Genomic DNA, 144179 nt, shown 5'->3' with positions numbered 1-144179 from the left:
ATCTACATGTTAGGGACCATCATGGAGTGGTTATGATCCTAAAGTATCACTTATTTTAGTCAATTATAGCCATCCCATCATAGCTTTGAGTACGGATGGCTGTAGAAAATAAGGTCCATAAACTATGAAATGCATTCTAAATGTAATGGACAGTTCATTGATCAATTGAATTGCACAAATGAACCAATGAAACTAGCAGCACCATAACTTACGGTGCTCTCAGAACACTTTAGATTTGGAGCACTCGAGCATGGTCAATTTATTAAAATTTTAAAATTTAAAGTATTATTTTTGGAAAAGTGACTTTGGAGCACTTTAATTATAATACAATCACATTTATACAACCTTTAATCATCTAATTATAGTTAAGGCATAAAAAATTATATACTAAATTTCATACACTTTGTAAAAAAGTCAACAAAAGATAATGAGTTAATTGACTAAAATAGGCTTTTCATTAATACTGCGCTTGTATTTTGTTTATCAAGGTTTGCCAATTCTACATGTATACGGAGCTGTATACATCCACACCCACGTCCATATCTCACGACGTGATTGCTTCTAGAAGATTTGATCTTTCCATTAGGTGAGCTAGATTGTTGAGTTGAATGGATAGGAAAATAATTTAGCTACCAACATACTATGTACAGTGTGGCCCACTTCAAGATCAGTTAAATCAAATGATTTTTAGATAGAGGATCTAAGTTTCCTACTTCCAGCGCGGATTGCATCCTACCCCCATCGGGACGGTAAAATCATCTGTCGGAATAGGGCTTTGAGGCGCACACCATGATGTAAGTGTTTTATCCACACCGTTCATTGCTTTTCACATATCATTTTAAGGTATGACCCAAAAAAGAAAGCAGGTCCATAGCTCCAGTGGAACACACCAAAGGAAGCTGCGGTGATAATGACACCCATCATTGAAACCTTTCTAAGGGCCACCGTGATGTTTTTTTTTACCATCCAACCTATTCATAAGGTCATGTAGACGTGGATGAAGTGAAAAAACAAATATCAGCTTGATCCGAAACTTCTCCAGCTCCCAAGAAGTTTTTAATGGTGGACGTTCAATCCCCACCTTGTGGTCCACTTAATCCCTGGACCTGCCTCATTTTTTGGATCATACCTTAAAATGATCTGAGGAAAACGATGAACAGCTTAGATAAAACACTTACATCACATTGGGCCCCACATAGCCCTGCTCGGACGCCGTGTCCGGCCCTACTTCATACAAAAACTCAGGTCTCACATATGTGTCTTTTACATGTGTACCCCTGCATAGATGTGTGAGGCTCTACAATTGTGGAATTAACAATCATCTCTTTTTTTTTTGTTAGTTTTTTTTATGAGTGAGATGACATATACGGTAGAGCAGGAAGAACCGTAACATGGTAAAGCTATCCTTCCATAGGACATACGGCAGGATGACCCATAGTCAATAAGCCCGAGCAAGGATGGTCTATGTTTCAAAAATCGCTCCTATTAAGCCATTCTATCAATTTGATTTGAGGCCATCTTGGTGATAGTTGTTGAGATTCAAATAATGCATAATTTTCTCCATTTCTATCTCAATTTTATGAACATAAATTAGTTTAATATTCTATTTTACCCATGTATGTGTTGCAAGGTGAATTTAAGAACTTGGATTGAAAAGGGTATTAAAAAGCATGGATTTGATGCTTAAGAATCACCAAGGCAAGGGATGGATCGTAGGAGATCAATATTGAAGAATTTACATGTCAAAGATCCAAGAAAACCAAGTGAGGAATGAAAAGAATCGAAGATTTGAAGTGAAGAATCTTGAAATTGTCCTTAAAAAGCATAATCTGAAACTCAGGGTTATTTTGAAAAACTTTGCAGCAGAAAATCGATTTTAAATAAACTATGTAGTGAGAAGTCTATTTTGAGAAACTGCGTATATTTGAGGCAGTTTATAGAGTTTTCCAACTTTGTATGAAAATTGGAGTTTCCTACTTATAAATAGGGCTTCCTAGGGCTTTCCTATGTTTCATTAAAAGCATTCAAGAGCAATATTTAGGGTTTTAAAGGGTTTTCAATTTTATAAGTTATTTTATTTTCCTCTTAGATCTTTTCTATTTGCATTTATTTCTTTCTTATTACTTTTTTTTCCTATTTTAGATATGTTTTTCTAAGTTCTTTCTACCTCAAGCTAGAAGGGAAGCACATGGGTTTAATAATTTTTTAAGTTATGTTGATTGATCGTTTTAATGATGAGAAGAATAGTATATTCATGTTATCTATTATTTAGGTTTTGTTTTTTATTCTCTTGTCAGATCCATATGTTTCCATCATATGAGATCCTTATTGATGAATAGGCTTACCTTAGATCAATCAGATTTCCTATATAGGAAAGGTTCTCAACCTGTTATATTTCTTTGATTTTCATTATCTTATTGATATTGAATTTTTAAAATCTCTGGCGCTTGAGAGTATATATCAGTGATGCGAATTCATGATTTTCTAATTTTTTATATCATTTATTAAAATATTTAAATTGTTTTATTTTTTATTTTCCGATTAGGCTGATCATAGGCTCTGATCCTAGTTGTATTAATCAAGTCATCATGATTTTGGAACATTAACCTATGTGTGAAACTTTGAAGCTTAGATGTTATTTTAATTCAGTTGAATTACATCCATTCAAAAATCTCAAAATCAAATCATCAGTTTAGTTTTTATTACTTAATTGGTTTTGTATTTGATTTTCTCCTTCTCGCAATTCATCTCCCTGTGAGATCGACCCACAGGATATTACTTACGAACCTCTGCACTTGGAGGCAAGCAATCAATGATATAAAATAAAAATAATTAATGGTAAAAGGTATGGAATGGGGGGTAAACTATAGAAAAAGTGATGGATAGGATTGTCTCATCAGTTTGTAAGATGCAATAAGCCACTCGTGCTAATTAAGGACAAGCATATGGGCAGACTTGATTTGAACATCACCCTACTTTGTATATTCCTTTAAGAGGTGGTTTTAACATATTATATTTCTTATAATTCTCTCGTATATCATCTCTTATCTGTCATGTGTTTAGATAGGATATAGTGTCCTAATATTCCAATATCATACAAATGTGTTTAATTAGGATATAGTGTCCTAATATTCCAATATCATACAAATATGTAGGGGTGTACACAAACCGAGCTAGCTCGATTCGACTTGGTTCGAAGCTGAGTTTGAGCCGAGTTGAGTTGATTTTTTAAGCTCGAAAATGAGTTCGAGCCGAATTCAAGCAGGCCCCAGCTCGACTCAACTTGGATCGAATCAAACTCGGCGAACTGATTTCAATATCGTACTGCTTCAACACCTCCGGCTCTCCGAACTCCGTCAATGGAATCAGAGCTACAAACGCATAATCCAACAACTGAGGATAAAAGAGAAGAGACCCATTCCTATTTTTCAATGAATGGATGAGATCAAGTGGAGGAATAGCAACTTAGGTGATCCGGTTTTCAGCAAGAGCTAGTTTTTGGTCTCATCAACCTTCCCGTGCTTGACATGAAGGACGATCAGCGTGTCACCCTTGTCGAGCAGGTTGTCGATGGCCCATTTGAGAGCAAGCTTGCTGCTCTTCGAGAAATCAACGGCTACACCTATCTTTTTGTCTCCTGGCATTTTCTTTCAACGGTCTAGATTTGATCAATGGAGGAGAGAGAAGATCGAAAACTATAACATAAAAGGAACATATACTTGCATTTCCAAGCAGAAGTAATGGTATCTAAATGAATAGTGGGGTTTTGACGCTGCAGTTCAGGTGTTTGTGGAAATGCCTCGATCTTGGCTCAAACTCGACCTGAGCTGCTAACTGAACTGAGCCGAGCTGGCCAGTCGGGCTCGAGGACTGAGCTGACCCAAGTTCGAGCTAAGGTCAGCTAGTGTTCGAGCCGAGTTGAGTTGAGGCCAGCTCGATTCGGTTCGACTCGATGTACACCCCTTCAAATATGTATTTCCATCCCTAGATTATACCTTAGACAAGCTATGATCTTATAATTATGCTTATTCATCTTCACCTTTGACTCTTGGATTGAATTTTTTCATTTTTATGTGTAAGCATCCATTAAACAAATGTTTTTTATTTTTTATTTTTATTTTTTTTAAATGATATGCGTACAATAGAATCTTGAGCTTGAACGGTTCAGATGATCATCAGCAAAGATGCAATCCCAAGGTGGAAACTCGGCCCCCATGTGGGACTTGATACAGGGGATTGTATTCAATCAGAAGCCTCGCACAACGAGATAGAAATCCAGAAAAACATAACCCCGATTCTCCAAGGTGCCCACCGTGTTGTTTGTGTGAAATCCACGCCATCCATCAAGTGAGCCCTTTTGTGTTAGTTCCTCTTGCAAAAACTTAACTTGATCCACAATACAGGGAACAATGGGAAGACGGACCACAGTTTCACGTGTGGGGCCCACGGAGTGTTTTCAATATTTCATCCAATCTGTTCTTCGTTGGATTTGCATTGCCAGGATGAGCAAATAATGTACGAATCAGTTGTCAATGGATAATGGGCTCCACTTTGGATTGGATCCATTTCTAAGAGACCATTATTGTGTTTGGATCTGCTAACATCCATGGACTGTTTGAATGCGTCGTTATCCATGGACATGACCTCCCATTTGGACGCTGCTGTCTAAAATTTTAAATAAAATCTCTTGAAAAAGAGAGAGAGGGGAAATGCAGCTATTCATGGACAGTGAATTCCACAAAAAAAAATAATAATAATAATAAAAAAAATGCTATTTACTTCACATCCTCACTGCAATTTTACCTAAGTCCACGGGATATGCTCAAAGTTTATGAATGAGAGAATGTTTACAAGTGAGGGCTTAGAGCATAACTCAGATCTTGTATATCTGATCTTCCATCCCTACTACACTTTATACACTCAAATACAGACGGAACAGCAAGTAAATAATGTATAGAGTTGGAGACTGAATAGTCCTTACAATAGAGTGGCAATGGGAAGAAACTATCAATTTCAGGACTTTCTCATTACTCATGCTTCCCTACTACTGGAAAAGAAGAGTAAAACACTTTATACAACTCTATTCAGAATTCCAAGTGATACTTCATATCTTATAAAACTTTATACACTCAAATATAACGTAGGCCCAGTCTAATGGTTATGTAATTGATTCAAACCAAGCATTGCATTGCCAGATGAAAATATATTATATGTGGCTCATAATTCCAACAAATAATTCTTACTCCAGCTTCACGCTTGAGCCTGATTTGATTAAGGTCATTTAACGTATTGATTAAGGTCATTTAACGTAGCCTAATGTTGAGAGTGAGTTGGGGAAAGTTTAACCCAATCCCAACCCATTTATATACAAAAGTCACATTTTCTATACCAAAACCCCCAGCCACTACCCGTTTTAGCTTGGCCTGATCCAGCCTCAAAAGTGAATCAGGCCGATTGATCCAATCCTTCCCATCGCCAACCCATATGTGCATGTACTTTGGATTAGTTTCATTGATTAATAAAAGAAAAAAAAAATGCCAAATTACTCCAAAAGTCTTATCTCAACGGGTAAAACATTCAAGCTCCGTGGCATACGTGTCTTTTGTGTGACGTACACCGTCCATCGGATGTGCCCCTCGTTGCTATATAGGACGTAGGGCCAAAAATCAGTCGATTCCACACTTGGTGGGCCATGCCACAGAGGATAGTGAGAGATGGGAGGGTATGCTAACCATAGGTAATTTGTGTGGGTGAATATTTTCCGTCCGACCAGTTCATCAGGATGAACGGACAATTCAAAATCAGCTCCAACCAAAACTCAAGCAGCCCACAATGTGTGATCCAGACGGTTTTAGATACGAGTTTAATTTTAACTATGCTGTGGCCTACTTGAGCCTTTATCGTCTTGATCATAAGGATGTATGGTGAACATGAAAAGGCCCACCTGATGGACGGAGCAGATGTCAAGCCCACAACACGCGGTAGGTCCCACCAGTAGGTTTTGATGTGGATTCATCGATTGAATCTAGAGAAGTCACTGGTGGGCCCTACCGTGTATAGTCCACCGTACAAAACCTTTGAATGATTACGTAGTCCTAGTCATCCGGTTACATCCTCTTTACCCTTTTCAACGTAGACATTCATTTCTTTTATTTTTATTTTTTTAACTTTTACTTAAAAGCCCGAATGTCACTCACGGGTGTGATCCTATTGTCGGCCATCCACGACATCGCCCACAATGTGTCACGAGCGTGTGACACGTGCCACAGCTAAAAATATCAGGCGGATCTTGTCTTTTGTATTTTTATTTCTTAAAAATGACTCCTCCCATTGTATGTGGACTGCAAATCAATATATATTTTTAAAACCGTCCTATTCTTTCATAAAAGTGTGGCCCACCAGATTATGAGACTTTAAGGTCACAGACATGCCCATACGTCTCTACCACTTTCATCACATTGACACATCTAGAGAGATCGGTTCCAATTGTCTCCAGCAACATTTCAACCCAATAAATAAACCCCCCAACAAAAAACAAGCTTCCATGAACCAAAAGTAGGTAAGTGGAACTTTATTCCATAGTAACCGCAAAAAGGAAACATTTAAATAAGATGAGAAAAATAGATTGCTTTCATATGGATTGCACAATGCTTACATCAGTTTTGTAGTGCATAAGGCTTACGTTAGATCTGACCTCACTCCATTTCAGTGGAGGAAAACTTTGGTACTGGCAGAGTGTGATGAGCAGGTACTGCGAAATTACTTCAACTTTTTATATGTTGCGTAAAATTGAACTGTCTAATCCATGGGTACCAGTTTTAGATGTATCTTGAACTAAATTTTAGGTTTATTTGATTATCTGACTATCAGATTGATGGACATTGATTGGACGGTTAAGATGAAAATATCCAATGGTATTATTTTAACAAACAAATGTCTACGAAATCAATGGTTGTAATTCTTTATATAATATAAATGTTGGGTTTTGATATGCAAGCAGTGGGTTCTATAATGTTTTATTTAGTATAAGATAATGCATGACACGTGAACAATTTATGGGTGCCTGACTATTAAGCGTCATACGCTGACAGAGCATCAATTTACTCCCCTTTTCAGGAATAGGTTGTTAACGGGCCGGGCCTGGAGTAAGTCACCGGCCGGATTTTGAACTTATTCGGGCAACTTATTCGATCAGAATTCTGATTTTAGGCTCGCGCCCAGCCCATTGACGCCCCTACAGGAATCCAGCCCGCAAGGCCACAATGCCTCCTGTCCCTTTCTCTCAAGATACATTAAACACCTACGTTAGTTTTTCAGGATTTGGAAAATGGTGGTGGCTGATCCATCTAACGTGCGATACAGAAGTCCAGATATCCAGTCCAACGGTCTGCTATTTCTGGAGCATATCTCTAAATCCATGCTAATCAAGCAACCTAACCATCCAATTAATGGCTATCAAAGGATTGTACAAAGTAGAATAATTAGTGGTCCAAACTTCAAAGGAACAATCAAATGGTTAAATATTATTTTATCTGTGTAAATTTTCAACTATGCTCCATCTACAGTTGGATCAGTGTTATGGACCGTCTGATCTTCGATTCAACTACGCAGTGTGTACAGTTGCAGAGTCATCACCATTTTTAAATGGTACAAAACAAACACAGGAGTTTAATCGTAAAGGAAAGTATTTCATACTCCAGGAGAGGATCCTAGCGTGGTCACTCATAAATTATACACGCACATATTAACTCAAATCAAACCGTCAGATTTGTTTGAACTACCATGGATAGATCTCCACAACAAATTCAGACGGAATGAACTAATATTAAACAATGAACAAACGTAGAGCTTTTTGTCAAATTCGAACTGCTAACTAATTCTCACAACAGCCGTCCATTGAATATTCACCAATCATGTAGTAAAAAAGCCTAATCTGTGTAATATCTGTTCTAATTAAAGCTCATGTTTTGGACATTCTAATTAAAACTACTTATATTCGATGTTGTGTATTGTTTGTAAGTGACTGCGTATCAACCACAACGTTCTGTAGGGTAACCAAGTTTTTCTCGTAAAAAACAAAATAGAAAAGAGATGGTCTCCAGACCAACCGGTTGACTACAAATTACAATCCACCCAGCGGTAATTTCCAACCTTTCAAATGGGTGAAAAATCCTACCCGTCCAATAGATTCACATGATCATTATTATCATAATCTTTATATATATATATATATATATATATATATATATATATATATATATAAAGATCACATCAGCTTATTAACGGATCAGACTTATATTCTGCTATATATCAACAGATGTAAATTGTTTTTTATCACGCAGTCCAACTGGTAATAATATAGACTACCTTTTGGAATTCAAGAGGGTGAAACGAGCATAAAACTGTGGGAATTGAACGTTAACCATTGACACATTCGTGTGGCTGCATGATGTGTGCGATAAATCCACTCTGACCATCTGTTTTGCCCTATCATTTTTTGCAAGGGCCCTGGAATGAGGCTGCTACTATGCTCTAGTGGGCCACATGACAGAAAAGAATGGGATGTATCCCATCTATGATCGTGGATCTGCCTCATTTTTATTTTTATGACTATGCTATAAAATGATCTGAAAAAACAGATGAACGTTGTGGATTTCTGAAAATCATTAAAGTGGATCATATAGGATCTAGGTTAGAATAGCATGGCAAATAACATCAATTAATGCCCCAGTTACAGGTTTGATGAACATTTAAGTACAGAAGGCGAGCGTTGCCCGATTTAGGTGAGGTCCAGGACGCGGATTTCCTGCGAAAGCCTTTCGCAGGAAGTTCCTGCGCAAGGATTCTAGATGGGGCCCATTGTGATGTTTATTAGAAATCTAACCCGTCCATCCGTTTTATGAACTCAGTTTAGGACATGAGACCGAAAATGATTAGGATCCAAAACTCAAGGGGGCCATACTAGATGAAACAGTGGGGAAAGGAATTCCTACCGTTGAAACCTTCCCAGGATCCACCTTGATGTTTATATTCCATCCAAACCGTTTATAAGGTCATTTTCACTGAGATTAAGTGAAAAACCCAAGAAATTAATCGGATACAAAACTTTTGTAGCTATATAAATGTTTCAACGGTGGTCACTAAATCCCCACTATTTCCTCTCGCGTGGCTCACTTGAGTTTTTGATCATCCTCATTTTTGGTCAAATGTCCTGAAATGAACTCTTAAAACGGATGGACGGAGTGGCTTTCTCAAAAACATCGTAGTGGGCCCCACACAGAATCTTGCGCAGGAACTTCCTGCGAAAGGCTTTCGCAGGAAATCCGCGTCCAACATGATGTTGGTGACAAATCCTCTCAGTCCATGTGTTTTACCTCGTTATTTTAGGTCATGGGTCCTCCAACCAAAAGCTTAAGTAAGCCAAACAGGGGGAGTACACGGTCGGTCGCTGTTCGTGGGGCTATAAGATGTTTGGGACGATCCAGGCCATACGTCTGTTTCTCGTGATCATTTAATAGTAGAGGCCGATGCCAAGCTTCAACGGACGAAAGGACTAGAAACATTGGGGATTGAACCCTCACTGATGAAACTTCTTGGAGCCATTGTGGGCTTGCTCTTAACTTTGGATCCACTTCATTTTAGGACGCGTACCTTAAAATGAGTGGGAAAAGCAGATGGAAGGGATGGATTTCTCACAAACAACAAGGTGGGCCCCATGTACTATTGAAGGTTAGGTAGCAGTGGCACGCGTCGGTGGTTTCAAGCATAATGAGGGAGATTGACAGGTGCATTAAAGTGAGGGTAGTTGGGTCAATACCAAAATAAGAAAACCAATTGGTACATGTACATAACAGCAGGCGTTTAAATGTCTAATAGTGATAATTATAGTCTATAGGTGGGTTTTCAGAAATAGTTGAAAGGCAGTAGGTTTTTGGTTCATAGCCGAAAAGGTGAGTGGCCATAGGGAAAAATCACAGGAAAAAACAACAACGACAACAACCCACTTGGAAGAATCTGTGGAATCTCCCGTCCGCGCATTTTATAAATCCAAATCTCTCCACTCACAGACACCACAAGCAAAAAAAAAAAAAACAAATAGAGTAGAGAAGAGCAGCTATGGAAGACAGCAGAACTCCCCACATAGCGATTCTGCCGAGTCCGGGCATGGGTCACTTCATCCCACTCGCTGAGTTCGCCAGACGACTAGTACTCCACCACAACTTCTCAGTCACCTTCCTCTCCATCTCCACCGATTCCTCTTCCAATCCTCAACAATCCGTTGTCGACGCCCTCCCGAAGAATGTGAATTCCATCCAACTTCCTCCAATTACGCTCAACGACCTTCCTGCCGACAGCAAGATCGAAACGCACATCATATCCAGTGTCGCACGGTCCCTCCCTGGGATCCGCGACGTCCTTAAGAGCTTAGTCTCGACGAGCCGGCTCGTCGCGCTCGTCGTTGATCTCTTTGGGATGGACGCCTTCGACGTAGCAAGAGAATTCGGCATCCCACCTTACATTTTCTTCCCACCATCAGCAATGGCGTTATCTTTTTGCCTTCATTTACCCACACTCGACGAACAGTACGCGTGCGAGTATAGAGATATCCCCGAACCGCTGAAATTGCCCGGTTGTGTGCCTCTTCACGGGAAAGACTTCCTGGACCCGATTCAAGACCGCAAGCACGAGGTTTACGGACATGTATTACGAAAGTTCAAACGTTACAATGAAGCCAAGGGTATTTTGGTAAATAGCTTCGTGGAGTTGGAACCGGGCCCGATAAAGGCTCTCAAGGAGAAGGAACCGGGTATCCCGGCTGTCTACCCGGTTGGACCGCTCATACAGACCGTTGCGATTGGTGGAGGTGATGGGTCAGAGTGCTTGAGGTGGTTGGATGAGCAGCCACGTGGTTCTGTGCTGTTCGTCTGTTTTGGGAGTGGTGGGACCCTCTCGCTTGAACAAGTGAATGAGCTGGCGTTGGGATTGGAGATGAGTGAGCAGAGATTCTTGTGGGTTGCACGCAGCCCCAGTGAAAAGAAGGCCAATGCAACGTTTTTCGGTGTGGAAAGCAATCAAGATCCTTTGGCTTTCTTGCCTAAAGGGTTCTTATCAAGGACCAAAGGGGTGGGCCATGTGATCCCTTCGTGGGCCCCACAGATACAAGTGCTGAGCCATGAGTCTACAGGAGGGTTCCTCACTCACTGCGGGTGGAACTCTACACTCGAGAGTATTGTGCACGGCGTGCCCATGATAGCATGGCCTCTCTACGCCGAGCAGAAGATGAACGCTGTGATGATGGTGGAAGATCTGAAGGTGGCCTTAAGGCCCACCGATGGGGAAAGTGGCATCGTTGGGAGGGCGGAGATCGCTCGAGTCGTGAAAGGGCTGATGGAAGGAGAAGAAGGGAAGAGACTGCGGAGAAGGATGGTGGAGCTCAAGTATGCAAGTACCACGGCATTAGCTGAAGGTGGGTCATCCTACAAGGCCATGTTTGAGGTGGCCCACAAATGGAAGGGCATCAAGGACGCTTGAACTTTCTTCTTCTTCGATCATCTTCACCATGATGACTACATTTTCCTCCTTTTTTTTTAAATTTTTTTTTAATTTTTTTTATTTTTTTTTTTTAAGGTTGGTGTAATCCGTCTTAGTTACACTCGAGTATAGGTATGTTTGTGTTTTATATATTTTATTTCTCGTTACGTTTCTTTCCTCGATTTAAAGTCGCGTGATTTCAACACAAGTAAGTAGCTAAAGTGTGGGACCCATTCACATTAACTACTTATCTATTGTAATCAATCGTATCAGCGAAAAAAGAAAAGGTGACTTGTTTGTTTGTTTAAGAGCGTGATGATCCATACACATGAGGGTGGGAATTGTACATGTGACACACGTGTACTTCAATAATGAACCGTCCGAATGATGGTATCGACTTTAAATTGGGCGGATTTAAAAAAAAAAAAAACTGGATTGATGAGACGATCCTGACCTCTCTCTAATGGACAGTATGGACATACAAATTCATACATCAAGGTGGACCATATAGTCAGGGTCCCACCCACATGGCAGGTCACAAGCTAGGAACGGATATGGTCTTTGAGGGCCGACTATGATGTACAACGTCCATCCACTTTTTCATATCATTTTAAGTTAAAGCTAAAAAATAAGTAGATCCATGGCTATAGTGGAGCACACCTCATGAATTGCGACAGTGATGATAATGAATCCACTGTTGAAACCTTCATGGGCCATTGTGATAGTTTGTTGATACGTAACCTATTCATAAGGTCACGTAGACTTGTATGAAAAGGGAAAACACAAATATCAACTTGATCTAAAACTTTTAAGGCCTCCAAAAGTTTTCAATGATAGGTGTACAATCTCTAATGCATAGTTCACTTGAGCCTTTGATCTACCTTATTTTTAATCTTGTGTCGTAAAATGATATGGCAAAATTGATAAATGGTGCCGATAAAACCCGTACGCTACAGTGGCCCCACAGAGCCCCTGTCGGTTCCTAGCTAGGTATGGGCTAGGTAGTATCCAATCCGCTAGCCCGCGTCCTTGTCACTTGTCTTGCCTAGCCATGTGGCACCTAGGACGTAAAGCTAAGTAAATCCTAGCGTCAACGCGAATTTATGGATGTGGCCCCAATGTGGTAATATTTAATTGGGCCACATGCCACCCTATCTACTTAACAGATCAAACTAGGTATGGCTGAATCTAACCACATTATGTTAGGAATTAAATGCTTACCCTCATCCACTGAATTCACATCTTGTACGGGCCACGTTGCATCATCTCTAGGACAGCGAAAAACAATGGACAAAACAAGCAGTGGGGCTTGGTGGGTCCGAACGGGGCCAGTAGCCTTTGTGTCGCATGTATTATTACACTGCATGGCCCACGGGCACCAAAAAATCAATTATTTTTGGAATCTGATATCTACGCCCACTCTTATTGATAGATTCAACCTTTATTTTTTTTTTACTTTCGAGAAGAGAGGCTGCACATCTCACGATCAGATTTTGATAGAATATTGTGACCCTGTCTCAAAGCTACCAATAGTGGCCTAGTTTCCTTTGTTGCAGGTCACCATGGTTCTAAAACTTGCTGATTCGACTCAAAACTCAACTGTGTCAACTTGACCTGATGAGATTCAGAGCTGATTCCCTAGCAAACTCGGGTACGCTAGAAACATTAGATAAGGCTGTGAGTGGGTACCAGACCTGCAGGTAAAGGATGGACAGACCAAGTTAAGAAATTAAGCTAGATTGGGGTCAAAACATCAGATCTAGTCAGGTTCAGGTAAGGTCCATGTTATGGACCTAGTTAGAGTCAAGTTATGCCCCCTATATTTAATAGGAACATTATATATTAGTTATTCTAGCAAAAGAAATGAGGTTTTTAAGCCACACATGTATAAGAAAATTCGTTTCATACCATACATATGTCAAAGTGATACATGTGTGCGCAGTCTACTCCATCCACCTAGTTGGCCTAACCACATAAATGATCTCATTTTCCCCCAACCAACTTGGTACCTGGATCAAAAACCCAATGAGTAACTGAACCTAATTGAATCAAAGTCTAAGTCTTCAAGAACTAGACTCAGGAGCAACAAGGCCTGAACCCAATTAACCTGAAAACAGGTATCTGTTGGTGCAGTTTTCTGGCCATCCTAAGTGGACCTTTGAGTCCCTGCTGCGCAAGTAAAACAACAATAGAGACTTTTGCTAAGGTAGGGCACCCTCTGATGCCAAAGTTAGTGCAGGCCAATTGAGTCTAGTCGAACGTGGGGTAATAGTGTGTACCTTTTTCTTGTAGCTTGGACTCTTATTTATAGCCCCGGGATGTACTCCTTTGATGGAAAATTTTCATACTTGGCAAGTGTTAGTCGCAGCTGTCTTCCAAGATCCTTTACAGCGATTAAGGTTAAGTGGTTGGAACCTATGAAGGCTGTAACAGATAGCCGAGCTTGAACAGTTGAGGCCGAGCTGCAGGTCTAAGATCTTATGCAGCCCTGGTGTTGGTTTTTTGGGGTCAAGTGTTCGGCTGGGACTAAATTGAGTCAATCAGTAACTTGGCGGAAACTCATTGGCCGTATCAATGAGAGTTCGCTGGCGACAGGATCCCTGCTTGTGGTCAGGTTGTTAAGCCATTCACGAGAGGTCGTGCGGTTGTATCACCCGGGTTACCTTCCCATGGTTGCTATTTTTGGTTGCATTAAGTCAATCCATTTTTACTCACAACAGGTACCTTATCCAGTCAAGCTGACATGACTTCTAATGACCCAAACGGTCTTTGAGTCTACACACCCCCAACGAGTGATCAATCTGGACCATTTATTAGATGGTATGCCTCGTAAACATGCAATATCCCGGAGATCAGAGTAATGCACTCAACAAAAAAGCCACAGATGCACTTTTTTTCCTAACCGCTCTTTCTTTCTTTTTCTTGTACGAGTGTGGTTTGCCTGATCAGCAGGATGGATGTTGAGGCACGCATCCTATATAATCCTATGCGTATTAATGAAAGATAATGATGTACAACCACTACGACAGGTCGATAGCGCCTTTTTCTTCACATGTGAAATCAATGACATTTCTTAAAGAGGAGGAATATGATACTCAGGCTGCGAAGGATGCTTGATGCACAGGCACTCAGAAATTGCATTAGCCACATACATTATCTCAAGTTAAACTGACTAAATTGTGGAACCCACTGTTGCGAAGTTACATGACCAAGATCAGATTCGTAATTTATAAATAATTTCTTAGTGCTTGTGTATAATCCATGACACCCTAGCAGAGTATCAAGGTTTTTGTTTTTTTTCTCCTTTATCTAAATGAATGTAACTCAGCAACTGGTTAATGGGCCGGGCCTGAGGTAGTTATCAAGCCGGATTTTGAACCGTTCGGGCCGGGCCGTCTCGGGCCCTATCAAATTCTGATTTTTCAAGCCGAGACCGGCCCATTGACACGATAGAAACCTTTTTTACGATGTGGCATCAATTTACATCAATCCAGATATGGGAATTTCGGTCCCAGATCAATTTACATCAATCCAGCTGTACGCAATGAAAATAACAATCTGATGTTGTCTATTGAATCTGGATCACCAAAAATTTAACTGATCATCGGTTGGATGGGCATTAACTGGATGGTTAGGATGGTATCATCCGTATACTTCTAAGGACAACACAACATGGATCGCCATTTGGACGGTCTGGAATGGCATATGTACCATGCAAGAGTGAGCACTTATAAGAAATGGTGCAGTATACCTGTAGCAGTCGGGGCATGCTCCCACTTTGGATGGCACATATGTCAGGGATCCAGACCATTCATTAGGTAGCATGCGCTGCAAACGTGCCATGTACCAAAATTTGGGGTAGTATACTGATCAAGTGAGCCACGCGCACAATTGAAATTTTGCCCATTTAACTTATAAAAGGTGATCTAACTGATCAGCAAACACGATACTTTTGGTCTAAGAGAGCTTCACAGCAACCTACCTGATGAATGGACTAGATCTCTAACACGTCTACCATCTTACGGTGGTAACCAGACTCTGGAAGGTAGCTGTCACAAGGTGGCCCGCATAATTTTATCAAAACCTCCTCATGTGGAATGATGAAATGAAGAAAGAAGGGTAGGGGGTACTCATCAAATTCTAACGATTGGAAAGTGGAAAGGCTTGTATGATGAACTTCCAACCCTATCAAAATGCTATGATGAGAAAGAGGACCATCTACTTTTTTTTCTTTTCTTTTTTTAAAAGAAAAGATGAACATCTCATATGGAAGTGACGTGAACCATGTGTTCACTTCTATTTTTCTATAGTCCAACTAAAAATATACGTAAATAATAAATGATAAGAGATGTGAGAATTTTGGAGATTTTATCTTAGTTGTGGATTAGAAAGGTGTGCACCAGATTGTGAAAGTTGAGGCCCATATGTAGGAGTGTGGCCCATCACATATTGTAACCCTAAGGAGGCGTTTGGGGCATGGTATTAGATGGGATTAGGTGAGATGGAATTGCATTAGGTCCGTGCCAATTCCACTCAATGTTCGGGGAGAATGGAAAAGTTTGGAATTAGATTAGATGGAATTGCATTAGGTCCCGTGCTAATTCCACTCAATGTTAGCAAGTTGTGTAGTTCCCACCATGATGTGTGGGCTATGTCCACATAGTCCACCCATTTTTTGAGATCATTTTAGAGCATGGGCCTAAAAATCAGGTAGATCTAAAGCTCAAGTGGACCCCACTATGGAAAGCAGCAGGGATTAAATACCTACCGTTGAAAACTTCTTTCAGGCCACATAAGTTTTGGATCTGCCTCATTTTTAGGCCCATGCCATAAAATGAGGTTACAAAACAGATGAACGGTTTGGATATAACACATACGTGTTATTCTTAATAGTTCCAAATGATCGTGGGTATATCTATTCAATGTACCCTTGTATTACAAACATAACATTATCTCATGGTAACAGGGACAATCTCTTCTATGCGTAATAATTACGTTTTTTAAATCCCATCCCACTTAACCCTTCCCAATGCCATGCGCCAAACACCCCCTAAGTAATCACATTTTGTGTGGACATTAATGCTTACTCATGGGAGCCATTTCTCTTAGCTCCCCTTCAGCTCACTTGCTTTTGCCTCTCCGTCCAGACTTGCCAGTGACCTGTGGTTATGGGACATGGATTAGGTGCCGCCCCACCCTCCCCAAGATGATGCAGTCCTTACTGTGGGGCCCACTTTGATGCATATATTCTATATCTATACAGTCAATCTGTTTTGCTGGATTATTCTAGGGTATGAGCCCAAAAATAAATCAGATGGTGGACCATACCATAGGAAACAGTGGTAGCTGACCATTAATAGTCCACAAGTTTTGGATCCAGCTTATATTTATTTTTTCTCCTTCACCCATGTTTATGTGACCTTGTCAATAGGTTGGATGGCAAATAAACAATACGGTGGGCCCTAAGAATATTTAAATGATAAGGTGTTCAATCACCACTTATTTCTATGGTATGATTCACCTAAGAATTAGATCCACTTCATTTTGAAGCTATGATCTGAAAAACTGGATGTATAATGGGAATATATGATACATGTTTCAATGTGACCCCACAGTAAGGACCGCCTGCTCCCTATAGTTATATGACCCAATGAAAACGTGTTGCACATGCATGTCAGACCTGGGGCCCATAAACTCACTTTAGATATTCCCTCTTGTGAATTGAAGATTCTGTGCTTTACCACATGTCTGACACACTCATGCAGCCATTTTCATTCAACTTCATCAAAGTTTATAGGAGAGTATTTACAAGTAACTTACATCCCTCTTAATTCTTAGTTTGGATACATGCCAAGAAGGTGCATTTGAGGCCTAAACACCATTTTCATTCAAATAGCAATTGATGTTTTGCATTTGGGTGTGATGGGGTTTTTCTCCTCCGTTCAAAGGAGACGTAGTGCAGCCTTCTGTAAATCGGATGTCTTTTACTGCGTTGCTCATTTAGTCAAGGGATCTGCTCGACCGGTCAAAGAGAGCTTCCTGCTAAGTAAACTAACACATTAAAACAACTGTGCTTGAAAGCTCCTCCTTCAAATTCTCATTTTTGTGGAAGTGCATCCAAACTGGTCCTTAACACGTACGGCATGGTTTTCAGACAGCCACTTGGATCGACTTTTTCAGCCTGTGGATGGGGATGAGTGCAGGGTGATTTGGCTGAGTACACGGAAAATAATTTTTTCAAAAAAATTTATTTCTTTTATATAAAAAGTTCCTATGATAAGGCTTGCCTGAGTCATGGATGAGGCTGATCTTGGAGATGCATGGAGAAGATGAGGGACACGGTGGACCCCACACAACTCAGGTATTATTCACTCTACAACAATGGTTACAGAGGATTCTAGTCCATAGCATTTCCGAAGTGGAGCAGTGCCCTTTTCCAACAAACGCCGAAACGTTACTATTCACGAGAAAGAAGGGAAAGTGGGTGGACCCAATTTTGTTCAGAGACGTGTAAGGAGCACTTGGCCATTTGTGCTATTTCCTTACTAAATGCACGAAATCTGGGTTACCCATCCGGTGGGCCACCGTGGATGGGCAGTCGCAATACATCACACTGTCGTAGCATTGACAATCATCACTAAGTTGGTTGGTGGACCGGGGCATGCACATGGTTTCGATATTTAATGGGTGTGAACTTCTTTCAGCCATGGCCCTTTGAAAACGTGGCACACCACGCCTACAGCAAAAAGATGCAGGTCATGGGAGAGAAAAAGAAAAGGAAAAAAGAAAAACAAACCGGCCTTTTGACACCCCCTTCGCCCTTCGCTTGGAAGCGGATTAGGTGCCGGCCCAGCCTCACTTACCGTACCTCGATGTACGTATTCTATATCCACGCCGTCCATTCATTTTTTCTATATCATTTTACGGTAAGAGCTGAAAAATGAAGAAGATCCAAATCTCAGATGGACCGAAAAAGTGGTGGTGATTGAACGCCGTACCATTGAAAACTTCCTAGGGCCCACGTAATATAATTTCCATAATGTTTATTTGCTATTCAGCTTGTTCATAATGTTATATAAGGGTGGCTGAAAGGAAACAAAAATCCAAAAGCTTGATCCAAAACATTTGTGACCCACTAATGGTCAATCACCCCTATTTCCTGTAAGTATGTTCACCTGAGAATTGAATCTGTTTCATTTTTTGGGCTCATGCCCCGAAATGGTATGTTAAAACGGATGGACAGACATATTAAGGTGGGCCCCACAGTAAGGACTGCACCATCTTGGGTTTGGCTGGGGCGCACCTAATCCGTTCCCTTTGGCTTTTTTTGGTTGATGAGAATCAGATGCACTGGTGAACCTCATTGTCACGCCAGTCGTCCAGTCAGGACCAGAATTCTTAATAACAGTTGTATAAAACACCCAAGCTCTCTGGAACCCACCATGTTGTATATGTAATATCCACTCCGTTTTTTTTTTTTTTTTGGAAGTATTGCTTATTCCATGTTGATAGGGAGAGATTTAAAGAGGCTTTTATATTTAAACACTGTTCTAAAAATTAGTGATGCAAGCTAAAGATATAATTTTTGGAATTCCTTCACCCGTGTGGGGCTGTCGTGGTCATGGGCATCCCTGTGTGAATGTGACTGCGTTTTCTCCAACTCAGGCTCATATATATATAATTATTCAGGTCAGCCAAATGGTATTCATGTTGTTCAATTCCGATCAGTTTCTCTTGACCGTTCATTTCTTTTACAGAAGGTGTGGCTCATCTGATAATCAGTCAGCCCTAATTTCTGGAACAAACAATCTAGAAATGGCTCCACGATCGAGCACTCAAGCTTTTATTGTGGACATGTACCACGTGTGGTGACAGGGGATGTAGATTTATAGGGCCACGCTGATCATATCTCCCATCGCAAGTCGTGACTCATGAACGATCGTAAATCCTCAATAAACGACCCACCAAGCTAACATCCAGATTCCAAATTGTACACATTTTGGCCCACTATATATACGGTCCAGATAATTTCGAATGCCCAAACCAGTCACCTAGGCCAACAACTAACGGACCCTAGCTTCGCACTCCATGGCTAAGTGCCCTATAGTATAGTTTTAACCTCTAAAAAATCATGTCCATTCACAGATTAGGTGGTCCACAATTAAAAAAATAAAAATTGCAAGCAAGGAAAATAATTAAAAAATTAAAAACTTACCTTTTTTGAAATGTCGTTTTCTTTCTAGCATTATTGCTCGACTTTTGAGCAGGTACACTTGACTTTTGGAGTAGTCGAACCCTAGGATGGATGGACTGGATTTCACACTTGTGTGTAACATTGAGCATATGTTGGTGCCCACGTGAGGTTGGACAGGCCTATACATCAGTGGTACTGGCAGGCCAGGGGCCAACCTGTACAAACTAAATTACAATGGAGAATATATATAATGCAAATCCGGGGCTGTAAACGAATCGGATCCGGGTCCAACCAAACCATACATGACATCATGCCACGGTTACAATACATCACCTACACGCTCATATGGTGGTTTCCTTCGTTGCACGTGACCATCTTCAAAATCAGGCCAGTCCATTTCTTTGCAGATGTGTGGCCCATCGTGAAGAGCAGTCATTGCACGAGTCAGATCACCAACACATGTGCCATGTTTGCATTAGCGTTGAGCTGATTTTTTGGCACATGAAGATGGACAGCCTGTAATTAGAATCTACGAGATTTTCTACGGCTAGCAATGGAGCGGGTCTGTGGGCTTGCAGACCCAGTCCTTTCTGGGCATGATTACAAATTGATTTATAAACAGGGTCCGCCTAAAGCTAGGTTCTACTAATGTTCTATTGAGATTTGATAGGGACCTGATCAGGTCTAATCCCAAATAGGAACGTATTTGCAACCCATTTTCAATTCAGCCTTATTAATTTGAAGCACCTCATAATATAAACCGAAGGGAAGTAGATTCAGTTTGCCACCCTGTTAGTTCTGTACAAGTGACTTACGTGGATGAGATCAAAACCATTCATTTGATATTTTCATTAGTGAATGGGCCTTGGTCCAGAAATCTCAAATTTTGGACCATACTAACCTTTCATTTGGCATCATACAAATGTAAACGGTATATATCTTCCATTCAGGGAGGAAAGGTCCATTTATTATATGATTAAGGAAGCCCAAACTGTATGTGTGGGCCCATTAATTGCAGAGGTCCGCAGTATGCAAGAAAATGCCGTGGCTCCAGATGAAGGGAATCTGCTCCCTAAAACTGAAAATACAGAGTATTTCCAAAACTAGTTTAGAAATGGTTTTGACTTGGCTTGGCTGGCCCAACTCCACAGCCCACTTTGGTTTGATTCAATACTTCCATCCGGAGGCTTGCATGTTCAAACTTCAAAACTGATAACTGACTGGGCTGGACTCGAGCTCGTGTGTACCGAAAGATCCATTTATTAGTGTTGGTCTGAGTCATGGTTTTAAGACTCTGACGAGTCTCTTGAGACTACCGAGTTAGGCCAGTTCAAGCAAATCATGACTCGACTTGAGAGTGGAAGAGTTGGTCTGAGTTGCCGAGTCTTTTAAACATGGTCTGTGTAGTATTCCAGGAGGCCCAGGTCAGCCTGAGACGGCCGGGTTTCTTATCAGGTTAAGTCCGTTTGGTTAGAACTTTGGTCTTAGCTCATGAGTTGAGCTTGGGTGCATTCTACCTGCCATGGTCTTGAATATGGTATTGACTGAGGCCTGTACATATTATCTCCATCCCACCTGGCTCATCTTGCCGTAGAATTTCCATAATTATAGAGGAATATGGTCTTGTCACCTTGGTAATTTAATATGGTAATTCATTTGAGGACAGATCTTCTACAACTTCTGTAGGTTAAGTTTAACCTACAAAACTTATTCACACAAGTGCAACAAATTGCAAAAAAAAAATTTAGAAGACGAGGAGAGAGAGGGGAGGGGAAGTGGCTTTTAATTATGTCCTCCGATTGGTAGGGTCCACTGTAGATGGGTCTCAAGCCCAAAATCAAATTGGTTGATTTGTTTGTTCAACTAGGACCTTTGGACGTCTTCATCTCAACCGTCTATGCATACTCTGAGAGAGAGAGTAATGCCAATGCTCACCTGCACACCAGTTCTAGTGGGAACTTGTGAAAACTTTATGAGAATTCATCACCCGTTATATGCTTCTGAACTGTCCATGTGATGCAGAACCCACGAAACCCCCTAGGGCCTAACTTTTATCCGATTCAAAACTTCGGTAGTTAATTTCCTGATTTGCCTCCCTCTTTTGTCATGGCCTACTAAAGTTTTTCATCACAGTAAAAGTTGAGACTAGGGGGTTTTATGGGGTGCTCCATGCCTTGGACAATTCAGATTTTGGGCTCATATAACGGGTGATGAGTTTTCAAAAAGTTCTCACAAGTTCTAGCAAAAACTAATGCACAGGTGAGCATTCCTTTCTCTATATGTACACACACGTGTGTGTTTGTTCATAAACTGATTAAATAGATTCATCATTGTAGTTATTTGGCTCATGATCCATTTAAAATGGACTGCAGATTTTGAATTGTCTAATTCGAGTTTCTTGCTTTCCATGAGTACCATATCTCCGTGTTTGTGTATCAACCATCAAGATATGCCAGAGTATGAGAGTTTTCATATTTCTTAAGAGGATTTGTTTGGTGGAAAGCATATGGATCCCTCTTTTAACATAAATACTCTTACCTTTAGTTTAAATTACATCTTGCAATGTATCACATTGATTATGGATTTGAACATTTTCTCCCGTGGATTCAAGCGTATCTTGTGAATTCAAAATGTTTATTAATGGAAGGAGGCAGTGATTGACCTCATCACCTCATTCCCTACATTAAATTTGAAATATAAAAAAATATATCAAGATAGTCAGAAATCCTTTTGGAATCAACCAGGTTTGAAGTTTTGATTTTCTCTTAACGTTTAAATAGCCTGCAGTCGTTTTTTGGAATGACCTACTCAGCTTTTTGATGAGGTTTTTTTCCTCAGTTCTCTCGACTCAAAGTCCAGTGAGCTCTGTGAACAGTGCTCAACCAGTCGAGTGAACAGTGCTCGACCAGTCTTGTAGCCTGCACGACCAGTCTTGGTTACGCAGATTTGAATCCGATTTTGTGCGGGATTCGAAATTTTGAGGCGGCTTTCGCAAGGGAGGGAAAGAGAGTTTCCTAAACTATAAATAAGAGGTCTTTAGGGTTTTCTAGGGTATTTAAGAGGTAAGGCAAGAGGGTTTTCTAAAGCTTTGCAAGGTTTTGTTAAAGGGTTTAGGGCTATTAAAGGTGAGAGAGAGAGGAAGTTTATGAAAGGGAGGCTATGCTCATAGAGGTGATCTACCATATTTCAGCACTTTCACGTCCTCGTAATCGGTGAGATCTCTCCATTTTCTTTGTTTTTCTTATTGTTTATCCACTCCTGCGTGAGTGGAGAAGGTTGTAACGTTCTACTTCATAGTAGATTGTTGATCTGGACGAGGTCCCATGGTTTTTACCTCTTTGAGAGTTTTCCACATAAAAATCTCTTGTGTGGTGTGGTTTGTACTTTGATTTATTTCATTGCTTTATTATCACATAATTCTGGTTTGTTCTGGGAGGCTAAATCCTAAGGTTTTATGCAATGCCCCCAACAAAGTGGTATCAGAGCTAAGTTCATTGAACGGGTAGGATCGGTTTTGAATTATGGAAGGTAGTTCGTCAAGAATGATCAGCCTCAATGGTTCTACCTGGAACATGTAGAAGGTTAAGATGGAGGACTTGCTTTATTGCAATGACTTATATTCTTCAATTTTAGGCATATCAGCAAAATCCAAGGATATGTCTGATGACGATTGGAAGAAGATGGACAGGAAGGCGGTAGAGTTTATTAGACAATGGCTGGATGATTCTGTGTTCCACTATGTGTTTACAGAAACCTCAGCCGCTAGCCTATGGCTGAAATTACAAGAGCTGTATGAGAGGAAGACAGCTGGTAACAAGATTTTCTTGATACGACGACTTGTGAATCTCAAATTCAAGGATGGTGGTTCTTTGGCCGACCACATGAATGAGGTCAGCAATATAGTGAAACAGCTCTCCGCTATGAAAATGGTCCTGGATGATGAATTGCAGGCTTTACTATTGCTTAGTTTATTGCCTGACAGTTGGAAGACATTGGTGATATCTCTAAGTAACTCCACGCTAGACGAAAAGATATCCATGGAACAGGTAACCAGTTGTCTCTTCAATGAGGAGACAAGGACGAAGTCTCAGGGGTCTACTCAGCAAGAGGCCCTTATGACAAAGGAATGGGGGAGAGGAAAGAACAGGAATGGCACGAAGGCCCGAGATAAATCAAGAGGCAAGTTGAGTAACAGAAAGGATGTTGATTGCTGAAATTGTGGCAAGAAGGGCCATTACAAGCATGAATGTCGTGGTAAGAAGAACTATAAGAAAGGAAAAGGTAAAGAGAATGAAGATGAATCAGATTCCACTACGGTCATTTCAGATGGGATGTTGTAGTTATTCTTTCAATAGATCACGATATATATTTCACGGCTACGAGTCAGGACACCGATTGGGTGATTAACTCAGGAGCCTCTTTTCATGCGACTCCACGCAGGAATTTCTTCACAAGCTACAAGTCCGGTGACTATGGGACTGTGAAGATGGAAAATTCTTGCGTATCGAAGATCATAGGGGTCAGTGATATTTGTGTGAAGACCGATGTGGGCTGTACATTAGTTCTCAGAGATGTGAGGTATATCCCAGACCTTCGCCTCAACTTGATGTAGACGGAAGGTTGGATGATGATGGCTATGAAAGCCGGTTTGCTAGTGGCGTTGGAAGCTCACAAGGGTTCGTTGATCATAGCTAGAGGAAAGAAGTGTTGCACCCTTTACAAGGCAAGTGTCGTGTGTGCAAGGGTGGGTTGAATACAACAGATTCAACTATTGATATGTGGCACAAGCGTCTAGTCACATGAGTGAAAAATGGCTTCACTTACTAGCAAGGAAGCGACTCCTTCCACACAGATATACCTCTCAAAACTTGTATTGATTGTTTATCGGGAAACATCATAGAGTTTCATTTGTTAAAACCGCTTCTCATGTTAATAAAGTACATTCATTAGATTTGGTTTATTCTGATGTTTATGGTCTTATAAGGACAAAAACTTTGGGTGATAAATATTTTATCAATTTTATAGATGATGCATCTAGGAGGGTTTGGGTTTATGCTTTGAAATTTAAGGATGAGGTCTTTGGTGTGTTTAAATTGTTTCATGTTATGGTCGAGAGAGAGACGGTAGATCATTAAAGTGCATCCACACCGACAATAGTGGTGAATACATTGACAACTTTCATGAGTATTGTAAGTCCTGTATACGACATGAACAGACGGTTCCCATGACCCCTAAGCATAATGTTGTGGTTGAGCGAATGAATTGCACAATTTTAGAGAGAATCAAATATATGTTGTCCCGTGCGAAGTTGTCCAGGACGTTCTGGGGAAAAGCAATGCACACGGTGTATTTGATAAATAGGTCTTCATCAATCCCGTTGAAGAGAAGTACCCGAGAAGGTGTGGACTAGATAGGATCCATCATATAGTCATCTTAGGGTATTTGGATACAGGGCATCTATTCACGTACCAAAGGACGAGAGGTCCAAGCTCGATAAGAAGATCAGGCAGTGTATGTTCTTGGGGTACGGTGATGAAAAGTTTGGTTACAGATTGTAGGATCCGACTGAGAAGAAGCTCGTCAGGAGCAGAGATGTAGTTTTCTTTAAAGATTAGTGTATAGAAAACATTAGTAAGCCAGAGAAGAACCAGCCTAGTTCAGGTGAGCTAGAGGACATGGATCCGGTTATTCCTCCCGTAGTGCCTAATAATGGGAAAGTACAGCAAGGTGCAGAGGACGAGGGAGTTCCTACAGAGATGGACCGGGAGAGCAGCCTCCACTTGATCCACCTGTTGAGCCACAGGTGAGGAGGTCATCTAGAGACAGACAGTTGTTCAAGAGGTACTCGCCGCATGAGTACAGTATGGTCATTAATGGGGGAGAACCAGATGATTATTCTAAGGCCCTAACTGACGAGCATAAGTGGGAGTGGTCAAAAGCTTTGCAAGAGGAGGTAAAATTCTCTAAGGGCAAGAAAGCTTTGAGCAACAAGTGGATGTTCAAAAAGAAGGTTGAGCAGAAGAATTCACAGACAAAGTTCAAGGCCAAACTTGTGGTGAAAGGGTTTGGTTAGAGGAAAGGCATAGATTTTGAGGAGTTATTCTCACCCAGTGAAGATGACATCTATCACTTGTGTCGTGCTTGTCGTATGGCGACGAAGCATGGATCCTGAGATAGAAGCGAGTTAGATGTTAAAACTGTCTTTTTCCATGGTGACTTGAGGAAGAAGAGATTTACATGCACCAACCAAAGGGGTTCAAAGGCAAAGAACATATAGTGTGTAGGCTAAGGAAGAGCTTGCATGGGCTGAAACAAGCTCCACGGCAATGGTACAAGAGGTTCGACTGCGTTTATGTTAAGCATGGGTATGATGAGAGACAAAGTGGATCATTAGTGTTCACGAGCAAGTTCGAGATGGTGATTTCTTAATTCTACTATTATACATCGATGACATACTCATCATGGGAAAGACATCAAGAAGATTGATAAGTTGAAACAAGAGTGGCAAGTCATTTGCCATGAAAGACTTGGGCCCGGCTAAACAGATCTAGGAATGGAGATAACCCGTGATAGATAGCAGCGGAGCGCGGAAGCTTTGGGTCATCACAAGAGCGGTATATATGAGATAAAGTCCTGAGAGCGATTCAATGAATGCTGCAAAGCGAAGCCGCGCTGGGGCGATTCGGATGGTCACTCGATTGAGCGATAGGTTGTCCCAAGATGAAGGGTAGAGGTGAAGAAGAGATGCAGAAGATACCCTACGCGCCGATGTAAGAAGTTTGATATATCTGCTATGGTGTGTACACGCCCACACATAGCATATGCGGTTGGTGTTGTTAGCGTATTATCGCCAATCCTCTCAAAAAGCATGGGCGGCAGGTGAAATGGAACACTGGTATCTAGAGAGGCTCATCCAGGTTGAGCCTATGCTATGGTGAAAAAAATCTGTGTTAGAGGGCTACACAGATTAGGTAATAATTGGGGTCTGATATGTAATATTCGACCCTCATCAAGTCTATATCAGGGTTCATGTTCACATTTACAGGGGGAGCAGTTTCTTGGCAGAACAAGCTACAGAAGGTCGTAGCATTGTCGGCGACAAAGGTCGAGTACATTACAGTCACAAATGCATGTAAAGAGATACTTTGAATGAAGAGGTTCCTACATGAACTTAGCCTGAAGCAGAAACAACGCGTGGTCTATTGCGATAGTCAAAGTGTTATATACTTGAGCAAGAACCTAAGTTAGCACTTCAAGTCGAAGGACAAAGAGATTCAGTATCACTGGATCAGAGATACTTTGGAACAGAAGGTGTTACAGCTTGAGAAGGTCCACACGAACGATAATGAGTCAGACATAATGACCAAGGCTTTGCTTAAGAGCAAGTTTGAGGTTTGTAGAAACCTGACTGACTTGAAGAAGGTGAATTCCTCCTGAGTCCGAAAGGAGGAGATTTGATGGGGTTTTACTCCTTAGGTCAGAGGAGATGAGGTGCAGTTCGGATGCCACAAATAGTGGAATTCCTGTGCTGCTCGACCAGTCCTGCAGCCTGCTCGATCGGTCGAGTGAACAAAGTTCGACCAATCCTGGGTCTCTCGACTTAAAGTCCAGCGAGTTCTGTGAACAGTGCTCGACCAGTCGAGTGAACAATGCTCGAGTGCTCGACCAGTCTTGTAGCCTGCACAACCAGTCCTGGTTACGCAGATTTGAGTCCGATTTTGTGCAGGATTCGAAATTTTGAGGCGGCTTTCGAAAGGGTACGAAAGAGAGTTTCCTAAACTATAAATAGGAAGTCCTTAGGGTTTTCTAAGGTATTCAAGAGGTAAGGTAAGAGGGTTTCTTAAAGCTTTGTAAGGGTTTGCTAAAGGGTTTATGGCTATCAAAGGTATGAGAGAGAGAGGAAGCTTGTGGAAGGGAGGTTATGCTCGTAGAGGTGATCTACCATATCTCAGCGCTTTCACGTCCTCGTAATCGGTGAGATCTCTCCGTTTTTTTTGTTTCTCTTAATGTTTATCCACTCCTGCGTGAGTGAAGAAGGTTGTAACATTCTACTTCATAGTGGATTGTTAATCTGGACGAGGTCCCGTGGTTTTTACCTCTTTGAGGGTTTTCCACATAAAAATCTCTTGTGTGGTGTGGTTTGTGCTGTAATTTATTTCATTGCTTTATTATCCCATAATTCTAGTTTATTCTGGAAGGCTAGATCCTAAGGTTTTGTGCAAAGCTGCCAACAGTTTTAATGTTTGGTCATTTCATCCACCATCTGATAGATAAGATATGATGTCCTTCCCGTCTTTTTAAGCATCGAGAGTTGCATTTCTTGTATGCAAAATAGAATAGTTGCATGTTCCCATGGTTGTGTTCCACTAAATTCCGTGGTCTTAATTTTTCCCATGAAACCTTTAAAGTTGGGTTGAAGACATATAATTGTGTTTTGGTCAATGTGACACACCATGTAACACGTAAGAATGACTGTTAGCAAGACGTACCATTATTAGTACCAAAATAGGAAGGTTGGGTTTATACCAGCTATTGATATGATGGTCCACATTAATGTATGTGGCCCATGCACCAAAAATCCTGCATTTTATTTTTATTTTTTCAAAGTGAAGCATTTCCAGGTTTTATTTGCTGACCATCAGTTGAACGGCTAGCATTATTCAATCACTAAGATTTTGGTGCATGGCCATTCAAATTGGAGCTATAATATCATATGTTTGGATCACTGAAACATCAGACAAACTTCTGCTAAGGTACTGTACAAACTCTGGGCTACATAAATCCCGGAATGACACGAATGTATTAACTACATCTACACCTGAGCAGAAGAGAGTTGTTGAGTAAAGGCACAACTACCGTACATCTCATAAATCCTTGAGAAAGTGGTATCCATGTGGTTGTACTGTGGCGATGAGTTCTATACATGATATAATTTTATAATTGAAGATGGGAGATATTTGCAGCCGCACACGTGTACATGACGCGCCCCACGTGTGCATGTACAGAGGGCATTTATGTGAGATCAGGCCATCCATCGTGTGAGTACCCAAAAAGTTCTATCGATATACTCATTCACTAGACCTCGTGTTTACCAAAATCAATAGATGGTTGAGGACAGGATAACAATCCCACCTAGGATAGAGATGTGTGGTCCATCTTATGAGTAGGAAAGGATAACAATCCCACCTTGGATAGAGATGTGTGGTCCATCTTATGGCGGAGTCAACGTGGGGCCCACCTATTGAACCTCGAGGATGTATCAGATGTCGGACGCGTCAGGTGAAACGTGGTGCATGTGGCTTTTCTGTGGTTACTCAAATGTGCTGGCGCTTGAATCTGTGAATGTGCAGATGGGGCAATCTATGTTGTAATTCAGTTCTGGGATCCGTGCGAACGTTTGGCATTAATGTACAGCCGTACTTGTACGCATTGCCACAAATATCGCTGATATTATCAAAATCTCTCTGAATGATATTCTTGTGAAAAGTTCATCAACCAATGTTGTCGCGATATTTTAAAATGTCAGCAATTTTTATTTTTTGATATTTTATCACTTAATTATTGCTTTTCTAAATAAATAAATAATTAAAAACTAAAAAAATTAACTCAGTTTTACGCATAATAAAATTTTAAAGATTATTCATTAATGTTTATTAAATATTTTTATATTTTATTTTCAGCAAGAATTTCATGATAATATTATGAAAAAAATTATATGATACCAAAATCTCTTCAGAAATTGTTTTATCATGGGATATTCCAAAAATCAGCCATCTATGGAGTTAAGGTGAGCCATACAATCTAAAATCACGTAGACACATGCCTAAGACATATAAAAACACTTGGTGGGGTGCACTTGAGTTTTAGATGTGGCTGAAACTTGCTCTGACCCCTCATCCAATTAGGACACACACAATGAATGGTCTGGATTTGTGAACCACAGCTTAGTGGACCTAATAAATGATTATGAATGTTTTAATGGGAGGGTAACTCCTTTCAACTTTTATATGTGGCCTACCCAAGTCATAGATTGATTTGATTTTGAATGGTGCATCTTGCTAAGAGGGTTGATGTTCGACACACATCACAGTAGGGCCCACACCACTTGACCTCATGGGAAGTTCCCTTCTATACGGTCGAGTTGTGTGGGCCCCACCATGATGTATGTTGAACATCAACACCATGCATTTGATGGGTACCCTTTAAATTATGGGATATCCCAAAAATCAGCCATATAGGGAACTCAGGTGGGCCATACAATCTAAAATCATGTGAAGACATGCCTACAACATATAAAAGTATTTGATGGGGCCCACCTGAAATTTGGATGCGTCTGAAACTTGGTTTGACCCCTTATCCAAGTGGGACACACATAATGGATTGGCTGGATTTGTGAACCACATTTCGGTGGGCCCAACAAGTGATTATGAATGTTTTAATGGAAGGGTAACCCCTCTCAACTTTGTATGTGGTGTGGCCCACAAAAGTCACCGATTGAATTGAATTTTAAGCCCGATGTCCACCATAAAATGGTGCATCAAATGCATGATGTTGATGTTCGACATACATCATGGTGGGGCCCACACAACTCGACCTCATGGGAAGTTCCTGTGAACTTCATCTGTGGGTTATAGTCTTTAGGGGTGTACATTGAGTCGAGCTGGCCTTAGCTCAACTCGGCTCGAACACTGGCTTACCTCAGCTCGAACTTGGCTCGGCTTGGTCCTCGAGCCTAATTGGCCAGCTTAGCTCGGTTCGGTCAGTAGCTTGGGCCGAGTTCGAGCCAAGAGCGAGCAAAGTTCGCCATTGAGGCATTTCCACAAACACCTGAACTATAACTTCAAAATCCTACTATTTTACAAACAGAGGAAATGAGTTTATAGGTATTTTATCAAACACTTCTAAGTAACTTAAAAAGCTTTTTTTCTTTTTTTTAAAAAAGGTATTTATTTCATGTACAAACCTTGCTTGCCACCAGCCACATTTCGTTGAGTCATTTTATCGAACAGTTGGTGAGCAACATTAATGGCAAAGTAACCGAGTCACCGAACTGGTTCAATTCGAGTTGGATTCGAGTGGATTCGATCCGAGTTGAGTCGAGTTGGGGCTTGCTCGAACTCATTTTCGAGCTCAAAAAATCAGTTCAACTCGGTTCGAACTCAACTTCGAACCGAGTTGAATTGAGCTTTTTCGAGTCGAGTCAAGCGAGCTAACTGAGCTAGCTCGGTTGGTGTACACCCCTAATTTAGTCTTATAGATTATGTATTCTTCAGGTAATACACCTGCATGAAAGGTGTGCATGTGCACATGCATGCGGTACTCGTACTCGCTTGCAATTCAACAATTTCATGTATTTCCATTCATGAGGCCTGGATAGAGATTTGCACACTTCAGTAAACCAAGGGCAACTATTTAATGTTGGACCTTCAATGACCACTGATACGAATGTGTGGTCCATAACAAATGTGCATTTGCTTCATTTATTGGGATCATTCGCTATTATTTATGACTTGCAAAAACAGATGGAAGGCATGGATATGGATTGTGTTCATCAAAGTAGACCCCAAGGTTATAGCTGCAATCACGTTTGTCGAACAGGGTGCCGACATTATCTGTGGTCCGGTGCTGCACGACATAATTCCATTATGAGATATACATGTGGCCTGTTCTCAAATCCAAACTGACCACATGAGGTATTGAAGTCCCTTCATATGATAGCTCGAGCTTTTAGGGCAAGTGGTTGTTTGACATGGTATCAAAGAATGATAAAACGTTAATATATTCTCTCACGGAAGCCAGGAAAATGGAAAATCATGTGTGTGGGAGTGTTAAATTTACAGATGAAATGTAACTTAGAAATTACATTGAAAGCATAACACTAAGTCTAAATTTTAGCTAGCTGTGTAATTTCAATAACATGTGGAATTTCTATGGCCTTACTAAGATTTATGTGTTATATCCATGTTCTCTATCAATTTTTCTAGATCATTCGAATGAGCTTATAAATGATGGAACGAACTATTGTTGAAATCTTCTTAAGGCCAAGTGTGAGGTTTATTTGCCATCTAATATCTTTATAAGGTCAGAAGGACATGAAAGAAGGGAAAACACAAATATCAACTTCACCGGATCCTCTTAGGCTTCAAGAAGTTTTGGACAAGTGTGCGTCAATTCTTACTGTTTCTTCTAGTATTGTCCACTTATAGTTTTGGATTTGTCATATTTTTGAGCTCATATCCTAGAATAATATGAAAATTAAATAGACAATGTGGATCTAAGAAATATATCATTGTGGGCCGCACCTAAAATTTAGACATCAAGAAATGCTTTTGCCTGCTATGTGTTTATGAGAGAAGAAAACCCAAAGTGTGTATATGTGAAACTAAGGGGACCCATCATGATGTATGTATTATATCTACATTGTTCATCCATTTTTCCATATCATTTTAGGAGACTTATAATCAAATATAATAGTTCTCGGGATCTCTATACTCAGATTGTAATTGTTTCCAGAACCTCTAATAGGATCATAATTATTTTCGAAAGTTATAAGTATAAGACAAAAAAGATAACACAAATACAAGGCTCAAGTTGGCCACATTAAAGGAAAAGTGGGAATTGGATTCTTACCGTTGATAACTTCTTGGGGCTATGGAAGGTTTTGATCAAGCTGATATTAGTGTTTTTCCTTCGTCCAAGCCTGTGTGACCTTATTAATAGGTTAGATGGCAAATAAACACCATGATTGGCCTTGGGAAGGTTTCAACAATAATTTGTTCAATCCCCACTGTTTTATATAGTGTGGTCTACTTGAGCTTTGCATGTGCCTCATTTCTGAGCTTATACTCTAAAATGATCCAGAAAAATTGATAGACAGTGGGAATCTAACATGTAAATTATAATGGGGCCCACAGGAGTTCCACACAATTAAAGATGTGGTGTCTAGTGCACAATCCACCAAGGAGAGAGAATATTTGCTTATTTTGTGACATGGTGTCATCAGCAATGACCTGTACCAGTGAGAATCCATGGCACATGAATTCTCTTGACTTCATTACAGAGTATCTGCACTTGTTGGGGCTGTCAACGGGCCAAGTATATTTAAAATTCTGATTTTGGCAGGGTCGGCCATAGCACTAGGGGTGTCAACAGCCGAGTTAGGGCCGGGCCAATCTCTATCTAAGCCTGGCCCACGTTGTTTAAATGAAGCCCAAGCTCGGCTCGGGCTCGTGACAGGCCAAAGTATTTCAGCCCGAGCTCGGCCCTGAGTATTTATATATGGCCCGGCTGAGCCCGAGTTCGAATAATGTTTGGTAAAGGAAGGGCCGTTTTGGTGGCCCACTGCAGGTTTATCTTATGGATTAGATGGGGCTCACAGCACGTTAATCTTATGATATTTGATCTGTGCATTTAGTGGGCCCTGCAATCAAGAGAGAGAAAGAAGAGATGCAAACTTGCTGCAATTGAGCATAGAGAGAGATTGAAGGAGTGCCCAGTGGTGAGAGAGATGGAATGAGTAATCGGAGGTGAGAAAGACAAATATGGCTTTTGGGAGTAACTATATATTATTTTATTTATTTCTTTAACAGGGAAACTCAATTCGATTGGGTTGCTGCCTTGAGTGGGCCCTATCATGATTTTATGTGAAAATCCACCCCGATCAAAAGGTGTGTTACCTCATGTTAGGCCCAATACCCAAAAATCACTCCCATCCATTTTTCAAATAGACCACACAATTGGAAAAATGATATAGGTCAATGCTCACCCTCCAACTATTTTCATTTTTATGGCCCACTTGGATAATGAATGCGCTTGATATTTGGGCCCTAGTCCTACATTTTGGTGTGGTATTTAATGGTTGGAGTGGATTTCATATAATCATCTCACTGAACCTTGTAAATATATCAAAGGTGGACGTCTCTCTCTCTCGCAACTGTTTCCTTGTATGGCCCACTTGAATCACTGGTCAACCCCATTGTTTTTCCATAAGTATAACCTAGCATGAAAATCTAATGGTTGGAGTAGATTTCAGCTGCCTTATTACAGTGGGCCCCATTAAAAAATCAATGGTGGTGGCCTGCTGGGTGTTAATCACTGTTAGAAACTTTGGTTGGTGTACCACACACCAGTTATATAGCTGGTGTAGATATCGCGCGAAGACAAGGGCCAACGCTCCTCGAGCTCCAAGTTGCCAAAGGAGATCAAAGTTACATGACCCCACAATGATTTATTTATTATATCCACACCGTTCATCCATTTTTTGAGATCAATTTATAAGGTTGATCAAAACATGAATCATATCCAAAGCTCAAATGGAAAACACTAAAAATAGTAGTGAGGACAATGATTTTCGCCATTAAAAAATTCGTAGGGCCCATCATAATGTTTGTTTTCCATCCAATCTATTACTAAGATCACAAATACATAGATGACAAGGAAAAACAAATTATATATTGATCAAAAACTTCTGTGACCCCCAAAAGGGTTTCAATGGTAGATGTTTAATCCCCAACTGCTTTTTGAAGTGTGGTCTACTTGATCTTTATATCTGTCTTATCTTTTGGCTCAAGCCTTAAGACGGGCTTGCCAAATGGATGGACGTTTTGGATATAATATACCTTAACATTAATACACCAGCAGTATAGCTGGAGTGATACACTAGCCAATCCGCTTCCTCGGAGTAGGACACCGATTACTTAACGAGAGGTTGAGTAGACGAAGTCACGTCACCAAGTTACGTGGGTCCCACCATGATGTATGTATTATATCCACACTGTCCATCCATTTTGAGAGATCATATTATGTTATGGCATTATTCAAAGAATGAGGCAGATCAAAAGCTTTAGTGGACCCCACCACAGAAAAAAGTGGGAAGAGTGATGTCCACCATTAAAATCATCCTAAGGCCTACTGTACTGTTTATTTGACATCTGATATGTTGATTAGGTCATACACACCCATATGAAGGGAAAAAACAAAGATAAGCTTGATACAAAACTTTTATGGCCCCCCAAAAAAAAACTAATGGTCGATGCCCATTCAACACTGTTTCCTGTAATGTGGTCCACCTGAGATTAGGATATACCCCATTTTTAGTCTCATTACCATAAAATGATCTACAAAAACAGATAAACGGTGTAGATGAAACACATACATCATGGTGGGGTCCACATAGCACCTACCATCTCCCATTCTCAGGTGGCGGGGGAGTAGCCAGTGCATTTGCCAAACCCACGGACGTTGATTTCCTGCTAAAGCCTTTCCCACGAATATCCCCATAAGGATTCTATGTGGGGCCACTGTAATCTTTGTATGAAATTTAAACCATCTATTCGTTTTAAGATATCATTTGAGGACATTATACAAAAAATGAGGAGGATCCAAAATTCATGTGGGTCATACCAGATGAAACTGTGGGAAAGGAATGCTAACCATTGAAACCTTCATAGGCTCCACCTTGGTGTTTATATTTCATCCAAACCGTTTATAAGGTCATTTTCACTGAGATAAAATGAAAACACCAAGAACATAAACTGATACAAAACTTTTGTTGCCCTATGAATGTTTCAACGGTGGTTACTAAATCCCCACTGTTTCCTCTCATGTGGCCCATTTAATTTTTGGATCCTCCTCATTTCTCGTCGCATGTCGGAAAATGATTTCGAAAAACGGATGGACGGATTGGATTTATCACAAACATTATAGTGGGCCCCACAAAGAATCCTTACACAAGATTTTCCAATGAAAGGCTTTTGCATGAAATCAGCATGCAATTCCATGAGTTTTCACGGGCATAAGAGAAAGTCTTATTTTTTTTTTTTTTAAGACTCTCTCTCTCAATGCAGCTGAATCCGCTCTTCTCATCTCACGGCTTATATGAAGGCTCACACATAAAATCTTTACAGTATAGTTTGTGGGAGATTGTTACTCTATATCTATATATATACACACACACATGAGCATGCCGAGGCACACCCTTGAATTTTAATGAGACCAACCGTGATGTGTATATGAGATCTACTCTGATTATTGGATGTGTAATCCCACTTTAAGCTAAGGGACAAAAAATTAAACTGTCCCGGGGTTAAAGTGGGCCACACAAAAGGAAAGAATTGCAAGAGAGAAGTCTACTGTTGATTCTCATGGGGACCAAGGTGATGATTATATGAAATCAACTTTTACTGTTAGATGACAAACCAATATTTAGGTATAATGCCCAAAAATCAAGTTAATTTGTGATTTAGGTGGTCCACACCAAGGGAAACAATTCAGAAGGTTACCATTATCTTGTGCACTGCTTACTATCGTGTGGCCCACTTGAATTAAGGATGCCCCCGAGTTTTGAGTCATGAGCCAAACATAGGATGTGATAAATCTGATCATCAGATGGATTTAACACCAACACAAAGGTGGAGCCCACCCAAGTAATAACCCACTTTCCCGATTTTTTTAGTGAGAAGGAGAGCAAATTTTTCTCAAGGAGGCCGACCTTATATTTTTTAGGGGACCCATCATGATGAGTATTTAAGATCCACTCCGTCCATTAGATGTGTAATCCTAATTTATTTTAACCATAAAAATTTCAGGATGGCACCCACAACAAGTGAAATGGTTATTAGAGAGACATCCACCTTTGATATTTTCATGGCCCACCATTAGATACTGCACTAAAACGTAAGAGTGGGGCCCAAATATCAGGTCTATCCATTATTCACGGACCATGTGATGGAAACAATTTGGAGTGACTTACAGATTATTTTAAATCGTACGGTTCACCTAAATATGGCCGAGGCTGATCTTTAGATTCTCAGCCTAAAATTGAGTGACACATCCATTGGTCTGCATGGATCTCACATAAACACTGGGATGGGCCCGCCCAAGCTGGCAAATTCATTCCAAAAGTAACTTTTGCCCTCTGAACCTCCAAAATCACGGAAACGATTTAAATCATATTTTAAAATTTCGAATTTCTTTAAAGTCAAACAAGCTGGAGAGCCGTCGGGCTTTCGGATGTTTTAGTCCAAGACCAGCTTAATATAAAAAAACGGGCTTGAAATTCAAACCCGAGCTCGGGCCTCAAGCCTGAAACTTCAACCGAATCCCAGCTGGAGATGAGCCAGACACGAAAGCACGATGGGTCAACCCGGCACATTGACACCCCTACACAGCACTCAGCAATCAATATTGATCGAAAGAGAGCTAGTGAGCATCGTGGAATTTTCAGACGCCCATATTAAGTGCAGTACTGTTTTTCATTTATAGGAGAGAGAAGATCCCGCCGTATGAGGATTCTTTCCCTGATTTCTAGGAGATTTGATTTAGTCATAATCTGCTTACGGATACTTCCTGATCCCAAGATCCTCTGGATCGAGAATCCTTTCACAAGATTTTCGGAGCGGTATTTAAGCTTACACCATTTCTTCCTCGCTCGGCTCGACCTGACTCTTAAGGTGTCGGTCGGGATTCGTTTCCCAGGAATCTGAGCTAAGTCTCTCCTCTAGACTTTGTCTCATCTCGATCTAACACATTGCCTCAGACTTCGTGTTTTTTCCCCAACATATCCCATAAACAGTTCCATTGATTGACCAAGGCCCAAATTTTATTTTGATCGGCTCATCTCAATCATGAGATAAATGAATTTACTCAAACACAAAATTTTAGCCGTTGCTGAGTTTGGTGTTTGAGAGTAGGTCCACCGGGCGTGTTTATGGCGTAACCTGTACGTCAGGGTCTCCTCCCAATGAAACTTGGGTTCCTCAAAAATCAGGCTATTCATCAGTACAGTGGGCCCTACCTGACTTTCCAGGTTTGCAGATAGTTGTCCACTGTTTCCTATGGTGAGCCCCACTGCATTGCGTTTGTGACATCCAAACAAACCAAAACCACGGATCAGATTCAATCATGATAATGTGATTCCTAATATCAGATTTAGGTGAGCCACACACTACAGGGAAAAAAAAAAAAAAAAAACCACTACTTATACTATCATTAGGTGAGCCACACACTACAAGGGGGAAAAAAAAAACCCCTACTGTTGAAAACCACCAAACTCAGTTGGGACTAACATGATCGTTGGGTCGGCATAAATTTTAGTGCGTCCTCTATTTATGGTGGACAGACACTAATGGACGGACCAGATGTCGTAGACAGACCCAGGTGGGCTCCACCCCTCCTTGCATAGAAAGGGAAAATAATGAGCACGAAAATGCTGTGCCTGCAGTGTTTAACAGTTAAAAGGCTTCCCATCATCAAAGATCTGAGACTCTCGTACCTCCCTCGGGAAGCACTTTCGAGTACTTTTTCTCTGCACACGTCGAGATCAGAACCGTCCAATTGCAAGCTGGGCCACTGTATGAGCCTTAAGGCCTGGATTGTCGTAGTCCTTTAATTGGGAGCATACAAACAAACACTAAACGACAAAAAAAGAAACAGCAACGGATCCAAAAGGTCCATTTATTTGGCCGCTAATTAATATAGTCCTATCAAAGGCGATCTTGGTCACGGGCCAACTGACGGCTGAAACAACAGGATGCTTTGTTTGAATTATCATACGCATGAAAAATGGTACACCTTATGTGCAACTCTTCCACCGTATGCACAGTACAGTGTATGCAATCTAGACCATCCAGATCAGATCGTCGGTTTAATTATTGATGGATTGTGGACTGAACATTATACTTCTCAGCTGAAATTCATTACCACCATTTTTTAAATGATGTATTTGATTGATAACCATCAATTGGACGGTTGGGATTGCTCGATGGATGTAATTTTTTTAAACTATGATCCACTTACAAATGGGCCACCGAGTTCCTACGACAGGCGTCGGAATGCATATATTCCACGTGTTCCTAGAAAAGAGGCTTTATATGGTATATTCAGAGTTGAACAGCTGACAAGTGGGGGCCCATGATTCACTAATCTGCTAAACTTAAACCGTCGATCTTTCCAGGACCATTGCAGGTGGACCGTTTTGCCAAGTCTTTTTTGGATTGAAATATCCTTAGATGCGATGTTGGGTCTCATTTAATTCAGTGTTGTCCCTGCGTTGTCTCATTAAACATTTATTCGCCCACATTACGGGAATTTTCGGTCACAATCCATGCCCATTGGTACACGACTGACCACCACAAACCACCTACTTTTCCTGCATTCCTAGACCAATCCCTTGTCGTTTGAAAAACACAAGACTGGCAGAGAGTGTGAGGTATGATACGCAGGCACTTTGAAATTATTTAAAATTGCACATATCATATAAGTAGTCGAATTAAACTGTCCAAGTTCTGCGTACCACTTTATATGTATCATGATCCAAAAATTACATTATTTGGTTATATCCTATGATCAGATTGGGCCCACTACATTGTGGATGTCATCCGGACATAGGTGGTCCCTGCAAAGCTTTTTGGTGCACCGGTGTTTCAAAGTGGCATGGTATTTGGAGGGTACCTTGATTTTGGTGAAACAGTCGTATGAATGGATTGGATGGCATATATAAACCACTTTGATTAGCTGTAACCATGTGATTAATGGAGTTAAGAAAATGAATGATCCAAATGGATTATATTAAAACAGGTCTATTCATTGATTTGGATCATTTATCATGTAGGCCCCACCTTTGATTGAGTATAATTTTTAAAGATTTATTTTAATCAGGTGATTATGATTCCAATCAATGGCTTAGAAAATGGATGGTCTTATTGAGTACGCTAAAAGGGTTGGATAATTGATTTAAACCATCTTGGATGTATGTTTTGCATTTAAATTTGATTGAACATTATCTTAAGAACTACTTTAATCTGGTGGTCATTATAACCATTTGATCAGAGGTTAAAAAATAAAAAATTCAGATGCATTATGCTTAAATGAATTAATCATGATTTGGACCATTTGCCATGTAGCCCCTAGTTTGACTAAGCATAGCTCTCAAGAGTCACTTAGATCAGATCATTTAATTGATTGTGACGAAAATAGATGGTCTAGGTTCATTATGTTGAAAAGGGTTTGTTTGTTGATTTGAACAGTCAATCATGTAGGCACTAGCTACCTTTAATTAGATGACTACAACAGAATCACTTTCTTCAAATGATTTCTAACCATATGATCAGTGGCTAGGAAAATGAACCGCCTTGAAAGGTTGTAGTGGAAAAGATCTTGGTATGAACATCAATTATATAAGCCGCCATTTGATTTCCCATAACTTCCAAGAAACCCTTTGATTAGGTGATTATAACCATTTAATCAATGATATATAATAATAATAATAATAATAATAAGCGGTAGAGATTGATTGTGCAGAAAAAGTTTTAGTCATTAACCTAGATGATCTATCATGTAATTATCACGTTTTACTGTAACTCTTAGGAATCAACTTCGATTAGTGGTTTTTGCCATCCAATCAATTATAATGTATGGCCCATATTTAATAATAGAAAAGGTATGATAATAGATCTTGATTGAATTTATCACGCATGTCCCACATTTTGATGGCCAAGCTTCTTAAAATCACTTTGATTGAACCATCCAAACTAGTCAAGAAAGTGGTTAGTTCATAGAGGTAGCTTTTGTGCTATCTATCACATGAGCCCACCTTTGATTTCCTCCACCCTCAAGTAGCATTTGTTCCATCAATCACATAAGACCTTCCCCTCTGACCCAATGTCAAATAACCATTTACTCTAAATGCTTAAGCTATCAGAACGCTGGGTATCAATGTATATCAATGGACTTTATCACTCCAACAATGCTCACGTGCACATGTCAATATATCTAGCCATTAGCTAATCGGGTCACACCATAAACCTGGACAAGGGCATGGTTTGGATCTCGATAAAAATGTTGTCAACGTTGGGCCTGGGGCCATTCCCAACCACTATCTTAAAGTTCAGCTTCGAGCCCGCCTTATGATTCTCTGTCACATGGGTTTCCATCCAACGGATCGCATCGGCTAGTTTGGTCGTTTTCACTTCAGTACTTCAGACATGATATGATTACTAGCTGTGGCCTCACTTTCATCATAACCATCTTTTCTTTTCTTCTTTATTTATAGGGTCGTGTGTGTTTTCTACATCTTCATTTGAGAATTTTGCCACACTACCAACCCAATAAGCGGTTTCCACTGTAGCAAAAGCAGTATTCTGGTGGGTTTTGAGATGGCAGACAGCTTATCGGAACTGTTCGACCACCCAGAGTTCTGTACCATCAACTTGGCTGCTGCCCATTCCCCTGAAAACTTCTTTGCCATCATCAGCACTGTCGAAAATGCTCTGTTCAATGATACAGTTGATGCAACAGGATTGGTTCCACAGATATCGATTCCATCGAGCACCCAACATGAGTTTGAGATCGACGTCCAAAACCCAACTTCTTGCAAGAGGCGGAAGCTGTGTGTTGCGACTTCTTCAGAAGTAGCAGCCCTGGACGGACCGCAACGGATGTCGCACATTACAGTGGAGAGGAACCGAAGGAAGCAAATGAACCAGAATCTGTCGGTCTTGCGCTCTCTGATGCCTTGTTTTTATGTAAAGAGAGTAAGTGAATCTCACCTGTTTTTTTTTTTTTTTTTAAAAAAAAAATTTTAAATTAAAAGGTGGAACAGCTCCACCAAATTTTATAAGATGAAAAAGATGTACAGCCATTCGGGCGGGCCCCAACAAAAAGATTTGGGCCTCAGTGAATCTCACCTTCTTGAAGAAGATTTTGCAATTGTAGTGAATGCTGCCTATAACATTATGTGCTACTTATACATGATTGATACTTGTGCAGTGTTTGGATGTTCAGATGCAATAACTTAATTCAATATCATAGCTCCAAAATTGCAGTTACTACCGTTTCAGGTCCAACGTGAAAAACAATGAATTGTAATTACTTGTTTGGTTGTCCACATAAGTTAAAAATTTGCGCCACAACAACTTGAGTCACTTCCTAGCTATATCCTACATAATGGACTGAATTAACCGCTATTCAATCTACTCCTGTTATGATATATATACATCTCTTAAGATTATGATTCCATCGTTATAATCTAATCTTTAAGGTTAGGATCAAAATCAAATCCTATTTTTTAATTAAATATTTGATGTGCTATTACATGCATGGTAATTAAGATGCCGAAGAGAGGATTTTGAGTTTCTCCATTCACAAAATTTACATGCCATCTGAAAGCGCCCTAATGCCTACATGTAGTGTCTAATAGTGTTCTCTCTCTTTTGGTTTTGATTATATATAGGGAGATCAAGCATCAACGATCGAAGGAGTTGTGAATTTCATCAAAGAGTTACAACACGTTCTACAATTCCTCGAAGCAAAGAAACGAAAGAAAACATACAATGAAGTTCTTAGCCCAAGATCCATACCATTAAGCCCAAGGCCCCCACAACTGAGCTCTAGAGCAAGCTTACCCATAAGTCCAAGGACCCCACAACCAACTAGAAATTATGACCCTAGGATGCATCAACCTTCTCTCTCCCCCACCATGGTTACTTCACATGAACCTTTCTTCTTTGAAAATGCTGTAGGACTCAGTGCAAACTCGAAATCGCTGGTTGCCAATGTGGAAGTGAAGTTTTCTGCAGGTTCGAATGTCCTTCTAAAGACCATGTCGCATAGGATTCCTGGCCAGGTCCTGAAGATAATCACCGCCCTTGAAGGCTTGTCCCTCGAGATACTCCATGCAAGCATCAGAACGGTTGATGATACCATGCTCAATTCATTCACCATCAAGGTAAATGCCAATTAGAATAGACCTTTCTTCTTCTTTTTCTTCTTTAATTATCATCATCTTCGTTGCATGGACACCAGAAGAACCCTAGTCATGCACCAAAGCTTTCCTCAAATAGAATGGCATCTGTGTTGAAAAATATCAATGGCCCGATCCCACTTTGAAAGTATTTATAGATTCCGGCCCAGCTTAAACGGATGGCTGTGAACCATTTGTACACAATCTCCTACGTGCCAATCGTACTACAGAAGTTGGCTCGAAATCAAGTTGCTAATGTCACAAGGCGGTCATACTGGCTGCTTAGAAGATACTGAGCTGTGGAGAGAAGTGCTGCAGGCGCTAGTCGTGATAGTAGAGACTGAAAAAGCTACCATGGCACATGTGCAAAGTGAAACACATCCAATTTCTTCATCGAGTGGGGCCACTATTGACATGCCCTGAAAATCTTGCCAGTACACTCATCAACACACACACACACACACACACACACACTGTGTGGGTTTTCCAACGTCACACCTTCATGAGAGGTTTTTTTTTTTTTTTTTTTTTTAATTTTTTTAATTTTTTTAAAAAAATTAATTTAATTTTTTTTTACACACGCACACACACCCCCACACACTCACGCTAGTGGAATTTCACCACGTATGGATACTCGAACCCTTGACCGGGTGTTGAAACTCCTGAGAGTCTACCACCCGAGCAATGTCCTAGAGCTTTTAAGTGACAGGTGGGATGCCCAATCATGAGTCTAGTCTGTCCATTCTTTCATACAATTAAGTATAAGGCATGGTGCAAAAATCATGCCAATTGAATGATCTTAAATATCTGATCAATAGCAAGGAGAATAGATGGCCAAGATTGAGTGGAAAAGCAAAATAGGTCTGATCATCATCTTAAATCAACCATTCTATAGATTCCACTTTTATTTTTTCTTTTCATGACTCCAAAGTAAAACTTTGGTTTGATTATTCTAACCATGCAATCTATGGCTCATAAAATAGATGGTTAGAACAAATTAGTCTTACTCTCACTCCATGGCATGCTCCGATGATACTAGGTGCCAATTGATTATTAGGCATCACACGTATAAATTAAAAGCTTTAGAGTCGTTGTAGCAAAACCCATATATACAGATGGAAAATGACCAAGTGCAAACCTTTCCACTGCAACTGCGGAGCAAACAAGTTATGAATAGCTGTGAATACACGAGAGAGGGTTATATTAGATAAATGATGATCAACGTCTATAAACAATAAATACCTGTGGCCCACTTGAAATCATGATCACCTTCTTGACATTTCGGCAGGGGATGTTCACCATGCTCCCCATCTGAGATCCTGCACTAGCATGTGATATGTTGGCAAGTGTGGGACGAATCACCTCTTAAATCTCCCCTTGCCAACAGCTATGAATTAACATAATACCATCAAAATTACATATTGCTGTAGGACACTTGTGGGACAAACCTACTTTGGTAAGAAACATGTGGTGGTTCGGGTCCAGCCCCGGTCTCGGTCTTAAAACAATGGTGTAAACTGATTTAGACATGCTTAAGAACAGTCCTACTTCTTTTGGCAGTGATTGAGGTTACTGAAAATGCTAACGCTTGGAGTTTGTTCTACTTCTTTATCTTCATCTTCTCCTTTTTTTCTTTTTTTTTTCTCAGATTGGTATTGAATGTGAACTAAGTGCGGAGGACCTGGCCCAAGAAATTCAACGAACGTTCTGCTAAAACAATTGATGTGATGACCTTTTTCTCTCTCAGCTACATTTTCATTAGCCAAATCAACGGCCTAAATCACTTCCTATATGGGCCATCCCTTGTGCTAACTGTAACCTGTTGTTCTGCACTTGCAAGCTTTAATTTCATGTACAATCTCTCTCTCTCTCTCTCTCTCTCTCATTGCATTTCTGCACGTTCGTTTATATGGGGTTTGCATTGACAAGTGATGTGTACGTTCACGTGACGTCACTTGCTTTTGAAAGCTGGTTTTACAGGTGGGCTAGTAATGGATCCCACATGTTCTGTATATGAATGACTATGTTTTGGTCAGAGAAATCATCTAATGCACCAAAACCTCCAGTGCTATGAATTCCATTTGTTGGGTTTATGACAATATCACGAATTTGATCCGGACCTTTCACTTGGTCCGCCTCACTCTTCATAATTAAGCTACCTTGTAAAACTCACACCCATCGCCAGAATCTAGCCAACCAATCAGTAGCCAGAAAAATGAATGGTTAAAAACTTAAGAATAGAACAATTTCAACAGTTCATTTGGTTAGCTGATCCTAACAATCTCATCCACGGGTCGGTAAACAATTACTACAAAAAGAAGGCCAATGGTCATCTGATTGTGTGATGTTTACACAGTGACTTATCATGAATCTGTGATGATAGGTGCTTCAGACTGACTCGCCTGGTCTCTAACCTGAGTGGTGGCAATCCCTAGTAGGGGCTTACTAGGGTGGGTTGGGTTTAGTTGAGAATCCATCTGAGATCGATCTTATGTCCAAAGGACCCGACCTATAATCCAATCCAATCCAATCCAATCCGAATTCCAAACCGACCTCAACCCGATTTCCTTTGTCTTCAACCCTAAACTATCTCAACATGACCTAAGCCAATTGAATTTGCTCAACTGGAATCCAACCCGATTTCAACTCTGGTTGAAATTTGCCAACCCTAGGCCAACACAAAGACCCTGACAAACCCACCTGACCCCACCCCACCCTACCCTAACACAGGTTGGGTCAGTCAGGTTGCAGTAGACCCAAACCCTAGTTGCAGCCATACTTCCTATTCATCCAAGTAGAGGGTGACCTGTGGTAATGAACTGGATTGCGCCCGACCAGCTCCTACTCAACTCAGACAAGTCACACAGGACCCGCCCTAGCTAGTCTCCTAAACCAATGCTACAAGATGCCAACATTTACATAGTGTGACACATCAAGTTCCCTATCTTTAGTGGGTGGGTGGTGGCCATCCAAAGATGCATCCGCCATTTATGATCTGTGATATTGAGAAAGTAAATTTCGGTTTTTTAGTCCAATCAAGGGTTTGCTATTGAAGATGAACGAAGGTCTTGCTGCCTCTACGTTTTGGGAGATCAGAACCATTAAAATTGAAATGGACAAATATAGGGTAGGGGTTGTCATGCAATGCTCCAGGGAAAAGGGTATACAGTACCGTTTTAATTGGTTTTCAGTTTACAATAGACCTGATAAGTGGGTCCTACAGGTAAGTGTTCCATGAATTCGACATCATGCATGGGCCATGCTGCAGACTGCCCATGCACCAACAATCCTAAGAATTGTAGCCCTTCTATAACTGGTGCGCAGTAATTAAGATGGCAAAGAAAGAAAAATACGGCAACCATTGGCAAGAAGGAAGTTATTATACACATGGGATGTACCAAATCGGGGAGATTTTGGTACAAAGCATATTCTCATTTGAAGTATGTCTGTCTCTGGTATGTGAAACAATTAAAATTACTGTCGACTACTTGATGCAATTAAAATTATCATTTAAATAATACATCACTAAAATCAAACACCCATTTGATTCTAATGATAACATGGAATATGTGAGAATCGTATGCAATAAAAATAAAAAATAAAAAAATAAAAAAAGAAGAAGAAGAAGAAGAAGAAGAAGAAGATAACATAGAAGAACACAAAAACGCAACCACACGAGAACACAAAATATACATAGTTCACCTCTTGGGCTTCATATACAGAAAATCCAAAAACTAAATTCACTAAACCAATGAGATATTATAAAGAAATAGGGAAAAAAGTAGCTTTCTAAAAAATATAACAAAACCTCCTTGATTCCAAGCTTAAAAAGATAAACCCTCTACAATTGCAATTCTATTAATAGATCTTCTCACCTTGAATACCTTGAGAAGAAAATTTTAAAACACCTCTTAGGAAAACTTTGGAGTCTTGAATCAAGCCTTAAATAAGAAAATCCTATTATTGAAAGCCTCTCGTGCAATAAGAAACCCCTCTCTCCAAAATTTACAACTCTCATTAAACTCCAATACAACTTACCCTACAAGCCACCTTTTAACAAGTGAAATGCCAAAAATGCCCTTCCAAGGGTCCACTGACAATTGAGCCATGTTAGCTTAAGTGAAATATGGGTCATATGGGTTTAAAAGATGATTAAACCCATAGTGATTTTAGTGTCACTATTTTAACAATCACCACTTTGATAGCAAAATTCTTGCCTTACAAATCCACCATCATTACCTTGCTCTAAAGCCTAGAGAAGTCAAGCTCTCATCCAACTTCTCTACTTAAACAGTCTTTTTGAGCATGTCCACTACATTCTCCTTTGTTCTGACCTTCAACAAACGAATTTGGTTTTCTTCAATGACTTGACGACTGAAATGGTGTCGAACTACAATATACTTGATTCTCTTATGATTAACCGAGTTCTTTACCAAAATAAATGACCCTCATATCATCACAAAATAAATTCATGGGTTTACAAACAAAACCTATTTCTCCTATAATTCCTTAAAGCCAAACCACCATCTTACAAGCTTTTGTTGCCATCATATACTTGGCATCCGTAGTTGACAATGCAACCATTCCTTGAAGTTTTGACATCCAATTTATAAGACCATTTGCAAAACAAAATATGTGACATGTAGTCGATCTTTGCCAATCAAGATCACAAACTAAATTTACAATAACAAAACCATGCATCACCTTTACCCATTTGCTATATGTAAGCACACGATTAATTGTGCCGCTCAAGTACCGAAGTACCCATTTTTCCACCTCACAATGTGATTTTTCTTAAAATGACTAAGCATCCTAACCTCATAAACTATGTCTCGCCTAGTATATACCATAACAAACATAGAACTTTCTACCACATTTGCAAACGAAACCCAATCATACGTCCTTTTTTCTCCTTCGACTTTAGACTTTACTCGGAAGATAACACGAAGTAAGGGACCAATGCAGTCTTTACCGACTTTGCCCCGCTCATGCCGAACTTGTCAAGTACCTTTTCAATAAACATTCTTTGAGAAAGTGATAAGATTCCACTTTATCTACCCGTTTTATCTCCATTCGAATGATTTGGCATGCCGTCCCTAGATCTATCATCTCAAATTTCCCACTTAATTGAGCCTTCAACTCATCAATATCATTCCCTTATCTTTGCATACCAAAAGTATATTATCAACATACATAACTAAGATAAGAAAATTTTCATTATTGAAAAATTTAAAATATAAGCAATGGTCATAATTACTTTTTAAATATATATATATATTGAAGACTTGTAACATAAAAGCATCGAACCTGTTATACTATTACCTTCATGCTTGCTTTAGGCCATATAATTATTTATTCAACTTGCATACAAGATTCTCATTGCCTTTTATTACAAACCTTTCCAGTTAACCCATGTAGATTTCTTCTTCTAGATTCCTGTACAAATAATATTGTTTTTATATCTATTTGCTCAAGTTTCAAATCAAGCAAAGCTACAAGTATAAGAACGAACCAAATCAAAACAAGTTTCACACCTAGTGCAAAAATTTTCATAAAATCAATATATTCCTTTTGTGCAAAGCCATTGGCAACTACCCTTGCCTTATATCTTTCAATTATATTACTTACACTCCTTGCTTTTATAAACCCACTTGCAACCAACTACCTTATGACTCTTCAACAATGCCACCAAAAATCATGTATGATTTTTTTTCAAATATAAATATTTCTTCTTGCATGACTTTCTTTTAATTTTCCGAATCTTTACCTTGCATAGCTTCTTCAAAAGACTTGGTTCTTGATCTTTAGTAGAGCCCCCAATGCCATAGGATCCACATAATCTTTTAGACACGTCGGTTGACGGATTTCACGATGTGAATCCATGCAATTTATAATATTTGGAACTGATTATTTCGACACATCTTCAAAGTATTTAACATCATTTTGTCATGGACATTCTTTCTCCTAATTTTGACATTTTGAATCTCTCAAAAGCACATGAGACTCATCAAAATGAACATCTCAATTAATGATAATTTTCTTACATATTGGTTCCCACAAATGATAAGCTTTTTACTCATTTGCATAACTAATAAAAATGCATTTCTTGGATTAACGTTCCAATTTGTTTCTTTAACAAATAAAAACTAAAGTAAATCTATCACAACCAAGTATCTTCAATTCAAAATAATCATAAGGAGTTTTAGACCATATATCTTGAGGTGTTTTCTCCTCTAGAGCAATAAATGGTGATCTGTTCACAAGATACTAAGCCGTTGAAATGGCTTTCGCCTACATTTCTTCTTCAAATCCCATATTAGCCAACATGCTTCTAACACGCTCTCTTAGCATACATTTTATTCTTTCAGTCATGCCATCTTTTTTAGGAGTGTAGACAACTTTATTAACTTAATCGAAACATGTGCCATATGGGCTAAAAGAATGACTAAATCCATAGTAATTTTGGTGTTATAGTTTCGATCAGAGAACCATGCTCCTATTTGGGCAAGTAAAATCCAAATCGAACCAGCCTGCCAAAATGGTGGTACGGTTGTGTTTGGGTTATCTTGTTTACCCTTATCAAACCCATGGTACTGTAATCCAGACCATTGACGTCCTGGGGCAATTGTGAATGGTTAAACATTAGATGGTTAAGACAGAACATACAGCAAAAATAGATTCAGCCTTTAAAAAAATTTAAAAAAATAAAAACCGAAATTCCATTCCTAGTATCTTCAATTTGGGGATTCCTGGTTCACAGGGCATTCATAGTAAGATCCTTCGATTGGATCAGCATTTTGGATTATTGAAATAGAAACTGAAAATCCAACGGTGATGAGAGGCATGTTTAATTTTCGTAGTCCGGACTCACCATAGATAAGTCACAATCCAAAAAATCAGATCAATTAGAAGATCTAACTTCTGATGGATGGACATCTGCTTTCTTCAATTTGGACCATTGACCATCATTTAAACTGTCCATGGGATGTCCACCAATCATCTAGTGAGGATCACTGGTTCAGTGTAAATTTTGGATTTTGACGTGGGTAAAGTGTGGTGATCCACAACTTAGCTGGTTCAATATGTGGTATTCAACAAGGTTTTTTAAGAAATACCCATCATATCCGATGGCATGGTTTGGATCATCCAACCATTGGTCCGATATGCAGATGATCCATCCTTCAAGTGGTCCTCCCCCTACAGAAAAGGGGTGAACTTTGGCCTATGTGAATTTGGACGCCTGGACCTGTGATGGATCAAAACAAACTGGGTATCCAGTTCAGGGCCAGATGATTAGTCACCATCTTGGGTGAATACTTCCCTCCTGGTTATCCAGCCTGACCCAGCTTTGGGCTGGGCTTGGCCTTGCATGATTGCCCAATCAATTTTCAGGTCATTTTAGCTCATCAACCCACATATTTCATGTGTGATATATACTATAAGAATTCTAAGTTAGGCAATCCACCAATTTTCAATGTAGACCATTGGTTCTGCTTTTAAGATATCTATTTCTTTGTGAATTTGTGGTCCACTTGATCAATGGTTGGGTTAGAAACATTCGAGTGGGGAGTAGGGATTTCATCAATTTTCGTGCTGGGTTGGGCTGTGTCAGGCCTGGCACAACCAATCTTTTTGGTCAGGCTTGTGCTGACTGAGCCAGCCCTTTCCGGGCTTGGGACTTGGGATATTTAGAGTCGCGACAGGACCGGGCCAAGCCTGGTCCATTGTCACCCCATGATTCATATGAGTTATTTGCTACTCTGGCACGGTGTGATTGTTGATACGTGTCCACATTTTCACAAGCGTTACCTCAAATGAAGAGTTGAAAGTGAGGGTGACTCTTACTGTAGATAGGTCACAATCCAAAATCAGAGTGATTAATTGAACCACTGGCTTCTTGTAACCTCAATTGTTCCCTAAATTTGTACTAACTGGCTATTACTTATGTGCAAAATTCAGTATGGCATTTGGTTATTATTATTATTATTATTTTATTATTTATTTATATTTTTAATTTTAATATCAAAATTGAGACCGATAATTTCGGCTAGGTCGATTTGATTTATTTCATTGCCCGGTACGCAATTTCTTGGTGCCAGCATATCAACCGTCACACTATCCCAGAGTGTCAAGGTTCTTCTAAAGTAGAATGATAGCCTTCCTTCGTCTCTTTCCATTTTTTTGTGCTTTCTCGAGCAGAGAAGAGTATGGAGAAGGCGGTGGTGACGCTGGAGAAAGGGAGCGAGTGCTGTTCATGGAATTATAGTGGGCAGAGAATGGCGACGGGATCGAACGATGGAACCCTCTCCATTTTCGATTCTCCCGATTCTTCTTCTTTCTCTGCTCTCCGCCTCACCTCTCGTTGGAAGGTTTTTTCTGTTTTCTTCTTCTTCCCTCTTGTTTCTATTTTTATCGTTTTAGTGGTTTGCTTCTCGTGCACGTGGCACACGTGTTTGCTTTATGTGAACCCTATCATCTGGTGTGGTCTACCTGGAGCCATCTCCCCTAATAATAATAATAAATAATATAAAACTAACATCCATCTCAGATTTGAAAGCTATAATCATTCAATTGGAGGGGTTTTGGGGAAAGAATCCATATATGGTTATAAAGGAAATCAATCAAAATCCCCTGGACCGTCGATTTTGTTTTTGTTTTTTTTTTTTAAAACCCTCTATTTTGTGCAATCTATGTGAAACTTGGGATACGTCGCATCTTATGTAAGACGTAGCTGATTATCGGTTTGGATATTGTAGCACATGAAGCAAGTCATTGATAAGTGCAGCTGGAGATAGTGGCCAATTTTCTTTTATTTTACTTTGTTGTGATTGTTGCAATGCTGTTGGTTCCGAGTTCGTCAGGATCACCAACATATGTTTCCTCATTTTGGCCTACATGCTGAAATGATGTGATGATCGAACCGTCCATTGTCTTGGGTTGAACTGATGATTCTGACCGTCATTCTGTGTAGATGAATGTAGAACACTGAAAAGAACATTTTCAATGGCTCAAATTCTAAAAAATCAGCATTCAGGATAATGGTTTGGAGACTTGTTTGAGTTTACTCGTACTTGGTCAGACCTAGTTTGAGTTGATACTGTGAGTCTTGGAGGGTGGGGTAGGCTTAATCTGACTCGGTACAACTCAGGCGTGTTGCTTGAGAATTGACTGAGTCGGGGCCAGTAAGCCCTAGTCGGTGTGACTCATCCTGACCTGAACACATTTCATTTTTTATTTTTTTTTTACTGTTATGTTCCATTTCTTCACCCATTTATGCCTCCAATTAGATCTAGGCTATTCAATTCTCTAGAGATGATTTAAGAGCCTCCCACAAATTTTTTAATTTAATAAAAGTAGTGTCTGGTTTGCCTAAATATCATGAAATTACATGATTAATTAGTTTAATTTGGTGCAAAATATCATGACATTTCAGGATGTTTGGGGCAACCAAATGCACCCTTATTAAAAAATTATTAATCTATCAAAAAAGTTGATCAGATAGCTATTCAGCATTTTAGCCTAATGAATTGATATTCATTGGATCATCTTTAAGTCGCACACAAACTAGATTTTATCTCAAAATTAGCTTAGGTATCATTTTTAATTTTAATTTTTTTTTTTTTCTGTATATGTTTATTTTTCCTTTATTGCATTTTGAACTCGTTGGGTGTTCTTACAGGCACATCAGGGCAGCATAATGAAAGCTGTTTGGGTTCCTCCAGAATACGGTGATGCAGTTGCCTGCATTTGTGTGGATGGAACATTGTCGTTGTGGGAGGAGATTGAAGAGGGTATGTGATTTAGTCAGCTTCCCTGAGCATGTTAACAACTTTTTAATAGTTCTTGTCAGTGTCCCAACCTTCATATCTTTTTAGTCACATAAGTAATCCATGTACAAGTCTTTGCAGACAGAGTTGAAAACTAGTTGCGTTACAATGTAATGTTTCTTGGTATGATCATGTATCCCACAGCTATGCACTTGTCCTATAGTGTCACCATGGGCATGGGTACAGAAGGTTGTTTCAGAGCATTTGGGAAGCAAAGCCCTGATGCCAATTTCTCCATGTAAATGTCACATGTCATTGTTTATAATACTGTGATGAGCATCATCAGGTTTGAATATCGGTATTGTATTGGCCGATATAGCCATATCATATCAGTATCCATGTGAGATGATATGCGATATAGGGCCATATTGGCTGGATACGAAAAAACTGACCTGTATCAGCCTATATTGGTGATATAGGGTGTATCGACACCAAGGCAGGGTCAATATGCCCATAAAAGCTCTTTTTTAAATTTTAATTTTAATTTTTTTTTTGAACTTGTCTTCTCCTCTTTGTTTCATTAAACAATGGAGGAACCTTAAAAACTCATTTTAGGCTAGATCCATACCTATTTCGGGATCAAAACAAATGATTTAAATGGGATTCAACAAATCTAAGCAAAGTGGACTGTTATGGGAAAAATCAGAAGGAAGAGTTAACCTTCACTTTCTTTTTGATATTTTCATTTTAAAAAAAAAATAAATTATTATTATTGTATTTCAATGTAATGGGGCCCAATTCACTAAATCATGCTTGATTTGTGTTCAATTAGGGCCCATTTAGTTGACCTTCAGCAAGTCAAACTGACAAACAATATCCTCATCAAAGAATGGTCTGATGCACCATCATATGCATGTCCAAAATACAAAAAAAGAAGAAGATAAATTCTTGAATCTTTTATTAGTCTCCTTTCTTCTTGATTTTTTCTTAATTCTTTGGCTTAATATTTTTTTCGACTGATACATGCTGATATGGTCCGATATATACCGATATTGATACGCGACGCCCGTATCATATCATTTTTGACCGGGCCGATACAACCCCCAATACCAAAATTTTAGAACCATGAATTCATCATCATCTAAGCCTTATCCCATTAATTGGGGTCAGCTACATGAATCTTGTCCTCCATTCCACTCTATCAAGGGCCATAACTTTAGTTAGATCATAGGTTTTTTTAGTCTTTTCTCATTATGCCCACACACATCCTTTTGGGCATTCCCTTGCTCTCTGTTGAACATGACCAAACCATTTAAGTCTAACTTCCCTCACTCTATTACCTATTGCGATGAGCATAAACAGGAAGTTTCTAATGGCTGAGGTATTTGTACACCAAAATTTGGTGGTAAAAAGTGTATTGCATATGCATGCACTGAGATGTCATTTGTTTGTTGCATTTCTTCTATCCTTCAGCATAAGATATGAGGTTGAATGCCACATGCTAGACTTAACAATACCTCCTATGGGGTATAAACTTTAGTACTTGTAAAGGTGTCCTGTAAAGAGACTCAATTTCCACCACAAAATTGGTGAAAAACTGGTTGTTTTGTAGTCGCCACTGCCTTCGATTTCAGGGAAGCTTGAAGCCTTCCTGAAGTGACATTTTCAACTTCTACTGATCTTGCAAATCAGAGATCTGAGTGCATGCTTTGATGTCAGATAAGGGACGGTGTTACGCACCCCTTTCTGCCTGTCAATAGTGGTCTCTAGTAAACAATGTAAGAAATTAAATTCCCACATGAATTTCTGCATTTTTTTTTGTTTTTGTTGGAGGAATTAACAAAGCAAAAGGAAAAAAAGGAGTAAAAAGTTAGAAGGAGAATAAAATGGTGCTACACTCTGGTGGTTTCTTGCTCTAACTCCGGGTCCTGATCGTCTTCCAACTGGAACTGAGGGCCTTGATCCAATCTTCTCTGAGAAAGGGAAATAATGTAGAGATTTTGAGGGAAACTCTTGCTAGGATGAGGTTGCTGGAGCAATTTCTCAAAGCCCAAAGGCTGAGGCATGCTCATTAGCCAGAACCAGGCTCAGCTTCTCTGAAATCTCTGCAACTTCTGCCCATCCTCTTGTACTTGCCATTTCCTTTGGTATGATCTCCAACCAAATGGAAAGGATATCACGTACTTTCTGAGCTCTTGTTAAGGGAGGAAGAAGGGCCCTTGTGGATAGGTATTTTATATTTCAGAGAAGAGATATCTCTTTCTCTGAGAAATGAAGGGGTATTTATAGAATTTTTGAATAGTTTTAGCTGTCATTTGAAAAGATTTCATGGGTAGATTAAAGCAGGTGGCTTAAGGAAAGCCTTTGGGTTGGAGGATAATCATCATCTAAACCTTATCCCAATTAGTTGGGGTTGGTGATTGGTGGATATGATGGTAAATTGGGAATTGGAGGGAAAATCAGTTGAGAAGAAGATTCCTTGTTTAAATTCAATTTTGGAGGGTAAAATTGGATTTTTCTTAGGAAAGCTAGTTAGAATGGCATGAGAAGGAATTGTATGGTAATTGGAGGGTATGTAGCTGAAGAATGGATGCAAAAATTGGACGGAAACCATTGTTTTGAAATATTGGAATGGCAGAATTGTTAATTTTGCAAATTACTGAAAATTTTCTGCAGAAAAGCAGTTGCAAATCTCTGATTGAGGGGGCCACAACTTGATACACAAAACTCTGCATGGAATGATTCGAGTCCATTGGAAATTTCATCTGAAGGGCTACAAATGGACCATAAGATCGCAAATATCAGATTTTTTAAGTTGGAGATATGTGGACCAAAAATGGCAGTTCCCAATAACTGCACCTTGAATGGTGACCGGTGACAAAAGTTCTCTTGGCACATAAATTTGTCATCAAAAGTCTCTGTGGTTAGAAAACTTCTCTATGAAAAGTTTTTGTGTCAACATGAAAATGTCAATAAAGCTCTGTGCAGTGGGAAACTGTTTATGCCACAGAGAGTTCACTTGATAAATCATTCTAACTGATGAGAAAACTTTTTCTACCAACTACATGTAACTAAAACAAATATGAGGGCGGGCTGTCTGAACCACAATGAGTTACACATCTCCCACTTGAAGTCGACTTGTTGGATGGTATTTTAGGTGAGGTTTGTGGTTTATTTAAGCTTGAATTGAGGATAAATTGGGTTTGCGATGCTAAATTCAGTATCCTTTGAGTATTCAATGTGTCCATTGGAGCAGTATTGCTGGATTGGTTTAGTGGACTTTCTATATGGACTAGTAGTTTTCGGGTCCTACATGGGGATCTGGAAGGACAGCAACAGCAGTATTTTTATTTTTATTTTTTTAAAAGGATAAAGCAGTTTCCTAGACGGTTCTAAAAAGGAGGATAATGTCTGTGGTTATAAACTGGGCACACACAACTCCTAATTTTAGGAACATATCTTTTTATAATTTTTTGGGGAATTGGAGTGGAGATATTGAAGTGCATAGTTAGATCTGGGATTGCTCTTGGGCACTTGTGTGCTTGTATTTTTCTTTTGTCTCTCAGTTTCATAAGGGAAGATGAGGTGAGTGTCACCCTTGTTATCGACTGAGTTTTTGTTCCTGTGTTTTCCGCTTTAGTGAATTAGTCATCATTAAAAAAAGGGTTTGAGATGATGAAATAGGTCTGGGCTAAGTCCAACTGAAGTTGAGATTAATATCGTATTAGGTTGGGATTAGGCTAATTGGGGTCATTCCTTAACCAAATTCTGCTGTATCCACATCAGTCAATTCCATCAAGACCCTCGTTATAATAGTTGAGGGGAACCTTAATCAAAGTGGGGTGTTTATGGCATCCCATAACCTCAGCAAACACCACATGACAATACCAACCATGGGGCATGCGATTTAGTACTCTATCACCTCAGCACTGTTATTTGACTTTATGTTTTATTTTTGTTTTGGTGCAAATTTGCTGCTGTGGTGGTTGGCATGAGCTTTTCGTCTTGGCCTTTCGAGAACTTGTAAGAAGTATGGTTTTTTTTTTTTTCAAATCTTTTAATTTTAAACCTGCAACAAGCAAATTTTATTTTGTTTTATTTTTTATTTTTATTTTTTAAAATCTGCAGCAAGCATTAGATTAATTAGAAGCCAAAAGCATTACTCTAGAATGACATCGTGAGAAACTACAATTCATTGGGAGAAACAAACAAGAAGGATAGATAAGACTGGTAGCCAATTTGAAATGCATGCAAATCACTAGGTTGAATCTATTTTGATTTGAAGCTTCTTTTTAGTGAATTTAGTGCCAAAAAACAATACTACTGATTTTGTTTATTACATGGCTATTATCATGATTCATTTATTAATTAGATCCATTTGGAATTAATTTGTGATTAAAATACACTTAAATGATCCATTGTCATTTTTTCCCCTTCTCATTATCTAGATACACAACCTCTCACATGGAAGCTGTGCAAACTCTTTGAAAGCAATGCAACCCATGCACTAGATCTCAAATTTGGCATGTCCTCAACATGTTTGAAGCTGGTGAGTACCAATAGAATCTCGTCTTTGATGTCTATGTGCATTTTGTCTAACCATACTCACTTTTTCTAATTACTCAAAATTGTCCTTGGTTGCAAATGACTGCTTGTTGGCATTATATCATGAATTCATAATATCATATAGTTAACCCTCAGATGTGTTGTCCAGCTCTAGCATTCCAACTTTTTCAAAATTTGATTTGATGTGTTCTATTATCATGATATTTTTGCTGCAAGTTCCTTGGGAGAAACAACACATGGCATGTCTTTTCGTTGGTAAATTTGTCATCAGGCTAGTCCTATGTTACTCTTTGGCATAATTCAAAAACCTGAAACATCAACTCAACTTGTTGTTCAGCTGGGTCAGGGCAACTCAACTACTTGACCCAAATTGACACCTTATTTTCTTTATTATAAATTACAATTTTTATGGTTGGTAATAAATGTTTATTTACATTTTGTATAAGCTTTAGCTTATAAAACAGAAACTAATGTTATTGTTTTTTGTGATCTTTTGAGTTTTAAGTCTGTAATGTCTTTTTTAACATATCCTGAAGTTTCATTTAAGAATCCATTCATTTTCACAAATGTTCCCAAAAACAACAATACATTCCGCGCTATATAGGATATTTTCCATGCCATACCGATATGTTTCCATGTCCCAAGGGTGCAATACATGCATCGATACTGATATTTAAATCACTGTCTACGATAGAAAAAGGCTACAACGAAATTGATGTTAGTCCGCAATGTGCATGAGGTGTCTTGGAGGGTGCTTTCATTTTATCAATTCTTATGGTGGATTGGGCCCTTAATTTCTTTGTTTTCATTTTAAACTTCAACACAATGGTAAATAGCAGTAGCTTTATTGAATATGTAATAAAAATATAATAAATGAACAAATAAATTGGCATAAGATGTGAACTATTCCTTGTTTATCTTTACAAATGGCATCTCGCAATGCTATTAATGTGGTGCTGTTGCCATAATTGTTTAGCTGCTATGTCAAATGAGTGGTTCTGTTTAACAGTTAAAATCCGGTGGATAATCTTTTACATTCTCATACATGTACTACCATTTTATAGGACAATCTTGCACAGCAATACCTTTGCTTAACTTATCATTGTACTCGTTATTGTTGACTTCATGGGCATTTTTGTAGGTTGCTGCATACTCAGATGGTTATGTTAAGGTGTATGAGCTCCTGGACCCACTAGAACTCAAGAAGTGGCAGCTTCAGGTAGAAATCACTTGAAGTGATTCCCTCTCGTCATTTCTGCACAGCAGTTCAAGTTCTTTCCTCATTATTTGAGGAATGTTTCATATAAGATAGAATATGATAAAAACCAACATATTGAAGGCTCTGTTTATATGTAGTGAAAGTGTAGTAGATGTTGTCTAGGAGATTCAATTGCAGTTATGAATTGGGAATTCTTGAATGCTGATGCTATTAACTTTTCTCCATCCCAGAGTAGTGCAGTTTTTTTTCCCCCAAAAACTCTGTATATTTGTATTGATGAGACAATGTACATCCATTCGGACGGGGCCACGAGAGACAGGAAAAACACGATCGGGCCCCGACAGGAAAAACACATCCCAGAGTAGTGCAGTTAAAGTAGAGTTAGTAGCAGTTCTGCTTGTCATGATACTTTTTTTTTTCTGTCATATAGGGAACATTTGGTTGCCATCAAAGTTCTGTTTGGGTAGGTTAATCTGAACTTGTTTTCTAGCTAAGGCCTGTCTGAATATGCTCGTATAGATACTATATTGATTGCTGTTTGTCAAACACCCTGTCTGGAAAGTATATGTGTCTCTTCTACAAATTTGGAAAATTGACACATGTGCATATGTGGCGTGATGGTCGATTAGTACTTGCACATGTGGGTCATGTGACGATAGTGCTGTCAACAGGTCGTGTCCAGGTCAGGTCATTTAGAGCATGATGAATTAATCCCCTTATCTCATAGCCCAGGTCCCTAATCCATGGGTTAGGTCCTCACCTGAACCCACGCCCCAAATCCATGGGGTTCTACTTCACACAAGCCACCCGCCTCACATGGGCTCCAAATCCATGGGTTCCACGGGCCGCCCACCCTGAGTGTGCCCCTGCATCCCACAGGCCACCCTACTCGAGCCTGGTATGAAGATGCCCCCGCATTAAGACCGTAACGGCCGTTACAACCCATATTGTAAAGGTAATGGTGGTGGCCATTATGGCTACCGTTACTGTTACAAAATACCTTGGCTGAATTTCTCATTAGGTACCCATTAGGGCTTTGGATCTAGGCTTCGAGTTGGGTTTGGGACAAATAGGAGTGTTTACATGATTCAACCCACTGATGGAAGTTTTAGATCACATGTGCGTTTGTGCGTGTGGCTTAGGAAACCGCATTTCTTTTGCTGGGTCAAGGTACAGATGGGAACACGACTAGACCCTATTTGACAGCCTTATGTGAAGATGCAAGGGGGCACATGTCAATGTCGGTTATATGTACATGTGGGCGCTTGAAGTTTAGATGTAGCACATTTAGGGTTCTTCTTGGAGATGGACAGTTCCACTTATGGCACATTGAGAAGTGTGGCTCATATGACATGTGTGGCACATGTGCCAGCATGTGCTCAGAAAATAGCTACTCATTCATGTATGTTATGAAACATAGGCTAAAACTTTCTACCAGATTGGCCTTGTACAAGGTAACAAGTTTTTTGGATAGCCCTCGCTGCTTTTGTTGGAATTGGTGCCACCATGACAAACCATCGATAGTGCCACTATCAGGACAAGACTATCCAAATGGAACTTTTGGACAACCAAACAGCTCCTTAGGGAAGCAGTTTGCATATGCTTATAATCATCTGCTGCAAAGATCCATGTTTGAATTGAATGAAAAAAACATTGCATATCTGTCAATGTAAAAACAAGAAATGAGAAAAAGGTTTCATTATAAATAATCAGTGCACTTTAATTGCAAAAAGGAGGTGATGGAATTAGATGTTTATTTCACAATTGTCTTTCACCAACAGTGTACACTACCCATTTCATGGAAATCTTTGTGGACTAATGAGTTTCTGGCTATCTCATCAGCTGGTGTATTTTCATTTTTATCTATAATAACAATTCTATTTCTGCCAGGCAGAATTTCAAAATGTGATCGATTCAGTATCTAGATTTGGGAAGCCATCATGCTTATCTGCATCTGTTGCATGGAATCCACGACGAGGTGAGGGCCAGCAGTCAAGTTTCATCCTGGGTTTCAATTCAGATCTATCACAAGTCAATTCCTCCAAGGTACATTCAACTAAACACATCTTTTTTCTACAAATGGATATGATTTTCAGTTGTTGGCTGGTTCTGTATAAGTGTTGAAGGCTTACCATGTTAACTGTTCATGTGTTCAATTGGCATCCATTATGTATTTATTGACAGGTAAGATCGGATCAAACCAGCAACCTCAAGTTCACCTACAAGCTTGTCCCACAAAGGATGTAAGTGCTTGTGATGGAACATGTGTATTGTCTGGTTCCAAAGCCAATACATGCTGGGATGTACTAGGCAATGCACCCCTACACATCATACAAATACGGGTGAATTTTGACTGATTTTAATGTCTTGTTGGAGTGCTTGTAATGGAACATGTGTATTGTTTGGTTCCAAAGCCAAAACATGCTGGGACATACTAGGCAATTCACCCCCTACACATCATCCAAATATGGGTGAATTTTGACTGATTTTAATGTCTTGTTGGAGTCTCAAAAAGTATTTTGTATTTCGAGGTTTAATGGATCATTGTCATGGACATGTATTAGGTTGCTACTAAGAAATGGATCAATATCAAATGGTGTGATTGTGTCATCCAAAGTTAAGTTTGTGACTTTAGCATGTGGGAGGTCATCTTGGAACACTGTGACATGTGATTCCAAGGGACTGTTTAGAACTGATGCAGGAGCATCAGAGTCGCAAAAGATAGGAGTTGAAGAGGGTCAAGGTCTGAAGTTTGAGTACCATTATTTTCATGAATAATCTTTTGGGCCATTTTTTTTGGGATGTCGGATGGCCCCCAAATTACATGATGGTCACATTTGAAAGCTTAATTGAGTTAGCTTTCAAAAGAGCAGGAGATCATATGGTTCTGGCAGCAATGGAGAGTTTCCAACTTGGGTAAAGGAGGTTGATGTCGGACAAGGCTATGATGATGAATTGATGATAGGCTTTTCAAATGCCCATTCTATAGTATCCGCCTTAGACATGCATTCCAGCACTCCAATAATAATTGCAAATGGGTGAAAAATGTATGAGCACGCTAGTGCGCAACAGTTTTTGAGTATTCATTGCTTGCTGGCTTCAAAGCCATTGTGCACTAGCACACTATATTTTTGAAGCTGAAAAACGAGCTTCAAAAGAAGGCAATGTTAACATCTGACCTGGAAACTTTTGCTCCCATTGGACCATTTGTATCTACATGCATCAGGATCCCGATTCATGGATCTCATGGTTTGAGAAATAAGAGGATCTGACCATTTCTTCCAACTCCTTTTCAAATTCGATAAATGTTGGTTAACCGTATACTGTGTAGTTCTTTTTTGGTGAAGGTTTGGGTCCAAAATCTATTAATCCCACCTTGATTGCCTTTATTCCTAAAGTTGATCACCCTACCTCCTTTCAAGATTAGCACCCTAATAGTCTTTGCCATTTCTTCTATACAATTGTCCATGTACTAGCAGAAGATTTGACAACTACCGTAAGCCTTGCTTCCTCAGGCGGAACTCCAGAATTTCACTTGGAAGAGGAGCCTTATAGAGATTGTATTTCTTTGTATCAAAGAAAGACAGGTTTAACTCTGGCTGTTCAAACAGGCATTGGTTAACTAAATGGTATTCCCATAGAAAGTTAAGAAATCATCATGTAATAATAAAAAAATGGCTATAGAAAAGGGGGTACCCGACCCATTTAAGAATCAAGTCAGAATTTTGGACTTAGACCCAACTCTTTAAATTTGTGTTGGATCCATTTAGAAAATAGATGACCCTTCATGGGTTGGGCCTGGGTATAGGCAGACCTAACCATTTGTCACACGGGTTGGTTCAGCTCGGGTATACAAGTTACAATTGAGACCACCCTTCTAAGAAACGGGTCAGCCCAAGCCCAACTCATTAAAATTTAGGTAATGTCCAACGGAAAACATATGAGTTGTTTATTAATTGGATTCATGTCTGGGTATGGACCAGACCACACCTAGTTTGTCACATGGGTTGGATTTGGGTCACATATGGAAGTTATAATTGAGTTTTTGAAGAAAATAATGTTCCAAACCATCTAATTGGTGGCTATCAATTTTGATAGTAATGGATAAAATGACCTAGAGTTGAAATTCAACATGATGTGAGGGTTGTCCAATTAGTGTGATTTTTGGTAGATTAGATGAAGGTAGCTATTTACATTTTGTGATTTGGTATGGATTTTCATAGACATTCGTAGAGCATTTCCAAAATGCGCATAAGAGAGGAGAGCACACTAAATTTAAAAAGCTTTTATTATTAATTTTTATTAATCCAAGTACAAGTTAGTAAGTTACATTCCAAGTTGTGGTCTGGCACAAGCCCTTAATTGCATTCCATTGGAAATACCCTTGATTATGCAATAGCTCAAGGAGAGCTAGGCTGTCTGCACGATAAGCTTAATAGTGTCAGGGGTTTGCTAGGCTTTGTGAAGCACTAATCTTCAAAGTTAATGGAGGCCATGGCCCTTAAGCATTAGATTGGAGAAAATTTCAACTATAATTTGGGCTTGGCTTTTAATCATTGGACGTCCGGTGTCTCATTTAGCCCTTGGGGTGTCAGATAGCGCCATATTTTTCACTTTTGCAGCTTTAGCTATATTGCGGGGCCTTAATCGAATAAGATGGACCTTAAGCCAATTAGTTAGACGTAACTACACAGCATGCGACTTTAGCCACAGGTACACGAAGTGGTAGTTTATCTGCGTGCGATAGAGCAATTTATCCACTAGTTAGACATTTCAAATTCGTCCGGCTAGCTGTGCATTAAATAGTTTTTTTTTTTTTTAAAAAAAGAAAAAAAAAACTTTATTTGCAAATGTAATGCCCTGTCATGATAGAATATGTAATATCATGTACTACTTAAGTATGATTGGAACACATGTTAAAGATCCATATCATTCATTACATATGGCTTTTTAATTAATTATTATTTGCAAAAATAAAAATAAAAATAGTAAACGATTCGTATCATTGGAGTTACACACGTAAGTTGAATTTGGACTGTTGGAACGCATTTCTAACAACCTCATTTTCTCGTTTTAAAAAAAAAAATCACACTATTGACTAGAAAAAAAAACATAACTTTTTTTTTTTTGTCCACATGCTTATAAGATACCATATTTGATTAACGGTCTAAATTTCTTACACAGTGCATTGCTCAAATACATCACACTTATACAACTTTTAACATATAAGTGTCTCATTAGCTGAGAGAGAGAGAGAGAGAGAGAGAGAGAGAGAGAGAGAGAGAGACTTGTTTGCTAGAAGTTGTACACTTGTGATGTATTCGGACAATGCATCACGTGTAAGAAATTCAATCCGTTAATTAGGTAGGATACCTTTTAAGCATGTGAAGGATAAAAAAAAATATGATTTCCCTAATCAGTAGTAAGATATTCTTTTACAGACAAGTGGGCTGTTAAGAAATGTATTCGAACACTTCACATTTAACTTGTATGTGTGACTCCGATGATGAGAATTGGGTTTATTAATTTTTGGCAAATTACATCTAATTAGTGGGCTTTATTTGATGAACAGGCCGAATCTTTGGCATGTGTTCTTATCCTACTTTTAAGTAGGACACGATGCTATGTAGTCTCTCATAAAGGAGCATTAGTTACATTTGCATAGAAAGTATTTTTTTTTTTTTAAAAACTATTTAATGCATAGCTAGTTGGACAAATTTGGAATGTCCAATTAGTGTATAAGTATTTCATCAACACACACACACACACACACACACACACACACACACAACACACACATACCCTACCAAGTTTTGAAGTGGGCCTGGTTCAGCTTAGGGAAGACTTGGGCCAGATGGTGATAGACTAAATGGTTTTCAAATAAAGTGATTTATAGCTCATTTGAAAGCTCATCAAATTATTAATTTGACAAGCTTTCCAATGAGCACAAGATCACTCATGTCATAGGAGTAACAAGGGAGATCTAGTCAATTTACCGAAGCTGCGCATGGCTGACTTTATGGGCAGCGTGGGTCACGTGCTCAGTAGCTAACCATTATTATAGTCTTGTTTAAAAGAAGAAAAATCTCACATGCTTAATTAACTACTTTTCCTTGGGCTAGGTTGGGTTTGCATTGGGTCTAGTTCAGGATATAGCCAAATCTGGCCCATTTAAAAACTGGATCTGGTCGGAGCAAGTTGATTTTGAGAGGATCCGAACCCGACCATTTAGTAAATTGGGTGGAACTTTTGGACCCAGTCCTGCCCAATGGGTTTAAAATTTGGATCCAGGCCTGGTAATTGTTGACCCATCACTGTTGGTTTGACACAACCTATTTTCACCCTCACCAAGTATTTGGGTGTGAAACTTCTTGCATTTCATTGCTCAGTTGTATCTGAATTATTACATTTGCACTAGGTCTTGATTTCCACCATTCTCTGTAGAAGTTTCTATACTGTAAATAGGACACTGCATTTATCTAACCAGCATGGCTCCCATTATATCACCATATTATTATACAAGCATAACCTCTTAAAATTGATTAAAGCATACTACCAAATCAGCAAATCCTGTTTCATTCGGCAACCGGTGTGCACTTGGATAGGTTTGTTTTTTCATTGATGATGAGCATGATATCCATGTTTAATTTTTCAAGTTGTTTGTCTTTGGAGAAAGATCTTTGTTTCCTTTTTCTCTGTTTCTGGGCCATATATATTTTGACTATGAAGGTATCGAATTTTCTGTAGAATATATTGGCATGATTTAGAAATTTACAGGTTCAATTATATAATTGAAAATTTCTGCAAGAGAACTATTTTGGGCAGCCTCATTAACCGAGGCAGGTGAGGTTAAGAAATAGACCAGAAGCTCTTCTTCTAATTTTATGTTTAACCTTAAACAGTAGAACCGTAGTGGTGACTTTTTATGCTTCAACTAAATTTTATAACTGAACCAAATAGTGTGTAGGGAATGAAGCAGCCTTATAATAGTGGCTGCACCTTGTCTTATTGTCAATGCTCCACAGGTTTGGGAATTTGATGAGGTTCATCAACGATGGCTGCCAGTTGCTGAATTAGCTTTACCTGGAGACAGGGGTGATAGGGTATATGACGTAGCCTGGGCTCCCAATATTGGCAGGTAGGCATCCTTTTCAAGCAACTATACATATGAGTGGTTGGTAGTGGGTCCACTTGAAAATCTTTTCATATAGGCCCGTAAAAGAATTGAGAGAGGATAAATGAGTGGTGGAGTAGCTGGCAGACGATACCCAGATATTTCAAAATAGGAAAAGTATCCATATTGGTATTATGTCTAATACCTTTCGATATTGCATCTTATCTCTTCAAATTTCGGTAAAATCTGCACCCACAGTGTAACCATGCCTCATCTGTGGTGTATCTATGCTGTGTCTGGGTATCATAGCGGACAAATTGTTTATATAACAAATAACAAGGTAGTGAATGTGTTAACTTCTTGCAGGCCATATGAAGTAGTAGCTGTTGCAACTTCCAAGGGGATTGCAATATGGCATCTGGGTTTGAACCCTGACACAGATGGAAGACTCTCAGTAAAGAAAGTTGCACTACTTTCGGGGCATGATGGTGAGGTATGTATACATGTGAAAATGGTCATAGCTCAGGGAAGCCTGATTTCTGTCACATTATTTGTGAAAAAAAGAAAGAAAGAAAGAAAGATAGAAAAGATAAGACAAGGAAGAAAAAAAAAAGGTTAGTCCAATTGGGTTGATACATTGTAGGGCCATGATTTTCTTTTGGTTTTATAACGATAGTTCATGCACCTGGCATTGTCATCATATCTCCTTTCATCCCATCTTTCCATGTAGTCATGGGTGGTTCAGTTATATGGCACAGGTGTGAAGATATGGCTCCATACTGTTTCTCTTGAAATTGCTTGCTGATTCCTATATTTTTTAGCTGTCACTGAATTTCCTTTTCTAGGTATGGCAACTGGAGTGGGACATGAGTGGTATGACATTGGCTACTGTGGGTAGTGATGGCATGGTGAGGTTATGGCAGTCTAACCTGAATGGGGTGTGGCATGAACAGGCAGCTCTTGAAAGCAGTTGAATACAGTAAGATTCTTCTTTCCTGTAACTCAAATCTCTTTGCTTGGCCTGCTTTTGTTCGGTCTTAGTTGCTGGCTGGCCATTTTAAAGATGTATACATGGGCTATTGTCTTTTTGATAGTGTTGTTTCTCTGCTTTACAGATTTGGGGCGTGCTGTTAATTTATGAAATTGGAGGAAGAGCTGTTTGTCTTTCTAATCTGTCAGTAGAATTCTTTTGTTTGTTTGTTTGTTTTTGTTTTTGTTTTTTTTTAACCTCATGCTGCTCTTAATTTGATAAGAGTTAAAGAAAAATAGGAAGAAGTTGGAAGTTTGAGCTCAAATATAACAATGAACTGCTAACATGGGCATATGATTGTGCTAAGAGCCCATAATATCTGCAACATTTGGTACTTGAGATTGGGTTGCAATGTGGAGAACCCATGAGATGAAATAATGGGCCTTGTGAAGAATACTTCTAGGGGCAAGCTTACCAAGCTACCTGACTAACCAACCAAACTCCCACAATGACTTGGCAACATATCCTCAACAGTATCAATTCTAGGGTTTTGTAATAGCTGTTTGTAGACAGAATCTAAATATCGAACTCAATGAGTTGAAAATGGGCATTTATATTCGGGGCTCTTTTTGGAAAAAATGACATGGGTTTCTGTGAGGTGGAGCAATCCGGGCTCGTTTCAGCAGGATGACACGGATTTGGATGAATTGGAGCAACCCCGGCTCTTTTCTGCAGAATGATGAGGATTTTAGTCAGCTGCAGCAATCAGGGAGAGTTGGGAGTCTAATCCTTTTTTTAAATTTGATTTATTTATGCAAACAAGTCCTAAGGGTCTGTTCGGTTGCTTGGGAACTTATCCATTGGTGTTACTTGGGAAACCCCGGAAGAGGGTAATGTCTTATGAAATCAGTTGAATGTGGTTTGATCGAGATTGGGAATTCTTGGGGAAAGTTGGAAATCTATAGATTACCTCCTGGGAAATGTCGGGAAAGGTTTCAAGTTTTAAATAATTTACTGGACAAGTGGCAAACGTGCGTGAGTGATTCAAAGCCAGTCATCAAGTGGTCCACATGATGCGTGGACAGACCTAAAAAAGTGGTTTGTCTTGTTTGATAATATTGGAGAAAGATCATTTGATTTGACCATCCATCATGCATTCCACCTTTGATCACCTCTCCCTCAGAAAATACTTTGATATGGTTATTTTAACCATCCAATCAATTGCTTGGTAAATGGGTGATCCATATGGATTATAAAGGAGGTCCAATCATTAATTGGGACTATCATGTAGGGCCCAACTTTGATTGTGCATGCCTCTCAAAAGTCACCCTGTTTAGATGATCATAACCAACAAACCACCTGCAATAAAAATGGATAATCTATACTAATCATACTGATAAGGGTTTGATCGTTAATCTAGATTGTCAATAACGAGGGGCCACCTTTGATTCCATTTTTATACTAGAAAGGGCCTGATTCAGTTTACATGTGGGGTCTATCTGTGATTACATGCCCCTCTTAAAAATCACTCTGATCTGATGATCCTTAATTTTCTGTCAATAGATGGAAGACAGGTCGGTCTATACTTGTCATACTAGGTCAAGCTATCCATTAAGTGAGACCTACCTTGGTCTCATTATCCTTAGCATTCACTATCTGATCAATTAATAGGAAATGGTTAATTCATATTTTCTTACTAGAAAAGCTCTAATCATTGGACATAATTGCCCCATTTTTTTATTGCCCGGAGCTTCAAAAAGTCACTATGATTAGATCGTAAGTATCCAATCAATGGATGGAAATGGGTGGTCCATGTCTATTATAAAAGGTGGGGTATAGACAGGAGGTGGGCTGCTATGGTTTTTGGGACCCTTCTTGGTATTTTTTTTCCCCTTGGAATTGTTTCCATAATCGTAAGCATACAATCAATGGACGGAATGGATGGTCCATGTCTGTTATAAATAGTGGGGTGTAGAAAGGGGTGGATGGAATGGGTGGGACTCTTCTTAGTACTTTTTTTCCCCTTTGGAATTATTTCCCCAACTAAAAGCTGGGAAGATGATTCCATGAAAAGATGAAAAAAAATAAAAAAACCCTGGGGAAAAGAAAAACCGGGAAAAGTATGCATGGAAGGAAGGCTAGATATTTTCTTTGCAAAAACAGAATATACATAAGCCATAGTCCTCGAGGGTATGTTCGGTTGCCAGGGAATTCAATTCCCACTCATGTTTTGTAAGAAATGTTAGTTGGCCTAATATTTATTGGGGGAATGAATAAATTTTGTTTGGTCGATACAATGGGTATCCTAGGGAAATTCGGGAGAAGTTTTAACTTTCTTGAATTTTTTATTTTTTATTTTTTATTTTTTAAAATTTTAATTATCTCAGGAAAAGTCGGAGAACATAAAATGGACCTATAAGTGTGAGTTAAACTAAAAATAAATAATAATAATAATAATGAAACCCAACCAGAAAACATGCAGATGAAGGCCAAAAGCGTCTCATGATATGGTCGGCTCTACAGCACTACATGACAAACCGCCCAACATGTTCATCCCGCAAGCCGATCAAATCATCAGATTGGCCACAGGTAAATTTGGAAGTTTCAGGTGCATATTGTTCTCTATGGTGTGGCCCTTCTCATAATTGGATTGGCCTGACTTTTTGCTTATGTGATTGGAATTGTCAGATGCGCTGGTTGGACGGTGGATCTGACAATCCCTCGACTGTAAAACCTTTTAAAGAAAGTAAAACCGACGGCATTTTAGCCAATTGACTAAAAAAAAACAAAGCACTCAACCGGAATTTTAGAAGGTGGAGGTATTGTTTGGCAGAATCACAAGGCCTGAAGAACTTTGCCATAAAATTCTTCAATAAAAACCGGTTGAGAAATATAAAAACCAACGATGAAAACACCCAAAACATCCCGTAAATGGCAATACCATAAAAAATGAGAGAAGCTTGCTAGCTCCACGTGTAGTAAACATGCAAACCAGGTAAGTTAGAAGGCTGAAAAGTGGCATACGTGTAGAAGCATTGATGATCGATACAAATCTACATGGCTACAACAATGAAATTGAAGAGGTTGACAATGACAACCATTAGGAAAGGAAATACTCTTATCTACCTTTATAATCCAACCGTTGAGGCATTGAGTGAAGGCAAGAGTAAAAAGATGATGGTAGAGATGGATTAGGTACTTTTAAGGGAGAGATAGCCACTTGGATTGTCAAAAGCATTGTGTGAACTTGGCAAATATAGACGCAACGTATTAATGGTGGTGCCCTTTCTTTCACCATCTGTGGATGCTATTATCCCATACGCCATTCTATTCCAATTCGTCTTTTTCATCATTCATTTATTTTCTCATGTACGTAATCACTTAATAAATGTATTTCATTAAGTTTATTTTGGAATTTCGTCAAGTGGGGTCCACGATCCATTAATGGTTGCTAGCTAACAGTGGGCCCCACATAATCCATTATATTGTTAAATGCGTGGGCCGGCCAGTTGTTGCATAGGCAATTATATTATTCAAAATTGATATATAAGAAGAACCATATTCAACTTTGATAAAAGCGATTGATATTTGCATTCTTGGCAAGACATTGTGAAATCTTGAAAAAAGAAGAAGAAGAGGGATTTACAATGCTCCCTCCGAGAAAGGAAACCAGGATTTTGATAGAGCGCAGTCCCACCCAATAGTGACAGTCACGGTGGGTGGCCTTTATCAGAGCATTGATCAGAAGACCAACACAGATGGGTAGATGGGGCTCGCCAGAATTAAGCTTAATGTGAGCGTTGGTCAGAAAATTTTCTTCTTTTAATCCATTTATTTCTTAATTGCAGTTTGGAACACCTGGGCAAATAGGACATGGGCAGTGGGCCCCACCAGATGTAAAATGGGATCTGTAAGTCATGCACATGTAGCGTGTGAAGAGTAGGAATATGATGGTGTTGCAATCCACCTGCGGGATCATCATTGTAGGTGGGGCTGACTCACTCGGGAGCGGATTAGCTGTTATCCCGGTAGTCGTGTAAGGCCCATATTGATGTATTTTGCTGTATTTTACCTTCATTCTGGATGGAAAATAAACATTACGAAAACCTTACAACGGGCCCTTTGGAATTTTCTACGGTGAGGCACTCAAACATCATTGCTTCTTGCGGTGTGGTTTACTCGAGATTTCAATCTGTTTAATTTTTGAGACCACATCCTAAAATGGGTTGGATACACGGATGGACGGCATGGATATACAACACATCATCAAGGTGGGTCACACGATAATTAGGTAACACCCAAAAATCATGCTAGCTTATCCATGAACAAATTGAGCCACACCACACGGTCCAAGTTAAGAGGAAATGCCCTCCCTTGAGTTGCCTCAAGGGGCCATCATATTTTGTATATCCATTCCCCATTCATCTGTCCTTGATGAAGGATCAGGATCATCCCAAAACACGATCTATTTTGCGTTTGGGCTCCTAAGCAAATCAAAGGTTAGGAGGGCCTTTTTTTTTTTTTTTTTTTTTACACGCACACACACCCCACACACTCACGCTCACCACCTACGGCCTTATCTCACATTGTTCTCTGTAATGTGGCCCACCTGAGCGGTGGTTTGGGCTGATTTTTTCCTATTCTTATTAGTACGACGTAACCTGGGATGATTGGATGGGCCTGCATACATCACCTGCTGCTGGAGCACCGCTCCCAAATGCGTGATTCATTCCCTGATTGTGGATCGATCTGGACAGGCGTATATGCATGCCACGTGTACTCTGATAGAGTCCTTGCTCACCAAGCTACCTGTCATTTCCCTTTCCTTTTCGTAAAGGGGATAGACGCTCTTTTGAGAAGTGGATTGGGTGGTTTGCTGGTGTTGGGCGCTGTGTGGCCCAACGTGATTATGTGTTTTTTTCACCGCTGTCTATCCACATATCATTTTAGGGCATGAGCCCAAAAATGAAGTAGATTAAAAGCTTAAGCGGACTATACCTGTTGATGTAAAAAATTGGTTAGCCTTCTCTAGATTTTTGAACCCCTGCACAAGAAGCGGGTAAAGGAGACCCTGGCTTCCATGGGGGACTCTCCGATGCCTAAGTCTGGTTAAAGAATCTGGGTCTACTTGATAATTGAGTTTAAGGCTTAGAATTGTGTATACATTTCACTTTTAGAAATGCTCCTATTTATAATTGAGGAGAGGTGGTGGCGTAGGAGGGGTCTCCTTAGTAGGATATCCTGTAGTAAGATTCCAAATCTTATTATAAGCTGTAAGGATCGCCCTAGATTCTCGACTAAGATTTCGAGCGGATCCGTATCGTGATAGGCTTCCTAGATTTTCGGCTAGGATCTTGGGCGGACATAGTAGAGATTAGGTCGGGCTTTAATAGGAGGCAGGCTACGTTGACTTGAAGTATGCTAACCTGGGATGTACCAACTTGAGACATGCTGACCTATCTTCTTAGTCAAGCGGTCATGTTCCTTTCGTTGAGGTCTGTGGTTCTTCCAACCTGTTGGCAAGATCTTGAGTTCAATCATATCTCTTACTCGACTTTGGATCTGGAAGTTGAGTCTAGAGTTTCTGTTATAGTCTAATTCGGTTAAGCGCATAAGGTTCCGACTTGACCTCTTTTCACTGGTCGGTCCATTTTTTCCATAACAACACTTAAAACACCCACCATTTAAAACCTCATCGGACTGATATTTGTGTTTTCCCTTCATCTAGGCCCGTTTGACCATTTCAAATTGTTGTTGGATGGCAAATGAACATTACAGTGGACCCTAGGAAGGTTTCAACGGTGGCTGTCATCATCCCTACAGTTTCCTGTGGTGTGGCCCACTTGATCTTCCCATCTGCTTCATTTTTGGGCTTATGCCCTAAAATTAGCTGTCAAAACGGATGTACAGCCTGGAAATAAAACACATTTATCATGGGCCCCACAGCGCCCAAGTGTTGTTGGGGTCACCACCCCAATCCTCTTGCTCTCTTGAGACAAAATAATTGGGACTTGTACGTTCATTTCCTTGCAAATAGGAAAGAAAAGAGTAGGGGACTTCGAGTTTTCAATGGAGAAGAAGAGCCGTGTTTGTGTGACAGGAGCTGCAGGCTACATCGGCTCTTGGCTTTGCAAGAAGCTCCTTGAGAAAGGGCATACTGTACATGCAACCTTAAGGAACCCTGGTACGTCTCTCTCTCTCTCTCTCTCTCTCTCTCTCTCTCTCTCTCGTATACTCATTCCTTGCTTTGATGAATTGCAGATGACCCATCAAAGACAGGACTTCTCAAGAGCCTTCCTAATGCAAGCACCGGGCTGGTTTTGTTCCGAGCCGATATTTATAGCCCCGAAGAGTTCGAGCCGGCGATACGTGGATGCGAGTTTGTTTTTCATATAGCCAACCCCTTTTTCCCTGACACCAACAATTCTAAGGTCATCTGAATCCTACTCTCCCTCCAAGCCTCTTATTTATTTATTTATTTATTTTTAAATGTAGGCTAAGGACAAAGTAAAGCGTCACTACACGTGTGTGGTATCCTGATCGCTCACCAGATGGGCCGCACAGGTTAATGTGCATGCCCATCTTAAAAAATCAGGACCATTGGTTGTAATTTTTTATTTTAGACATCGTTTCTTTGTATTCCTGTAGTAAGAGAGTGGAGAAAAGAAGAAGATCATCGTCATCTTCTTCCATTGTAAGCCTTTAATCCACATGGTACAGTTGGAGCTTAAATAAACTTGATACTAAGGGCTTGTTTGGATGCTTATAATTGGTATACACTTGAATCCAAATCAGTATTAATGCCAATTGAAACCCACGGCTGTTTCTGGATGCCTGTTATTATAATACCTAAAATTTAAAAATTGTGTTTGGATGCCTACAATTTATAAATGAAATGTATTAGTTAAATCAATTTTAATACCTCAAATTAGTATATGTGACATTTGACTTATTAATCATAATAAGTGATGCAGGGATGAACGTGATGAGGTCGATCATCATCTTCCTCAAGGATAACTACTTTGAATCCATTGAGCTTTTCTTGACTTCTCACAGAGACTTCTTGAATCCACGAGAGAAAAAATAAATAGAAATAAATTCTATAAAATTTATAATTTGATTGATGATTGAAATAAATGAGTTCACAACCCTTTAAATAGGGATACTAAGCAATTGAAGAAATTTCAGAATCAAATTACAACTAAAACTCCTAGAATTTGCAACTTACTATAAATAGGAAACTTACTTTTACTTTTTATAGATGGCTGTGATGTATACACTAGTGTGCAAGGTTTTCGGCCAAAAATAGTAAGTGTCCTATTTGGCTTCAACTATTATCCTAATTATTTAAAGCACTTTTAATGTTGGGCGAAACTCCTAAAGCTCAACGGATAAAGAGTTATAATCAAATTAAAACTTACTATTTATAATAAAAACGAAATTAAAATAGGAAAATGACTGATGGTATTTTGCAAATTCAGCGAGGGCAACCCAGTAAAGTTGTGTTGGGTGGCTAAAGTAGCTCGTCCTACTCCAAAATCATATATGGTACATTGAATAACTCATTCTGGATTGCGAGATACACCTGATTTAAGGTCTGGCGGTCCAGATCACTTTTGTTGACCGGGCCTTTTCTGATCTATCTTGGCCATGAAACTGTCCGCGACCCGCTCTACATCAATAAACCCATTGAAATGCATACTTTGTAAAAAAATAAATATATGATAATCCTCAAGTAGGCTATAAAAATGAGCCTATTAAAAATCCAACCATTTATGGCACTTGTATCTACATTCTATTTCACATTATAACTTTTTTCATCAACCAAATGGGCAATTATCACTTTTTTCATCAATCGAACCACACTTATTCAATTATTCCTTTATAACATAATTCTTATGCATTATATAAGCTCTTTTAAGTATTCACTTTTCTTAAAATAAGCTTATTATTTTTATTTTTATTTTTATTTTAAGTAAAGATATCTAAAACTATCTAAATTGCTAAAAAATAATTAAATATGACTTTAAAATAAGGCGGGATTCTTCAAACCCTAGAATGACGGAAAAGAGCAAAATCATAGCTTACTTAAAATAATAAATTTTAATTTGTTGAAATCCGACCGCTACACAACCTTATTTTGCGCAACTGTTTGGGCCGAAAGGGACTCGAATTCGCTAGTGACCCTCTAGTGCCAAGGTCAGTACTAGTCGGTGTCGTGCCCCCACGATGATGTATGTGCTTCATCCAATCCGTTCATCTGTTTTTCTAGCTCATTTTAGGATATTAACCCAAAAATAAAGCAGATCGAAATCTCAAGTGGACCACACCACAAAAACAGTGGTGAGAGAACTTCTTGGGGCTACGAAATTTTGGATGAAGCTGAGATTTGTATTTTCCCTTCATCGCGGTCTGTGTGACCTAATCAATAGGTTAGATGGCAAATAAACGTTACAGTGGGCATTTAATCACCATTATTTTCTGTGGTGTGGTCCACCAGATATTTGGATCTGCCTCATTTTAGATGGATGACGTGGTGGGGCCCACAGAACTAACTAGTACGTAAACCATCTGCGATTTTTCCTATATCACTTACACGTGGCCCGGATGTAGCGGTCCACCTGATTTTTCGGTAAAGAATCACCATGAAGCCTACCTAGACTAGATCTTAAACACGTGTGCCAGTGCCTATTTATATTTCAGAATTGTATTCCTGAGTTGAATGAGAGTTTAGTTTGCAAATAATGAAATTTGAAACAGTATGAGAACCTATGGGAAGTAGTGGTTGCTGGGGCGAAGACCATTTTAGAGTATTGCATAAGATCAGGGACGGTGAAGCGATTCATCTACACCGCCTCCGTAACAGCGGCATCACCATTGAAAGAAGACAGCAGTGGCTTCAAAGACTCCATCGATGAATCTTGTTGGACACCTCTCCATCTCTCATTTGCCTACTGCACCAGTCTAGAGCTGGTTAGTGTCTTCTTGTTCTACTGTATGTGTCATTGGTCCTTGTTGCAGTCACGCTATTATGTTGCAGATAATGCACTTGTTAACACTATCATTTGGATGCTCAATTCAACGATGGATTATTCGCAAGTTTCCCATTTCCAGTACAAATGAAAACACATGGAAACGCAATTAGATTTCTGTGGAACTTCTTTTTTTTTTTTTTGAGAACACCCACACTTTGAAAACATGAAAATTCTCCAACTCAAAATCCAGTTGAGACAAGTCGATTCAAATATTTTTATGAGTACTTCTAAGTTTTATCGATATAATTTTATTTCATATTGACAAACATTAAAATAAGGAAGCTATATGCATGGCTTTGTGACCATATTGCATACATGGAAAAAAGGAACGATAATATATAAGACATAGTTTGTAATGAGAAGGCATTCAGTCTTTGAGTTATTTTCTACAAGCTTTATATTTGTGAGTCGAGTGATTCCTCTTTTGTTAGGTGATTGATTACCTAACCCCTCAAATTGGTGGGTGAGGATTCCCTAACCCCATGCGTGAGTGAGCCCCCAAGCTATTCTTTTGAATTGCTTCACTTGAATGTGGAGGAGCTCCATAACTCTTTCAAGATATCATGGTTTAAAAGGGGAAAAGGAAGACAAACCATGACAAATCATCAAGTTACACCATTAATTACCAAAGAAGAAGCCAAGTCCGAAAGGAATTGCATGAGTATGAGTTCTTTTTTTTCTTTTTCTTTTTCTTTTTTTTTCAAAGAAGAGGAGAATGATGCAGGCCCAATTCAAGGAAAAGTCCAACCCATCAATAAGACCCAAGCCTTGATATTCAGCCCATTATTTCTAACTCAAATGCATTCATTATGCATGACTTTGGAACCATGTTGCATGCATAGAAAAATGGAATAATTTAAAATTAAATGTCTTGGAAAAATATTTTTGCATGGTTTGAAAATTTATAGTCTTAAAAAGATATAACATGCATTAAGAACATGTAGTTATTAATGCAGAGAGGTGGTTGTAATTAGTCTATAGAAGGACCTATTTTGTAGTGAAAAGTCATCTAATCTTTGAATTATTTTCTACAAGCTTTGCATTTGTGAGTTGAATGATTCATCTCTTCTTAGGTGAGTGATTCTATAACTCCTTGTGTGTGTGTATGTGTGTGTGTGTCAGTAAGCTTTTAGATTTGAGATGAGTATATATATATATATATATATATATAGATATATATATATATATATATATATATATATATATATATATGTATATGTATATATATCAATTGGCTCATGTTCCCTTGATCAAAATTATAGCAATAAAGTTCTCTTGATTGCATTTCTTTGGAGGGTACATCAATTCATCATTGAATTATAAATCATTCCAATGTATTAAGTACTAACCAAAGATATCATTGCAATGGGATAAAAATAAAAAGCTTAGAAATTCCACAAGTTCAAAAACAGGGGAATCATACAAGGAGTGTACAGACGCACATATCTATGGTGGATATGAACGCAGCAAGCATTTCAAAATGCTTAGTATTAAAATACCATTTTAAAATGTGTTAAGATTTCACAACCACAATAATCATATGGTGGGAGATCTGTGCTCACTGACTCATGGTGTATAGTGAGCACATACAACCAATTCCTTCACAAGAAGTGTTTCCAAGAACAATAGTCCAAAGTGGTGGTGTTTGTGCAGGGATACATATATTCAAAGACGCTATCGGAGAAAGAGGCACTGATGTATAGTAACAAAGAGGAGGGTGGATTCGAGGTGGTAACCCTTGCATGCGGCTTGGTTTCAGGAGACACACTTCTCTCCTACATACCTCCGAGCATGGAAGTAGCGATATCACCACTCACAGGAAACATCAATAGCTATAGACAGCTACAATTTCTGCGGGGATTGGTGGGTTCAGTTCCTTCGGTACACATTGATGATGTTTGTGAAGCCCATGTCTTCTGCATGGAGCAATCTTCCATGAGTGGTAGATTTCTATGTGCATGTTCCTACCCAACAGTGGCAGAGATCTCAAAATACTACAAGGACAACTGCAAAGAATTCATCATACCAGAAGGGTAATAAATTCTTTCTTTTAAATAAGAAAATTATTATTGTTTTTCATCTTCAGGCCTGTTTGAATAAGTAAAATTCATGGGACAAGAAAACGTTCTCTCTTTTTTCTTTTTGCTATTTTATTTTTTTATTGTTTTTTAAAAATTTTATGCACACACCCTTACACCCCCACATACCACAATGGGTGCTCCAACCCATGAGCCTAGTGTTGAAACTCTTGGGAGTCTACCGCAGGCATGAGTACGGGCCAAGAAAATTAAAAAAAAACATTCTCTTAATTTGAGGTTTTCTGATATTTAGATTGAAAAGAAAACTATGTATGTATACAAAATAATCATTTTCTTTATCTACAATGAGGCTCTGGCACAAGATACTGGTGACACTTTTTTAATCTGGAATTTCTGCTTGCAAAATAAATAGAATGCATAAAAATAAAATTCGATTTAGATAGCGCTGATGGAAAAAATCATTACCTTTTTCATGTCCGTACTTGTTTATCCAAAACATGCACTTAGAGATATTCTTTCTCAGACTCAACCTTCATGAGTTTACCACCGTTGATGAAACTTTTACCAACGCACATTGCATGGCTGTACGAAAATGTAGTCTGGCAAAATCACTGACCTTAGGATAACTTGATCACAACGTTTTTAGAGATATGCTACCTGTACAATGTGCCTTCTTTTTTTTCTTTTTTCTTTTTTTCTTTGTCAAGAAAAAAAGAGTTCTCATTGAATTTCGAAGGCTGATATTTAAACAAATGTACATGGCCCAATTACTAGTCTAGAAGTTGAAATAAGGACACATTGTTGGGGTCCCTACTCATGGCTCGGGTCGTCGACTCACAAGAGTTTCAACACATAGGTCATGGGTTCGAGTACTCATTGTGGTGTGTGTAGGTTTGGGTGTGAGTGGGTGCGCATTAAAAAAAGAAAAGAAAAAAAGAAAAGGACACATTGGTGGAATTTGAATAGGTTTCTCTGACCCAAGCTTTTGCAATCTCATTTCAGGTTGCAACAAGGACCTGAGAGGGGAGTTGGATGTGGGTTTTGAATATAAATATGATTTGAAGAAGATATTGGACAACAATGTGGAGTGTGCAAGGAAGATGGGTGTTTTGAAATGACTAGTAGCCTCCTCAAGAACTTCTTTGGATTTCGTTGTTTCTAAATTGTTGCCTATTTACTATTACATTGATGATCCCGTTTAGGTATTTCACACGTGTTACGCATGTGAACCACATGTATGTGTAATCTTGTGCTAGCTTTTAAAGATTGTTCTTTATATACATATTTCCATTTTGTTATGAGAAACCCTGTATCCAGCCGCATGCAATGAGAAGATGATGCCGGAAACAATCACGCTGAAAAAGGGTACCGGAGGGTGTGGAGTTGGGTCCCATAGAAGAAACTTCAGAAGGGAGAGATGGGGTCAAGGTCGGGAAATAGAATGGGGCCGTATGATCGTTTTTGGTAATACAAACCCTCTTCTTACGATGTTTCTTCTTCGGCTTTTGGTTGAATTCACTTTGTCCATTGTCGTTGGAATTTTGAGGAATGTAAATGGCTAGAGAATGATCGACATCTCCGATTGGGTGGCTCACAACACAACAAAACATCGTGGCCACGAACATTATCAACGAGTTGGATCTACCCTCGGGTGGGCCTCATGATCAAACAAATGCAAGGGAAGCGTAGCTTTGAAAACTACTCACTCACGCACAACTTTTGTGGTACAAACTTGTAGCCGCCCGTGTACAAAACGGGCCACCGCCGCTGTTTTTTTTTTTTTTTAAAAAAAACCCCCAAAATCCCATCCCGCGCGACGCCCTATCCCCAAATATCCAAAACCCGTACCCGCGCCTATCCCAAATCTCCATCGCGCCTCTTCTTCTCCCTCCTCTTTTCTACCAAAACCCATCTCCCCTTTTCTCTCCTCCATGCAATATCCGACCGAAAGTCTCTCTCTCTCTCTCTCTCTCTCTCTCTCTCTCTCTCTCTCTCTCCCCCTCGTTTTCTTCAACGTGTTGTTCCTTCTTTGATCTCTCTCCAACAATCGAAGAAAATTGAAGAAAGAAGAGAAAATCGAAGGTACTCTCTCTCTCTCTCTCACTTCCCCTTTCGATTATCAAGCAGCGGCAGCCATATCCGCCGTTGTCCATGGCCGCTGACATCTGCAGGTTAGTTGTTTGAAGAAATGCTTCAACCAATAACGTGTACCACTGTTGTACATTTAATGGAGGGTCAACAATTTAACGTTCAAAAGATACCTATTTCCATTGGTGGCTTACAAATGAGCACTTTGAAAGATGAGATAGAAACATGAATAACCGTTCATGTTCTATGAGGAAAGGGCTAGGATGGTCCTGATGATGATCTTTTGAGCTTTGGACCAACCAAAGTAGGACCCACTCTTTTATTTATTTATTTATATATATATATATATATATATATATATATATATATATATATATATATATATATATAATTATAAAGTCACCAAGTGTGCAGTCGGTTGATTTTGTTAAAACAGGGATGAAAGAATCTCTGAGATGAATTGTACGGTGGAGCTCAGAACAGGGTAGAACCATCTCTCCACCCTACACATAGCAGGGTGATTTACATTTGGGACCATCCATCTAATAACACCTACTATGGATGGGATGGCAGATGTATCAAAATCAAGTCCGGGTTCATGCTTTTGGTTGGGTTTTTACATTCTCCAGGAAATTCATTCCAACCCAGCTTTATGCTAGGAAATGGAAAAGAGAATTGAAGCAGAATTTCCCAAGTTTTCAGAAACCCAATACAACCTTAACCAGACAAAATTTAGTTATTCTTCAACAAATATCAAGCTGCCTCAAACATGGAAAAAGACTTCCCCAACAACCAAATAAGCCTGGGTATGATTGATGGATGATATGACTGTATTGGCCCAAAATGACCTGACAAAGGACTAGGTGGAGCCATACGACCGATATCAGTAGTTACATGATAAGCCAAAACCAATTTCTAAACTATGATCTAAACACACATGAATATTATAATTACACCCGAATAAAGTAGCGTGGAAATTGAAAAGATGTGTAAAAGTGTGATTTTTGAAATTACATAGGCCATCCATGGTAGGCCCCACTAGATGGAGCTAGTGCTGGATGTGTACAATTTCTGAGTGCATATATATTAAAATATAATCAGTCAATGAGATGTCGTCATTAGTGATGAACTTATGATGCCTTTTAGTAAACTAGTAATTTGGTAAGATTCCATTAGTTTATATAATAATTATTCCCAACAAACTATGGATGTAAAGAAAGTCAAAAGGATAGCTGGTTTTGGAATGGTGAGACAGAGGTGAGGACTGGTTTGCTAAATTTATTAATCTTGTTATACTAATCGGTTGGGTAGAGTATGCATATTCACTTTACAATTGTACATGTGGCATGTCATTAGCCCAGTCTAGATCATCCAAACTGCAAGTCTCAAAGTGCATATTTGATGAGCCTAAGATTAGAATAATCTTGTTTGTGAGTTTAGATGGTTGGATATATTTTGTCTTTTTCAAAGAACCATCAAATGTTAGATTCTCTTAACATCCAAGGTGACAGCTTTATTTAATGTGAATGTGGCGTCAGTTCACATGCATGTAAACCATGGCGTTATTCTCACCTTTGATTAAAGAAATGGAAGAACCATTTCTCTAATTCTCTTTTTTCCATGTTCTAATATAACTCAGGCATTTATTTTAAAGGGCATGATCTAGACGTGAACTATTGCTTTCTTATCAGAAAAAAGTAGGATTTTTTCTTCTCATACAACCACGCTTACAATAAATTAAGCGCCCCTTAGATTAGCGGGAATCTATGAAAGGAAAATTGTAATCATTAATGTTTTCTCTTCTATAAAAGTCCCCTGGCCTAACTCTTTTGGGAAAGAACTGCCTAATTTGACATGCCAATCACATTCTACCTTGAACAGCTACTCAAAACTCAGTAGTGCTAAAATAGTAGTAGATCATTTTTCCTTAATTAAGATAAAACTCCATCAACTAGCTTCTCGGATTATGGTTCATCCACATTGGGGCATATCATATACCAACGGTCAGGATGGATGTAGTAGTTCTTAGTAATTTGATATATTGGCATGCAGTCCTAACGTGCAAAATTCTTGAAAGCAGAGAGTTTCTGTTGTCAGTAGTAGCTAGAAAACATTTTCTAATATCATTGTGTGTGTTCTTCATTGTCCTATGATAGACTAACCATTTGTTCTCGTCAGTTGTTACTTTCTCATATAGCCCTTGGATGTTATACTATCACAAGATCATAACCAGATAGTGGCTTTACTGAAGTATGTACTATATAATTTTCTACCTCTAATCCAGTAATGCTCTACCAAACTCATGAGTATTCTAAAGTACCTTGAACTACCTCTGTTTGGACATTTATCATAGAAGTAGCTCATGATCTCAACTTACCTAATGTCTATTTGGGCATTTGTCTAAGGATGGCAAGCACTAAAGAACTTAAAGCTTAGTTCCCATTTTGGCCCAAAGCCTATATTTTGAGAGTAGCTCGTGAACTTAAATGTATTGGTCAAATGGGGAGCTCTTACTTCTTGGAGAGAACACATGTATTAGTCAATTCTTGGCCATGTTGGAAAACTGGCTGATTACAACGTACAGGACACAACAACATTGCTCAGAGTTGTTGATTGCAACAGATATTCAACCACAGCCTTGTTTCATCTAAGAAAATGGGTCTTTTAGAGGCTACATCTGGATTTTGCTTTTCGTAGCTCAGTTTTTTGGTGAATCTACGTTGAGTGCCTCTATTGGTTTCTTTATTCCTCAGGGAAAGCAAGATTCATGGAGCCTGTATGGACAAGGGCTGAAAGACATGAATTCAAACCTGGATTCGATCTCAGAGTATTTATTCTCAATGATTGGTTTTTGTAATAGGCGTGGATTTTATGTCAATTTTATTCAATATTCTCATGAGAAGCATTTTGTTTCTATAGATCTCTCGATTGTTTCTACAAACACTCTTCAACTTTCACAACCAAGGAGGTGATTCACATTATTTGTTATTAGTGTAAGATATTTGTTATGAATGGCTTTACTACTTTGGATGTGGCATGGGCTAGAGAATGTCTATTTATCCATTTTGTTAGCAATCCTTTTTTGTTGGGAATTAGTTTGGACAGAGTTACAATGGACTGGCCATTGCAAGTTTTAGTTGTGCATGGCACTTTAATAGTTCCAGTCCCTGCAGGCTGGAAGTAGATCAGGCTATCAAATCAAGTGGTTCTATGAGGTTTGTCTTTCTCCCAAACGTGATACATGTTGTAGGGAACTGGACCAATGCACAAGGTGGGCTTCACCATGACGATCACCTGGAAATAAAATCAAGCTAGTCCACTCTTTGAGTGGGCCCCACAACCAAAATCAATGGACAACACTACAACAAAAGGTAGCATTGCCAACGCATTTTTGTCGGTGGCCAACATTTACCACCAACGCTATAAGAATCGGGTTTTGAGCAAGGAACTTTTTACCTTTATGGTAAAATGAGTTTCTTTTGTATCTTTATTGGTGTTTTTATTAGTAAGGTTTTATTTTATTTTATTAATTTTTTGGTTGATTTAGGTAAAGGCTTGGATTACCAAAGCTTCAAAGAGTATATCATCATTTTGGAAGGTCTGTGAAAAGAACTTAGGTGAGCCCTTTTACCTTTTGGCATTGTTTTAACAACGGTTTGTTTCTGGACTCAAATCATTGTTTTCGGTTAGGTTACAATGCAGGTGATTCTGATTCGGATGAGTCAAAAGGCGATTTGAAATAAAGATCAATAAGATATGTTTTATTTAAATGGAAGAGTCTAGGTGAGTTAAATTTCTTTCGGATCTATCATGGTGTTGAAATTGCTTGACAAATCATGATTACAAATTTTCAAATTTTATATGTTTTAGTTTATGCAAACTCATGGTACAAGGAAGCCATCCCTTGAGTTCTTTGTTCTATCATTTTAATGCAATAACGTCATTTCTGGAGCTCTTTGTTCATTTCATTATTTTAGAACAAAAAGAAGGAATGAGGAGAGGAGTTATGTAATATGATCCTCTCAAATCCTTTATTTCTAATGATAATCAGTTACAAGAGAAATTGTATTCAATGCTTGTTTCAAGAAATTGTGTAGTGCATTTGAGCTAATAACATGACAGTCCTTGTGGATGGGCCCCATGGGGTCCATAAAATGTTTTCGTCATGTAAATGGATCCAAGCTAGTAAGAGGGTCATTAGTTTTTTTTAGATGTATGGATACAAAACTAAAAAAGCATCACTTTTTTTTTTTTTTTTTAATAAATTCCATTTCTTCATTAAAACTAATATTCTCAGCATTCTTCACTTTTATGTAAGAGATTTGGTCACCATCACCAAAATACAAGTTTCATAACATGGATGCTTCACACCTGAAAAATCTTCCATTAACAAAAAAATCAATTTGTTTGACTATCAGGTAGGCCACATGTACCAAAAAAAAAAGAAGAAAGGATGGTGTACACTACAACAAAATCGGGCATTGCCGGTGCTTGGGGCTAACCTTCTTGGAAAGGTTATATTTCTGCATCCTGCTACTCTACATCCTCATATTTACAGCAATGGCCACATCTTTTTAGCAGGGATTTTATAGCTATAAGTGGTCACCTCCGAACAATAACTTGGCTATGCTTAGGATATTGCTACTTTCAATTCATAAACTCTAGTATGCAATTTGAGTATGGTGTTGTGAAAAATGAAAACAACCTCCACAAGGAGTTGGAGGGTTCTTGATCAGTCTGGATATGATTTTGCATTTGTCTATTCTATTTGCTAAGTACTTGGCAGTTCTACGAATGCACAAGTTTTTGGCAGTTCTATACTTGGGCTAGTGGTGAGGCACTAGCTTTCATGTAACTTCGACTGCAGTTACATTTCTTTTAGGCAATCTTGAAAATAATGTAGTTGCCATTTAGAGTCCAGACCCTCAATATCAAACAACCAAAACAATTACACAAGAAGAAAATGTCTGGATTATTCTTTCTGTGCACCTAATAGCAAATTTTTCTCAGTCAGTGTTAGCTTGAAAACATTTCCATTATTGGAGTGTACATCCAAAAAGCATCCCTAGTAAATAATAATGTGGGCATCCATTTGTTTTTGCTGTGGTTTTATTCATGAACATGTATTGCTTGCGGCAAGTTGTTGTATTGGAGAAAGCTGCACTTTCAGATGAGTATTTTCTGAAGAGGAAGCTTTTTATCTAAACTTGATTTTCTACTATGGCTTAATCTATCGGTATATTCAGGAATTTTTTTCTTTACTCCCCTACTTTTGTGGGTATTGTCACTGATTTGTCTTAACCAGAGCAATGGGATTCCCTACAAAGTTCTTCCCTGTTTTGTTTGCAATCCCTCGCATGGCTAGCTACCTATCATGCTGGATCTGCAGTGTAGAGCATATGAGGAATTAAATGCACCTTTTTGTTGTAGCACCATGCATCTATTGCCTGAGCTAGGGTTGAACTTGATATGAGGAATTAAATTCAGCTTGTATTTCTAGCACACAAACACCCCCTCAGTATTTCTACTCATTTTAAAAATTTAACTCTTTACTTCTCTATTGTGCATCTCATTGATCAATTGTAAAATTTCACAATTTATGTATTGTGGGGAGTTCTAGCATACTTCTTATTGAATGCATGACATTATGGTTTGATATCGAGGATAACCGAAGTCAGCTGACATTTTTGAATTTCCCAACCCCTTTATTTACTGTCCTATTGATTTTTTGTACTTGGAAAATCTAGATAGCAATTGGAGTTCACGAACCTAAGTTAATAACCCCTTCAAACCCATATATCAGGTGAATGCGTTGCTCCATCTGGTGACTCTTAACAGCTTACCTATGGGCAGTGGCAGTAATGTCATTTGCATTTCTTAGATATGATTAATATGTACATAGAGATTGTGTACTGGGCCAGGGTTTGGCCTAATAAGTTTTAAAGTAGGTTTGGGCATAGAAAATCTGATCCATGTTAGCCCAGTGCAGGCCTTGTAATATGCATTGGGGAGTCTTCCGACTCAAGGCGCTTGCCTACCATAGGTGAGCTGACCTGGGCCCCACAGGATATTCATGGGTTAACGAGTTCCTAGAATAATGAAAACTCTGATAATCTGGCAGAGTGAGATGGATGACATACAGTCATACAGGCACTTGGCAATTACATAGGATTGTGTACAGGCCATTGATGAGTTTCAAAAACCATCATTTTTTTTCCGTATATAATGTGGCCCACCTGATGACAGGCCTGACCTAATTTTTGCTTCGCAGGTAATTTTTGGGGTCCACCTGGTGAACAGCCTAGATCCCGCTTGTAGGTTTAGAAATGGGGAACTACTTGTTGTTGGCGCCTGCATTGAGTTGCAGATAGTTCTCTTGCCACAGAGTTAGCATGCCAAAATGCTAGTCGGGGAACTGCAACTAGTCGTAGCACTCCTTTCTTGCATTTGCAGGCAAACAACTTAGTTATTTGTTGGTTTTTAACTGAAGAAGCATGAATATATATATATATATATATATATATATATAATGTGCAAGTGGGTCATTCTCCAACGCTCATAATGGTTTGGATAATCCTAACCACTAATTTTAGGGTTTTCTTTTTTCATCAAACTAAAGACTATTTTTCAGTTTTTTTTTTTTTTTTTCCAATCGTCCATTTGTAATCATCAAAAGCCTTCCAATCAGTGCCTAGGATCCAACCAGTGTAATTTGTAACACATTGCCCATCATCTTTAGGGGCTAGCAGATGAACAGTCTTGATTTCTCAAGTGTTTTCATAGAGCGCTAACTGCTACAGTTTTGTTTTGGTCTAGTAGGTGGTCAATACTCAACTACTATTATATCCTTAGTTCTGTGATTTTGCCTATGCTCTTGAGTACCACAAGACACCATTACCCTTGAATTTCAAAGATGACCACCATTCCCTTTCTTCTTAGCTCTTGGTTTGAGCCAATGGGCTGCACATTTTGTAAAGTTTGCATGTAACTCTAACATTTGTTCTTTATGGTACATGATATTCTGCTAGTTGAGATCCACAACTTACTGATTGTAAATGGATCTAACTTGCAAAATGGAAAAAGGAGACGTTGCAAGATTGAGTTAACTGAAGAAGAGAAACTAATCTCATCTTTTATATTAAATTCAATAGGAATTAAAAATGCTAGAGTTATTTATACATTGAAGTAAACCTAAGCCCTGTTTGGAAACGAGGAATCTGTGGAAAAGAATTCTTTTTACAGAAAACTACTGTTGTTTTTTGTTTACACTGTTTGGATTGTAAAAGAGTTTATGTGTAGGTGTGATTTTAAATGTTTCTTTCATCATTATGTGTTTTTACACCTTATAAATTTGATGAACTTGAACCATATTTGCTTTTAGCCCTGTTTGAGGGATACCATTCTGATGATAAAAATGCAATTGCCAAAGTAATTTTAGTCTGTCCAGATACATAAAGATCCATCAGAGGGATGTTTCAGATCATCAAAATATACAATCATGTGTGCTTGGCTTGTCCATAATTGCTTGAGCCAAGAAATGGGCCTCAACCACTAATTATCCTTATATCGAATGCTTACATAGATGCATTGAGGTCAGAAAGCCTCGAGCTTGTGCAACCCAGGTCTCTTAGAATCTAACACAGAGCTGGTTAGAAGGTGTGTAATATCCAAGCTTTCCATCAGGTGGTTCCCCACTTCTTGATGCCACGGTCCAAAAATCAGGCAAGTCCACTCCATGTAAGGATCACCAAAAGCAAGGGCCCCACACCCTTGGCTTATTATTTTTATTTCTATTTTTTTTACCAATCTTCATTGCTTCAATATAACGAAGGGTTTCCATAATGTTTGACTTGTATTATGTATTTATCTTTGGTTGTAAGATGCTTATTCAAAGTGGAAGTAACTATATAGAGTGTAGGCTCAGGGGTCCACAATGCTTACATGGATGCATGATCAAAGCTGCTCATCAGGTACAAGCCACTATATGGCTTTTCTTGTGCTGAATTCAGGTCCATCCATATTGAGTTGCATGCTAGATAATGCTTCTGTAAAAAGGCTCATATTGAGTTGCATGCTAGATAATGCTTCTGTAAAAAGGCTCATATTGAGTTGCATGCTATGATGCTTATGATGCAATTTTATCCTTGAAGAAAAAGGGAAGAAAAATCTGTCCACATATTTATAAAAAAAAATTCCATAGCTATTCTCCTCCATCTGCTAGTTACAGGTATTTATTGGTTCCTTTTATTTATATCAAATTTGTTTTTTGGTTATTTTATTTTGTTTTGTAAACTTTTATCTTTGCGTTGGTAACTGAAGGTGGAGCATTGGTAATAGAGGGGGGCTTTGCCCCTTCATATAGGGGGATGGATGTGGACTTCATTCGGTATGGTAGTTTTTGCAGGAAATATTTATGACTGAAAATTTAATTTTAGATAGTGTAACTCAGATTATGAGTGTACATACTGTTTTATTACCTGACCTCTATGCATGGCAGGGTGGTGCTGACAAAGGTCCTCTATATGGCATGAGTTCTCTTGTTCTTGGGGTGCATTTGAGAAGTCTCGCCTCGGACGTCGCTGAAGTCCGTTGAATTTTTTTTTTTTTCCTTCTGCTTTTCCTTATGTCTCAATCTGTAAATTTTCTGTCCATTATGTAAGCTTTTATTCTCAGGCCCCCTGTAAATGAGGCTGGTTGTAAATGATTTATAGGTTGTATTTGAATGCTAATTTAAGCTTGTAAAGGTCTTTTGATTTAAAAGATTCAGCCTAGCAAAATTTTTAATTGTTTATATTATTTTTTCTTTTATACTGTAAAGGATTATTGGCGTTATAAACACATTCCGGTGTTTTTTAATCTCTCATTAGCATTGTAACAGCCTCTACCGGCGTTTTCTGTCACTCTACGGCGTTTCTTGCAAAATTTACATGCATTCCTCGTGACTTTTAGTGGCGTTTTAAAAGTTTCTACCGGCGTTTCGTAAAGGTTTTCCGGCACTTCATACCTTTTCTACCGCTTTTTATAGTTCAAGCGGCGCTATTACAATTTTTAGCGGCAGTCAGCAGAGTCGCCAATAAAGGATAATAAGCGCCGGTAATGTTAACTTTTAGCGGCGGCTGCCAAAAACGCCGTTAAACGAACGCCGGTAAATGATACAGAAGGGTGGCTCACAACACAACAAAACATCGTGGCCACGAACATTATCAACGAGTTGGATCTACCCTCGGGTGGGCCTCATGATCAAACAAATGCAAGGGAAGCGTAGCTTTGAAAACTACTCACTCACGCACAACTTTTGTGGTACAAACTTGCGATTAATGGGGAACCATACAGACTAAGCTCCATGGGGCCACAGTAATGTTTATATGTCATCCAAACTATTCATAATATTACATATGCATGGATGAGGGAAAAATACAAATATCATATTTATACAAAATGCTTGTGGCCCACCGGGAAATTTTCAACAATAGTGTGCAAATCACAGTGTTTCTTGTGATTTGGTCTACTAGTTGGACTGCGAGTTTTGGTCCAACTAGATGGGCATTTAATGAGAAAATTTTTCCCTAATGCTAATTAATGTTGAGAGAGAGAGGGGCGTCACGTTAGCCTTTTAAGAGGTCTTTTGAAAATGATCGTGGACTTGGGTGGGCGGACCGTGGTGTTAATGTAAAATCTACCTTGACCATCATGTGTGTCACCCATGTTAGATGTAAGAACCGAAAATCAACTCCATCCATAGGTCAAGTGGATCACATAATTGGAAATAGTGTTAAAGAAAACTCACATTTTAAAATAATTTCTTTCATGAGGCACGCTTAAATCAAGTAAGGGCCTGATTTTTGAGTTCTATGCGTAACTTTTGATGTGGCATCTAATGGTTGGAATGGATTTCACTTACTCATGACCGTGGGTGATGTAAAAAATCAAAGGTAGATGTCTCTACCTCTGCTGTTCTATTAGTGTGTCCTACCTAAATCAAAAGTCATCCTGATATTTTGTCTCTAGATGTAGAATAAGATCACACATCTTGTGGTAGTAGTGGATCTCACGTGCACATCAAGACATCATGGTGGGCCTAATAAAAATAAGGTTAGACATTCCTCTTCCACGTTAAGCTTCTTCTGGCTTCTTTACAAGGGAAAAAAAAAGAGCGTTATGTTAGGAAAAATATAAAGGGTGGATTAAGTGCAGTCCATTGCTCATGCAACTCTGTTTGTCCCCGACCATATCACCCACCTTCATGTATGTATTGTATATCCACGCGGTCCATTGGTTTTTTCAGCTCATTTTAGAACATTGATCCAAAAATGAATCAATTATAACTCTCGAGTGGTCCACACCAAATAGAAAATAATGAAAATTGAACTTTTAACATTAAAATTTCCTAGGGCCCACTGTAATTTTTTACTTGCCACTAATGTCACAAAGACCTTGATGAAGGAAAATAAAAATAAAAATAAATTTCAGCTTAATCCAAAACTTTTGGCCCACAAAGAGTTTTTAATGGCCAATCACCACTATTTCTGTGGTGTGGTCCACCTGAAATATTTATCTATTTCGTTTTTCGAATCCTGTCTTATCATAAGCTAAAACTATGGATGTAGAGAATGGATGTACAATGATTTTATCAAGTAGGCCCACGATGAGGGATGCACAGAACTGCATGTGTACAGGCTGCACCCAATGTACTCTCACTTTTTGGGGAACAGGCACCTTTTCTCTCGGGGAATACGAAGAACTTTAACGGTAGGAGAGAATTTTTTATATGGCCCACCGTATCATGTACGCAGGATCCACTCCAACCATTAGATGTGCAATCTCATTGTACGTCTAGAGATAAAATATAAGATAGATTTGTAATTCAGGTGAGCCACGCCAATGGAATATTTGAGGGAGAGACATCCACCTTTGATTTTTACCGGACCCCAATCATGAGCATGTGAAATCCACTCCAACAATTAGATGCGAAAGTAAATGCTAGGTGCTTAAAAATCATATCCATACGTGATTCAAGTGGACCTCATCAAACAATCATTTTGGTGGTTGAGCTTTTTTAGCATACTTTTTTCCAATTTTGTGTTCCATTTGAACTACCGATTGGGTTTATTTTCAGTCCACAAGTCTAACATAATGTGAAACACCTGATGGTCAGGGAGGATTTTACGTTAATAGCACAAAAGGTCCCACTCAAGCCAATGATCATTTTGAAAGCTAACACCAAACAAAGTCTAATTTCTCTTTCCACATTAAAACTAGTTGGACGGTCCAACTCTCTCTCCCTCTCTCTCTCTCTCTCTCTCTCTGTATATATATATATATATATATATATATATATATTTATTTATTTATTTTTAAAAAAAACATGATGTATGTCGAACATCAACACCGTGAATTTGATGGGTCCCCTTTAAATTATGGGATATCCCAAAAATCAGCCGTATACGGAACTCGTGAGCCATACCATCTAAAAGCATGTGAAGATATGCCTAAAACATATAAAAGCACTTGGTGGGGCCCACTTGAAATTTGGATGCGTCTAAAACTTGATCTTAACCCTCATCCAAGTGGGACACACATAATCGATGGGCTGGATTTTCAAACCACATATCGGTGGGCCCAACAAATGATTATGAATTTTTAATGGAGGGTAGCCCTCTCAACTTGTATGTGGTGTGGCCCACACAAGTCACCGATTGACTTGATTTTTGAAACCTAAGCCCACCATAGAATGGTGCATCCGACTCGATGGGGTAGATGTTCGAAAAGCATCACGGTGGGGCCCACACAGCTCGACCTCATGGGAAGTTCCCTTGAGCTCGACTGCATAGTACCATTTCCACACACATATATATATATATATATATATATATATATATATATATATATATATATATATATATATATATATATATAATGCTAACACACAACTAGTTGGACATTTACATTTTCGTCCAACTAGCTATGCATTTAATGAAAAAAAAATCTTAATTAATGAAAGTAAATGCTTCCATTACATATTAATTTCATTTCAGCATGGAAAAGCAGCCATGGCTTAGGTGGGCCCATCATGGTGTTAATGTAAAATCAAATCCAACCATCACGTATGTCACTCCATGTTAGATGGATGTCTCAAAATTTATCTCCATCCCCAGTTCAATAGGACCACACGGTTGGAATCAATGTACATGTAAAGATTCACCCTCCAAACAGTTTCACTTGGTGTGGCTCACATGAATCCCATATGAACCTAATTTTTGGGACCTAGGCTTACTTTTGGTGTGACATCTGGTTGGAATAGATTTCACAGTTTTGTCGTGATGGCCTTGTAAAAATTAAGGGTGGATGTCTCTCTCTTAGTTATTCTCATTGGTGTGGCCCATCTGAATCACGGGTTAGCCTGATTTATTGGTACTAGGCCTATTACTTGATTATACATCTAATGGTCCGAGAGGATCTCATGTGCAGGTTAGGCCTATAAAAAAAATAAAATCAGGGGTGGGATTTCATGTTGTATCTGTTTCCAACACACTACTGTTAGGCGTAATTTGAGGCGGTAGTTAATGCTGTAATGTTGGCGGTCGCGGATTAGCTGCTGAAGTAATCTCACCACATTCTGTGAGCCCCACTATGATGTATGTGTTGTATCCACACCGTTCATTCAGTTGGAGAGATCATTTTAAGGCATGAATCAAAGAATGATACAGATCCAAAGCTCACGTAAACCCCGCTACAGAAAACAGTGGGAACAATGACGGCCACTGTTGAAACCTTTACAGGGCCTACCATGATGTCTATTTGAGATCCAACCTATTTATAAGTTAAAACAGACAATTAAATAAGGGAAAACACAAATATAAGCTTCATCGAAAACTTTTGTAACCTCGAGATGTTTTCAAGGGTAGGCATTCAATTCCCAATGTTTTATGTGGTGGGGTGCACTTGAGCTTTGGATCTTTCTCATTCTTGTGTCATGCCATAAAATGATCTCTCCAAATTCATGAACGGTGTGGATACAACACATATGTCATGGTGGGCCTACAAAACATTACGATAAGCCTGGGAAGTTTTTAATGGTCGGTATTCAATGTCTACTCTTTTAATGGTCTGTATTCAATGCCTACAAAACATTTGTAAGATCATACACTGGAATGATGTGTAAAAACTGTTGGGTGGTGCGGATATACAGCGCATACATGGAAGTGGGCCCAACGGTCAGTTAAGCACCCCACTGCTTTGTTACCAGGTAACACTGATCCACTCCCCCACCAATCTCGGGAATGTCGGGTGTTATTGGGAACCAACCGTCCAAAAGGTCCACCCTTTATATTTGCACAGGGCCTTGTGATGCGTACCACCAAATCTACTCCGATCATTGGATGTGTAATCCTGTGCAGGGTACAGAGCCACAAAAATCAGGCTAATATGTAATCCAGGTGGGCCATATTAATAGAAACAGTTGGGAGAGACGTCCACCATTGATTGTTATCGGGCTCACCATGATGAGCATGTGAAATCCATTCCAACCATTGGATTCCACACCAGATTCTAGGCCTGATGACTAAAATGAAGTCTCATAGATGATTATAGTGGGGCCATACCAAGGGAAACAGTTTTCAAGGTAAGCATTCTTTGTAGATTGTTTTTTATTCGTGTGGTATATCTGAACCACTGATGGGGCTGATTTAAGAGCCCTGGTTGTAGCATTGGGTAACTTAGCTAATGGCTGTGGTGGATTTTACATGAACACGGTGGCGGAGCCATCCCAAGCCAGTAAGCCAGTAACTTATTTTCCGCTTTAAAGTTTCTTTAGCGTTAATTGAGACAACTAGTTGGACGGTCCAACTAGTTGTGTGTGAGCATATCTCTCTCTCTCTCTCTCTCTCTCTCTCTCTCTCTCTCTCTATATATATATATATATATATATATATATATATTCCAAATTTGGGTTATATATTGTAAAAGACGGTGTAGATCAAATACTTGAATTAGACATCTCTCCCATCAACATTACCTGTCAGGCGCAAGGATGTTTAGGGATAATTTCATCCTAGAGATAGGAATCCGGCGTATCTTAGCTGGAGGCATTGAAAATGAGGTGTACCAGTGAGAATCGACGGGCACTGGATTTCATGTGCTTTCAACAAAAACGATCCGCACTTTGGCGGGGACAAATTCACAGTACGTGGGTCCACTTTATCAATTGTACGGACATCACATGTGCTTCTAAGCACATGGACACTCCAATCACATCAATCAGAGAATCCTATTCATCTGTCGGTGGCCTTGCAAAAAATGGACATTCCGGATCCTGTTCGCCAAAACGGGTTCTCTGCGTTTATCTAAAGTATTCCTTGTAGACCACGCCTACTATTACATTTACTCTTTAAAGAATCATTTGGATAAGATGCTCCTGATTTCTGTCTCGAAAAGGTAAAAATAAAAAGATCAATACTCACAGAAAATGCTACATGACAAAAGACAAACGATAGAAATGGTTAGCTCCAACAGGCCATTTTATTTTTTATTATTATCTTCTTCTTCTTCTTCTTCTTCTTCTTCGTTGTTTTTTTTTTTTTCATAAAGGATAGCTGGACCCAGCTGATGATCCAGACCATAGTTTGCCAACCAAGAATTGGCTTGGGACTCAGTGAGTGACCAGTTCCGGGTCGACCTGGGACTCGGTCGTGGGTATAGGTTAATCCCGGGCAGGTAAAAAAAAAAAAAGATTTTTCGCTAATTTTTATATAAAATAAAATTTAATCAATTTATATAAAAAGTTTCAGATCTCCCCCAGAAGGCTCGCCTGACCCCTTTTTACTCAATTGGGTTCAGGAAACCAGGCCCGAGTCCTCTGTATTCCTGATTCTCCCCACCCAGTGATTACGTCACTGATGGGGAGCTGTGGGTCAACTTGCCTGTTTTGCAAACTATGTTTCAGACAAATAATTGGGGTTTCCACATGTGAAGACCAAGTTGTATTGAATTTTAAATACATAAGGTGTAGCAGAGCATTATTACTGGTCCACGATTGTTAGGATAATGGGATAATGAGGGAGTGACATGATCAAGGGCTCCTTGAAATTTAAAAAGGAAATATTGGTTTGGGATCAACGATGATAGAAGGTCCAAAGCTTCCACATAAAGGTGGTTGATGTTTGTTTTAGAACAATGTAAACCTACAACTTGAAAGTTTCAATGGAGAAGAAGGCAAAGGTATGTGTCATAGGATAATGGAGAGCGGGTCATGGACAGTTTCACGGCCAAGATGGATCAGAAAAGGCTTGGTCGATGACAAAAGTGATCCGGACAGTCGGACCTTAGATCGGGCGTATCTCGCAATCCGGAATGAGTTTTCTGACATAAAATATATGATTTTGAAGTAGAACGAGCTACTTTAGTCAACCAACCCCGCTATGTCAGGTTGCGCAACCCGGAATTGTGAACAACCCCTAGATCGACGGTCGTTTTCCTATTTTAATTTTGTTTTTACTATAAATAGTAAGTTTTAGTTTGATTATAACTCTTCATCCATCAGGGCTCTAGGAGTTGCGCCAAACGTGAACAAAGCTTAGAATAATTAGGAGAACAGTTTGGTGAAGCCAAATAGGACACTTACTATTTTTGGCCGAAAACCTTTTGCACTAGTATCACGGCCATTTATAAATAGTAAGTTTACTATTTATAGTAAGTTACGAATTCTAGGAGTTTTAGTTGTAGTTTAATTCTGATATCTTTTCCATTGGTTGGTACTCCTATTTAAAGGGTTGTGAACTCGTTTTTATTCATTCATTAATCAATTTTGAATTTATTAGAATTTATTCATATTTTCTGCTTTCTTTCCTCATGGATTCAAGAAGTCTCTATGAGGAGTTCAGAGAAGTTCCATGGATTCGGAATAATTATCATCTTAAGGAAGACGATGCTCGACCTCGGCTACATCGGTTCTTGGCTTGTTAAGAAGCTCCTCGACAAAGGACATACCGTCCATGCAACTCTAAGGAACCCGGGTCTCTCTCTCTCTCTCCTCTCTCTCTCTCTCTCTCTCTCTCTCTCTCTCGCATGCACACAGACGCACACATGCAAAACACACTCTCATACGTTGGTTTGCTGAATTGCAGAGAACCACTCAAAGACAGCTTCTTAAGGGCCTTCCTAATGCAGATAGTCGACTGAAGCTATTCAGAGCCGACATCTATGATGCAGATGAGTATGAATAGGCAATCCGCGGTTGCGAGTATGTTTTTCACCTCGCTAACCCCATGCAACACGACCCTCACAGCACTAAGGTTTGTGCTGATGAACCTCTCTCTCTAATGCAAGTAAAACATTTTCTCCTCTTGAGCTAGTTTGGATACAAGGAATCATGAGTGAGAATTAATCTCTTCAATGACTGTATTTTCCACTTTTGGTTTCATCATTGTATAGAAATGAGATAAAACTGCATTAACAGCCTCTTAAAATGTGTCATATCCACAGTGGACCATCTAAACCGTCCATCTAATATGTACTCTCTGAAGTGGACCGTGGTTAAAAATTACGATGAAAAGATTACCTGGCCATACCAAAGGTGGCCTTAAGCTGATAGAGAAAATGGTTAATACTGGATTTCCCACTCTGTTCGGGGTGATTTCAAATGGTTCCCAGGCCCCCTTGATGGACAGTCTGGATTCATTGCCCACTGAACACGTGTCAGGTCACTAATTAACGTGCCGATGCAATGCACTGGATATTCTTCGTCCATTGTACTTAAGGGAGATTTTACTAGGTTTTTTTTTTTTTTTTTATTTTTTGAATTTCCCTACGCCCACATGCACCTCTACATGATAGTCTGCTTTGGTGGATGGAGGAGCTCAGGGAGCTCGGTGGTTCCGAGAGGGATATCCACACCGTCCATCAGTTTTGTCGGCTCATTTTATGATTTGAACTCCAGAATGAATCAGATCTAAATCTCAGGTGGCCACACCACAAGAAACAGCAGTGATTCAACGCCCACCATTAAAACTTCTTGGGGGCCACAAAAGTTTTCGATCAAGCTGATATTTGTGTTTGTACATCATCCAGGTCCGTGTGACTTTGTCAACTGTTTGGATGGCAAATAATCATTACAGTGGGGGCTCTGGAAAGTTTTTAATGGTGGGCCTTCAATAACAACTGTTTACTATGGTGTGGTACACCTGAGATTTGGATCTGCTCGCGGGGTCTACCAATGCCCTGTTCCTCTACATAAAATCAAACAAGCCAAATTGGGTTGAGCATGGTATATCCCAGCCACTCATCAAGAAAATATCACTGTGTAGATGTTCTAACCCGAAGAATCAGACTATACATTGTTGAAACCTGGAAAATTCGTTAAAACATCTAATGTAGTCTATGCGCGACACTGCAACCGTGTTGGGGCTGGCCTTCTTCAATTCTTATTGTTTCGTTTTTTATAGAGATTTTCTCTGTGGTAAAATATGACAAGTCTGGAGACCCGGTTATGGAATGGACCAACTCTATTGACACTGCCAGAACGTCCGAGGCAACGGGTTAGACTGAAACAAGACGAAGCCTAAAGGAGAGACTTAACTCAGATTTGTAGGAAATGAAATCCGACCGAGACTTAAAGAGTCAAGAGCGATAAACAAAATATATAAGACGCATAAAGTTGACTCAGTTAACGAGGCAGCAACGTAAAAAAAGGCCGATTAAGACCCGAATGCTAGAAGTCACTTAACCGACCATAAAACCGAGTCATAGTAGTTCGGTTGTAGTGTCGGCTATCGGAGTGAGAATGAGTATCGGTTACGGCTGACTCTCTATATCGTCCGACAGAAGGCAAAAGTTTATCCTTACAGCCAGCCTAGACTCATCTTTCATTAGAATCGATTAAGGCCGAGCCGAGCAAGGAAGAGACGGTGTAAGTATAAACACCATCTTGTAAATCTTGTAAAAGGATTCTCGACCCCGAAAATCTCGAGATCAGGAAGCATCCGTAAACAAATTATAATTAAATCAAATCTCCGAGATATTTGGGAAAGAATCCCCGTACGGTGGGATCCTTCATCTCCTATAAATTGGAGAGACTCCAAGGGTGAAAGGTACGTAAAAAACTCTCTCTCATAACCCCTCAATACTATAAGACCTAGATTCCTAGCCTGACTTTGGCATCGGAGGGTTCCCTGCTTTAGCCAAGGTCTCATTTGTCTTCTTCCTGTACAGGTACTCGAAGGTTTAAAGAGTGTAGTACAATTTTTTGCATCAACAGTTTGGCGCCGTCGTTGGAAATCTGTACAAAAAGTCATTTTCCATGCTCTACCCAGAAACTGTGAACGCGTTATAATGGTGATAACTAGAAGAACGGTCCAAGAAGAGCCAAATGAAGCCGCTGTCACTGGACCGCCGGGTGTGAGCATAGCCCAAGAAACTCAGAATCAACCTGACAATCGCCGAGATTCCATTGCTCGTCCGGCGGCCTCTGCTGCGACAAGAAATACCCAGTGGAACCGAGGTAATGAGAGATTGGATAAAGAGGTCCAGGAACTCAAATTCGACATAAACGTCATGAAATAAATGTTGAAGCAGATACATCGATAGCAAGTTCAGCCCTATGGTCAGACAACGAACGTCCCACAACAAGTAGCCGACCCTGAGCCTATTACTCCGCGATCAGTCCCTTAGCGAAGTTAGCCCCATGGTCCGTCCGAGCTAGCGCCCGTTCATTCCATGACTGTCGTGTTGCCCCCCACTGATCTTCGACACGAGATAGATCGACAGAGGCGCAGCCGGCCTCCGGTTGAAGAAATAAAAAAAAGCGACAACCCCTGGAAAGCCGACCTCCTGGATTTTAGGAAAGAAGTACGAGAAGAGATTGCGGACATGAAGCAGAGTCGGGATGCACATCAAAACAGGCTCGAAACAAAGGCATCCCCGTTTGTGGAAGAAGTAATGCAAGCTCGGCTATCGGAACGGTTTCATCTTCCACAGATTACACCTTCCACCGGTAAAACCGACCCAACTGAACATATTGAATGCTTTTGAACATACATGAAATTGCATGATGCCTCAGATGCCATGATGTGCCGAGCTTTCTCCCTCACCTTAGCCGACGTAGCTTGACTTTGGTTTAAACAGCTGAAACCAAAGTTCATTAGCTCGTTTGCGGAGCTCATTAATGCGTTCCTTACCAACTTCATTGGTGGGAAAAAGAAGTTGAAGCCCCCTGCACATTTGAACAACATAGTTCAGAAGGAAGGAGAGCTACTGAAAGACTACATCAAGTGTTTCAATTTTAAGTCGCTTCAAGTCCAGAAACATTCAGAAGAGACAACACTCAATTCAATTATGCAAGGCGTCAGGGATAAACTGTTTCTGGCATCCATGGATAAAAATCCACCTATGACTTGGCCGAGTTTATGACTCGATCGGATAAGTACACGGATGCCGAGGAAATGCAAATTATGTGCGAGGTTGCCCAAAACGCAAAAGCTTCAGCCAAAGAGTTAGCCAAAAAGGAAGTTGACTCGGCCGAAGGGAAGAAGCGTAAGGATGACCAAACACACGATGAACACAAGTCGGGTATGCGACCTGATCGAAAGTTTTCTACATACACCTAGCTTAATAAACCCCAAGAGCAGGTTTTGATGGAGATTAAGGCTGAAGGATTCGTGAACTGGCCAAACAAACTTCGAAGCAATCCCAACCGATGAAATAAGAACAAGTATTTCCACTATCATTGCGATCATGGGCATAATACAAGCGATTGTTTTCATCTGAAAGAAGAGATCGAAAGGCTTATCCGAGACGGCCAACTCAGAGAACACGTTGAAAGAACTGGGATAGCAGAAGAACGCCCGGGTGACAACTGACCCATGGAGGAAATCCGAACTATCGTTGGTGGCCCCCGAGGCGGAGGCGACTTAAACAATGCTCGGAAAAATCATGCCAGGTGCATTAGTTGACCCGAGTCTGAGATCCTGATCATAGCTCGGACTTCGAAAGAAAAACAGAGAGAAAAATACTGCATCTCATTCACTGATGAAGATGCTCGGGTATTTATCATCCCCACGATGATGCATTGGTCATCGCTCTCACCATCAAGAATCGTAGGGTGTTCCGCATACTTATCGACACAGGATCGTCTGCTGACGTGCTGTTCACTCAAGCGTTCGACAAAATGGGTGTTGAACGATCAACATTATGTTCACTCCCCAAGTATAGAGTCGTGATGTAGTAATAAACTCGGTGAGACCGAGATCGAATCCACAGGGACTGAAACCTGTACGTAATCTAAAAGTAACCAGAACTAGAACTAGATAAAGATGAAACCCAAATTAACTGAATATGAGTGAATAATGGTGAAATAGTAATCTAAAACTTGTAGAATTCAAATGTGAGAAACTAGGGATTCAGAGGATCCACTTATATAGATCAGGGAGATCTACGCTTGATTCATGAACTCAACTGGACTTCGAGTCCCATCTTCATCCAGTTGAAAGATATATCACTAAAGCTCGATCTGAACTTCCTTTGATCTAGTTTTCAAGGAGATGAAGGTATGAGAATTAGAGTCGATTCTATCACAAAACTATGCCCATGAGACAAAGTAAACAATAGAACTAAACCAATCCACAACCAATCAGAAGATGTATGAATGTTGGGATCAGATTCCATCACTCAACCATGTCCAAGGGGCGATGGTGAACAATAGGGCTACCTAACCGCTTAATTAGAATAGTGAAAAGGAATTACTTAAACTCATTACAGATCTATTGTAATGCAAGTCACAACAAACCATTAAAAACTATAGGCAATTCCTTATAATCAAACTAACATCAATATCAAGTTCAACATGAATCAAAGCCGTAAAGTATTACCCATCACGTCACAAGCTTCACCTCTTAGCCCTAGCTAAGAGGTTTAGCCCAACATGATTGGACTAAAACTCTCAAAAATCATAATAACTAAACCAGCAATTACAACAAAAATAAATAAAAATTCTAAAATACTCTGAAACAAACTCTCTTTCTCTGCTCCACGTCCACGCTCCAGATACAGATGATCCTCCTCTCTCCCTTTTCCTTTTCTTTTATAGCACTAGGGAGGTCGGTTGGGAGTGCGTAAGAGGTTACGCACTCCCTTTCGCAGCGGGAGAAAGCTCCTACCTTATGCTGATTTCTCGGTGGGGCCAGGCTTGGTGTAACTTGATAGATTCAGTCCGTTCATTAGATTGTGCATGAAAAACCAGTCGAAAATGACCATTTTTGCTCTGTTTTGGTGCGGCCCACCAGACTTTCTATGCTACCATCATTCTCTATCAGACGGTTGAGATCATCCCATCGGTTTTGATCTCGAACTTTTGATACCTAGGCTTGGATGAGAGTATCCTTGGGCTCCTAACGGACGGTCCAGATCGGACCGTTGATGCATGATGGTGGCCCACAAAAATTCCTCTGCAGGCTCTGTTGCGAAACAGAGCCTACACAGCGGCGCTGTGATGTTTGGTGGCCCACTGATTGATGTCAGGTAGACAATCCACTCCGTTCATTGAAGTATCCTCGGAAAATCATTGGGAATGGACAGTTTTGGAGCGAAATCGGTGTAGCCCACACGATCTTCTATTCCGCCATCCATCCTGCGTTCAACGGTTAGGATTTTCCCATGGATTGCATGATGTCAAAAATCACCTAGGTGAGGTTAATACCCCTCCTCTGTACACAATAGATGGTCCAGATTGATCATTTTGATGAGGGGTGGGCCCCACTGCACGGAACCAGCGGACTATGTGAGGATGCCATGTCCTCTTTTGAATTGGAGAAGAGGGAGTTGGTTAGCGTGCGCGGACTGACTTTGAGAAATTCAGTGCACGGCTAGTGCACTTGTGCATCGTGCACAGGTGATGTACATGAGGTCCTATGGAGATGTTCGTGAGAAATTCTCTCCGTCCATCCGTATTGTCAGATCATTTAACATGTTGAGACCAATTTTGTAACATATCCAGATAGCAGGTGGGCCCAAAATCAATGGTTTATGGGCTGATATGTCCGTTGGGCCACTTCCACTGGGATCGAATAGATGAAATTCGACTTGTACGGTTAATTTATGGTCCTCAGGTCATGTATGAAGTTTTGAATCGAACAGATGATGAGAACCCTGTAATCTTGCATTCTGGACGAATTTTAGGCCTCTTTAGCGTGAAATATTGGATTTCCTCGAATCCCAGGCGTGTAAACTCTTCGATCTCGGTCCCCTAGAGTCCGTCCCTTGCCTTAATACTTCTTAAGTGTTAAATCCTTGCCTTTAGCATTCTTTTCAGTCCATGCTTGTAAATCCACCTTGCAACACAAACACGATTAAAATAAGATGTTTAAACGATATCATGCTCATAAAATCAGGTAATAACTGGGGTCTAATATGTAATATTTGACCCTCAACACATTACGGCCAGTTCATACCCCATTAATCGGATTCTCAGGAGGACAGACACTCCCAGAGGGAATCATTTCATTGCCACTTACAGCCGGAACCCTCCGCATCAGGCAACAGTGATGGTCGACTTCCTGATAGTCGATCAGTCGTCCGTTTACAATGCTATCCTCGGCCGACCTTCTTTGAATCTCCTCCAAGCGGTGGTATCTACATACCACCGCTCCATGAAATTTTTGACTGAGTCGGGAGCAGGAGTTGTCAAAGGAGATTAGAAAGACACAAGACGTTGTTACGCGATAGCCGTGAAAGCTCCAGCCGAGATATCCATAATCGAGTCACTGGATCCTCGGGTCGAAACCCACGAACGTGGACAACCGGTGGAAGATCTTATCTCTATACCTTTGGTCGAGACAGATGACTATAAAACAGTGCAAGTTGGCTCGTCTTTGCGATCTCCTCTGAAAGACAATTTGATAGCCCTCCTCCGACGATATGCTGATGTATTTGTATGGAGCCATGAAGACATGCCAGGAATCGACCCTTCAGTAATGACTCACCGACTTAACATCGATCCGACCCACCGGCCGATTCGACAGAAGTGACGCCCGCTCGGCCCTGAAAGGTACTCTATTTTTGAAGATGAGGTCAGCAAGCTCCTCAAGGCCAAATTCATAGAAGAGATATACTACCTAGAGTGGGTAGCTAATGTCGTACTTGTGAAGAAAGTCCATGGGAAATGGCGAGTCTGTTTTAACTATATCGACCTAAACAAAGCCTGCCCAAAGGACAATTTCTTTCTTCTAAGGATCGATTAGTTAGTGGACAGTACTGCGGGGTACGAACTTCTTAGTTTTATGGATGCTTATTCAGAATACAATCAAATTGTAATGAATCAATCTAATAAATCTAAGACCACCTTTGTCACTGATAAAGGTCTTTATTGTTACCGAGTGATGCCATTTGGTTTGAAAAATGCTGGGGCAACTTATCAAAGATTAGTAAACAAAATATTTGCTTGGCAAATCGGCCGAACCATGGAAGTATACATTAACGACATGCTCGTCAAAAGTATACACGCGGCCGACCTAAAAGAAATGTTCCTGATCTTATGCAAGTTCCAAATGAAGTTGAATCTAAGCAAGTGTGCCTTTGGCGTGAGCTCGAAAAAGTTCCTCGGATTCCTGGTTAGCCAACGAGGGATTGAGGTAAATCCCGAGAAGATCAAGGCACTGCTCAATATGGAATCTCTGAAAATAATCAAAGACATACAAAGGTTGACCGGACGAGTAGCCGCACTCAACCGCTTCCTTTCCTAAGCTACTGACAAATGTCTCCCATTCTTCAAACAACTGAAGGGACAACAAATGGTGGATTGGACGGAAGAGTGCGAGGTTGGGTTCCAGCAATTAAAATCTTATCTCGGATCTCCACCTCTCTTATCGAAATCCAAGCTAGGGAAACTCTGCTGTTGTATCTCGTAGTGTCTGAGGCGGCAGTTAGCTTGGCTCTGATACGAGAATACGAAGGAAAACAACTGTCGGTCTATTACGTCAGCAAAATACTATTATCGGTAGAGACAAGGTATCTGCTTATGGAAAAAGTGGCCTTAGTCCTGGTAGTCTCGTTGCGACGACTTCGGCCATACTTCCAAGTACATACCATTGTCGTTATGACCGACCTACCACTGCACCAGATTTTACAGAAACCGGAAGCATCCAACGGACTTACGAAGTGGGCGATTGAACTCAGCGAATTCGACATTTAGTACAAGCCGATAGTAGCAATCAAAGGGCAAGCCGTGGCCGACTTCATTGCTGAAGTGACACCACAAGCCGATCCAATGACTAAGCATGCTACCGAGCCTACTGATAAATCGACGACCGCTTCCCCCGAGTCAGAACCCATCCTAATCCCCTGAAAGTTGTATGTCGATGGCCCCTCCAACTCTAAGGCAAGCGGGGTAGGAGTCGTCCTGAAAACTCCTGATCAGACCTACATGCAGTATGCCTTAAGACTTGGATTTCAAGCCTTGAACAATGCAACATAATATGAAGCTTTATTGCTCGGCCTTTAACTCGCGGCTAGTTTAGGCGTTACGCATCTCAACGTTTTCAGCGATTCACAGCTAGTTGTCAATCAAGTTAGCAACGTGTATCAAACACGGAAAGAACAACTGAAAGCATACATGGAGAAAGCCAATGAATTGATCGGTGGCTTTCAGCTTTGTGTCGTCACTCGGATCCCTCGGATGGAAATCGCCAAAACCGATCTACTAGCAAAGCTTGCTCTGCCGACGAAGATGATATACCCAGGTCCGTTCTAATCAAATACGTTACTAAGTTGAGTATCACTGACCCAGTTAGCCCGACCGTACACACAATTGATTCGGAACCTACCTAGCTCGATCCGATTGTCCGACATCTCGACAATGGAGAGTTGCCCGAAGATCATGCCGAGGCTCGACGATTAAAGATCCGAGCTTCTCGCTATACTATACTTAACGGGACGTTATATAAAAAGGGTTATTATACTCCGTTGCTATGATGTTTAAATCCTAATGAAGCCGATTACGTACTACGAGAGATCCATGAGAGGATATGTGAAAACCACTCAGGAGGGTGATCGCTCACACACAAGGTCTTGCATCAAGGATATTACTGGCCGACTATCCAGCACGACACTCGTAAGCTCGTCCAAAGATGTGACAAATGCCAACGGTTCGCAGCCATTCCAAGGTAACCTCAGAGGATCTGACTCTTATGACCGGTCCTTGGCCCTTTGCGCAATAGGGAATTGATATTATTAGGCCACTTCCTATGGGAAGAGGCCAGAACAAGTTTGATGTCATAGCAGTAGACTACTTCATAAAGTGGGTCGAGGCAGAGCCATTAGCGAAGATAACCGAACAAAAGATCATGAACTTTGTATGAAAAAACATTGTTTGTTGGTTTGAGATACCCCGAACCATTATTTTTAACAATGAGAAGCAGTTCGACAATAAGGGCTATCAAGAGATGTGTGTAATATCGGGATCAGAAATGTGTATTCATCGCCCCATCAAACTCAAATAAATAGACAGGTTGAGGTGGTTAATAAGATCATTAAACAACATCTCGGAACCAAGCTCGACCGAGCCAAAGGAGCATGGGCTAAAGAACTCCTGAAAATATTTTAGGCATACCGAACCACGGCTCGAATATGTAAGACCCGTGTCCAAGTACCTACCATTCCGTTAGCTTCCACAGTCATTCCGGTCTAATTCCGGCAACCTTCGCACCATATCCGATGATTGCGCGCAATCCTAAGCCTAGTCTTGCATACCGAAGACGGCTCGACTCGAAACTTATATCATAGCGACCGCGTCGTCGCTGCGGTTCCAACGCTACAAATCGCGTACCGAACTGATACCCAGGCCAGGAGATATGGGCCTACGTTCATTCCAAAGAAACGCCGCGCGTTGCGGACTTCGAGGGAATCTCTACAAAATGTCACATCAAATCAAGACAAGTACACCACCTTACCTCTATGCCACCTCACCCAATAATAAGTACAAGTGGCATCTCTCCCTTTTCCTACAAGTCAAACCCCTCTCTCCCCTCACCATTCCTCCTTTTTACAATTTTCAAACAAACTCATCCCATTTTTCTAAAAAAATCAAACTCACCCATACCTCCCATCCTATTCCTTACATCATCCCATCCCTTTTATTATTTTTCCTCTCTCATTCCATCTCTTCACTCCCAACAACAAAACTTCACACGTCCAACACTCTCTCCCAAATACCAAGTGTGGCCCACTTTCCCCACTCTCTCATCTCCCATCTCAACCATTCATCTTTCATCAAACACCATTAAAAGTAAAGGTAAGGAGCTAAGGAGGCTAAGGGAGCAAGAAGGAGGCCTAGAGGTGGGTGATTTACCGTTATTTTTGATTTTAGGGCCCACTTGTTGGTGAGACCCATTTTGATGTATGTGATTTAATCAAGAGGGGCCGATAGTGGCGGGGTCCCTCTATCTCACCGTGCCTCTCTCTCTATGTCTCTCTTTCTCTCTCTCTTTTGTTATGGGTGTGGTCCACTAGATCCACACCGATCGTGGACCCACCATGATGAAAGTATTCTATCAACGCCATCCATCTGCCTTATCTATCCCATCCAGTGGGCTTGACCTGGATGATGAAAAACACAAATATTAGACCCATTAGGTGGGCCACGTTTGTGTGGGACCCACCTTGATGACACGTGGGCCACCTACATGTGAGATCCACCATGATGATTGTGTTATATCCATGCTGCCCAGCGTCCAGGAGACGCTAGACAGTGGCTAACATGGAGTGTGTATACTGACGTGGGTGTGTTCTAACCAAAAATATATATATTTGCTTTTGAGGTGGGCTGTCCATGTAGGCCCCACCTTGATGTATGTATACAATCTAAGTCATCCATCCTCTTCCTCAGATCATTTTAGGCGTTGAACCGAAAAATGAGGTTAATCTGGTTTCCTGGCGGGCCATGGTATAGGAAACAATGTTCCTACCTTTGATATACTCCCTGATGCTCCTGTACATCAAAAACCACCCAATATTGGACTCATTGGGATTGTATCGAGCCACAGGGACCAATGGCTGGGATGGATCCGTCTGAGGTGGGCCCCACCTATAAAAAACCATCGCATTAATGGTTTAAAAAAAATAAAGAAAAGGGGCAGCAGCACCTGCTGCTGCCGCTATCAGTGGGCGGGCAGACGGCCTGGCAGGCCCTCACGGCCCCAGTTGTGGGCCCCACTGTGATGTGTTTCGAACATCCACACCATGCATTTGATAGGTCCCCACAGACCAGGTGTCCACCCCAAAAATCAGCCTTATACGGATCTCATGTGGGCCACACCATCTAAAATCATGTGAAGACATGCTTAAACATATAAAAAATACTTGGTGGGGCCTACTTGAAATTTGGATGCGGCTGAAACTTGGTCTGAACCCTTAGCCAAGTGGGACGCACCTAATGAGTGGGCTGGATTTGTGAACCACATTTTGGAGGAGCTTTCAGAGAGCTATGGGCACCGATGGCCAGACCGAGAGGGTTAACCAGATCCTTGAGGATATGCTTCGGGCCTGCAAGATTGACTTCGGGGGTAGCTGGGATGAGCATCTGCGATTGGCTGAGTTCGCATACAACAACAGCTATCAGGCGGCCATTGACATGACTCCTTTTGAGGCATTGTATGGTAGACCGTGCAGATCTCTGAGTTGTTGAACCGAGGTTAGAGAGCGGCGTCTCCTAGGTCCCGAGCTTGTGCAGGAGACATTAGAGGTTATCGATATCATCAGGCAAATGATGTGCACAGCTCAGAGCCGGCAGAAGAGTTTTGTTGATCGCCAGCGTCGTCCCTTGGAGTTTGATGTAAGGGACCACGTGTATCTCAAGGTCTTGCCCATGAAGGGCGTAGTTAGATTTGGAGCGAAGGGTAAGCTTGCCCCGAGATTCATAGGACCTTTGGAGATCACTGAGTGCATTGGCACTGTGGCCTATCAGCTTACCTTACCATCTCAGTTGTCTGGCGTCTACAACGTTTTTCACGTCTGTATGTTGAGGAAGTGTGGGTCAGACATAGTTCTTGTTATTGATTGGCAGCCGTTGGAGGTACGTGAGGACGCTTCTTACATTGAGCAGCCAGTTCGTATCCTTAATCGGAAGGAACTGGTCCTCCAAACCAAGGTCATTCCCTTGGTGAAGGTTCAGTAGGTTCACCATTTAGTTGATGAGGTATCTTGGGAGCACGAGGCAGAGATTCGAGAGCGCTATCCCCATCTCTTTGATGATTGATCATATATTGTATCTTGTATGCTGTCTTCGATTTTATATGGCGATGCCTTGATTCCTCTTTTATTATGAGTTATGTTTCCTTGCAATGATTATGTAAATTTTGAGGATGAAATTTTTATTTGGAGGGGAGAGCTGTAAGACCCGTGTCCTAGTCTGTACCGTTCCGTTGGCTTCCGCGGTCCTTCCGGTCTAATTCCGGCAACCTTCGCACTGTATCTGACGATTGCCTGTAATCCTAAGTCGAGTCCTGCATATCGAAGATGGCTCGACCTGAAACTTGTATCATGGTGACCCCGTCGTCGCCGCGGTTCCAACGCCGTGAATCGCGTACCGAATCGATACCTAGGCCAGGAGATGTAGGCCTGCGTTTATTCCGAAGAAACGCCGCGCATTGCGGACTTCGAGGGAATCTCTACGAAATGTCACATCAAATCAAGACAAGTACACCACCTTACCTCCATGCCACCTCACCCAACAACAAGTACAAGTGGCCTCTCTCCCTTTTCCCACAAGTCAAACCTCTCTCTCCCCTCACCATTCCTCCTTTTTATAATTTTCAAACAAACCCATCCCCTTTTTCTAAAAAAATCAAACTCACCCATACCTCCCATCCCATTCCTTACATCATCCCATCCCTTTTATTATTTTTCCTCTCTCATTCCATCTCTTCACTCCCAACAACAAAACTTCACACGTCCAACACTCTCTCCCAAATGCCAAGTGTGGCCCACTTTCCTTACCCTCTCATCTCCCATCTCAACCATTCATCTTTCATCAACCACCATTAAAAGTAAAGGTAAGGATCTAAGGAGGCTAAGGGAGCAAGAAGGAGGCCTAGAGGTGGGTGATTTACCGTTATTTTCGATTTTAGGGCCCACTTGTTGGTGGGACCCATTTTGATGTATGTGATTTAATCAAGAGGGGCCCATAGTGGTGGGGTCCCTCTATCTCACCGTCTCTCTCTCTCTCTATGTCTCTCTTTCTCTCTCTCTCTTTTGTTATGGGTGTGGTCCACTAGATCCACACCGATCATGGACCCACCATGATGGATGTATTCTATCAACGCCATCCATTTGCCTTATCCATCCCATCCAGTGGGCCTGACCTGGATGATGGAAAACACAAATATTAGACCCATTAGGTGGGCCACGTTCGTGTGGGACCCACCTTGATGACACGTGGGCCACCTACATGTGGGATCCACCATGATGATTGTGTTAGATCCATGCTGCCCAGCGTCCAGGAGACGCTGGACAGTGGCTAACATGGAGTGTGTATACTGACGTGGGTGTGTTCTAACAAAAATATATATATATTTGCTTTTGAGGTGGGCTGTCCATGTAGGCCCCACCTTGATGTATGTATACAATCCAAGCCATCCATCCACTTCCTCAGATCATTTTAGGCGTTGAACCGAAAAATGAGGTTGATCTAGTTTCTTGGCGGGCCATGGTATAGGAAACAATGTTCCTACCTTTGATATACTCTCTGATGCTCCTGTACATCAAAAACCACCCAATCTTAGATTCGTTGGGATTGTATCGAGCCACAGGGACTAATGGCTGGGATGAATCTGTCTGAGGTGGGCCCCACCTATCAAAAACATGGTTTTAAAAAAATAAAGAAAAGGGGCAGCAGCACCTGCTGCCCTTCACCCTCTCTGACGGCCTGGCAGGCCCTCACGGCCCCAGTTGTGGGCCCCACTGTGATGTGTTTCGAACATCCGCACCATGCATTTGATGGGTCCCCACAGACCAAGTATCCACCCCAAAAATCAGCCTTATACGGAACTCAGGTGGGCCACACCATCTAAAATCATGTGAAGACATGCCTAAACATATAAAAAACACTTGGTGGGGCCTACCTGAAATTTGGATGCGGCTGAAACTTAGTTTGAACCCTCAGCCAAGTGAGACGCACCTAATGAGTGGGCTAGATTTGTGAACCGCATCATGGTGGGCTCCCTGTCCACGTGATAAAAAAATAATAAAATAAAAATAAAATAAAATAAAAATATCAAGGTGGGCTCCCTGACCTGACCGTGTGACCCTGTCAATGGGTTGCATGGCAAATAAACGTTATGGTGGGCCCCAGTTTCCCTGGTACATGTAAACTTATGAATGGTTTGGATGGCAATAAACATCACCGTGGGCCCCTGGTCCACGTGACCTCATCAACAGTTTGGATGTCATATAAACACCACTGTGGGCCCCTGGTTAGTTTGGATGCAAATAAATATTATGGTGGGCCCCTGGTCCACGTGACCCTTTGAACAGGTCGTGTGGCAAATAAACATTACTGTGGGTCCAGGTCACGTGTGACCTTATCAAAGGGTTAAGTGGAAAATAAATATTAAAGTGGGCCCAGGTTGTGTGGCAAATAAACATTACTATGGGCCCTAGGTCTGAGTGACCTTATCAATGGGTTGGATGGAAAATAAACATTATGGTAGGACCCACATGGGATCCACTTATGTATGTATTGTAATCCACATCCTCCATTAGTGTGGGCTCTATCATGATGCCTGTGTTTCATCCAAACCGTCCAACCATTTTGGAGATAATTTAAGGCCCATTATTGAAGCCCATTTTGATGTATTAGTGGTTCTTGTTGAGGCCCACCTTAAATTGTATAAGGCCCATTGTAATGTATGCAAGGCCCATGTGACTAGGCCCATCTTGATGCATTTGTGGCCCGTCGTTGAGGCCCACCTTGATATGTATATATGAGACCCATTAATGAGGCCCATTTGATGTACTTGAGGCCTATGGGTCAAGGCCCTATAGGACGTACATAAGGCCCATTGTAGTATGTTTCCACCATGGTATATGTGTTGATTTTATAGCGGGCTACACCTTGGGAAGAATGATGGTTTGATGTCCACATTATAAGGATGATGTTGGTTCAATGTCCGCATTGTCACTCTCTCCCTAAGGCCCATTAATAGGCCCATACCTGTAAGGTGTAGGCTGTCTAGGCCCATATTCGTTTTGATCAGAACCCATCACCACATAACATGCTTAGTATAGATTCATGATTCATGATCATACGCATCATATGTATGCCTGATGTGAGGATTGACTGATCATTGCACATGCCTTCGAGTAGATGGTTTATGGACTCCCTGATAGGCGGATTTGCCTTACATGAGCGCACAGTACGCACGGGATTGTTGTATGTCTGATGGTATGATTCATGCACTTGTATTCGTGTGATTGTGCTCATTGTATGCCTTAGTGATATCAAGGCCATAGCCTCCGCAGACACATCGTGGGTGGCTGGATTGGATATCGAAAATGTTTGGTTCTAGCATACGGGCGCCATAGATGTCCCTAGGTGAAAATCTCTAAACCCGATGGTACCAGAGGATGACTCTAATGTCGAGACCGAGTGGATATATGAGCGCATGAGGGCCGAATACCAGGAGACCGCGTCTCCCATTGTTTCGTGGTCGGTTAGAAATGGGTGTGGCCTTACTCGCTCGAGGGTAGGGGCAATACTAGGCTGAGTTTAACCAGCTTGCGAATGGGTTCGCTATCGACGTGCCGGATAGGTATTGGCAGACTATTGGCCAGGCGGATAGTGAGGTTTCTTACGCTCACTTGGACTATGCGGCTAGGAGAGCGACAGTGCCATTTGGAGTATATTGAACCCCGGTGATTATTTAGAATGAGAACTGTACTGATACATGTTGAGGATTGGCATGCTTGAGTTGCATCTCGCATCGCATGGCCGTGTTCTGGCCGATAGCATTCAAATCTTGCACTGCATAGCCTTGGTACGGCTGATTGCATTCATGTACTCATCACCATGATTTCGCATTACTCTGACCTTGCATTCTGAGCACGCTTATATTGCACACACACTTACACCACTCTCTAAACTTTCTATAAGCTTATGCATGATTGATACGTGATGCCAAGACGCAGCCGTAACTTCGTTGCAGTAGGAGCATGCAGTCGAGCTTCAAGAGTTTCCGTTATTATTATCTTATATTTTCCTTTATACACATTATACCTTAAAGTTTTTTTTATCATTGTGGATTTTGTGATGGTGTTCTTGTGATTATTGTTCGTGGGTTATGCTTATGGTTATGCTTATTACGAATCAAAATCATATTTGAAATCCTCCTTATAGAATCCTAGGATCGGAACCTGGTGTATGGGTGCTGAGAGCTGAGAATGGGGTACTATGGAGGCTGTTGGTGCCGGATTCGGCGATCAGGAATTTTGTGAGCCCAGTTTTTGACTTTGGGGCATGACAAGTATTGTCTACACATCGGCTGAGCGTGTGGCCCACCAAAAACTCAGATCAGCCCGAGTCAGTTCGTTTAATGAAGAAGATAATGAAGAACTCTTAGCCCTCGGACTCGATCTCGTGGACGAACAAAGGGAAAGAGCCCGACTACAAATAGTAACTCGACAGCAACAGGTGGCTCAGTTCTACAATGCCCAAGTCAAGGTCAGGCGTTTTCGAGTCGAGGACATGGTCCTCCAAAAAACGTTCCTCAATACCAAGAAAGTTGGCTCGGGCACAGTGGGACCTAATTGGAAATGACCCTATATTATCTCAAGCACCATCTGACCTAAAACGTATCGATTGGAATACCTAACCGGGTGATTGCTACCTCATCCGTGGAATGCCGAGCATCTAAAAATCTACTATCCTTAGCTCGGATTAGTTAAACGCTGGGGAAGACTCAAAGATGACAACTATGTAAACTGAATCAAAATGAATAAAAGAAAACCAAGTATATTCATTCATCAGTACGTTTATTATATCGAGTTACATCTTGCTTCAGCATTACATTGATAGAGTAAAAGGCTTAAAGGCAAAAGAAAAGGTTAGTCGTGACATGTGAGCTTCCTTGGCTGTAAATACTCCCGAGCTTACCCTGAAACTTGATCAGCTTAAGGAGCTGGTGTGAGTGCAAAAAATGGGATGCTGGTGTGAGTGCCAAAAATGAAGTTCCAAGGGTCATCAGAAACTGACTCAAGAGGTGGTTCAGACTCAGCTACCACCACTTGGAACAACCTCTAGAGCTACCTCGAATTCGACCCCGATACCAGTCGCAACATCAACAGATTCAGCTGCCTCGGCCTCCGGACCTTCAGAACCAGCAGCATCATCATCGAATCCCGATAGATCAAGGTTGGGAAAAGATTGCTTCATCACCTGAATACAAGCTGTGTACCCACTCTGATACAAGCGATCCCTCTCATCAAAAACTCTTGGGACTCGAGGAAAGCCTTTACGACTTGGTCTTCGGCCTGCTTGGCCTGATCTTAGCTTGCTCAATGGCTGCCTCGGCCTTAGCCTTGACCCGTTTTAGCCTATCTTCACGAGGAGCATGAGCCATACGAAGTCACCGACTCTGCTCCTGAGTCTCTTTTAGCAGCAAGGCTACGCGGGCACACTCGGCCTTGACATCCTCAGCAGCTTTTCTGGCAAGACCCAAGTCACCCGACAGTATGCCGGCTTGAGTCAGGGTGCCTTCGAGCTGCGTCTCCAACTCCACAACTCGTTTCTCAGTATTAGCAAACTCCGAGCTTGCCTTAAGTATGCAAGGGGAAAACTGCAAAAAGAAAACTCAAGGTCAGAACCAAGTCGCCGAGACAAAAGGAAAACTACTTAAGACGACAAAGATCAAAGACCTTACCTTAAGCAGCACCTTCGCCGTGTAAGCAAGAACCCGCCTCGAAGGGAAGCTGCAGAGGCCGACAAAATCCTTCTCCCCTCCATGAGAGTTGGCCCATGGGATCATGGTTGACACATCTCGTAGAAGGGGAGAGGGCTCTTGTTGAGTCATCTCCCCCCCTGAGGTCTCCCCTCTAGGTTCCGACACCTGCTCTGCAACGGGTCCTGGCTCGGGAGCCACCTGAGACTCGGCAGGAATCGTGTCCACCTCTTCCGCCCTCTCCTCTGGGTCAGAGAGTACGACAACGGTCGCGACAGAAGTGACCGGGGCAGAGGCAACCGGGGTAGATAGCTCCCTAGCCTTTGGAGCTGTCTTCAGCTTCTTCGAAAGCTGAGTCTCCGACAGAAGCGCCGACCTCGGAGGAGCCTTCATCTTGGAAGCTGGTTTCAGAAGGGTGCGAGCTTCAGCCATCTCTGTATCAGACAAAGAACAAGATTAGGATAAGATCCAAGGAGAATGCATCAAAATAACTAGAGGATACCTGTCATGATCGCGTCTAAGCCCGAGAGAAGAAGATGCTCTGGCTGAAAAAGATTCTTCCAAGACCGATCGTCCAGACTTATCGCTTTCAAATCCTTGATCCGAGCTAGAGCGTTGGCTTCTAACATTGGTCTTTTCTTGGGAGTCTCTGCAGAATACATACAGTCAGACTCAGAAATATCATAGCAAGAAAATAAAAAGAAAAGACACGTCGAGTTACCTGCTTTAGAGAACGCTTGAAGAACGCGAGGTTCGAACAGCCCAGGCTTGGCAGTCTCCCAGTGACCGCACACCTAGAACCACCTCTCTCTCTAGTGCTAGTTGGAGGTAGGAGGGTCGGTTATCAAAGAGCTGCCCTTATTCTGTCAACCGCTCAAAAAGTACCAGCCAGTCTGCTGAGGGTTTGGTCGTACGTGGTAAAGATAGAGGAACTCATCAATAGTCAGTGGGGGCTGCTCTGCCTTAGCCCACAAAACTGAACATCCGAACAAGTTCCTCCATCCATTCGGAACTATCTGTCCAGGAGCAATTCAGAGTCGGAAAAGAAAATCTCAAGCAACTGGTTGAAGGGGCAGACACAAGCCACATTGCATAGTGACTTGGAAAATCGCGACCATCCCAGGAGGGGGATGGTCGGGTAATTCACTCGAGAGGGGAAGGCGAAGAATAATTGAGTCGGGGATATAGTACCCGACTCGGATTCTGTCCAAGTCTGGCTCAGTTAAAATCGAGGGGACCGGACCCTTCTGCTCATCTCCAGCATCCTGTCCCTCGACAGCCTCCCCTTTTTCATCTGCCGATTCAAAGGCCCGTGCCGACCTCCTAAGAGGAACCGATTAAGTGGTTTCCTCTAACTCATCCTCTTCTTCCAGTTCATCCCTAAGAAAATAAGGGTTAGGTCTACTTGGGGCAGTCACCAGAAACACTCCTCCGCTAGAAGGACCTGTCGAAGCAGGACGTTCCGCTGAAGTCCCAGACACTCTTTCAGAGAACTGGAAAGCTTCATTAGCATCAATCACTATCTCCGTCAGCAATGACGGCGATTCCGAGACATTCCAGAGATGTCTCGTTTCGTCCTCATCACTGGAAATCCCCTTCCCGGGACTTGAAGAATGCATTGCCATTAAGATTAAAAAGGAAAGGGAGGGAGAAAAAACTTAATGGAGAGGCGAAAGATACACAGACGAGGAAGCAAAAGGAAATAGCAAGATGGAAACAATGGAGAAAATGGCGAAACGCGAGGACAATGAAGGCAAGAAGGGGAGGAAGGGAAAGAGGAGGAGAAAAAGAAAAAAAGAAGATGGACGCGCGAAAATGGAGAAATGAATCCCGCTCCTCCTTTTATAGCCCTGCCATGTGGCAGAGGAATTTAAGGAGGAGTCAAATTCACGCATGTTTCGACTCCCCCGCCCGACACGTGGCGCACGCCGACTGACGCAAGTAACGCTCTTGCCACACGTCCAACGTTCATAAGCGGGCGAAGCACTTCAACGGCTATCCGCACGTGCAACCTCGAGCAACGAACCGACGTACGTTGAGGACGGTACACAAGAAGCATTAAGTGCTCCATCATAACCTCGGTTTCCAGTGTACACCGATATAGAAACTCATTACTCCTTAGTGTTGACATAGCTAACACAAGGAGTAAGGGGGCTTACTGTTGGGGGAAAATATGACAAGTTCGGAGACCCAGTTATGGAATGGACCAACTCTATTGACACTGTCAGAATGTCTGAGGCAACGGGTTGGACCAAGACAAGACGAAGCCTAAAGGAGAGACTTATCTCGGATTTGTAGGAAATGAAATCCGACCGAGACTTAAAGAGTCAAGAGCCATAGGCAAAATATATAAGACGCATAAAGTTGACTCGGTTAACGAGGCAGCAACGTAAAAAAGGGTTGATTAAGACCCGAATGCTAGAAGTCACTTGACCGACCATAAAACCGAGTCATAGTAGTTCGGTTGTAGTGTCGGCTATCGGAGTGAGAAGGAGTATTGGTTACGGCCGACTCTCTATATCGTGTGACAGAAGGCAAAAGGCTTATCCTTGCAACCAGCCTAGACTCATCTTTCATTAGAATTGGTTAAGGCCAAACCAAGTAAGGAAGAGATGGTATAAGTATAAACACCATCCCAAAAATCTTGTAAAAGGATTCCCGACTCCGAAAATCTCGGGATCGGGAAGCATCCGTAAACAGATTATAATTAAATCAAATCTCCAAGATATTTGGAAAAGAATTCTCGTACGGTGGGATCCTCCATCTCCTATAAATAGGAGAGACTCAAAGGGTGAGAGGTACACAAAAAACTCTCTCCCATGACCCCTCGATAATATAAGACCTAGATTCCTAGCCTGACTTTGGCATCGGAGGGTCCCCTGCTCTAGCCAGGGTCTCCTTTGTCTTCTTCCTGTACAGGTACTCGAAGGTGTAAAGTGGGTGGACCAGATTTTTGCATCAACAGTAATTATTCAAAACAGTACAAAGATGCTAGGGAAGCAGTGGTTGCTGGTTGAAGAGCATTATGGGGTCTTGCCTAAGATCCGGAACGGTGAAGCGACTCATCTACACTGCCTCAGTCACGGCAGCATCACCACTGAAGGAAGACGGAACCGGCTTCAAAGACTCCATCCATGAATCTTGTTGGACGCCTCTCCATCTATCATTTGCTTATTGCAGCAATCTAGAGCTGGTTAGTGTTCTTCGTAGCTATTTACGTAATCATCTGATCAGTGGCATATGCTTTTGGGATAAGCAATGATCGGTTGTCAAACACACATGCCGAGAGTATGGTACGCGGGAATGTCATAGCCGTCATAGCCGTCCGATCAAGGGATAGCCACACCAACCGCTAGAGAAAATATCAATTTTGTTTTCTTTCACGTAACTGTATGAAATTGTCATTTTACTTTGTTTGACAACCGATCACTCACAATTAGTTGGAGGTGGCCTGCTTGTCTTGAGAGAATTCAAAATATGGAATTGAGAAACCCTGATGAAATATTCAAGAAATGGAAAATTATGAAAAACTGTAGAAACCAATGTCATTTCTCCGTTTTTTTTTTTTTTTTTTTAGGTTGTTTTCCATAAAAATGTTTAAAAGGTCGACGGTTAAATATCAAAGGTTGTCTCTCTCGACAGTAAAATTTTACATTTGACAGGTTTTTTTTTTTTTTTTCTTTTTCTGAAATGATTTTATTTGGTTTTTTGAGGAAGAGTTGGGAAAAGAAGTTTGATTTCCGCTGATTTCTATAACGGAGAAAACTGCTGCATCAGTGAAATTCCTATTCCTTCGTACAAATTTCAAGGGGGACTATCACCTACAGATTGCCAGCATCTCAAGAGTGATACAATGCGTTTCAGCTACCAAAAATCACTTCGTGGTAGTGAGATTTCAATATATATATATATATATATATATATATATATATATATATTGTTTTCAAGTTTTTTAGTGGCTGTAAACACACTGCATTGCTCTTGCTGCGTAGGCGGCCCATATGCCATCTGTCCTATTTTCAGGATTTTCTATTCAAACAGACAGGCCCTAAATTGGTTAATCAACAGCTGATTTTTATAAGTGGGTGGATCCCTAACTGTGGGGCTCACTGTGATTTATGTGCCTTACATCCACACCTTCATCCGTTTTGACAGATTATTTTAAGGCATGATTCCAAAAAGGAAGTGTATACAAATATCTATTGGACCACATCACAGGAAACAGTTATGATTGACCATTAAAAACTTCTTATGGGCCACCAAAGTTTTGGATGAAGCTGATATTTGTGTGATCCCTTCATCCAAAGCTTTGTAACCTTATCAATGAGTTGGATGGTAAATAAAAATTTCAGTGGCCCCAAGAAGTTTTTCATGGTGGGCATTCAATCACCACTGTTCCTGTGGTGTGGTCCACCAAAGGTTTGGATCTGCTTCATTTTTGGGATCATGTCCAAAAATGAGCTGTGAAATTGGATGGAATACGTGGTTGTAAGGTACATACATCAAGGTGGGCCCCACAGTCAGGGATCCACCCCCACGTTGGCTCCGGCACCAAAGCCGCACTGCCCCTAGCCTCTGTCTGACCGAGTCTGTAAAGGTGGGGGCAGGATGCAATCCGCTTCCCCCCATATGTGGAATAGTCAATAATGTGATTTTTGGGCCATGGATCATCCACCATTGGGACCACAAGATGAGCTGTCGAGGTCATGATCAAGAGTTCACTCCGTATGATTTTAAAGTCAGATACAGAGAACAGTGTCTCTGACAAAATCTTTTCATGAGGTCTATCATGGGATGGTCCACGCCCTATAAATTCACGTAGTCGATGATCTAACTACCCAATTATAGTCATGTTTCACTTTTAAGAGGCCAGACCGGATGGTTTGAATGGGATTAGTCATGTTCCACTTTTAAGAGGCCAGACCAGATGGCTTGAATGGGATGATCCGAACTACCCAACTATAGCCATGTTCTACTTTTAAGAGGGGCCAAAGCAGATGGTTAATTAGAGTCCCATATCACAATGGGGCCCACCATAAGTACAGTCTATAACAAGGACCCACATGTACAATTGGTGGGACCTAATTGGACATACTCGCAAACGAATCAAATACATGGTCTCCAGCTAGACTTGGCTGAGTCAGCTGGGGTTGTGTTTTGAAGATGCAACATCATCTAACAAAGACGATATTAGTAATCACCACACACTACAACACAAAGTCGTGCTTTATAGTATTTTTGTTACTTTTTTTGACTCGTTCAAGTCATTGAGTTGACCCAACCCAGCAAGACATGGAGTCTGACTTGAGTTGAGTTATCTAGTTTTTGAGCTATGGATTCAACTGTGGAAATTAATGGTATGTTGGTGCAGGATTATACATGTTCTGAAACACTTCAAGAAAAAGAAGCACTCAACTACTGTAACAGAGAGAATGCTGAATTGGAGGTGGTTTCCCTTGCTTGTGGCCTTGTTGGGGGAGATACCATCCTTCCCTACTTTCCTCTAAGCATGGCAATCATCATTTCACAGATTACAAGCAACGTTCCTTGTCACAGACAGCTCAGATTTCTACAGGCATTGCTGGGTTCGGTCCCAATCATACACATCGATGACGTTTGTGACGCACATGTCTTCTGCATGGAGCAACCTTCCATGAGTGGTAGATTTCTATGTGCGAGTGCATACCCGACTATACCCGACATTGGAAAATGTTACAAAGAGATTTGCAAAGATCTGGCCATCGAGAAAGAGTGAGTAAATCAGTTAAAATCTTCTTCTCCTTTTTCTCTCTCTTTCTAAGGCCCCATTTGGATACCACCAAATAAGTTACTTTTTCTATTTACAAATAAGTAATAAGTAGCTTTTTTAACTTAAAATTACTTAATCACTCCAGTTTAATAAGTAAAAATCAAGATAAGCTACTTAAGGCATAAGTAACTTCCCTTAAGTAATGAACGGTCCAAACACCCCCTAAATGTGCCATCATGGCCTGCATTTGTGAGATCTAGTCCATTCATTAAATGGGCTCTGACATGTTGACGCCCTGGCCCAAGAATCACGTAGTCCACTCATAAGGTTACATGTAAAAGATTAAGGGGGCGTTTGAATCCTAGGTTGCTTATCTTAGTTTCTCCTCTCTTTCCACTCTCCTGATGCCTCTCTTCAGCAACTTGTGAAAAGTAAAATAGCTAAAAAAAAAAATTAAAAAAAAAAAATTTAAGTAAAGTGATTATGTACTTTTAAATAGAAAAAATTACTTATAAGTAATCATAAACTAAAACTTACTTATCTGAAATAATTAAGTCACTTATCTAGTGCTAGCTGTAAGTAGAAAAGTAATTTATTTGGTGGTATCCAAACAGGCCCTAAATGAATATATGGTTGAAAAAGGTTGGCGAACGGTCCACATTCAACATAAACACGAGCTCCAACTGATGAAGATGCACATTGTGGCCCATCAAGTTGACCACGCTGTCTTGCACACGTGTGCAGCATTGGCAAAAGAGAATTAGTTAATAAGTCATTAATGTTTTGTATATTTAATCGAGGCACTTCCAATTGATTTCAAGGTTTCAATAATCTAAGATCATGCAATTCTATTACAGGTTTATGGAAGGGGACCCAAAAGAGGAATCGGGTCTGGTTTCTAAGAAGCTGGTTGATATGGGCTTTGAATATAAACATGACCTGAAGAAGATACTGGAGGACAACCTGGAGTGTGCAAAGAAGATGGGCTTCATGAAATAATTGTTCGTGCTGTATGCTGCGTTTGGGTGCAACAAATATCATGAAATCAAATAAATTTCATTTTTTTTTTAATGATTTTGTGGGGCCTCCAAAACGATAAAGACTAGGCTAATGTGGGCCCTAGATGTCTCCCATATCAGGAAACATCCCAATCAGGCGAACAAACAAAGCATGGGCCACTTCGATGATAGGACCTATTCCAGCCATGTGATACAAGTGTGTGGATTCCAGGCATTTCATCAGGTGGGCCACTACCATGTGTGCATAGAAGAAAGTCAGTCTGGTCATCAAGTAGACCACGTGTGTACTCTGTGGAACATTGGTGTAGTACTTTTTAGCGGTTCATTTTGTTTATACACATGATGATCAGACCCACTTATTGAATGGGCCCACCAAATGAAGTGCCTAGATTTTGCTAAAATTACCACATTGGTGCGGGTGATATTTAAAGTGGCTTTGATTATCCACTTTATTTATTTCAATTTGTTTGACTTCTGCTTCCTTGTCATTCATTTGTTATTGAGGTTTCTTCTCACTTCCTTTTTCGTACGATGAAGAATAAAAGGGAAAACGATGCTGGTGGCCCACCCTCTACGTGTGGTTCTTATTTTCAATAAAATATTTGGAGGGTTTAAGCGTGTAAACATGAATTGATGTGCCATTTAATTTGGGAGAGATATCCGGAGATGAGACCAAACTTCAACTTGGGCTGTAATGGGCCACGACCAACTCTAATAACCCAAATCAGCAACGGAAAAGCTAGGCCTGATCCAGGCCCCGATACATGACAGACCAAAACAGACAGCTCCAAGTCTTGCTTTTCTGTTCGCCTACTTCTGTGGTAGATCTGGCTGGTCATTAAATGGGCCCCACCGTGCATGCATGATGGTCCAAAAACCACAATAGTCTGATCATATGTTTGGGCGCCACACATTTGTGAAGGAATGAAATATGTGAATTGTGAAGCATACATCACATGTACATAATAAATTCTGAAAATTCAGCTAGAAACACCTTCAGCACAGCTCAATTAATAAACAAGCTTGAATTTTAGATCTGGGCCAAGACCTCGAGGCCAGGAATGCCTGCCCAACCCAACACATAGGCCAACCGCCAGACCAACCCCTAATTTCATTCAGGCAATGTAGATAGTTGCAAATTCTCAAGTAGGGCTGTTGATGCACTGGACTGTATCCTCAGGTTTCTCAGCCCAACCTTCCATCGGCGGGCTTCAGTTACATTTCTAGGAAAACGGGATGGGTTGGGCCCAAATCTTCTTATCATTTATTTCAATCAAGGCCCCTTTATTGCAGTAAGGAACTAGGCCTTGTGGTTAGCTTTATGGACGCATTACTAAGCTTGAGGATAAAAAAGGACTGGTATTTTTATGGACCAAGCCCGTCAATGTCTAGCCCATTCCCATTAGTTGTGAAGCTGTGGAACATGGATCCTAACCATACGATCTTTCATCTTTTGGCCAGAACATTGTTGACTTTTTTCTCGAACCGTCATGCCACCACTCACATGGGTCAGAATCTTCCCAAAAGGGAGATTTTTGGGACATGCCTTATTTGTGTGGGTTCCATCAAATCAATGGTCGGATCTGAGAACCATCGACACTATCCCACTTGGAGGAAAGACCACATTCAATTTGAAATGGGGGCAAACAATGGAAGTTTGGTTCCTCTAGCTACATGGGTTAAGCACAGGTCCAGCATCTGTGTGTATGCCATCCAACCTATCTAGAAGGGTTGACTCATCCGAAAAATCAGACCGATCCAACCATCATGTATAGGCAACCACATGTATTTAGAGATTTTTTAGGTGGTTGTTAATTATTTTCTATGGTGTCGCTGACCTAATGATTGCATAGTCGTATTTTTCAAGAATTAATGTATTGCTGTGTTGGGGCTAGATTTTAAAATACGAAGGCCTAATCAAGAGAGCTAGAAGCTAAGTTTAATGTACTGGACAAAGGTGAATAAAAAGTCAAACCTGTGAATGGAAAAAGGAGTTTGCAAAGTGAATAAATTTTCAAATTTTCACGCGGAGATGAACCACTCGTGAAATAGGCTTTTACTACAGTGGCTTGCAGACGAACCGACCTCAATATTAGAGGGTGTTTTATGATGCTCTGGCAGTGTATGACGCAAGATCCGTAGGCACCCACCAATTCTATGCACATGTCATTCATTAACTCGAATTAAACCGACTAAACTGTGGGACCCACTATCACTAAGACACAGTCTCATAATCAAATTATTAAAACGATCCTAACCTTTGATTCGTGGACACTTGTTTGTCGAAATAGAACCGTTGCAAAATAAGCATAACACTTGGTTCATGATACATCTAAACTTGCTGCTATAATTTGGACATTTTAATATTCGACTAGCTTGTATGCCATGTATGCAATTTCCAAGTAACTTCTGCGTGCCTGTGTATCATCCATCACGCTGCCAGAGTATCAAAGGTTTTATCGAATCTGTCAAAGATCTTACAATGATTGAAGGCGAGGTGTCTAGAAAGTGGGCCCCCGATCACGTGGAAAACGACCACAGCCAAGCTTTTTTCCTGCAGCAAATGAAAAGGGAAAGATAAGAAGGTTCGTGGCAAAGGTCACGAGCAGAGAGTGCTCGTTTGAAAAGAACTTTAGGAATGAGTTCAAACATAGCCGCCTGGACCTGCCTACCGTACTACATCTCATTCTCATTTTGGGACGCGTATTGCCCAGAGACCCGGTCACCAGGGCTCTGTGGGGCTCACTGTGATCTACATGTTTTATCCATGCCGTCCATCCATTTTGCTAGCTCATTTTAGGGTATGAGCCAAAAAATAAGGCAAATCCAAAGCTCAAATAGATCACACTATAGGAAACAATGGATGTTAAATGCCTACAGCTGAAAACTTCTTGAAGGCCAGGAAAGTTTTGAATCAAGCTGATATTTGTGTTTTCCCTTCATCCAAATATGTGTGACCTTATTAATTAACTGGTTGGATGGAAAATAAACATCATAGTGAGCCTTAGGAAGGGTGTCATTATCCCTATTGTTTCTCGTGGTGTGGTCCACTTGAACTTTAATTATATCGGCCTAATTTTTTAGGTCATTTGGTAAAATGAGCTAACAAAATGGTTGGACAGCATGAATAAAACACATACATCATAGTGGGTCCATGAGGCAATTTAGATCCCTCTTTTCATGTACATGTCACATCCTTTCCTCTAACCTCCCACAAGCCAAAGCTCTATGGAGCCACAGCACACTGCATGTTGGAGTTGTGAGCTGGAAAATTAATGTGCAACATTATACATTGGTCATGTGAATGTGATAATTATGTTAGAGTTATACCTTAGAAAAGTAAGGTGCAACATTGTAGATTGGCCATGTGAATGTGAAGACGTTGATCTCAACTATTAATCTTGATAACCATAGGTTTTGTTAGACATGTAATATGCGTTGACACTATCTCGTAATATTACTTTAAACTTTTATAATATGGGATATGTAAGGAGTACATTCTCTACTCCTATAATTTAATATTGGACTTAGTGGTCACTAATCGGGAAAGTTGTGTTTCATTGATCACATTATCCTGATAAGTAATGATCCGTACAGATGCCTAGGACACATTTGTTAGAATCAAGCCTTGAGATGTATGGTCATTCTATGTGAGGGGATTGACTTGAGTCGAGATAGAAAGTCTCAACAATCGAAAGCTAACTTGGCATCGGTTGTGCTTTTTTCACCTTATCCCACATGAGAATTAAGCATGCAATGGATATAAGAACTTGGTATTGGACATTTAGCCACTAACATTGAAGGATAAAAGAATTGATGGAATAATCTTAGAACTCATTAACATAGACTATGATCATATGATCAAGGACTTGATTATGCATGTAAGATGATCAATCCTTAAACAATAATGTGTGTGGGTTTTAGATTTTAATTGGATCGCTTTGATTAAAAGAAAAACTATGTAGCTGAGATTGGCCAATCAATTTAATTTTCAATACATGTTATTTCCAACATGGGTTCCCCCAATTTGAGCTTGTGTGTGTGTGTGGGTGTCCATCATATTAATTAGATGCATCCTTCCATGGTGAGCCATGGGCCTAAAAATCATGCAATCCATGACTTAGGTGGGCCACATCACAAACAACAGTTGAGGGTGGATGCCCACCCATTGAAACCTTATTAGGGCCCAGTGAGATATGGTTTAGACATCCAAGTCATCCGTTATGTGTGTCCCACTTGGATGAGAGGTCACACCAAATTTTTGGTCATTCCAAAATTTAAGTGGGCCCCACCAAGTGCTTTTAGATATTTTAGGCATGATTTTTTGAGGTTTCAGATGGTGTGGCCCACCTAAGTTCCAAATACAGTTTATTTTTTACACATCCCATAACTTAGAGGGGACCTACCAAATGCACGACATAGATATCTATCACACATTTCGATGCGGCCCATAGAGCTTGACCTCTTGGGAAGCTCCCATGATGTTGACCTTATAATACCATTTCCATATACATGGCATGATCTTCACTAGATTTATATCCTTGATCACAAATACATGAAGGGGCCAAGGCTAATCTAAGTTGTTATTTAGGGGGGAAAAAAAGAATATCAAGATGAGAAGGTATCAATTGATTTTAATTGCCAATTAACCAACCACTTATCCATAATAAGCCAAAATAAGAACTTATAATAATTGTCAAATTCTAACCGATAGATATATTCACATCTTTGGATTATATTTCAAGGCCATAACTTTAATTAGACTAAAAGTCATTATTTTTCTAGGGCATATCTTCTGTTAGACTATAGGTCACCAAGTCTTCTCTTATAATATGGATGAAAAGACTTGGCGACCTATTCTCTAACTGAAGTTTGTGTAGAATGTATGCACTTTTAGTTTAATGAATATATATATTTTCACTCCCAGAAAAAGGGAAAAAGGCTATGGATAAAACTGTAGCTATAGTAGGACTGGAGCCATAAGTGCCGTAGTTATAGTTTAAAATCTATAGCTACGAATTAAATCCGTAGCTAAACTATCCGGACCTAGATCACCATACAGCTACGAATTATATTTGTAGCTAAAAGTAGTACGACAGCCGTAGCAATAGGCAGAAGTGAATATAAGCTACGGTTTTTAGATAATAGGCTACGGTTAATAGCCGTAGCTATTGCATTTTAAAAAATATATGTAAGAATGGTGTCTCTATTCCCTGATAAAAATGATAATAATAGTCTTGTATCTGAATTTTAAAAATAGGCATATAAATAAAAATTGAGAGAAACAAGAGTTCAAACGAATCTAAAAAGACTCTAACTTACGTTTCTAAAAATAAAAATAAAAAATGATATAGTTTCTTTCTTTATCTTCTCCTCATATTCATCGTCATCGGGCATCGCATAATCGTCCTGCTGTAAAATTAAATCATTTCATCAACATCTAACCATCTAACAACAAATCCAACAACCACATACTAGAAAACAAATGAATCACCTACACTTTATTGAAGCTTTGTTTATTGCTCATTGTTCTATATATGTGAAATGAACATATTTTTTTTAGAATACTTTATTGAGATCTTTGTATGCTTTGGGAATAAAGTACAATAAGTTCGATATGAAATATATTGTAAAGCCTAACTTGCCTAATTTTTTTATAGATGTAGAATATTATTATAGTTATAGTGGGTAAGTGGGATGATGTGTGAATGTGTACACATCTAATAAATATAGATAGTTAAGTTAGATTTACCTGTCTAATATTAGCTTCCACTTCTGTGCTTATTATGTTTATCCTTAAACTTAAGAAAACTTAAAATTCTAGTAAAAATTTAATCAATTGCTTTGATTCACCAATATGTGAGTTTCTTAGGTAAATCGTGGCGAGTTGAGTAGTTAATTACGTACTTGTGAAGATTATGATACTCATTAAAAAATCTACAATTCTTACGAATTTTTCCTTAATCAAGAGTTGGAATGGTTGATCAGCTAAACTAGTTTTGTAAATCATTTAGATTATAAAATAATTGATTTTAAATTATCATGTGTATTATTTTGTAAAATTAATGCTTTAGATTCGAATGATCAGTCATGATCGTGGGATATGATGGGCCTAAGAGAGTAGGCCTAAATGCTGCAGTAGAAGGATTTGTATATGATTACATGAGACATGGTAATCATGCATGTGCATCCATGCACTGATACGTGGAAACATCCAAAATTCCACAAGTTTGACTCAGTCTAAAGTCTTATGTGCCTTATCAAGTATAACGTAGATGTTGCTTACAAGTAGTTTACGAGGATTGTTATAAAGACATCTCTTTATAATTAAAAAATCATAGCGACAAAAGATTATTAATCTATAAATACACGAGAGCAACCTAAAAAATCTCACTATTTCAAGCCATATGAAAATTTCCTTAGTAGAGAGTAGAAATCTTAGGATGGCCAATTTAAGAGGGTAGAGATAGATAAAGTGTGTATCATCTCCTGTTCTCCATGAAATGTAGGATTGCTTTAAGGTTGTGTTAATCTATGTACGCCTAAGAGTATATCTAATTTTATTTATTTTGCTTTGATATGCACTATGACTTTTAGTTATAGCCCTTGATGGTAAGAAAAACTTTAATGGCCTTTGGTCTAAATAAAAGTATGTTTCTTGAGAGTGGAACAGTGGAAATGATCGATCCATGCAGCTAACTCTAATTGAACCGTATAGATCCCTAGCCTAAGTACACCACGCATGCTTTTAAGGCAGGCATATAAATGTACTAATGTAATAATAACAATTAAAATATAATACACCCAAATCCATAGCTTAAGTGGTAGACTGAGTGAAAGATACCTCATTTCAACATTGAAGTCTTGGTATCGATTCCCTAGAGGGGTGGTTAACAGTGAAGTGTGAACGCACGTTGCCTGTACTATCAAGAAAGGAAAAAAGAAAAATCTAAGTAAGATATAATAATTAATGATACTGTAAAAGAGGACATGAATTAAAACATAATAATTAATAATACTGTTAAAGAGGACATGAATTAAAACATAATAATTAATGATACTTGAAAGTGGATGGGGGTTAATGTGACCCATCCCTCAGTAGAAGCTAGGCACGGCTCACTATTATGTTTGCAAGAACTACACTTTGTTCATCTGTTTTTCTGCCTCATGTTCAAAGAAAAAAAATAAAGAGGCAAAAAACCCAAGTGGCTCACGCTACAAAAATGAAGGGATCACACACCCTACGAAGTTTTTAATGATGAGAGCTCAATCAGCACTGTTTTCTACAGTGTAGTCCACCAGAGATTTGGATCCCCTGCATTTTTAACCTATTGTCCTAAAATGGGCTGGCTAAGCGCATAGACGGCGTGGATATAAGACACATAAATAAAGGTGACCCACAGTCGGCCATCCACCGGGAGCCATGTGCCCTTTAAAAGCGGATTAAGTGCTATCCAAAGTAAGGTTTTACCCCTGCGTGGCCGCATATCATTGGCTGGCAAATGTCTGCCATAAATCCAGTAACCATTCGACGTATAAAAGTCGACGGCCCGACCCTGTCATCTTGTGTTCACCAATGAAAAGGCTCTACGTCACACGTACCCGGGTAAGACCGATTCCTCTCCCTCGTACGAGAGACCAGGGAAGCCTAATCATGACCTCAGTCGTGTGATGTCATGTCCAATCACACAAATCCAGGTCACTCCCCAATATTTTTATGCTGTAAATTTCAACACTGCCAGAGATGAATTAATACTTTATATACGATAAATGCTCATGTCTGACTCGTTGAATAACAAGTTAATGTGCAACCAGTGAATACGTACTAAATTTTATAAATGTGTAAAATCGAACCCGTCCAATAGATTTACCACAACATCAGAATCACATAAATAAAAATATTGACCCATTCTATTAATCATCTGGGTCATACAATAGAAAACAAACAGATAGCCACTAATAAAGTAAAAAATTTACATGTATATAATTGGTAATTAGGCATATTTTATTTTTTCTTAAAATCATCCTCACCACTAGAAGTACCTTTTACATGGGTTGGATTTCACGTAAACTTGATAGAATGAAAAATATCCGCTGCTTACATATTAAACCAACAGTCCAACCGGTTTAACTTTAACATGAGCATCTACTTTTATAACGGAAACGGATTGGCTAATCTCAAAGGAGATATACCCTACCACAATGCCAGGCCCTAGTAGGTCCGGTTCATTGATCCAAACAGTCCATCTGATTGCGCGCACTGTCGATTGGAGATTTTCCTGAAATATCCAATATCTAAATATCTGAAACGTTTAATATTTAGTCATTTAGTGTTGAAAGTTTGAAGGACACCACATTGAAGGATTAGAATATTCTTGAGAAAATTCTAGAATATATCGTGTGCAAAAGGGTTACCATCAGATGAACGGTTCGGATCACGAGATCGTTAGCCCCCAGAATATACATAAGCTCGCTCGCTGGCAGACCGCACGTTCCTCCCCAGCGCTCTCCCACCTACCACAAAATAAAAGGATAAGAATAGAGGAAAATTTCATACTCTGGATTTCCATACGCATGCACTCAGAAATTTCTCATGTGGAAAACATAAAACTTAATCTAAAACCGTCCAAATTGTGGGTCCCAATTTGAATTTTCCATTAATCAATAATTAGACTCAACCGATATTCTGACAGGCCGATTTGTAGACATATGTACAGTGTAAACATTCAATTGTTTGGAAATTAAATATTCATTAATCAAATAATAAAATTCCATAATCACTACGATCTTAAGATTATATGCTATCTGTGGTTAGTACTACGATTGGACGGTTTGATTTGAACCACCTGTTGGAAACATCTACCTTTTTCTGAATGAATGCTACAGATCATCACAATCAACCTGAGTATCAAATAACACCACTTGTGAATGAGCTTCTATCTTTATGCGCTCCCACCCACCCACATTTTTCAGGCCAGCCTAATGGGAAAAGCCGACCACGTGCTCATGCCAGATAAATGCAACTGGCTCGTTACCACCAGCTCGATGTATTTATTAATTCAATTTCTCAAATATTTAGTATATCTGAACCGTTAAAAAGGTTTTTTTAATCATAATTTATATCATTATACTGAAATATTAGATCGTTGGAAGCATCAGGTAGATCAAACCATTAAAATCAATGATCTGTTGATGTTATGACAAGCATACATTTTTGGCACAAGTTATGAATGGATCAGATTGATTTTATCTTCAAATGGTCCATATGATCATACCGAACTTTTTCACGGATTGAATGTCTTACGTATAAGAGAGATATGGGCAGTAAAAGAAGTGTTGTGCAGTAAGCATATGACACTGGCGCAGTATCTTATCATTTTTCCCTTTTTTTTAGTTGTCGTTGTATCCGTAGAAAGTCTTGCTACGTGGGTAGAGAACGGTATACCACGTGACCATTTTCACGGTTATAGTTCGTTTTGCCTATTGTCGCGACTCAAGATCGCTTGTATATGTCGCCGATTTTGACCTACATGCTGAGATGATCTAATGATCTGAACCGTCCATGTTCTTTCTGCTACTTTATACGGACTATCATAATGGAAAATTGGGATGAACGGATTATTCCTATCTTCACAATCAACAACAAAATCGAAGGTCAAGATCATCATGAAAGTCTTATTTGTGGTAGCGTTGCAACAAAATGGACGGTTTCAATCAGTGGGCCATCTCTGTATGTGATCCCATGGCGTGATGAGGGGCGAGATAGGAAAAACAAATTCTAGGAGATTAGGGATCAAAAGTCAAGATAGTAATAAATATAATCCACTAATACGGATCAACTGAGAATTAAGCGAAGCCACGATCAGTGATTAACTATTTTATTTTCGTGAGAAAAAAAAATACAATTACGAAGAAAAGTAAAAGGAAAGAGCCAAACAGTTATTACACCTTATCTCTAAAGCAAAATTCGCTTGGCCAGCGTTTGAAGAGGCTTCTTCCTACGTGGATCCCTACTGTACGGGCGCGTGCAGACCACTTACTGTACAGGCCAGGATGATGGGGGGTTAACAGGCAAATCCGGTAATCTTGCTGTAAATTTGGGAATTCTCATTTTCTTTTTCTTTTTCTTTTTTCTTTTTTTTTTTTTTTTCTTTTTCTTTTAATGAAACGATCTGTTTTGTAAGCTAAGTGAAGAAGGCGTCCAAGGGGAAATTCGGGTCTAAATCTACAGAATCGAGCCTGAAATCCAAGTCCACCAATGAAGAATTCGAAGCTGAAGTCATGGCCGAGATTATTTCGTGGGGATCAGATTCTGCCGTCTGCAAATTCGGCCCACCGCCGCAGCTATTCATCTGGCACGGCGACATCGAGAAGTAGTTTGATTCAGATGTCGCCGGGGATATAAACGGCGAACAAAAACTGTTCATGAAGTTATTATCGAGCGTAGACGGTGAAAAGATTTCATTTTCAGGCTTCATGTAGTTGGTCGATGCGGATGGGAATGAAAAAGAAGAAGAATTCTTCTGGTCTCGTCTATCCAAATTTTCTGTTTTTACTTTGAGACCCTTTTGGAAGCTGACTATCTCTTGCTCTTGTTGCTGTTGCTGCTCTTGTGTTTTCATCGGCTGAATAATATGGGATGGTTGGTGGCATGTGTGTTTCCCACGGTATGAGATATCAAAGATCGACGGATCTTCATCTGATCTCTGAACTTGCTTGGTCGCCTGACACCCTAAAACGTTACGGTGGGTGCATCTGTAATAGCCTCTGCAACCGAAACAAACCCTAGTTAGAAAATGAAAAATCCAAAGCTTTTATTCATGTATGTACTGATGTAGGCAATAATCTCCACTTTCAATCTATGTATGGATTGTGATCTAACCGTTCATGGGTCAATATTTTTATTGATTTGCATAAGGACTGCCATCTTTGACCAGGTCATCTGTGAGTAGAGAAGGGTGTTTATCTGATGTTGACAGTTATCAATATGTTGCCGCGGCTTTGACGTTGCACCGGGCCACAATCCATCTTAGAAAAAAACCATGTACCACACCCATAATTTAAAGCACCTTTTGAGGATGGGACCATGAGGTCTTGTCTTGATTAATGTAAGTTACGCATGGGACATCGTCCACGAAAGGTAATTAGCATTGAAACATGTATGGATGTTTCTGTATATAGTATCTTTTTTATACATGTATTATCTATGGATGTTTGTGTATTTGGTATCTTTTTTATACATGTATTATCTATGGATGTTTGTATAAGTTCACCATATGCATGTATGTATGTATTCATGCATGTATCTTTTTATGTTTGTATGTGCATACATGTACATGGGCACTCTTTCTCTAGTGTGATTGGAGAGCACAGGTGAATGAGGTGCACATGAACAAAGTGAAATTTGTGATCTTGAGGTGAATGATCAGGTGTGCTAATTGGGTGACTTTCATGAATGGAATTTGTGGAATGTGCCGTGGTTGTTTTTTTTTTTTTTTTTTTTTCATGAAGAAATCTCACCTAGGATATTTAGCTCCGAGGATGTCTTTCTGCCCATATTTCCTCCAGCTATAGCCATCATCCAGGGGCCCTTCGAGCGCCATCCCAGTGGAAACCCGCACTTGCTCCGTCCATTTTGGTAACGTCTTTCTACAATACATCAGAAGAAGAAGAAGAAGAAGGCTCCTTCAGAACTCAAGCCAAGATTTTAGAATTTCCAAAACATCAAGGCTGCATAAGTGAATTGGACTGTAATCTAGAGTTGAAATGCAGCCTCTTTTGGTTGCTTGCGTGTACCTCTTCTTTGAGATGTCCCTCGGATCCTGATACTTGAAAGCCCTATTCGAGTTCTCACTCCTTGGGCTCCCACTGATGGACCGTGGAGATTCCATTCTGATGGTAGGAACCACCGAATGCAGCTCTCTCACCAACTGGTTTGATTTTAGCAGGGAAAGAGCTTTGCCGTAAGAAGCTATGATGTTTTGTATTAATAATTCACGCACTCCTGGGGGAGAAGAAGGGTCCAGATTGATCTGGAGCTGCTTGGCATGATCTTGCCCTTGCATTAGCTCGTTGATCACTTGCTTCAGCTCCCAATCTGCAGCACTCTCCATCTCTCTGATCACCATGGAAAGGAAAAAAAAAAAGAAAGAAGATGGGTGGTGGAGAATCACCGCGTCGGCTGCGGAGAGGAGATTGAAATGAAAAGGATATTAGCTCATGTGTCAAGAAGGAGACGTGGTAGTAGGATATGAAAAAGGAGCAACTTTCAGTGGCAAGCAGTATGGAAAACTGCACAGAATTGCAGTGGCTGATTCTAAACACATGAAGTTAAGAAAATTCGAAGTGGGTTCGTTGGAGAAAAGATGAAATTACGAAATGGGCTGCTAAGATACAGTCGAATAAGAAACCTGGATAGAACAATGGGCTAAATCTGCGGGCTGAACACAAAATACAAAGGGAAACTACTCAGAAACCGGGAGAATTCCAAGTGGGTTTTGTTTTGTTTTGTTTTTTTCTTTCTCCTTCACAGATCCTTGCAACAGAGAAAGGAAATGAAGGAGATGGGGGGATAGAGTGATGGGGATGATGAGAGGAAGGAAGGAGATTTAAACTTGAAGAGGAGAAGAGGGGAGTGTTTGCGTTTTAAGAGAAGGGTACTTTGGAAGGATTGTAAAAGGGAAGTTTGACTGAGGAAAACGAGTGTGGGAAGGTAAGACCGGTCTTCGGTCACAGAAGCGTAGGATGATTGAGGGTCCGAGTGTTGACTGATTCTTCTCCCTTCTTCTCTCTCCTCCTTTTCCATTTGAGATCCTCGATAGTCTGGCAACGTGTGATGCATGATATACGGGCTCTAAGATATTGTACATGTGTGGCACACAAGCGAAATTAAAACTGTCCAAAATAGGGACCCACTGGTTATGGGTCATCATCCAAAATTTTGTAAAGTTTATTTTTGAGTTATTTGAATGACACGCCCGCGTATGAAGCATCACACTCTGCCAGAGTATGAACGTTTGTGCCGGGCTTTTGTCGTTCAATTCCAATGAAAGGGAAAAGAGAGTCGAGGGAAGAGAGAGAGAGAGAGAGGAATCTTCAAACTCTCTTCCGCGTTACTGCTCCGAGTAAGAGATGAGGGACCCATTCTTCAGACGTGTGCGATTATTGCGTCCGCGGTTCTTTTGTACGCCGATCGTGAGGCCCACCGACTTCTGTGGAAAGGAATTTCACCGAACCATTATCCGACGCGTTTTCTCGAGTTTTGCGGTGCCATGTTGAGGATTGATGGTTCAGATTTCAGAACCGTGCTCCGAGTTGTTTTCTCTTGTCGGAAGAGCTCCGTGGGGCCCATTGACATCCCCTCCGTCCATCAGTTTCGTAGATCATGTTAAGACACGGGACCAAAAATGAGGTGGATCCAAAACAAAAGGCCACGCCAGAGGACACAATGGGGATTGAACTCCCATCACTGAATCCTTCACTTGGGCCACAGAACTTTTATCAGGATGACATTTGTTTTTTCCCGGTGGGAATAACCTTATGAACGGTTTGGATGGAATTTAAACATCACGTTGGTCCCACGAAGGCTTCAACGGTGGGTGTCCAATCCCTATTATTTCCTACAGTGTGCACCGCTTGAGTATTGAATTTGCGTAATTTTTGGGCTGGTAAGCTAAAATGAGCTGGAGAAACTGATGGACGGCGTGGATGTCAAACAGACATCCCGGTGGGCCCCAAAGAGGTTCTGCTAGGGGGACTCCCAGTCCTGCACACGTGCAATATTCCCGAACCATTGACTCCACATCGACACTTAGCATTGATTTAACAATCTTAACGAGATCTGATTTCTCCTGTTGAATTTGGACCACTTACCATCATAGTTCTTAACCGTGCACTGCCAATTGGATGGTTAGGATCGATCAGTGAGCATCATCTTCTATTTATGCTCCATCCATGGTATATGGTGTATATATCCGTGACATTCCTAAATTTTTAGGGCCTGTTTGGATTCGCGGCTAGGGGTGTATTGCATTGTATTAGGTGTATTGCATTGTATTAATGGGACTGATGTGACATAAGCAATGTTTGGTTAAGAGTAGCCGACCTTCGTATACAAAGCGCACGAATACATTGGGGAGCCAAAATCTCTAACTGGCGGTATTGTACTATTAGTGCATGCCGCTGCCATTTGTACAACGTCTTCATTGCGTTGAAACGCGGACGACTTTCAAACAGGCCCTTTTGTTTTTTGTATCCTACGGAGAACGGGTGATCTTCTCCACCGCCTCCATAGATCGTTTAAGAGCCAACATGTTGGCATTTTATTCTGAACCGGCCCTTCCGAAGATCTCTCTGCACATACAGTCACCGTTATAACTCTCTGGAAGCTTGCTCGTTGCAAATCGAGCCATCGTGCAAAGCAGTTCCTGTTGCCCCGAAAGCAAATCTATCAGGTACGGTCATCTCCCTCCTTCAAATCGGGTTGGCTATATTCAACCAACTGTAACCATGATCGGAAAGGGCATGAGCCTCTTTGATGCAAGACGCTCCTCTTATTGGCGTGTATACGGTCTATATTACACACTCGGGACTGTCTACACCCTATTCCAGCCGATGGGAGGGAATTCTGTAAATAATCCAAATCCATATTGGGATTTCACAATGCCTTGTTGGTAAGCGTCGATGGATTGAATTGACAGGTGCATGCTCTGCTATATTGGACATGTGAGATGACTTTATATTTTAACATTTCGCAATTTCGATATTTGTTTCTTTTATAAAACCCTCTTTTTCGTAACATATCAACCCTTGAATAAGCTCTTTAAAATTATCTGTCAGATAGGGAAGTTTTGCGTCCTCTATACAGTCTGCATCATCCGATCGGATTTCAAAAAAAGGTATTACCCATTCATATCTATTACATGCAAAACGCATTATTTCTTTCATTTCAAATCAATTTCCTTAGGGCTTTGAAGGATGAATATTTGTTTATATTATCCTCTCCATATTCAGCATCAGTTTCCCAGTTATATGAACAGGTTGTTCACTGTATGATGTCTCCTCATTACATTGACTAGTAATGCATTTGTTATAAGATGGCCACAAGGTGTTAGAAGACGTTCAGTTTTTTTATTCAATGCCACCTTCAAGCCTTGCAAATTGTAACTTATATTGGTCAGTGCTGGTAGATTCAGTGCTAATAGGTTGATCCATTTACATGCTTCTGTCTTAATAGAGACAAATCGGCATGCCACCATTGAACTTTATTGCTTCTAAATTACCTTACTTTTTGTAATGTCTAATGTTTGAACTCAAAAATTGTAAATACAACTACCAACAATTGTATGTTAACAGCTTTGTTGTATGATTGTGTTTATTAACAAGTTAATAAATTATCTGCTAAAATTATCTAATGTCCATACTCGACTTTTATATATTCATCTCAACTTTCTGTAAATCATCAATTTCGGAAAGACTATCAATCCCAATATGATCTCCACTATAATGGAAGTGTTTGCTATATAGTCATGTCATGTTAGAGGAGGTATAAATATTTAATTTATTGTAATTCCCATTCAGATCTCTTTTGAGTTCTATTGAGCTGCAATGGCTTCCGAAAGTGCGGATAATCCCGATGAAAGGTCCTCTGGCAGTAAATGGAAAAACAATGAAATTGCACCTGTAATTACAGCCATTGTAACTTCACTATGTGTAATCGGAGCAGCTGAATACTATCACCGGTTCTGTATGAAGGTAAACCCTGTCGGTGGTCACATTAAAAGGGATAGATTCATCAGCTGAATCATACATAAGAGTGATAATGACTGTCTTGCGTAGCTGAGGATGGGCAGGGGACAATTTTTTTAATTATGTTCGCTATTGAGAGATCAGAATCTACTATTCGATAGTAGAAGATGCATGTTAGAGGAGCAGGTTGTAATATTTCTTCATACTATTGGACATAATGTACGTAATTGAATCATTGGTCATCGTTTTACAAGATCTGGTGAGACTGTAAGCTGTTACTTTACTAGAGTGTTAGATGCTATAATTAGTCTATATCCAGAGTATGTGAAGTTTCCTGAATTACACACACCCAATGAAATATCCGACAACCCTTTATGGAGCCCATATTTTCAGGTAATGTGAGTACATGTGTTGGAGCAGTTACTAAATAGTACCATGAAAGAATGAATTGATCATGTGGCAAACTCTTGATTGTAGGATTGCATCGGGGCCCTAGATGGTACCCATATCCCGACTCATTTGCCAAAAGAATCAAGCTCAACATTCAGAAATAGAAAAGGATTTTTATCACAGAATGTTTTAGCCGCATGTACATTTGATATGAAATTTGTATACATACTTGTTGGTTGGGATGGATCCGTAAAGACCTGGCCATCATGTGTTACAAAATGCACTAACTCGTCGGCCTGATTGTTTCCTTATTTCATACGGTAATTAGCTAAAGGGGGTGATTGTTTGCATTATAACTGTTTATGTATGTAATTCAACTGAAACATATCTTGCAATGTGTAGAAAAATATTATGTTGTTGATGCTGGATATACACATACGCCTAAATTTATGGCACCATATTGAGGTGTGCGATATCACCTGAATGAGTTTCGTATGATAATGAAGTCTGCCAATAAAAAGGAACTGTTCATTTATCGTCATGCACAACTACGTAATGTCATAGATCGTGCGTTCGGGCTTCTAAAAGGCCGCTTTCCTATTCTACGTACTCCTCAATTTAAGTTTATAACGCAAGTGAAAATTTTATAACTTGCTGTGTCCTTTATAATTTCATTCGTGTTGCTGGTGATGATGGACTGGTGGAGGAAGTTGAGAACAGTGGAGACAGTACAATGGATGTTTTGCATTCCACTGTAGATGTAACTACGGTGGAAGAAGGACAAGCGTTAGCTCAGGTAACGGATCGTGCACGTGATGATTGGACACGTAAGAGAGACGAGATAGCTGAGAGAATGTGGAATGATAGTCTTCCACGTACAAGACAATGTACTTAGACTTACCTGGTTTTTGTAATTATCTGCTTTGTTGAAAGCAGGAATAATTTAACATACATTTTCACCATCTTCTTGATACTTATAATATTTATTTGTGATGAATGTCATTTGTGTCTATATATGACTGATATAGTTATGCATTAATTGGCTTTAACTATCATGTTTCTATTAACATTTTTTGTTTATAAGTTCAATGAATTTTTTACGGAGCACATTCAAGGACACGAAGAAGAAAGAAGTGGAGTCATCACATAGTAAGAAGATTCTTGTGTCCAACCATTGCCTAAGCTCACCTGCCGAAAAAAGTGTTACTCTAAAAAAGAAGCAAACTCCCGCAAAGACCCGGCCATCACCAAGAAATGTCCCTCAACCAAAGCGTACTTTAGGTGGTTTAAGTAGAGTAAGTAGAATTCAATGAACAGATAGTATGGACAACGCACTAGTTGATGCGTTGGTGGAACAGGTGAATTTAGGTCTTAAAAGTGACATCGAGTTTAAATTTAAAGCTTATAAAGCCACCATTAAAGAGATATACGATGCTTGTGAGATATTGTTAGAGAACCGACATATTTCAAACCGGCTCCGGACCTTGAAGAGGCTATATTGGGCAATAAAGGACATGCTCAATGCCTTAAAATTTAGATGGGACGACTCCCAGAAGATGGTGATAGCTACTGAAGATGTATAGGAAGGATATATTGCGGTATGAATTTGTAACACCCCGGGTTTTCAGGGGCCGTGTAAGAACTCGACTCCCGAATTCCCAGGTGTCATGGGTGCCCTAATGGGCTTCATATTTTAATTACATTTGGATGATCTCATAGGCAATGAATGGATTTAGCAAGGTATGAAGCAGAAGTACGTCATAAGCAGTATCAATTGCTACTAATTATAAAAATGTCTAGACAATGAATCCAAATCATCTAAATAGGGAACTAGTTCCACCCATACACGACCCAAAGCGACTAGGGCTCTGGTCCATACCCTGCGGTAGTCTGAGCTCAACTAAACGGATCGGTCAAAAGTCTGGAAGCAGAGAAGCTCCTCTTCCTTATCCTTGCTCACCTCGCTCGGCTCATCGAGCTCCGCCTCACCTGCATCTAGAAAAGGGTCTGGTTGGTGTTTTAAAATACTATCCCAGAGTGGGAGTGAGTGATCAACTCAGTGGGTGCTATTACTCTTAAGTTATCATAGGCATCAATTATAATATGATCTTAATGAAAAGCAGTCAACCATAAACATTTAACTAATCTTATTAACATGCATGCATATAGGATGATATGATGCATGCCCTCGCCACAACTCTCCCTCGATCGACTCCATGTAACGATCGCATATGACAACACTCCCTCAGTGCGACCTCGACTGCCGAGTTGCTACCCTAACTAGTGCGATGCAATGCGATCGTGTTAGCCAAGTTATTAATTAGATACATTCATCCAGCAGGTTGGAGAATCTGGTACACCCCATATATCAATGCCCTAAACTGGTTGCGAGGCCAAGACCCCCCAATACGTGAGGCCGAGACCCCGCGGTCTGTGATTCCGTCGGGTTCCTCATCCCCGACTTCAAGCACATGAGGAGTGCCGAGAGAAAGGAATCGCTCGCGGTCACTATGGGGAGCCGCGGTACCTCAGCGTAGGCCGACAGCTCGAACACAGTGTCCCATTCCACCATACCCGGCTCACGAGGCTGTGGACCAATTTCAAGTGGGTTATTGATGGGCTACAACGGTTGTAAGGTGTTCCAGGTTCCATACATGTGTGAGCAAATAGGGTTAACAAACAAGGTTGGTCAGATAGTAGGCTAGACCGCATGAGTCAGGCGAGTACGTGAGGGAACGACATTGGGTGCAAGCAACCCATGTAGTGTAACTACTGCCGCTCACGTGCACTCACCCAAACCCATGGGTTTAGCCTCGAGGCGGTCCTTCCAACAGACCTTCAGTCTCCTCCTGTTCCTGACCAATCCAATGGTACAACTAGTGATTCATAGCACGCCGACTACCAATGTATCATGTAGCATAAACAACATCATGTCCTCATACATTTCCCATACAATTCAAATTCTCATGGCAAGCAAGGCTAACAGTATCATGAAACAAGTGTATATGAGATGTGGGTGTGTGTGTGGGAGTTAAGCACTTCCTCTATCTTAGAAAATCATATACACAAGAGTAATGAAATCATACACAATATGAAGCAATAATATATAAAAAATCAACACGGCATGAACATATGATCATCCATACACCAAATCATGTGAGAAACACGAACGACATCATGAGAGAGAGCCAAACATGTAAATCCATACAATTTCAACTAACATATAATTCCTAGGGTTTCCCTAGACTTTCAAATATAACATCCAAGCAATCAAAATCATTAAGCTCATACTAAAATTGGTGCTAGGCCACCTAAAAATAATAGTCCGCACCTATGGATCGTTGGAGACTTGGAAAATGACCTAGGAATGAGGCTTTTGGGGTCAGATGGCCGGATTCCCTAAAACAACCATTTGTATGTTAGAAATCCATGAAATCCCTTCTCATCACAAGGGTTTTAAGGAAAAAGGGGTAAGGAATTTACCTACATAATCAACGGAAGCGGTTCTTGCGGTTGTGGTGGAGGGTTTTCTTGGAGAAGAGGTGGAGAGTTGCAAGGTTGAGCTTCCTTGGGCCTCACCATCAACAACACCCTCCTTCACTCTCTTCTACCTCTCTCTTTCTCCTTCTTTCTCCTCATTCTCTTCTCCTTTTTCTCTCTTCTCTCTCTTCTAGGGCAAAATCGTATGGGGAGAGGGGGTGCCCAAATGAGGCCCTTTTATAATGCTAGATTTGGTGGAAATGGTCACAAGTGTTGGGTTTTTACTATACTAAACCTATGAGAGTGTCTTTCTAAGCTCTAGGGCCCACTATGGTGTGTACTTATTGATATACACCGTAGGATAATTAGCCCTAATGATGATCTACGTATGAACATGATCGGCCCGCCATTTGGATGCACCGATCGATAAATATGATTAGAAGTCTGTTCAACGGTCACCGATGGTCGATCGGGGCCACAACTATACGGATATGAGTAGGGAAATATCCTTACTCCACGTGTGAAGTTTGGTCGCAAATTGACGGTCCGAAATTCTTAACTTTGCATAAGAGTGGATGACTCAATTCACTTAAGTTCCAGATCATTTCTTTAGGGTATTTGTGCTTCTCATGCACTCATCCTTCAGCTCAAGTTGAGTGGTTCTGGACACCACCTAGGTTCAACTCCTGCGATGGACGTCGAGCCCAGTAAGATGAACATTACTCTATAATTTTGGAACTAATAGCCCACCAACGAGCGGTCTAGAGCTTGTTCAGAAAATCGGGACGTTTCTGAAATGAATTAGATATTGAGATTTCTCATGGGCAATGATTAGGATTTAGATTTACTATATTTATAGGGTGACCTATTTATAACTAGTAGAAGTGGAGATTTAGTCATGATCACTCTAAACCGTCGGTTTTAGGCTAAAAGAGTAATGGGGTTCCTTTAGTCTATTAGCCAAGATCCGGACCTTGTCTGACTCGGCTTCGGTTGGATCTTTAATTTAGTTATGATTATCTTGATTTATTAGCGATGGGTCGGTTAGATTTGGGCCCCCCGTGAGTGAATCATGGGGTTAAACTTGATGTTCAGGTGATCGGGCGGATTCGTTGGCTTCATACGGTTGATTAAACGGACTTGTACGGTTCTTTATTGGTTCCACCCGTGTTTAAAATATCATTGAGTGCTAATGGTCATTAAGTGATATTATAAGTTAATTAATAAAAAAAATTCAAGAATTTTTTTGAAAATTCAAAACAGTGAAAATCCAGGATATTACAGAATTGATTTTATAATTACTTAATATATTCTAAAGAACTGATTTGTAATAAATGATTATAACATTTTGTCATTGTGTGAACAGACCCACCCCTATGTCGAATGGGTTCGAGGTAAACATGTTGACAGATGGGACGATCTCGCCTTCATGTTTGGCAATGATTTTGTCCATGGCGAGTTTGTGAGTACGACATATTCTTCTCCCATATCTGAAAAACGGCGCGGTCGTGACGAAATGAACTCCGATGATGAATCGGAGGAGGAGCTCTGCCAGACTGTGCGTCTCTCATCCTCAGATGAGGATGATCGGAGGGTAACTCCCCAATTTTACATTGGTGAGGGTTCAGTAAATCAGGCAAAGCGAACAAACAGAAGCCCAATAGAAGCCACCTCATGTTCTCGTCATAGTCGCGTTGATGGGAGTGATTTTAGCCCAAGGAAGAGTAGACCAAGTGAACAGATTGGGGAGAGGATGGGGGAGGTCGCAGAAGCCGTGAACAACCTGACCATTACAATGGCGCAGGGAAAAAGTATGACGTGTGTGCAACGCCTGTTGAGTATCCGTGAGGAGGTGGATGGTCTTTCCAGTGAAGATCAAATTCGGGTTGCTAGGGTGTTGCAGGGTGATTTAATCAGTGTAGGTTGTTTTTTTTAAGCTGGGACATAAACAACAAAATGAATGGATATAGAAAGTTATCCTTCCTCACTGTGGTCCAGACTGAAAATGGCCCATTTGTTTTTTATGCTGACTGTTATGTGATTATAATTGGTTGTTTTTTTTCCTCTTGCTTTTAAGGTGGATACTGTTTCTAGTGAGACTCTGAATGGGTGCGTTCGGGTTTACTTCCTGGCAACGCTGTGAATTATATGATTGCTGCTGGAGCAGTAATCAGATCTTTAATGTCTTGGACTGCTATATATTAAATCTACAATGCTACTTTTTGTTGCAAGTTCTGACTTTAACTGCTATACGATATTCTGTTTGAGATTATTTTTGGTGGCAGTTTCCATTATTCAGTAGTAGTTTCTGCTGACTGATTATGTTGGAAGAATTCTGTCATTCTGTGATTCATAACACTCTTCATCTCATAGTTGTCATGTTTCAGTTGTTATATCTGGTGGGTAAAGATGTTGGAGGATTTCTGACTGTAACTGGTTAAGAATGGACTTGTGTCACAGGTGTCCTTACTTAGTAGTAACTTCTGCTGGAGTAAAATGTTGGAGGATTTCTGAGTGTAACTGGTTGAGAATTGCTTTTCGAATACAGTTTTACAGATATTGCGTGAATTTAGATGTTTGTGATTTCAGTTTGTGATTCATATTCTGGTGATGGTCTATTTTTATTTTTTCAGTTGTCAACTACCTATCATATTTTTATTACATCCACATTTGTTAGTATTTTTGGTTGCACATGTAGTCTCTAAAATCGGTTAGTTGATGCTACTCCGGCTTGTTGTGAAGCATTTCAAAGTAAAACTGCTAATAATTCTAAGAATGTGAAGTTTTTGATGTTGAATGGCAATATGAGTATTGCATTATGGACTGCTACACTCTTCACTTGCATTACAGTTGACAAATTATTTTGTAATTCAGGGCGTTATAAATCAGGCCTGGAGTGATGACGGGTCACTTAAAATTTGAATGATTTGTTAATAGTGGCAAAAGGAAGATGACTGTTTTTTTATAAAAAAAAAACTTTTTTTCTAGTTATCCTACTGATTAAGGCATTGATTAATGCTTGCAGCTGAATGAAGCAAAAGTATTATGTGATGTTTTTGGGAAGGAATCCCGGGATCTATGCAACATGGGATGACTGTAATGCTGAAGTTCACGGTTTCAGTGGATGCAAACACAAATCTTTCTCGACTTTCGAAGATGCTACGAATGTCTGAAATCAGTATTAGGTTAGTAGGATATTAGTTATTTCATATGTAGATTTATTTTGTTAGTTAAAGTAGTGAAGAATACATCATATCCATTTCTTGATTGGTAGAAAATTTTTTCTGTTTACTATATCATTAAGGCTTCTTTCCTCGATCGGACGGCGTGACGAGCAACTGGAAGTGTTGCTGTTCGTGCATCTCATCGTCCCTCAACAATGGACAGTGGCAACTATGTAGCTGCTCTCACAAATCGAACCTAAACCGCCACTAGGAATGTGTGGGAAGTTGCCAACGCTGAGAGGGTGACCGTTGCTGATGTTGGAGACGATCAATGCATAACTCTGCTGTTTCGTGTGTTCCTTGGATTGATGATTTTTTATGCCGGTATAAGGTTTTTCTTTTGAATTTAGTTACAGTGAATGGCTGAGGTGAATACTGCAGTTATAGTTTTTAGTTGTTTTTTTGTAAACATCATGACTGGGTCCTTTGACTGTATCATGGACTGTATTCTAGATAAGTTCAAATCGGGTTGGATAAACTGATCAGAAATTAACAGATGAAGTTTTTGAACTATTTTGGTAATTTATTTTTTATTTTTTTAACTAGGTCCTCTGGAAGAAGCTGTCATTTGTTTTGTTTTAAAGTCACAGGTAACTTTATCACATTATTTTGTCTCATCGTCTCCCTCTGGGATATAGTACGATGCAAAGGTGGGCCACATCATGGTCGGTCAGCTATTTCAAAACCAATGGACGGTCTGGATGAGCTCCGACCTCATTGTGGGGTCTATGGTTGGGTAATCAGACCAGCCTTTTCCTATAGTTGACCGTTTTCTCCCTTTTCGGACAGACATTTCTCCCAGCATGTTCCTGCACTTGTCACTCAGGCTGGCATGCGATCATTTTCTGACTGTTGATTAGAGGTCATGGTCGATGTTGCTGATAATGCCCCGATAGATGCCCTCTATACCGTGGTTCACCTCATTTTTTTGAATGGATGGATAGAATTCTTCAACGGACGGATTAGATGAATCACATCAACTGACGGTGGCCACCTTCGTCATATGAAGTGGACGAGAATTGGAAAGGAAAGAAAGAAAAAATCAAACTGTACCACCACCACCTATGAAATAAATGAGAATTAAAAAGTGATGGTGAACGGATCAGATCATGTTGGGTGGATCACTTCATGTTGGACGGATCAGATCATGACGGACGGGTCAGCTCACGTTGGACAGATCAGATGAAGCATATCAACTAACGGTGGGCACCACCACCTATGAAAGAAACGAGAATTAAAAAGTATATATCAACAATCCGCACAAAGCAGCTATTGAATGTTGACCGTTTGTACAATACGCACGCCTAGTGCTTCGTATCTAAACATTGATCTGTACAAGATATTATATACTTGCCCGCACAATACCTCCTATCTAAACATTGAATAATGGCACAGTG

General features: G+C 40.2%; 5 protein-coding genes, 3 long non-coding RNA genes and 1 pseudogene across 8 annotated transcripts; 8 read left to right on the top strand and 1 right to left on the bottom strand.

Moving 5' to 3' along the window:
* The first annotated feature begins 10059 nt into the window (after positions 1 to 10059).
* Positions 10060 to 11833, top strand: LOC131245057 (hydroquinone glucosyltransferase-like). Its single transcript, XM_058244239.1, has one exon. It carries the CDS (start codon positions 10117 to 10119, stop codon positions 11530 to 11532), a length of 1416 nt encoding a protein of 471 aa, XP_058100222.1. The 5' UTR covers positions 10060 to 10116; the 3' UTR covers positions 11533 to 11833.
* A 28977-nt stretch (positions 11834 to 40810) lies between these two features.
* LOC131247174 (transcription factor SPEECHLESS-like) lies at positions 40811 to 44409 on the top strand. Its single transcript, XM_058247603.1, has 3 exons — positions 40811 to 41256; positions 41955 to 42449; positions 44113 to 44409. The coding sequence occupies exons 1-3, from the start codon at positions 40879 to 40881 to the stop codon at positions 44176 to 44178; spliced, it is 939 nt and encodes a 312-aa protein (XP_058103586.1). The 5' UTR covers positions 40811 to 40878; the 3' UTR covers positions 44179 to 44409.
* A 6218-nt stretch (positions 44410 to 50627) lies between these two features.
* Positions 50628 to 66499, top strand: LOC131245056 (protein SEH1). The gene is made up of 9 exons (XM_058244238.1): positions 50628 to 50833; positions 52144 to 52255; positions 56680 to 56780; positions 57939 to 58016; positions 59907 to 60062; positions 65042 to 65154; positions 65497 to 65623; positions 65976 to 66109; positions 66246 to 66499. Exons 1-8 carry the CDS (start codon positions 50672 to 50674, stop codon positions 66102 to 66104), a joined length of 978 nt encoding a protein of 325 aa, XP_058100221.1. The 5' UTR covers positions 50628 to 50671; the 3' UTR covers positions 66105 to 66109; positions 66246 to 66499.
* A 5563-nt stretch (positions 66500 to 72062) lies between these two features.
* Positions 72063 to 78393, top strand: LOC131245055 (putative anthocyanidin reductase). The gene is made up of 5 exons (XM_058244237.1): positions 72063 to 72284; positions 72362 to 72531; positions 74861 to 75073; positions 76789 to 77168; positions 78177 to 78393. The coding sequence occupies exons 1-5, from the start codon at positions 72170 to 72172 to the stop codon at positions 78217 to 78219; spliced, it is 921 nt and encodes a 306-aa protein (XP_058100220.1). The 5' UTR covers positions 72063 to 72169; the 3' UTR covers positions 78220 to 78393.
* Positions 78394 to 81959: 3566 nt separating this feature from the next.
* Positions 81960 to 82495, top strand: LOC131247173 (uncharacterized). Its single transcript, XR_009171556.1, has 3 exons — positions 81960 to 82089; positions 82182 to 82255; positions 82359 to 82495. It is a non-coding gene; the product is annotated as an uncharacterized LOC131247173 (long non-coding RNA).
* Positions 82496 to 86902: 4407 nt separating this feature from the next.
* Positions 86903 to 87620, top strand: LOC131247172 (uncharacterized). Its single transcript, XR_009171555.1, has 3 exons — positions 86903 to 86999; positions 87143 to 87232; positions 87582 to 87620. It is a non-coding gene; the product is annotated as an uncharacterized LOC131247172 (long non-coding RNA).
* A 7564-nt stretch (positions 87621 to 95184) lies between these two features.
* Positions 95185 to 122522, top strand: LOC131246286 (putative anthocyanidin reductase; annotated as a pseudogene).
* Positions 122523 to 129781: 7259 nt separating this feature from the next.
* Positions 129782 to 132604, bottom strand: LOC131245053 (probable WRKY transcription factor 53). The gene is made up of 3 exons (XM_058244236.1): positions 131738 to 132604; positions 131462 to 131590; positions 129782 to 130708 (listed from the first exon to the last, which is right to left on the bottom strand). Exons 1-3 carry the CDS (start codon positions 132067 to 132069, stop codon positions 130126 to 130128), a joined length of 1044 nt encoding a protein of 347 aa, XP_058100219.1. The 5' UTR covers positions 132070 to 132604; the 3' UTR covers positions 129782 to 130125.
* LOC131245054 (uncharacterized) lies at positions 129890 to 131117 on the top strand. The gene is made up of 2 exons (XR_009170764.1): positions 129890 to 130021; positions 130131 to 131117. It is a non-coding gene; the product is annotated as an uncharacterized LOC131245054 (long non-coding RNA).
* Positions 132605 to 144179: the final 11575 nt, after the last annotated feature.

Source organism: Magnolia sinica, chromosome 5 (genome assembly GCF_029962835.1).
Source record: "Magnolia sinica isolate HGM2019 chromosome 5, MsV1, whole genome shotgun sequence".
In the NCBI taxonomy this organism is placed as follows: domain Eukaryota; kingdom Viridiplantae; phylum Streptophyta; class Magnoliopsida; order Magnoliales; family Magnoliaceae; genus Magnolia; species Magnolia sinica.
The sequence above is the reverse complement of the archived record's forward strand: the minus strand, read 5'-3'. Positions and strand labels throughout refer to the sequence as shown.

Excerpts from the sequence above, each read along its gene's own strand:
- LOC131245057 (XM_058244239.1), top strand. The coding sequence starts at position 10,117 with ATGGAAGACAGCAGAACTCCCCACATAGCGATTCTGCCGAGTCCGGGC.
- LOC131247174 (XM_058247603.1), top strand. The coding sequence starts at position 40,879 with ATGGCAGACAGCTTATCGGAACTGTTCGACCACCCAGAGTTCTGTACC. Across the intron at positions 41,257-41,954 it reads CTTGTTTTTATGTAAAGAGA|GGAGATCAAGCATCAACGAT; the intron begins GTAAGTGAATCT and ends GATTATATATAG. Across the intron at positions 42,450-44,112 it reads TCAATTCATTCACCATCAAG|ATTGGTATTGAATGTGAACT; the intron begins GTAAATGCCAAT and ends TTTTTTTCTCAG.
- LOC131245056 (XM_058244238.1), top strand. The coding sequence starts at position 50,672 with ATGGAGAAGGCGGTGGTGACGCTGGAGAAAGGGAGCGAGTGCTGTTCA. Across the intron at positions 56,781-57,938 it reads CCTCAACATGTTTGAAGCTG|GTTGCTGCATACTCAGATGG; the intron begins GTGAGTACCAAT and ends GCATTTTTGTAG. Across the intron at positions 65,155-65,496 it reads TGGGCTCCCAATATTGGCAG|GCCATATGAAGTAGTAGCTG; the intron begins GTAGGCATCCTT and ends AACTTCTTGCAG.
- LOC131245055 (XM_058244237.1), top strand. The coding sequence starts at position 72,170 with ATGGAGAAGAAGAGCCGTGTTTGTGTGACAGGAGCTGCAGGCTACATC. Across the intron at positions 72,532-74,860 it reads CTGACACCAACAATTCTAAG|TATGAGAACCTATGGGAAGT; the intron begins GTCATCTGAATC and ends AATTTGAAACAG. Across the intron at positions 77,169-78,176 it reads GAATTCATCATACCAGAAGG|GTTGCAACAAGGACCTGAGA; the intron begins GTAATAAATTCT and ends ATCTCATTTCAG.
- LOC131245053 (XM_058244236.1), bottom strand. The coding sequence starts at position 132,069 with ATGGTGATCAGAGAGATGGAGAGTGCTGCAGATTGGGAGCTGAAGCAA. Across the intron at positions 131,591-131,737 it reads AGGGACATCTCAAAGAAGAG|AAAGACGTTACCAAAATGGA; the intron begins GTACACGCAAGC and ends GATGTATTGTAG. Across the intron at positions 130,709-131,461 it reads CTCGGAGCTAAATATCCTAG|AGGCTATTACAGATGCACCC; the intron begins GTGAGATTTCTT and ends TTTCGGTTGCAG.